At 34.6% G+C, this 144,179-nt stretch overlaps 3 long non-coding RNA genes and 1 pseudogene across 7 annotated transcripts in view; 3 read left to right on the top strand and 1 right to left on the bottom strand.

Moving 5' to 3' along the window:
• The window catches only part of LOC143668146 (uncharacterized), a 5,701-nt gene extending 893 nt beyond the window's left edge, over nt 1–4,808 (top strand). For all 3 annotated transcript variants that reach the window (XR_013168323.1, XR_013168321.1, XR_013168322.1), the window contains exons 2-3: nt 3,594–3,676; nt 4,700–4,808. This is a non-coding gene — a long non-coding RNA (uncharacterized LOC143668146). The remainder of the gene's footprint in view (nt 1–3,593; nt 3,677–4,699) is intronic.
• Nucleotides 4,809–26,243: 21,435 nt separating this feature from the next.
• LOC143668171 (double homeobox protein A-like) lies at nt 26,244–26,830 on the top strand (annotated as a pseudogene).
• Nucleotides 26,831–36,525: 9,695 nt separating this feature from the next.
• On the bottom strand, nt 36,526–71,241 carry LOC143668487 (uncharacterized). Its single transcript, XR_013168471.1, has 6 exons — nt 70,908–71,241; nt 56,943–57,225; nt 49,806–49,876; nt 47,045–47,123; nt 41,720–41,830; nt 36,526–36,672 (listed from the first exon to the last, which is right to left on the bottom strand). It is a non-coding gene; the product is annotated as an uncharacterized LOC143668487 (long non-coding RNA).
• LOC143668486 (uncharacterized) lies at nt 71,048–112,767 on the top strand. Of its 3 annotated transcripts, XR_013168470.1 has the most exons (7): nt 71,048–71,200; nt 74,031–74,150; nt 76,053–76,163; nt 77,664–77,735; nt 96,752–96,788; nt 105,881–105,985; nt 112,554–112,767. It is a non-coding gene; the product is annotated as an uncharacterized LOC143668486 (long non-coding RNA). The 3 variants fall into 3 exon arrangements; XR_013168468.1 differs by lacking the exon at nt 76,053–76,163 and having other exon boundaries at nt 71,054–71,200; XR_013168469.1 differs by lacking the exons at nt 76,053–76,163; nt 112,554–112,767 and adding an exon at nt 106,099–106,826 and having other exon boundaries at nt 71,054–71,200.
• The last annotated feature ends 31,412 nt before the right edge of the window (nt 112,768–144,179 follow it).

Genomic DNA, 144,179 nt, shown 5'->3' with positions numbered 1-144,179 from the left:
TTAATTATCCTTTCTCTTGTTAATTTGACATTTTTTCCTAGCAAACTCTGCTTCCAGAATAGACTTGTATATATCATCTGATGAATACCTACAAGAAATTCTCCAGTGGGCATGTGATATAATCTCACATGTTTAACAATGATATGGTCTGAAAATATGCACAAAAAACTGTTAACAATTACCTTCAGGGAATGGGATTGTGGGAGAGTTATGGGAGAAGTTCTTTCATTTTAAACATTCTATAATTTTGTGTGATTTGAAATTATTATCAAATGAGCATGCTTTTATAATAAACCAACAGAAATACAGATGAAAGATTGATGAAATTAAGTTGTACTTAAAAATAAGCTAATCATATAATTTGCATATATTTTTCTTTGTCAAACTGGAGAATGAAGTTGATACAGCAAAATTTTGTCACTAGGAATTTGCTGAAGTCAATATACACATGCATCAATTTTTACTTAAGCAACATGAGCAAAGCAAAAAATTTGTTTATAATTGGCAGTCTTCCAAATACTGGGTTCCATGTAAATTGCAATATGTAGTAGTGAAAAATGTCCACGTAAACTAATAAAATTGTCTTAGAACTTTATGATTATTTATCTGCTCTGGAATAAGTTGTCTGCAACAACTATAACATTATATTCAGCCTTTTATTAGGGTTCTCACCATATTTTATTTTACATATGTATTTGTCTACCTTCCCCATGAGCAGTTTTGATAGAACAAGCTTTTGAAAACATGCAGACTGAGTTTAAATCCTAATTCTATAACAGATAAGTTTGGATTTATATGAGTAGTCTTTGAGTTAAAATTTTTTTTTATGGAATGCTATTTTCATTATAGGGAGTTCTAAAACCTTTCTTAGAGTGTTTCTGTTTATAAAATGAGCAAGTGTCAACACGTTATAATCTATATTTTCCCATTCACATGATGTGTTGTAAAAGACAAATCTATAGTGATGAAGAAAAGATCAGCATTTGCCAGAGTTTGGGGACTGGGGGAAAGTGTGACTATAAAAGGATAGCATGACAGATGTTCTGTATCCTGATTATTGTGGTGGTTATATTAACTTGTATATATATTAAAATTTATGTCACAAAATATTTTCATGAGGTTAAGTCTGTAGATTCTTTCCATTCTCTGTATCACTTGATTTCTCAACCAAACTTTCCTATACTGACTATTTAAATTTTTTTTTTATTTTACACCTTCTCTTCCTTCAGCCTCCAACATCACAGTCTTCTTGTTTTTCTCCCCTTTCTCCTCTAAATAAAATTTGTAGGTAATGATTTTTTTCTCCAACATCAAATGCCAGAGTTTTCCAGGGATCAGCCATAATTTAGCATCTTTTTTTCACTAAATGATAGCATTGTCTGCCCCGACCCCTGCCTTTGAATGTCATCTAAAAATATCAATGATTTTCAATTTTGTATTTGAGCCCAGACTGATCCTCCATGCTCTGGAGGAGCAAGTACCTATTCATTCACTGGGCTGTTTCACAGTTACCTCATATTTAACATGCCCAACCTGAACTCCTATATTTCCCCAAAGGCCTTCTTCAATGAATCGTTCCTTCTATTCTATGCTTCCTTATCACAGTGAATCTTCCTTCCTATCTGTTATGCAAGTCAGAACTTGGGATTCATCATTGAAATCACTTTTCCCCCATCTCCCCTGTATAACCCGCCAATAAATATTGTTGAGTATGTCTCCTAAATAGCTCTTGAATTTCTCCACGTGTCTCCAGCAACACCATCACATCTCACTTTTAGACTACTGCAATAACTTCCCTACTGATTTTCCCACATGCATACTTGGTCACCTACAATCTCATGACCAAATTCTAGACATTGTAATCATTTCAAAATACCTGTCTTTGAAATATTTTACTGACTACCAATTTCTATTAGGATAAAGATAAATCCTTAAAGAGGTCTTTCCAGCATTGCCTTATTTGGTCCTTACCCATCTGGCTAGCTTCACTGCATTTGATTTTAGGTCCCTCTCTTTTCTAGTGCCAAATACAGCAATGCTCCTTCCCATGTGCTTTTGCTCATGCTTCTTCCTTTTTCCCAGAAGTGTTTTCTCCATTTCATCTTCCCTAGTTTATGTGTAGTCATTCTTAAATATCAGCCAAAATATTTATTTACCAGGGAAGCTTTTCCAGAAACCTCATTCTCTGGTCATGCATGTGCACACAGAGACTCACTGTCAGGGTTGCTTCTTAATTCCTTCCTTAATACCCTTCATACTACTTATTTTACTTTTATATTGCCCATTTATTTGTATGCTTAGTTGACTAATGTACTTTCCTCTTGTGGATTGGAAATTCCCAAAGAGCAATTTCCATGCCTAGTTTTGTCCTCTGCTGTAAACCCAGGGTCTAGAATTGTGTATGGCATACAGTAGTTATTCAGTCAACATCCCATTGCTTGTACTAATGAGGCAGCTACAGTGTGCAAGGACTGATTTTCCCATTTCTCTTTCACAGTGAAGCCAACTGTGTGAGAGGCTTCCATGGTAATCTGACCTAACTCCCTCGTTAACTACGCACTTCGCAGGTCATCTTTGCCAACTGCATGTAGTGGTATGCCACACGTGAGGTTTCTAACTACTCACTCAACCACGGTATCCCACAGATTGCACCTTCCACCCCTCTGAATCCTATATTATTTAGGTTTCACTGGAATGAACTTTCCTTTCCTTCATGTTGAATCATTTTTTTTTAACTTTTTTTATTGTATCGTATAACATATATACAAAGCAAAGTAATAAAAAAGTAATAGTTTTCAAAGCACTCTTCAACAAGTGATTACAGCACAGATCCCAGAGTTTGTGATGGGCTACCGTATGAACATCTCAGATTTTTCCTTCCAGCTGCTCCAGAATATAGGAGGCTACAGGGCTTAAATACTTTTTTACCATCACAATGTTTTTTTCCTTTATCTTTTTGTGAAAAATAACATACATAGAAAAAAGCTATAAAAGTTCAAAATTTTTGTAGCACCACAATTAGTTGTAGAACAAATTTCAGACTTTGACATAGGTTACAATTTCACAATTTTAGGTTTTTACTTCTAACTGGTCTAAAATACTGGAGACTAAAAGAGATCAATTTAATGATTCAGCATTCACATTCATCTGTTCAGTCCTATCTTCTAAGTATAACTCCACCATCATCTTTGATCTTTCCATACCTCTTTTTTAGGGTTGTTTGGTCTATGGAAAGTCTAAATTTTTGATATTAGAAGGGTATGCCACTAATATGGGGTAGGAAGATGGAGCTATCTGTCGTTCTGGAGAGACTGGGCTAGGTTTCAGGATTTATCTGGACTCATCTGGAGGTTATAGGCTTCTGGAAAGTTACTCTAGTGCATGGAACCCTTGTGGAATCTTATATATTGCCCTAGATGTTCCTTAGGATTAGCTGGAATGGTCCTGGTTGGGGGTTAGCAGGTTATGATAGGTAGCAAGGTCTACTAAAGCTTGTATAAGAGCAGCCTCCAGAGTAGCTGCTCAACTCTATTTGAACTTGCTCTGCTACTGAAATTTTATTAACTGCATTTCTTTCTCCCCATTTTGGTCAGGCTGGAATTGCTGATCCCATGGTGCCAGGTCTGGATTCATCCCTGGGAGTCATGTCCCACGTCGCCAAGGAGACTTTCACACAGTGAGTTAATTTGATTGGCCATTGACATAATCAGTTTTTTTTTTTTTTTTTTTTTTTTTAGAGAGAGGGAGGAAGGGAAGGAAAGAAAGAAAGACAGAGAAGGAAGGAAGGGAGGAAGAAAGGGAAACATCTTTAAACATTTTCTTATTTTATTATATTTTGTTTGTTTGTTTGTTTTTTACATGGGCTGGGGCCGGGAATCGAACCGGGGTCCTCCGGCATGGCAGGCAAGCACTCTTGCCCGCTGAGCCACCGCGGCCCGCCCCATAATCAGTTTTTATTTTGTTCATTCTTGTAGAGTCCTCTAATTTTCTGTCATATACAGAAATAGCACCTCTCCTTCTTTTAAACATAAACCCATATTTATTCTGATTTTCATATTTCTTTGTGTTGGGGATTGAATCATGTCCTCTACAAAAGACCTGTTCAAGTCTTACCCTTCAGTTCTGCGGACATGAACTCATTTGCAAATAAGACCTTTGAAGATATTATTAGTTAAGGTATGGCCAAACAGAAGGAAGGTGGGTTCTAATCCAATATGGCTGGAGTCCTTACAAGCAAAGGAAATCAAACACAGAACTCCAGCAGAATCTAGAGGAGGAGACACAATGAGACAACTTATCATGTGATAGAAGATTGCCAGAAAGCCAACACCAGGACACACTCGATTTTGGAGAAAGAATGGCTTTGCTGACATATTGATTTTGGACTTCTAGTCTCCAAAACTGTGAGAAAATAAATTCTTATTGTTTAAAACAGCCCATTTAATGATATTCGTCATAATATTCCCGGAAAATTAAGACAGTTTGGAAGGGGAGTTAAAAGCATTGTATATTCTTACTATCTTGAACCAGAAGTTCAAATCTGAATGTGTGTGATTTATTTGGATGTTTGCATGTGGGTGGGAGGTGGGAGTGTTTTACCAGTTCTTAGTCTTTACTTGTAAGAAGTTATGTGTTAATGAATTCGAGTATGGAATATCACCCTTTACCTCAGTAGTCCTTAATTATTTTTGTTCTCCAGCATACCTGAGAGTGCCATAAGTTGCAGAATCTTACTGTGCCAGTGAATAACAAAGTGGGAAGGATGTCCTTTCTACGCAGTTCCCCAGGAGAATCCCAATGTGGATAGGCATGCTTCACAAAGTCTGTCCCTCCTTCAAAATCAATTTTTTCATTCACTGAGCAGCCTTATGATCATCCCAAATTGCCAACACATAACAATATCTTACTAACTTTCAGAAAACATTGCTGAAATGACGTCACTTTCTTTCTCAGAAACCATTTCTTTGAAATGATGACTCCCTATTAACTAGAAGATAATCCCTGGATTCTTGATGTATTGGTGTGTAAATTCTCCTCTTTTCCCAAAACTGAAGTTTCACTATGTATAAAATACCATAATTGATTTCCTCTCTGTGGAAGTTTCTACCGCCTTTCTTGCTTGCACTGCCTTCTAACATTTTTGCTAACACCCTCATTTGCCTGCACCCTCTCTATGGCCTAACAACACAGCCTACCTAAATGTTTTATATGATTCCAAAACACTTACAGTTCTGAGTTCTCATATCATCCAAATAAAATGGGATATTTCTCTCCTATGAATGCCTAATGTGCTTACCACATATTTAGCAATTAATCATTTACTTCTTCTGGTTGTTTCCTCTCCTAATGGTGCCTTCACTCCCATTTCAATCTATGACTGATATTTGTGTTTTGTACCTAGGTTTTGACTTTCCAAATGAATATGTTGCAAATGCTTTAAGAGCTGGGGTGGCTTAGCTTTCTTTGTGTTCTCAAATGCTCCCAGAATGGTGGCCTGTATATTATGTGTTCTTATAAATATTTTTATTTGATTTAATTTACTGAAATTATTCCAAGCTATGCAACGGTATTCTTCATAATAACTGTTGCTTTTTCAAGATGAGATGTGTCATCTTTTGAGCACAGGATGAAATGTAGTAACTAAATTAAGGCATTAGACAATGGCAGAAAGATGGGATGTGAAAGCTGCAAGGAGAAGCACCAGTGAATATAGAAAAAGAAGAAAAGACATAAAACCAAAATGTATCACCATTTCTTGTCAATCAGCTGACAAAACAATTTTGGCTTGAAGAAGCAGTGAGTAAGAGGAGAGTCGAATTTTCTGATCTTAATGGAAAAAATAAAACAAACGAATAAGGAGGCATGCTTTTGCTTTTAAAGTTTGAACCTGGTTTTTAGTCATTAGCGGTATAGTGGGCTGCTAGGACCAGTTCCTGTATAAAGTTGGTAGTGAGAAAGCCATCGATCTATCTGTCTGTTACTGGAAAGGCATTGGTATAAATGCAGCACAAATGAGGAAGAAACAGATGTCCTCTCAAAGGTTGAACTGAATGATAATAAATGGAACTTTCTAGAATTGAATTAAAGAAAAATTACTTTTTTCTAAAATTTCTATAAATATGCATTCACAATTTTTTACATGTAATCGCTTTCCAACTCTTTCTTGTCTTTTTGTTCTGTATTTCATGAGAGGAATATTCTATAGTTTAATTAAAATTATATTTGTCTTTATTAGCAAATAAATAAAACACTGTCTTTTAAAAGCAATTCTTTTCATAGGCTACTGACAAAAAAATACTATAATTTGTATATGTTATACATACAGAATTATTTACATGTCTTAAAGGCACATCTCAATATGAAAAAATTAAACTACTACAAGCCATTCATTGACATTTTCAGTTATAACATTCTTTTCTATGTTCTTTTTCCTTTACAATAATTTAATCCTTTTAAATGTGATATTTTTCTTTCCTTTGATTCATTCTAACTGAATGGATTTAGATTAGCTTACAATTGTAGGGTGGAATATTGATGGCATATGTTAGCAGCTGATAAAATTTAGTAGGTCACATTAATAAAAGTATAATTTAGCAACTAAATATGTAAAGTCATGATATTTTAGAATTATTAATATGATAACATTTTAACGATGAGCTGTGCAGATGCATATAGAAGCTAAAGAACTTAATTTTTTTCCTATCATAATCAATTTGCACCTTTTGTATAGTCTTCCCAATTTTCCAACATCAACCCCCTGTACACACACATAAGTACACATGTACTCAGACACTCACACAGATACAAACTCCCATTGCCAAATCCTCAAACCCTGCTTTACCAACTTGAAAAAGTTATTGGGAAGGAGCAGGGTCTGTGAGTGGAGATTGGGTGCTACTGAGAACAGGTCCTTATCCATGTGTATGAATGTTTTAGGCTTTAGGAGTCAGTGTAACGTTTCTGTTTCTATGACACAGGAACAAAGTGCCATGTTCTTACAGGAGTTCCCTCACTACTGTCCTGATTACCTGTGGGCAGCAGACCTCCTTGGTGAAATGGCTTATAAGGACTGAAGACAGATCCTACATGGGCATGCAGAGAAGGCTGCTGAGAGATGCTAAAGAGCTCATGAACCCAATCAGCGATGAGAACCATTATTTTGCCCTAGGGTTTCTCAGGATATCATTATAGAATGAGTATGACCCATAAAGTCTTATTGATCATCACATTTCATTCTTGTGAAACCTAATTATCTCAGATAAAAATGCAGTCTGGCAATCAAATTCCCCAGAGAGAGTGGGTAGTATTTTGTAAGTCTGAAGCTTCAAGTGTACTTAAATATTTATTTTTCTACCCTCTATTTGTCTAGCTATTGTTATCTATGTTTCATAAATTGAAAATTACCAATTATAATCATAAATCCCTACATTTTTATTTTTCTGACCCTTTTCTTTCTTGTATTTCCCATGCATACTTTTCCCTACAGAAGACTCTGCTGGCAGGACCATGTGCACAATTAACCGCAACCTCCCCTTTCACTCCCCAGTGTGGACTGACATAACTGCAGTTTAAAATATGAATAATGGAAGATTATGATCTTTTCATTTGAAGAAAAATAAAATTGTTTAAATTGGGGTATTTCTGAAGTTTGGAAATACCTATTTGTCCTGAATTTCTACCTAAGGTAAAGGAAGCTTTTGCTGTTTTAAAATGCTATTTAGGGCTCATTAAATCATGCCGATATCCGAAGTCTTAAATGAGATGCTGGGGAAAAACAAGACTCTCGTGTAATTTAAAAAGTCACCTTCAAATTTATATTCTTCATAGAAACATATATTCTCAAATTAGAAGGCATATTTCAGAACCTGAGTTGGAGGTCATATATATAGTCAAGTCCTAGGTAAGGTAATCAAAAAACTTCATCTAATGCCAGTCTATTGTTGAACGTCTTTTAATCTACTCTCCCTTCTCAATAAACTTGTGTTTTCACTTATTTGACATACTGATATGCCCCATCTTTTCTATCTTCTTCTTGTTGATTACTTCTGAGATCTTCTTTTCCTGAAGTTCTTACTATCAATATAGTTGTTGACCATTTTTAAATCTGGTATATAAAAATGCAAAAGGAATATTCCAAGTCAACAGATATTTATTGGAGTGCTCTATTTTCATAAAAGCTTTGAGGTTGCAAATATTAACTAAAAAGGTTCCCAAGCTTTGAAACACACAAAATTTGATGGAAGAGTTATAAAACAAACGATTTGTGTACATTGTGTTACACTAAAATAACAGAGATATACACGAGTTTCTATGAGGACAGAAAAGAGACCTCTAACTCAGGAATAAAATAAAGTTCTTGCACTTAGTTTTGCATAATGGTTCAAATTTAAGCATTTGAAAAACAGAATGGATATTCTGGACAGAAAGAAAGTCAGAAGCAATGATTAGAGAGTGAAAAAAAAAAAAAAAGAACAAAAAATCCCCTGCAATTTGTCAAGAACTACAAGTAGCTGCAATTGTTATCAAAGGGTGGTCCCTGGACAATGAGCATTAGCATCTCCTGAGAACTTGCTAAAAATACATGTTCCTGGCCCACATCTTATCTATTGAGTAGGGCAGAACAATTTGTCTTTAACAAGTCGTATAGGGGATTCTTATACGCATTGAAGTTTATGTCCACTAAAGTAAGAATTAAGCATTCTCTTAGGTAACGGCCTGAGATGTGGACTAGAATTAGTCCACAAAGAGTGTTGTGGGCTAAGATACTTAAGATACTGGGCTTGATTCTGTTTATCACAAGGTGCCACTAAAAATTATTAGAAATACAGGTGTCACTTCATCAGATTTGAGTTTTCAAGAGACAATTTTGATGGGGTTACAAAAAATGATGTAATTATTTTCAGACTATTTTTAGTCTGATCATTTTATTTCTCTGAAAATAAGACTTTTATTTACCTGGGACTGAATACAGGACTTTTATTTACCTGAGCCTTATAACAGAAAGCTCTTCTTAAATGCAGTAAAATATCACTGGCATTAAATGTATATTTTTAAAATTTAAACCTTTTTTATTTTTTAATACTTTCAAACTTACAGGTTAGCTCCAAAAATAATACAAACTCCATATGAAAACTACAACAGACCCCTATCCCTCTAGATACAAGATCCAGCAGTTTTACCATTTTTCCACATTTGCTGTATCATTCTAACTACCCATCAATCTATCGATCCATCAATCCCTTCATCTATTTATATATCAAACTATTTTTTCAATATGTGAGTGTAGGTTAGATCTCATGTTCCTTTCACACATAGCCCTGCCATGTACTTGTCCTAAAAACAAGGTCATTCATTTATGTATCCACCTTAAGTACAGTTATCAGGTTCAAGAAATTTAACATTGATATAATGCTTACCATCTCTATCCAATTTTTTCATATGTCAGAATAATGTATTTTTGAGCCTTCTTTCTTCACTTGTCAAATCCCACCCAAGATTAAGCACTGGCTTTAACTATCGTTGTTGGATTAGTTGTGCTTTCTTTTTCTTTTTCTTAACTGTGGTAATATATTATGCCATAAAAGCCGTGTTTTAATCCTGATTCAATTTTACAGAGTCAGACCTATTGTTTAGGGTGAAAATCTTTTGACTGGATTGTTTCCATGGATAAGTGACACTCCCAACTGTGGCTGTAAATCTTAATTAGAAGGAGATGTGACTCCACCAATTTAAGGTGGGTTTTGATTAGTTTACTGGAGTCTTTAAAATGGGAAACATTTTGGAAAGTGCTTCAGAGCTGACAGAGATGCTTGGAGGACAGTTGCTTCAGAGCCAACAGAGATGCTTGGAGTACTGACAGAGAAAGCAGATGCCTAGACAGGGATATTTGGAGCCCAACAGACTCATCATGTGCCTTTCCATGAGATGCTAGGCAAGCCAGAACCCAGAGCTGTGTTCCAGAGGAGCTAAGTGGAGGCCCACAGATGCTTAGAGAGGAAGCCAAGGCATCAGAAGCTGAAAGCAAGGACCAGAAGATGCCAATCACATGCCTTCCTATGTGACAGACATTGGCCTTTCTTTGAAATTAAGGCATCTTTCCCTGGATACCTTAGTTTGGACATTCCATGGCCTTAATCAAACTGTAAACTTGCAACTTAATAAATTCCTTTTATAAAAGCCATTCCATTTTTGATATTTTGCATTCTGGCAGCTTTAGCAATCCAATACACATATATACAACATAAAATTTGGCGTCTCAACCACTCCCAAACACATTATCCAGTGGGATTAAGCATATTCAATATTTTGTAGTATCCTCACTACCTCCCATTACTAAAACATTCTCATTTCCCCAAACAGAAACCCTATACTTCTTTTGCATTAACTCCCATTTTTCCCTAGTTCCCTGCCACTGGCAAATTTTAATCTATCTCAATGAACTTTTATAGTCTCTAATATTTGCTTTTGTTTAAGTTTAAAATCTAAATCTGTAACAATCTTATTTGCTTTGATATTAAATTAATTTCAATAGCACATGCAAACTATGTGCATATATCTACCTGTTTCCCACATTAGGTAGTTCTCGTCACAAAAGCAAGTTTATAAATTTTGAGTCCAAAATACCTTCCTTATGGTTAAATTTTATGCATCTGCTTATTAGATTATGTAGGAAATTAAAAGTGGAGCTGAAAATAAAAAATACAATCGTATTGGCATATCTATTTATCCCTGCATTATCTTTACCAGATATGTTTATTTTTTCATGTGGTTTTGACCTATTACCTACTGTTCTTTCCTTTCAATGGCAGAGTTCTCTTTAGAAGCTCTCATAGGGCTGTCTACTATTGACAAACTCCCTCAGCTATTTTTTATCTAGGAATGTTTTTAATTTCTATTACTGTGATTTTCAATCTTGTTTGGTTCCTTTTCATAATTTCCACATCTCCATTGACACTCTCTTTGTGTTCATTGATTGTTTTCCTGGTTCCTTTGGTTCATCGTCTGTATTTTCCTTTAGCTTTTTGAAAATATAGGAGCATTATTTTTAAGTCTTGGTCTGGTTAAGTCCCAGACTTAATCCTCCTCATTGATGTTTCTAAAGCTTTAATTTTCTTCTTGGTCTGGTTTGTTGCTTCCTATTTATTTGCATGTTTTGTAATCTTTTGTTGAAACCTAGACATTTTGATATTTTAATGTATTATCACTGGAACTGAGAATTTGAGGTGTCTATCCCAACTAGTGTTGTGACAGGGCTTTCCTTGAATTCCAGGATCTAATAAAAAAATAAAAGAAGACCAAAACAAAAGTCAATTTCCCATCTTTGCATATTGGCCTGTGAAAGTGCTCTGTTCAGGGCTTTTTCATGGAATGAGTTTGGACAACAGCTGAAGCCCAAATCACAGGAAATCATAGGGCCACCCTGATCTTTTTTCTGCCTGTATCTTGTCTTGCACATCTGCATGTTGCCCTGGGATATACCCATCTACATAGATATGAACATTTCCTCTTCCCAAGAAACAGTTACTTCACATCCTAGACACTGCACTGCATATCCTACAGCCGGTGATACCAATCAAAGGTGGTGGGTTCTTTGTCTGAAAACCTCAAATGACCAATTCCTGAGATGATGCTGGAGTTTCAAAGAGAGAAAGATTATTGTTAAGCACAAAACAGCAGATTAGAGGGCCTATGGGCCTAAAAATTTGTCTCCCAGAGTCTAAGGATTTCAAAGCTTTTTTGGATTTAAACAAGGGGAAATGGTGTTGTTACCATTAAAATAACAAGTATAAACAGCTACAATTTACAAGTGTAAAGGAGAGGAGCTAAGCTAGAACTATGCTAACCACCACAAGAACTAGTCAATGGTTCTGAGCTATCTCAATTTCCTTCATTGACATTAGGGAGCTGCCTTTATGATTATAAGACTATACATTTGAAAAAATGGAAAAGGGGGTGTCAGTCACTTGGGAATTACAGCCACAAGGTCACAAGACAAAGGCTATGTAATTATAGTAATTATACAATCATCATCAAAGATCAAGGCAACTGGATTACAGTTTACCAATGTCAGGTATTTCCTTTTGGCTGTTCTAATACACTAGAAAGAAAAAGAAATATCTATATAATGGTTCAATAGACATAATGATAACTTCCTGGTTATCCTAGCAATCTCTTTCCCCTGGAAGATCCCTGACTGTTCTCCTACAGTACTCAATAGCAAGCTCAGTGAACTTCCTTCTACACACAGGGCAACCTCAAGGCTACATACAGACAGATTGGGTCACACATGCATTGTCCCAATATATGCATCCAGCTCCCTCTGCATTCTTTGGAGCCAGGACCAGGCATCCATACTGGAATCACAGATTGGCCCTTTCTCAGGCCAATCTGCAAAGATAGGAACCTGACTTTTGTTTTGGCCTTCTTTCATTTTTTTATTAGATCCTGCTGAGTGAGAGGAGAGGGACTAATTTAAGTGGCCTTTTATCTTGATTCAGAGTACATTCTATTACTGCAGCCTTTTAATCCTTTTCTGAAGTTTTGAGAAATTTTTTCTGCCAGTTCTTGCTAACTGTTCAAGCTTCTGTGCTCACAATGCCATCTTCATCAGACCAGGGCTTCTGCTTTTTGTTGTAGGAGAAAAATTCAAGAAGAATATTAATATAAACTGTTCTAGTTTGCTAGCTATGGGAATGTGACATACCAGAAACAGAATGACTTTTAAAAAGGGGAATTTAATAAGTTGCTAGTTTACAGTTCTAAGGTTGAGAAAATTCCAAATTAAAACAAGTCTATAGAAATGTCCAATCTAAGGCATCCAGGGAAAGATACCTTGGTTCAAGAAGGCTGAGAAGTGAGAAGGCATATGACGAACACAGCAGGGTTTCTCTCTCATCTGGAAAGGCACATGGAGAACACTACCTCATCTGCTAGCTTCCTCTCCTGGTTTCCTGTTTCATTATCTGATAGCATTCTCTCCTGTTTTCCTGTTTCATGAAGCTCCCCAGGAGGCATTTTCCTTATTCATCTCCAAAGGTGCTGGACTCTCTGTTTCTTGTGGTTATGTCGTTCTGCTCTCTCAGAATCTCTAACATTCTCCAAAATGTCTCCTTTTTTATAGGATTCCAGTAAACTAATCAAGGCCCTTGATTAAGAGAATGGGTGGAGATGTCTCTATCTAATCAAGTTTAATACCCACAATTCATTGAGTCACATGTACTTGGAGATAACTTAATCAACTTATCTTAATAAATACAGAATATGCTCAGCAAGATGAGTAAAATTCCAGAAAAGACTTTCTACAAGATGCAGTTTTGTTGCTTTGCTTTCTTTTGAAGTTATTTTTAATACCTATATGTGTTCTATAAAGATTAGTGATGTTTATCTACAGATAAAACAATAAATCATCACACAAGATGGTAGATAAGAATCTAAGGCCTTTCTTTTGCATCCAAATTACAGAGTAAGGAAATTGTTTATATTATTTTCTTTACAGATTTAAACAAAATGGACCTTTAATCTTTAATGACCATATTTATTAAATCAATTTTAATCCTTTGAGTTCAATGAAAAATATCCATTTCAAACGTTTCTCTCATTTGATGTTTTATTAATATTTTTCTGGTTTATCATAAGTTTAAGTGCATCTTGACCAATGTAAATGGTGTTTTATAGCTCTGTTAATTCATGTTTCCATATCAGTAATTACTTATTTTAGTCTTTTCACCTTATATCTGCTGGAGTAGTAGAACTAGGTCACAGGGAAAAATGCAACTCAGTAACAAAAGATATCAAACTAACTTTGTTTTTGCATAATTTTATTTGCTTTCTCAAATGTCACTTTCAAATACTTGTTCATTAAAAGTAGCAAAATTATTCCATTTTGATGTCTGCTTTGAAATATCATTATCTTTAGCATGGGGTCACAATTGGGGTACCTACTTTAAAGCCATTCTTAATTCAGCTTAAACCACTCAAAAAATGAATGATTTCTGAAATGACTTCTTTGTGCATTTGAATTTTCTCATTTGGTCTTTGACTATTTAGTAAAAACAAGGAGTCAAATAAAAATACTTTTAAACATCCCCCTACAAGTAGAGTGCCAAAGGATTTTCACAGAAGTATTGTCTATCTCTCAGATATTTCACTGAATATGATCATTCTCATTTATAATTAAAATTACTCAACTATGTTCATTATGATTCTCAATAATTTACTAATAAGAAGTTTTATTTGAAACTTGCTTTTGAATAGAATGAACAGGAACTCATACAATATTGTTTTACCCCATATTTTAAATAGCATAATGTGCTGGTTTGAAAGGATGTATGGACCCGAGAAAATCCATGTTTTAATCAAAATCCCATTTTGTAAAGGCAGAATAATCCTATTCATTACCGTATGTTTGAATCTATATCAGATCATCTCCCTGGAGATGTAATAATCAAGAGTGGTTGTTAAATTGGATTAGGGGAGATGTATCTCCACCATTTGGGTGGGTCTTGATTAGTTTCTGAAGTGCTATAAAAGAGGAAACATTTTGGAGAATAAGAGTAATTCAGAGAGAGCAGAGCAGAACGACATAGCCACAAGAAGCAGAGTCCACCAGCCAGTGACCTTTGGAGATGAAGAAGGAAAACGTCTTTCAGGAAGCTTCATGAAGCAAGAAGCCAGGAGAAGAAGCTAGCAGATGATGCTGTGTTCGCCATGTGCCCTTCCAGATGAGAGATGAACTCTGACTGTTTTCACCATGTGCCCTTTCACTTGAGAAAGAAACCCTGAACTTCATCGGTCTTCTTGAACCAAGGTATTTTTCCCTAGATGCCTTAGATTGGACATTTCTATAGACTTGCTTTAATTGGGACATTTTCTTGGCCTTGGAACTGTAAACTAGCAACTTATTAAATTCCCTTTTTTGAAAACCATTCTGTTTCTGGTATATTGCATTCCGGCAGCTAGCAAATTAGAACACATAATAATAAAAGTACTGTGTCACTTCACTAAAGTGTTTTATAAGCATCATATCATTTATTCCTCACAATTATACTGAAAATTAACCGTTTTTTTTTTGATATTTTAAAAATAAAGTCTCTGTGGGCCAGATAAGTTATTCATCTTGCTCAAAGTCCCGTGAAATAGAAGGTAATAGGAAGTTCTGTTACCAAAGTTCTTGGTAATAGGATGTTAATATCAGATGCGAAGCCAGGTTTTTAGTCTCCTAAGTCAATGCTCACTCCATTCTGTAGCAATTGAACATAATATCATTCAAATTTGGTAATTTTCTACTGTGAAGTCCAATTATCAAATCTTTCAATCAGATGTGATTGTTTTTCCAAAACCAACTCATGTTTTTCCACAGAGTTGGTGGCATTGTATTGAAGTGATTTGATGCCATTTGTTAGACAGGTCTACATATACAAGAGCGACTGGGTATGAAAGTTAGTATTTGGCCTCCAATTATTGCAACTACTGAGATCCTTCTGATTCTACTCTTTCATCTAATACAATTTCTGTAACATGAGAGTATATTGTGAGGATGTATATCTTAATTCTCAAGGTTTATTATCTCCCATGGCTAAGTTAAATACAAATTGCAAAAATTGTCAATCATGCTCCTATTAAAGAAAATACTTTGGAATAATCTTCCATAAATTCTCATTGCATCTATATTTGGCTGCCCATAATACACAATATCTTCAAGTAGCAGCGATTATATGTGCACACACATATACACACATGCAATTGCGTGTGTATACGTGTGCATGTAATTTAATCATTTACTTACTTAGTCGTAAAGCATGTTTGCTTATTCCTCCTTAAGAAAAAGGGCAGCAAACACTTCAAAGTTGGATAGTTCTGGAATAAATCTCTGCCACATACTAGAAATGTAATCTTCTTAAATTGTTTAGCGTACCAAACCTTAGTTTACTCATTTATAAAGTGGAGGCAAATGGAATTGCTCATTTATAAACTGGGGCTTCCTGAGTGGCAATTATAGACAAGGGCTCTTCCAGGATATTTATGTACGGAACAAGGTAGAAAATGTAGTATCTTAAGAATGGGGGCCTGAATTCCTTTTAGAAAAGGAACTGTCATGTTTGGAACAAAATGCAAAGAAATGAGTACCAGTGGGTACTCGAGAAATCCCTACCCCTAAAAACAGTAGACAGAAAAAAAAGTGGGGACAATAATGCCTAACTCTTGTGTTGTGAAATTTGGAGAAATATGTATGAAACTAATACAGTGTTTATTGCATTATCAGCAACTAATAAATTGTAGCCATAATAAAAGATTTATAATTTATTTCATTAAGATTATCATAGGTAGATTGTATTTGACATTACCTTTTAGGATTGATTCCTCTTTCTCATGGAGCAGTCTACTGTGACTTTGTGTTGCCCTTGTCATATAACTAGAGTAGCAGCTGCTCTTCCTTTTGTCCTGCCCATGAAAAGCTATGCTAATGTTCCAGTTCTCTAAACAAGTTCATTTAAAAAGTGGGTTGCAGCAAGAAGGACAGACTGAATGGGAGGAGAAAAAGCACAGATTTTTACTTGCTGTGCCAATACCTTACGGGGATTCTGAGGAACGTTTCTACTAAGTTAAGAATGTGCAGTTGACATGGTAATATGAAAAGGCAGTGAGTGAGACTTGTCAGAGAGAATAAGGTCCCAACTCAGCAGATCAGGGTTTCCCAACATAGCATTGAAGAAAGCAATAGAGATGCCCATGCATTCTTGTCCTGAACTAAACGGGAAATGAAATCTTACCTGGTATAGCTGTTATACTGAATAATAAACAGAAACACTGTGTTGTTTAACAAAGCATAGATAACAGATATGTAAATGCTATTGGTCAAAGCTGAAGCAATAAAGCTCCAATAGCACAAGAGTCCTTCCTGATTACTTATTTATAAATCATGAACAGGTGTCAAGCCTAGCCTTGGGTATGGGGTAGCAGAGATAGTTAGCAATGAAATTGATAATGGAAAAGTTAAAAAATAAAATAACGTTAACAGTTGACAGAGCTATGAAGACCTTTTACTCTTGGAAGGGTGCTGGTAACTACTGACCATTTGGCAAAAAACATCTGCCACTTTCCCTGGACTACAGTTCAATTTTATCTTGGGAGAGAGCACTCACGAGAAGTGGATGACTCTTGCAAAGTAGTTTTATGACTGGCCACTTCAACTTTACAGGAGGGAAAATTAATATATCACAGAGTATTTCTATATGCTTCACAAGGAATTCCCTTTCCAAGTAGACAGAGACTGACAAGAGACCACTCAGGGTCGACTGACTTATTTTCATTGGTACTAGAAGAAGAAAGAAACAATATACTTTCACAGACAGTAAATAAAATAGAAATTGTCCATATAGTATAAATTATCTAAGAGAGTATTTCACATAATTTTGTTCTATATTCTGAATATTCTAATGCCTCATTTTGGTTTCTGTCCATAACAAAGAATTCATATCTGCTGGCTAACTCAGAACACATTGCAAAATTGTTTGGATAACCTTTTCCACCGAGGTTACATTTCAATTCACTCTTCCATATAGTGAGTGAAATTGGTACCTCAACAACTTCCTATTGTTTCAAGATTATAACCAAGCTGATTTACTCATAGGCCCTTTGTACTTGAGGAGCAAACAAAATATCGTTTGCCCTGCCCTCCAACTGACCTATGTCCTTCGGCATAGCTGATATAATTCTGATTTTTATAGCTTGGCTACCATGGCAACATGGACATTTTCTCCATGCTTATGTCCAACTTCTGTCCTCTCCATATTTTTTACAGCTGTTATAATAATTGTTCATTAGATGTAAACTATTAATACAACATTTGCGTACATCACGTCATTTGACCTACAAAATGAATGTGTGATGTTCACAAGGCAGTGTTTCAACTGTCCAGGGTTGCGTGGTATTGTACCACAGACTAGCTGGCTTAAACAACAGAAATTTATTATCTCAAGTTTCTGGAGATCAGAATTCCAAAGTCACAGTATCAGCTGAGTCATCCTTCCTCTGGAAACAATACGTTTCTAGCGGTGACCTCCCAACAATCCGTAACTCAACCCTTGCCTTCATTTCATGGTCTTCATCTCTCCCTCTCTCTCTTTCTCTCTGTCTCTGTTATCAGTCACCTGCATCTCTGTCAAATTTCCTTTTCTTATAAGACTTTAGTTTTATCAGATTAGGGCCCATGCTAATCGAGTTTGGGTTCATCTTAACTAATTTAGCATGTCTTCTGGTGGATATGATTCAATTCATAATGGGCAAGTCTCCATATCCTCATTTGGGGAATGAGAAAATATAGTTTCAGAGGCAGTAACAAATTTGTTCAAGGACAGTTTGTCAGTGATGGATTTAAAACTAGAACTTATGTTGTCTGCTTTCTATTCCAGTATCCTATCTCCTTTAGTTTATTACTACCCATAGTTATGCTAAGTGTGCCAGTTTGAAAGGATGTGTGTACCCTAGAAAAGCCATGTTTTAATCCTAAACCCATTTTGTAAAGGCAGCCATTTCTTCTAATCCTTATCTAGTACTGTATGTTTGAAACTGTAATTAAATCATCCCCCTGGAGATGTGACTCAATCAACAGTGGTTGTTAAACTGGATTAGGTGAAGACATGTCTCCACTCACTTGGGTGAGTCTTGATTAGTTTACTGGAATCCTATAAAAGAGGAGACATTTTGGGAATGAAGGTGATTCTGAGAGAGCAGAACGACATAGCTATGAGAAGTAGAGAGTTCACCAGCCAGCAACCTTTGGAGATGAGAAGGAAAATGCCTCCCGGAGAGCTTCATGAAACAGGAAGCCAGGAGAAAATGTTATCAGATAATGTCCTATTTGCCACATACCTTTCCAGATGAGTGAGAAACGTTGACCATGTTTGCCATGTGCCTTTTCAGATGAGAGAGAAACCCTGAACTTCATCGGCCTTCTTGAACCACTGATCCTTCCCTGGATGCCTTAGATTAGACATTTCTATAGACTTGCTTTAATTGGAACATTGGCCTCAGAACTGTAAACCAGCAACTTATTAAATATCCCTTTCTAAAAGCCATTCCATTTCTGGTATATTGCATTCCAGCCGCGAGCAAACTAGAACACTGTTGTACATGATATATATACAAGAAGTCATAAACATTTTACCCAATTTCAAGTTCCTAACTCATTTAGAGGTTACGCTAAAGCCATGTATATTAGGTTTGTAAAAAAGTAGACTGCTGATTGTTTGATTCAGTTAACAAATGTTTGATTCAGTTAACAGTTGTTTAATTTAGTTAAAAAGCAAGAGTTGGAGAAAATAGAAAATTTAAAATGCTTCAATAAATGCATGTGGTTTAGTAACTGTGGAATCATTAAAAGGAGGTTATATTTTACAGAGTATTATAAAATAAAAAAAACAAAAATAAAATTAAATGAAGGGAAAGAAAGGAGAGGGGATAAAGAAAGAAGAAAGAACATTGGCAGGAAAAAACGAAAATTAATAATCACTGAGAATTTACTATGTGCCATGTACTTCCATATGAGAGTCATACATAATAGGAAGCATTTTTGAGGAAGTATTACTTTAGATAGAAAGGTTAGAGGATACCTTAGGTAGGTAAATTATAATTAGCCTGGAGTAGCAGTGAATATGAATATGGCATGCAAGGAGTTCATTGAGGAGTTTGTTTTCTTGGTGTATAAGATTCATGAAATTAATTACTAGGAATTAAGGTTGTTTTAATAAGTATGAGATTAGGCATGAGAGTTGTCTATCCATTAGACATATGTTTTTTTCTGTCTTCTCAGCATCCATTCCCTTTCCTGCACTTAACAATTTCATTTAAGAGTAGAAATTCACCCTCTCTAATTCTTTAACCAAGTGATAAGAATGAACTTGATCTTGCTCCCAGTTCTGCACCTGGGATAGAGCATATGAACTTGGCCTGGCCAATGAGAGCATTATATTGCCCAGAACTTTTTTGAAGGATGTTCCATGATATGCAAATGAAATTCAGTTTTAAGATTTTTCATTAAACTGGAGCAGCAATGAATTTTTCTCACAAAGGTTGCTACATTGGTAGATTAGCAAGGGATTAATGTTGAACATATTTGTCACCTCATGGCTAATTCTTTCTTAAGAAAATGTTAAACAAAAGAAAGCAAAAACTAAGGCAAAAGGACAAAGATTCCTGGTGACCTGGTTTGAATATATGGATCAGGCTGTGCCTGAAGTGAAATATCCTGGACTCTTCAGTTTTATGAGCTAATGAGTCCTCTTCCCTCATGTTTCTTTAAACTTAATTTCAGAGTGTAACATAGACACCCTATAAAATTGTATAGTACATGATGGGAAGTTTATGCAGGCTACTGAGAGTTAGGGTAATTCATGTAAACATTGGCCTGGTGTTTATCTTCTTGATAGTTAGCAAAATGTATCAGAAGTAGATACAAAGTTTAATATTATTGAAATATTTTATATCTGAAATGATGAAAACATGAATATTTGAAATAAATTTGAAGTGGTAGTATTGAATCTGAGCAATGTTTGGGAGTGAACTTACTATAAATTTAAATACAGAAAGAAAGGGTGTGAGGATTTATTTAGAAGAAATTTGGAAAAACTGCGTTATATTGAAGGGTTACAGGAAGTTCAAAAGTGGAATGAAAACATTTTGGTACATAAGAGCTAGAAATTCTTTAAAATTTCTTTAGAAAATTTATGTTCAACATTCCTACTTTAAATTTTTAATAACCACCTTTTTAAAAGCCCGATTAATTGCCTCTATATCCATTTCTGTTGTCCAGTTTTATGGTGTCCATAAAACAAAGTAGGTGAAACAATGTCAAATATGTATTTTTCTTGCTTCTTTTTTAAGTTCATGTAGTATTTGCCACAAGAATGGCATGCAAGTTATATGTACTTTTTGAAGTCAAAAGACAAACTTATGAAACTACCATCTAATGAGAAAAAAAATCTTCTCAGTCTTCCTGCCACGTGGGGCAGCTCTCTGATTCTCTCCCTTTGTTCTACTTTCACCCAGAAACCCAGCATCTGGAGCTTTACTCTGCATTCTGAAACTCTGTTTTTCTATTGGATCACTTACTTGTTGTTGAGTAGATCCTTCAGATGATGTTTCAGAAGAATAATAAATTATCTCACCTTTCATCCATCTGAAAATTTCTTATTTAACCCTTGTAATTGAAAGTTCAATTTCTAGATGACAATTATCTTGTCTCAGTGATTTTAACATTTTTTTTTGCCATTATTTTCTGTTTTACCTTGTTTTTACTACAGAGTCTGTAGTCAGTCTAAATTTCTTTCACTTACTTGCAGTTAATCTTATCTTTTTGCTCTGGCTGCTTTTGTAATCTTCTGGTCCCTCACATGGGTTTTTATCTAGCATTTAAGCCTGCTTATAGCAATATTTGATTTTTTTTCCACATAAATGATTTAGATGATTGTTCTGTAATTATCTAAGTTTCCAAATCTAATTTTTTAAACTTTTTTTATTAATTAAAAAAATCAACAAACAAAACATTTAGAAATCATTCCATTCTACATATCAAATCTAATTTTTAATCCTCTTATGTGAGATATTCTTTTCTTCTCTTACTACTCAGCTATATTTCTCACTCTTCACAATATTAATAGTCCAATTATGGTTATAAAAAAGTGTGCATGCATAAAGTTATTTTTGATGATTCCATCAAATGTTTAGATATATTATTTTCCTTATTTACATAATATTTCAATACCCCCATTATTAATTCAATGTTACAACTTTCTCATTCCAATATTTTTTATTTCAATTCATGTTTCAGTTTGCTAGAATATTCCTTAGACATGTTTTCAGGAAAGATAGGTACATAATTTCTACACCTTCACTTATGAATGGCAACTTATCTAAGGATAAAATTTTCCATTAAGAACTTTCTTTCCTGAAAAACACCAATGTTGCTCAATTACCATATGCAATTTAGTGAAGTACAATAGACTCTGAAGCTGTTGTTTACAGATAAATTTTCACTTCTTTATGGAAGAATAAAGAACGTTTATGCTTGAAATAAGGTTATAAAATAAGAAATTGTCATGAAATAAGTAAAAGAAACTAGAAAGAACTTAGGTAGTGAAGAATATTACTTGGCATGCTAAAGAAACCGGATTTTATCCTTTCAATGATGGAGAATTACTAATTTTAGTGTTACTATCCCCGTTATAATTACTGCTATTTGAGTTCATCACAGTACCAGAGATTAAGTTGGCATCTTCTCTGTAGCAGTTAGCTCTTGCTACATAGGAAACCACATCAAATCTTAGTGGCTTTAAAAATAAACAAACGCACACACAATTGTTTTGCTCATGCAGGTGCAGATTCAGCAATTAGAGAAGATCTCAGCAATTTGTCTCGGCAATATAGTAGGAGAGCAAGAGCAATGATGGCTGGTTAATTAATGCGGACCTCATATGGGACAACTGGAGCTTCTCTTCTCATGGCCACTCATTATCCAGTAGTCTGGCTGGAGCTTGCTAACATGCTAGCAGGGATACAAGAGCAGCAGTTTCTTATTATAATTTACTGTTGAAATAGTTCTTACAAGAGAAAGTTTAAACCAAATTAAAATAACTTAACACTTTATTCAATAGATGCACGCTAATGTTGATCTCTATTTTAAATGTTTTATTTGGTGAAGTATGGTAAAACTAGCATTAGTGTTTTAAACCTTCAGTACTGATGCTAATTTTTTACACTGAGGAGCAGAAAGTAGAAATTGTAATAAAAGTTATAATTTTTGCCTATTTCCTAGATGCCAGACATGCTGCCGGGCCCTTTATGTGAATTATCTTCCTTTTATCTAAGGGAATTAGATTAGGGATTAGCATGCAAGATTTTAAAATTCTAGGCTTTGTATTCCAAGTAAAAATTATTTAAAATACATATTTAACTACAATATTAAAATTTTCTGCTGATTGCTTTATCATTTCTGATGGTTTTGGTGTTATTCAATAATAAAGGATCAAACTTTTTACTTTTCTTAAGTTATCTTAAATGTGAAAAATCTTGTTTAACTTAAAGGCATCATTAATCTTTAAGTATATATGTTAAATTCCACCTACAAATATCCTTTTGATTAACCTTATGAAAGGTTTATGTGTTCATCCAAGAGATTTTTGCCTCTTTTTTCTCCCCCATAGGATGTGTTTCTCAATCTTGACTGTACCTAAATGGTTTCTTGTTTAAATGTCTTGTTAAAAAAAATATAAAGTCTATGCAAAATTGCAATTATTCAGTTGCCTTATAGCTTCCTGTAAAGAAAATTAGCCTCATGAGTAAGAATTAGTACAAGATGTTTCCGAACACTTGTAATATTAGACCACGTGGGGACCTGGGTACCAGCTCCTCAGGCAATTTCTCTCAGGGTAACAAACTGTTCTCTCTTTATTATCTTTTGCACAGATCACCTCAGGGGCTTTTAGTATTCAGTCTTTCTCTTTCCTTCTTCCTTGCGCTCCTAATAATTTGCTGTGGATATTTTCAGCATGACGCATAACTGCTGCTGATGATAATGGGAACTGTTCGCCGAATTTTTCCCTGCCCTGCTCTTAGAATGAACTGTCTAGAGTCAAGGTAAGCAGCAGAAACACTTTCCAAGAGGCCATAACTGGTAGAATGATGACATACATAAAAGCCTGTGTTAAATGAGCAAAAGCAAAATGTGATTAGCTCAACCGGTGTCAGGCTGCTTTGGACCAGGGGGCCACTGGTTAAGGCCTGGCATACAACTAGGTCCAGGCTTTTAGAAAGCCAAGCTTCTTATTTAATTACAGTTGACTGATTCAAATTAGCTGGAAGGTTAGATTGGGACTATGGTCTTATATGTCGTGTTTTAATATTGGAGATAGGATGGAATATAATTTTTATTACACAAGGACACTTGTGAACAGTCTTTTGAATTTGTTCTTGTCAACCAAACTGGAAATTAATTAATTTAATTAGCTAAAATAAAGGTCTGCATTTGAAGATGACGAGATGATTTTATTCCACAATACTTACTGAACACTTACTATAAGCAGATCAACAAAGCACTAGAGGGATTTCAAAGCAAATAGTAGACAAATTCCCTCAGATATTTTTGTCCATGTCAGATAGGTCTATCAATGGGACAGATAAAAATTAAAAAAAAAGAGATTAGAGACTATGAAGCAAGGATTTTACAATTTCTAAATAGTGAAAAGGAAATTGAACAAAATATCACAGCTCCATAGAGCGAAACACATGTATTTCTTCAAGTTAGATTGTTATATGAATAAGTTGCTTTCTAGTTCAGTATAAAGCAATTTCCATTTATTAGGAAAGAAATCATGAAAATCTTGAAAATAGCAATTTTATATAAAACAATCTCTTCCTCAAACACAACATATTTGAAAACTTTAACTCAAAATGTTTCTCTACTTATCAATTTCTCCTCCATTCTTCCCAATCTCTCTAATGGTATTGCTGATAATATGTCTAAACCAAGAAGCTTATATTTATATTTGATTTCTCCTTCCTCTTTACATTTCATATCAATGGGAAACCACGTTACCCTTCTAGCCAGTTCTGTATCTACAGACTCTTCTAACAACACCTCCTCCTCTACTTCTCTACTACCTCATTTCTGGTCCTCATCATGTGTTAGACAGATGACTAATATACACCCCTTTTAGTTGTCCTTTTGCTGTCCCAGTCCATCTTTTACTACGCTGCCAGCATGCTCTTTTAATTTTTTCTTTTGATCTCTATTGCTTGTAGAACAAATTCCACACTTCTATTGGTATATGGGGAATGCTGCTGTTCCAACCCAGCTCTTGGAGGGCTTGGGCAGCCCCAAGACCAAAGAATATGCCAAACAATGGAGTTAGACATGAATTTTATTAAGGCTTATGAATAGAAGACCACTCTTCCCAATGGAGGCCATTCAGGAAATGGAAGTCAGCATCCCACAAAGGTGGGCAGTTTATAAGGGTTTAGGGCAAGGACACTCCATAGGGTATAAGAACAGAGTTTCAGCAGGGTCTTAAGACACAGATGGTTGGATATTTGTTATCAACATATCAGGGGAGAGGTGTTTCAATGCTTTATAAGATAAAGGGTTTATGATACCATCCAGACATTCTTTTCCTCCCTGAGGAGGTCTGGTGTCCTTCAGCTTCTGTCCGGGTCACATAGATAGCTTCATGCAGTGACCTACTCTCAGTATGGAGGGGAAGTCTGGGCTGTGGGTCTCCAGAGATGGGAACTTAAGATTTATACTAGCATAGTACTACAATACTCTGAAGGAGATGTTTTTATACAATTTATTCAAGATTACAAAAGTAAATTTCCTTCCCAAAGACACACAGTAAATAAGAGATAGTGCTGATATTTTGTCCAGCTCCATCTGCCTTACAGCAAAAACGTGTCTCTTCAGAAGAAAGCTCTGGTCTAACTTTCCCACCTCATTAAGTCACCATCCACCACATGTCCAGATCCCATTGCCCCTCTTTCTGTTTGGGCTGTACATCATGTTAACCTGCTCCATCCTGCCCCGGCGTTCAAAAATGAGGACAAATGTGTCTTCACTCAGCTTCCTCTGAAATTCTTTCCAAAGGAATGTTATTTAATCATGTATTTGATATCCCATAAAATTTTGTATATTCCTCTATTTAGCAGTTTTCATATTACATTACAATTATTTCATCGTGCGTCCATTGCAACAGTTAGAATATAAGTTATGTGAGGCATAAGATGTTACTCTTTTTTAATATACCTGGTGCCTAAAATAATACATGTATCATAGTACATCTTCAGTGAATATATGTTGAATGAAACTGATATTTAAAAGAGGATTAAAGAGTGATTATTTTCAAAATGCAACATATAAGAAGACTGAGAAAGACATTCCCTGTAAATTGAATGTAGCAGTTTTAGTTCTTTCTTTGCAGAGTTCCTAGGTCATGGCAGATATAGATATAAATATATGTATATATAATCTAAGTACAGATACACATATATCCCTACACAATATATATACATATATATACACACAAGCTAAAATACATCATAAACATACATTCTCTATACATGCAGTTCAATTTTGCAAGCTGCTGGAATGCGATATACCAGAAACAGAATGGCTTTTTAAAAGGGGAATTTTTTAAGTTGCAAGTTTATATGCTCTAAACCTGTGAAAATATCCAAATTAAAACAAAACTATAGGAATGTCCAATGTGACTCCTAGTCACATGTTTGAAACACCAGGAATCTCTTTCAACCTGGCCCAGAAAAACTCCACAAACAAGACCACCAGTAGGCATCAAAGGTTCAGCCACACCAAAGTCACAGTGGATCTGTTGAAAATCCTCATTGATGCTTTCAACCCAAAACCTTACCTGGGTTATGCTACTAAACAGAAACTTGCTATAGAAATTAGCACTGAAGAGTCTAGAATCCAGATTTGGTTTCAGAATCGAAGAGCTAGACACTCATTCTGGAGAGCAGCACCGGAGCAAGCTTTAGAATCAAGCCAAGCCCACAGACAAGATCCCCCTGCAGAGATTCAAGTTAGAAGAGTCAGATGGTGCTGGAGCTCCCATACCCCTTCCCAAGTATGCACTCTCATCCAGGCATTTAAGGAAAACCCTTACCCTGGGATTTAGTCCAGAGAACAACTTGCCAAAGAAATTGAGGCTTCGAGTCAAGAGTACAAATTTGGTTTCAAAACCGAAGATCTAGATTTCATGTCCGGAGAAAAAGTGAACCTGGTAAGATCTTAGAATAAACACAAGAAAAGGCACGAGATCTCTGAGAAAAGAGAATTCAAGACACAGAAGCTAAATAAAATATCACCAACCTCACTAGCAACTGTTTTATTTCTCTGGAGTCAGAATGAGGAGGTTTAGAAATAAGTTCAGTGTGTCTGTTATCATCACCCTGAACGCCAAACCTTTCTCACTCTTCCTGAGAATGCACTCTTCCTCTAAGACTGCAAGCTGAACATTCTGGAAATGGTAAGCAAGACTTCAGGAGGCAGATACAAGCCCAGGAGACATTCCATGGTGAAAAGAAAATGAATACATATCATTTTAAATCATCACAGTTATAATTGATTCAGGCAAAAATCAGCAGTGGATGTAAAACTCTTGTAGTGAATCTTTTATGAAGAACAAGGTATGTATTGTCTCAAAGAATCTACCCATAGATTACTTAATAATTACAAAAGGGAAATTGGTGAATTTGTATGGGAGAAATGTGACAGACTCAATCACATGCTCAAAATTTGCTTTAGCAACAGTAACATGGACTGACATGAGGTGCCTCCTGGTATGAAGCATCTTAGAAAGACACAGCATCCTTTCTGTGGTATTACTGCCAAATGTATGCACGCTTAATTTAATCATAAGGAAACACCAGACAAGCAAAACTGAGTGACATTCTACAAAGTAACAGATCTGTACTTTTCAACAATGGATTGAATAATTGCAGTAAAGATGGAGAGATAGTATGCTAACTCAGAAACTCTCCTGAAGAGTTATCTTCTATATGTATAATGTGCTACCATTCATGTGGGGAATGGACACAAATTCAGAGACCTGTTAATGCCTACAATTTCCCTCCAAAGATGTTCAAAAAACTGGTAACATTAGTCATCTTTTTTTAATAAATGGAATTTTATTGAGATATATTCACACACCATACGATCCATCTAAAATATATAATCAATGGTTCACATAGTTGTGCATTTATCACCCCAATCATCCTCAGAGCATTAGCATTACTCCAGAAAAAGAAATAAAATGAAAAAAAGAAAACCCAAACATCCCATACCCCTTAACCCTTCCTCTTATTGATCACTAGTATTGCACTGTACCTAATTTTAAGACTTACAATAGAGGGAGGTTAACTAAGACAGTGTTAGTCTTCACTAAACAAAACATCCAGAAGTAAATCCATATGAACGTGGGTGTACCAGTTTGAAAGGATTATGTGCCTTAGAAAAGTCATGTTTTAATCCTGACCCATCTTGGGAGGCAACCATTCTTTAAATCCCTATTCAGTACTATAGGTTGTAAACGTGATTAGATTGTCTCCACGGAGACTTGACTCAGTCAATTGTGTGTGTTAACCTTTGATTAGAGGGAGATGTGACTCCACCCATTCCAGGTGGGTCTTGATCAGTTCACTGAAATCCTTTAAAAGAGGAGACATTCTGGAAACACCCAGAGAGCAGCAGAGCCACAAGAGCCGCGAGAGCCAAGAAAGCCCACGCAGCCAGAGACCTTTGGAGGTGAAGAAGGGAAACCCCCTGGGGGAGCATCATGAAACAAGAAGCCTGGAGAGGAAGCTAGCAGATGTTCCCATGTTTGCCATGTGCCTTTCCAGCTGAGACAGAAACCCTGAACTTCACTGGCCTTTCTTAGGTGAAGGTAACCTCTTATTGGTGCCTTTGTTTGGACATTTTTTATAGACTTGATTTAATTGGGGCAATTTCACAGACTAAGAACTGTAAATTGCAACTTAATAAGCTCCTCTTTTTAAAAGCTGTTTCCATTTCTGGTATATCATGTTCTGGCAGCTAGCAAACTAGAACAACAGACAACTGAGTTTTTTTTCTCAATATAGTTATATACTCATTATCAAAGATCAGGGCTACTGGATTACAGTTCAACAACTTCAGGTATTTCCTTTTGGCTATGCTTAAATACTAGACACTAAAAAGAAATATCTATTTAATGAGACAGTAGTCACAGTCATTTGTTAAATCCTAATTTCTCAGTTATACTGCCTTCCTTTCACATTAGTTACCTCTTGGGAAAAGAGGTGGAAAATTGAAGATAGAACTGTTTTTTTTTTTACATTAATCTTTTTTTAATACTGTTTGTTGTAATACCAAATATACAACTCAAAATTTCTCATTTTAACCACTTTCAAGCATACAATACAGTGGCATTAATTCTATTCATAATATTGTGCTGCCAGCATCCATACCTCAACTTTTTCATCACCTCAAACAGAAACTCTGTACCCATTAAACAATAATTCCCCCTTCGTCACACCCACTACCCCTCTCCTACTACCATGGCCACTAGTAACCTGTAATCTACCTGTCTCTATGAAGTTTACTAATTATATACTTTCATAGAAATGAGATCATGCAGTCATACAAAAACCAAAAACAAAAAAACCCCAGAAATGTCCAATGTAAGGTATCCAGGGAAAGATGCTTTAGTTCAAAAAGTCAGATGATATTCTAGGTTTCTCTCTCAACTGGAAAGGCACATGAGAACGTCATGACGTCTTCTAGCTTTCTCTCCAGGCTTCTTGTTTCATGAAGCTCACCTAGGGGTGTTTTCTTTCTTTATCTCCAAAGGTCTCTGGTGGCATGGGCTCTAAAGCTTTCTCCAAAATGGTTCCCTCTTAAAGGTTCCAGTGTGCAAGCCCGCTTGAATGGGTGGAGACACATCTCCATGAAAAGCATCTAATCAAAAGTTACCACCCACAATTGGTGGATCACAACTCCATGGGAACAATCAAAAAGCTCCTACTCAGCAATCTTAAATGAGGATTAAAGAACTTGGCTTTTCTGGGGTACACAACAGATTCAAATCGATACATGTGCATATACTATATAAACATACCTAACACTCTATTAATATATCTAATCTTGAAAACTTAATATAACAACAAATTTATGTATCAGCATGCATTTTTATTCCACATTACTTATCAAATAGATAACAGTTAACTTGAGCAATTGCTTTCCTGTTTTCCATCTTATCCTTAACCTAGGATATTATATTTTACAGTCATTTCAAATAAATTAACAACAATCCTTTGGTATAATTCACATTGTGAAAAGAAAAAAAAAATCCAAAGTTTGGATATAAGTAGAAGAAAAAATCCTGAATGCCTAAGTATGTCTCTCTAGGTAAAATAGCTTTCTTTGATTTTGTGTCTGCTATTGATTAGGGCCTACATTCTATGAAGTTATGTTTTAACCTATAGAAGATTGGTAAGTTGGAAATAATTTTCATCCAGAAAAAATTCAAATAAATTTTTTCCACTAGAAAAGATAACTACAAATGTTATAGTTTTATTGTCTTGTAATACAGTAACTAACTGGTTTTGTATCCATATTTGTATTCTACTGATTTTTTTCCTATTCGTTCTGAACCAGTTTTACTGTTAGACTTTTTCACCTTATAATGAGTATGGAAGGCAGGATAATAGCACCCAAAAATGTCCTCACTATAATCCTTGTAATCTGTGAATGTGTTACTTTACATGGTAACAGGAACTTTCCAGATGTGCTCAAGGTTATGGAAATGGAGATGGAGAGATTATCCTGGATTATCCAGGCAGACATGATCAATCACCTTAGACCTTAAAAGCAGAGCAACTTTCTCGGCTGTTTTCAGAGAGAGATTTGATGACAGAAGAAGCAACAGAGAGATATGACAGTGGGAAGTGGACTCAACAGCCCTGTTGCTGGTTCTGAAATGTAGGGGACTGTGAGCCCCCTAGGATCAAGGAGAGGCCCCTTAGGAGCCAAGGGTAGCCCCTAGTTGAAAGTCAGGAAGAAAATAAGAACCTTTGTCCTATAGCCATAAGCAACCAAAATCTATCAGCAACCTAAATGGGGAACAAATTGATGCGCTCTGCTCCAGAGCCACCAGAAAGGAATGTAGTCCTGCAAACACCTTGATTTTACCCAAGTGAGACCCCTGTGGACATGTGCTACAGAACTGGAAAGTGATAAATTTACTTTGCTTTAAGCCACTAAATTGTTGTTGCTCTGTTATGGCAGTAGTTAAAAACTAATGCGAGGGTAATTCAGTGGTAGAATTCTCACCTGTCATGCGGGAGACCTGGATTTGATTCCCAGACCACCTTCCAAAAATAAACAAGCAAAGAAATAAACAAACAAACAAAATCAACAAATGTTGCTGCAATAAGGGGATACTTACATGGAAAAAGAATGAAATGTGACCCCTGCCATACAGCATACAAAGAAAAAAAAAACCAAAAAACAAAAAACAAATGCAATGAATTTAAACATCTTTGATATTCAATTTGTGTGAGGGTGCCATTTTTTTTAATTTTAGAAAATTATAATCTGGCAATTTGGAGGCCTCCCTGTGTGCACATGCATAACCTGACATTCTGCTGGCAGAACCCACACAATAACACACGTGGAATGATCTTTGTTTTCATTTTTCCTAAGTAAAACATGTTTATATTCTCATAGCATAAAATAGGAAGAATTAATTGCCTAAGACGCATGCATTTCAACCAATTGAAATTATCCCTTCAGATAATTCTTTAATTAAAAGAAAAGACTTGAAAAATTCTGTATTTGTTCTGATTTTATGGTACATTTCTTCAAAAGGAAACACTGCCTTATCTGAAAATTGTTGACTCATTTCCCTACCTTGACAGCTATGAGTTTTTTAGAGCAGTCAAAAAAAGAAAAAAAGAAGGCTCTGATTTTATCCAATTGTAGTTTTAGATCATTAAAACCTCTCTTCCCCAATCTCTGATAATCATAAAGTAGAGGAATCTCTCTTTGTCTCAGAGATTATTGATGATTTAGAGTCATTAATGAGAAAAAGAGTGAAAGCGAGAGTGACTTAGAGAGAGAATGACTACCTTCAATCTTCAGAATTTCTTTCTAGAGCCAAAGAACAGCAGAGAAAACTTATTATTTTACTGACTAGCTCTAAAGATCTGATCTGAAATTCATATAAATGGGACCAAAATAATTAACAATAGGAGAAAATTTGTCTATTTTGTGGAACAAAAGAAAGAAATTGAGAATAAAATGAGGAGACTTGAAATAAAATACTCCTCTGAAGCAGGTTTTTTTATATCCGAAAACTTTAAGTTATTTACACAACACAGAGAGAGTGTTACATGAAAATCAAGTGATGCTAGTAAATCATTAGAATATCATCTGATTTTTTAAAATATTATAATACTAAGAAAGGATGGAATGTGTTTTCTTTGTTTAGTAATTGCTTTGGTCCGAGTTCATTTATAGTATCATTTACCAAATCCACAGATAGAAAAAATAATTATTTGTTCTCAAGAAAACTCTTCAGTAGATTGCATATTGTGCCATTAATTGAAGGTGTATTTCCCAAGACTTATGAAGATGCCTACGTGTTATTTAGTCAAGCAAAAATTTAATGTTGTGTACAAATAACAGAATTGGTATGTCAGCATATTGGACATGTAAAAAGATTCAGATTGCCATTACCTCCATGCTAAGTAATATAGTTAACATTATCCCTTAAAGCACATTCAAGCATATGCCTAATTGTTTTATTTCTCTCCTGCACTGTAAAACAACCTCTATTTGAATAATAGAATTAGAGAAAATGATTTAGTGTGTTTTATCCCCCTTCCCCATGTGTTTAGAAATCATTAATTTCCTAGGAAGGAAAACAAGCAATAAATAGATATGGGAATAATGTATATCTTAAGAATGGTTTCAGAATACATGATTTCTATTTTATTTCCCAAAATAAAATCCTTTGTCTTGATTAAATAAATTTCTCATAGAAGATAGTGTGGTAAGATAAACATATGTTCATCTGCTGGAACCATGATAGGGCTAAGAGAAAGTGGTGGGTATAAACTTAAGATTTTTATTCTATCAATGTTTTTCTTTCAAGATAAGACTCTTTAGCAAATCTTATCAATAATTAAGAACAAATTTTAAAAGTAGTGCCCAAATTTTAAATACTCATATTCTCTTTCCATCCTCATAACAACTTTATGGAGTTCTTTTCCCAAATTTTGTTTTTGGGGAGTTAGAGTTGAACCAGCATGAGTAACTTGTCCAGGATCTTAGAGGTAGTAAATAGAAAGGACAGGGTCTGACCTTTCCTGCTCCGCCTTAGACTCCTAAGCACATACTTAAATGGCTATTCAAACTCATTGACTCTGAAACTTCCTTATTTGTAGAAATGTTATTACTTGAATTTTTGTAATTGGTGAGCCAGGGAAAGAGAGAGTGAAAAAAAAATCAGTGAAGTTCTAGGAGGAGAAGAGATTAAAATAAATTTGGGTATACTATTTGGATTTTATATATTTGTGATAATATAATATTCTATAGAAAAAATAATCCTACTGTTTTGAATAAATCAATAGAATGGTTAGGAAAGGTTATCAGGATTCCATTTCTCTTGATAAGATCACAACTGAAATAAAAGGAATCAGGTAAATTCAGTCCCAAGTTTTTAATACATTCATCCAATTATTGCTTATATTTCGCTAAAATTTTATAACTGTAACAATTTTTCAATTTCTCTGTCACTTAATGATTCAGAAAATTCATTTTAATTAACAATGACGGTGCAGCTTCTGTATGCAAATGCTGAGGTGGTGATTGTGCAATATAAAGTATATGCCATAAAAAAATCCTATACTTGAGTAGATCAAATAAAATAATAAATCTTAAGGTCTATCATGGAACATAGAATATGAGCAAGTCCATATCAGATGAGTACAGTGCAGGGATGGCTCAGAAGAGTTCATTAAAGATTTCTGAGAAGAGCCAGTGTGTTTTAGTTTCCTAGATGCTAAAACAAATACCATATAATGGTTTAGCTTAAAAAACAGGAATGATTTGCTACAATTTCAGAGGGTAGAAGACTTACTTTCTCCCAGGGTTGATAACTGCTACTTGACAGACAATCTTAGGGATTCCTTAGCTTTTCTGTCAAACAGCAATGCAAATGGAAGTGTCTTCTCCTTTCACTTCAAGGACCCTTTACCTGTGAGCTTCTTGTTCCTCCCTTTGGCTTCTCCTTTGTGTCCATTTTCCTTTGTTTATAAGAACTTCAGCTGTATTGGATTGGGTCCACTTTTAATCAGCTTGGGTACACCTTACCTAACAGCATTTTCTAAACTCCTGTTTACAAATAGGCTCACACCCACAAAACAAGGGTGGGTTTTTGTTTTGTTTTTTGGGTGCATCGTCTGGGAATCGAACCCGAGTCTCTGGCATGAAAGGCAAGCATTCTACCTCTGAACAACCCGTGCACCTTCAAGGGAGGGTTTTGAACATATCTTTTGTAGTAGACATGATTTAATCTTCAGTACAACATTTGCACTGGCCCTAGGGCAATGGATGGGTAATTTTGGGGGATGGAGAAAGGAAAAGGAAAGAGAAACAGCACACTTCTTAAAGAAAGAATTCTGAGAAAAATCATAGCAGTAGAAAATAATAAAGCATATTCTGTATAATCTGTTGGTTCTAGAGATCTTTGTGCTATTAAGAAATTTGTATTTAGATACTTTTTGAAAGAAATGAAGCTAACAAATCATATATTTTCTGAGTTCCTGACTGAAATCAATAAATCTGAAATAGTAACCTAAAATAATGGATAGATTTATTTAATTTTTATCCTAGAAGAAAATATAGTATTGAAAATTACTATAAGAACATCTGTACCATAAGGTGAGAATATCTCCCTTAATAGACACTTCCTTGTCAAATAATAATAGCCATTTTTACTGTTATTATACATTGGCATTTGGTTTTAAAAGAGACTCCAGCTACCAAAAATAGTTCCCTTCATTTGAGAGTAAATGAATGTGTGTTTTACTGTGTAAATATCCATTTCAGAGACAGTATAGACATTTCACAGTAACTCATTTCTCTTTCTCAAATATGGTTCATTTAAATAAATTATATAAGAGTTAAGATGAAGAAAGTGAAATTTTTGTTGATTATTCTGTAGCTTAAAATGTCAATATTTATTGGTAACCATACTAGAGTGTACTAAAACTTTTGAGAAATAAATGGTTCCTATGTTAATATTCTTCATGGGTGGAGCAATGCATGCTTTATAAATGATGTTTATGAGATGACAAAGAAAATATTCATATCGTATTTAGTGAAAAAAAGATTCAAATGTGTGCCAATAGCATGCCCTATAAGCTATATAAAAATGTAAAAAAAACCTTGAAGGACTTCCATTATTCCACTGCATTCTCTCTTGGATTCATGGGATTTACAGTTAGAATTTTCATTTTTCTTCTAACCTACAGAAATCAATCAAAATGATTCCAAAACAGCTGGAATTGAAACGATATTATTGAATTGTATTGAAAATATTCAAGTGTATTGAAATGACTTTAATGACCTTGCATTTAAATGGTAACACATTCACCACCAACAGAATATAAACAAAGTTTGAAAAGCATATTTTTTGAAATAAGTGATAACCAAACATTTATGCTATGATATAACATTGATTGATTTGATGCTAGCTAAGAGGGACACTCCTTTGATAAATATATTGAACACCAGACCTCTGAGACATAAAACCCAGCACTGATGTTTCAATCAGTGTCAGGTAGTGGCATGTTTACTCCAGTGCCTGGGCTGCTGTGTAAGTCTCACTGTCACCCACACCCCCACATCTCCTACATACAGATGGTTGCACAACCTTCACTGATGTTGCGTTGCACAGGCTCTCAAGAGACAAGACCTCCCTTTTAAGGCACCTGTCTCCTGTTCGCTCTCAAGCCTATGGTCTATAGAAACTCTAGTATCCTCCACTTTTAAATGTGTTGTGTGCCCTTGCCCTGGTTATTGCATATTGGTTGTGTTCGCAGCTTGCCTTTAAGCAAGCAAATAAATTAACATTGAGTATTCAAACTATTGTCACGTTGAATCTACTTTTAAGTGCCGAATTTCCTTTTTTATTGGTGCATGGATGGGAATTGAACCTGGGTCTCCTGCATGGAAGGCGAGCATTCTACCACTGAACTGAATTTACTTTTGATGAATCTGCTTTTCGTTTGTTACAACTACATTTATACAATAAAGTATGGTATATTCTCAATACAATACTCTTCTTGCATCATGAAGAAATTCAAGGAGGTATCCTTTATTCTACCTTACTATCACTCAATTATCCAAAACTCTTGGCAAACAGGTTTATATGCAGGGCTTGTAATATTAAGACTTCATCCTCTGTCCCTCTACAATTAAGTGAAGTGAGGTGTTCTTTAATTGGTCTTCCACTCATTTGTGCTGCAAAGACACATGCTCATGAAGCGTAAGGTAGGTTTTAATAGAGGGAAAACAAGAGTAGAGAAGTAGCAGAGTACTCCTGGGTTCTTGCTACACCACAGAGAGGCTTAGAGCTGCTACAGCTACACCGAATGCATCATGGAAAGATGCAATGACAATAATGTTCACGTTAAGGAAAAAGCATTGTTAAAAAGGCTGAGTTTCAGTAGCTCAGCCTCTGATATCAGCCATTTCTTCAGTGAAGTACCCCAGACCTCCTGAAGGTTTCTTGTTGATTATGAAAAGTAGAGCAAAGGGGTCTCTAAGGTCATCAGATTTGTCTATTGTCAGCCATATAGAAAGCATTGTGGTCAAAGCCCAAGTTAACACAGCTAAGCAATTAAATAATTACTACAGTGTTTTAGTTTGCTAAAGCTGCCAGGATGCAACACACCAGAGATGGATTGGTTTTTAATAAGAGAATTTATTTAGTTAAAAATGTATTTCTGTCACATGGGAGGGCACAGGGCGATGTCTGCCGGCCTTTTCTCCTGGCTTCTGGATCCCAGTGGCTTTTCCCAGCATGATTCCCACCTGCATTTCCAGACATCTGGGCTTCACTGCAAGCGTGGAGATGAGGTATACTGAGCTGCTGAGCTTTCTTCTGACCTCTCTCTTTTAAGCCTCCAGCTAAATGATGGAGGTTTAACTCCATCATTGTGGAAGGCACTCCCCTTAGCCAACCACAAATGTAATCAGCCATCGATGAATTTCACATTCTGATGATTTATGTCCACAGAAACAGAACAATGGGGCATCATCACCTGGTCAAGTTGACACCTGAACCTAACTACCACATACAGTTAACAGATGTAGCGACAAACTAGGAAAAACATAGCTCAATCATTTAGTATTATGCTAGAAAAGCTATTGGAGTGAGTAGTTGGTGAACAAATAATATTATCCATTACCTTTGGTTTCCACAAGCTTATATTCTTATTAGTTTGAGAGGTGAATATTACATGTATGAAAACATATCAGTGGACATGTATTCTTCAAAAATCCAAGATGAGTTTTGAAAACAATCATTGGTATAGATTTGTTCCTTTAGCAATTGTATGTAATATAAACACTTTCTAGTCACATAAAATTATATAAACCAAATTCCATAACTTTGAACAGGTTTATATGAAATCTGTTAAACGACATTTGAAACTAGTTTTTTTTTTCCACTTTTTCTTCTTCTGCTGTGTTGAATATTGAATTTAATAGGAAGATGATAAATTAACACCTGGGAGTGTGGGCGATGTTTTTTTCTTTTCCAACACATAATCAGAGTTTTAACAGTTTCACTCAGCAATTGGTCTGCCAAATTCTATTTCTATTTTTATTTTTTAGGCTGTAACATTTACTCATTTTGTAAGAAACTGCTGACATTTAAACTAATAAAGATTAATATTTAACTATTCTTTTAGATGTTGCACTTTTTAATTTTGGATTCTAAACATTGGCTATCTGGAATAATAAGTCCCAACACATAGACTATTTGGAATAATTTAAAACACAACCATTACAGTTGTAAAGTTGAATTTTAATGCCTTTTGGAATTGCCATAGATCTGTATAATCAAAACCTTGACCTATATAACTACTAGATTTCCTTTACATTTTTTCCTGATTCTGAGTCCAGTATTATTTTTCAGATTATTCAATTCACATTTATTTATATATGTGTATAAGAGACTCTGTCTCTTAGAAACTTTATGACCTTACCAAGCTAATTTACCCAAGGTAATTATAAAGTGCTCCTCATAAGCAGTAAATCATAAAGTCATGTGTAATGCTCAAGAGGAAGGTTGGACACATAGAAAAGCCTTTGCAAAGAGCAACTGTTATTTTTTATTTTATTATATGCTATGTGTTCAATTAGGTGCTGGTTTAGAACTGTGTGTACTCCAGGAAATCATATTCTAAAAGTTAATCCATTCCTGTGGGTATAGACCTATTGTAAGGAGGATCTTTTGATGAAGCTACTTCAGTTAAGGTATGACCCACCTTACTCAGATCTTAATCCTCTTACTGAAGCTCTTTGTAAGTGGGATGACTACAGAGACAGAGAGAGAGAATGAAAGAAAGCCACGGAAGCAAGAAGCCAAAAACATGGAAACCCAGAAGAGAAGGGAGATACTAGCAGACACTGCCATGTGCTCTGTCATATGGCAGTGGGTCTTCAGGACAAAGCATTCCTCTGATGAGGCCTTGATTTGGACATTTTTCTCAGCCTCAAAACTATAACCTAAGAAATTCCCATTGTTAAAAGCCAACCTATTTCATGATATCTGCCTTCAGCAGCCTAGCAAACTAAAACAAATTGTGTCCTCTAGAAAGACACATTCAAGTTGTAACCCCTGAACCCTTGAATGTGACTTTATTTAGAAATTGAGTTTTCAAAGTATGATTAGTTAAGATGAGGCCAAAGTAGATTTAGGGTGGGCCCGAATCCAATATGACTGGTGTTCTTTATAGGAAGGGGAAAATGAACACAAACATGTGAGGAGGAAACATCACGTGACAATGGAGGCAGACGTTGAAGTGATGCATCTATGAGCCAAGAAATGACTAAGATTGGTGGTAGATGACCAAATCTACAGGCTAATAAATGAGCCAAGGCAGCATTCTTTCAGACAGGTTTCAGATTGAGGTTGGATCTATTGACATCTTTATTTCATATTTCTAAGCCTCCTATACATTTCTGTGGTTTTAAGCCATCTAGTTTGTGGTAATTTGTTATAACAGTCCTAGAAAACTAAAGCACCACATATCAAAACATATTCTCAACATTTTTGCAACCCTCAAGTCATCTCTGATGTGCTTGTGTTTCCATAAAAAAGGAAGCCAGTTTCCTCCACAGGCCCTTGTAGCAGGATGTAGCCTCTACTGATTGAGTATGGATTGTTGTTTCTTTTAGTCTCAACAGGTAAATTTTTGTCATCAACCACAGAAAGTCCAATGATATTTGTGGCACCATGTACGGACTGAATTTAATCAAAATTGCTTCTTTCAGTTTCTCATCAAACATACAATATTCTTGCCCTCATTCCACCCCCTCATAAAATAGACAAACAGACGGAAATTTTGGCATGCCACTTCCAGAAGCATGTTTTTAAATTCACGCTATTTTTGTATTTTTTTTTCCTTACTGACATTTATCATTATTGCATACTTGAGATCCCTAGGCACTGGAACACTGAGCTATTTAATAATTACAAAACCAAGTACAATATGTTATTTTTACTCCTAATCTGCAAATGAAAAAACTGGAGTCCTAAGGAATTTTTGTAAATTCTCCAGAATCACACAGGTAGTCTTTATGAGCAAGTTGTTATACCTATGCCACTTATCTTTGATGAAAATGGGACATTAGGAGAAGGTTCAAATTAAATACCTATTATTTAATTGCATAGAATAAACTCAGTTCTTGACTTCTGTTTGAGGAAAAAATGTGTAGTCCTAGCCTTTGAAATATGAGTTGTCTCTTATAGTTTCACCAGTTAATAATTTAGATAGCACAATTGTCCATCCAGATACTTTTCCATGAGTAGATATGGAGTAAAATTTTTGTATATAAGCTACTCAGTGTGTCATTTCCCACAGGTACTGGGAAACTTTAGACAATGGAGAGGAAAGGTTCTGGAGTTGTTACCATTCAGATTAAACCCATATGATTTTTTGTAATTACTAACAAGGTAAGTGTAACACCAAAATATATATGAATTATATGTATCAATCCATTTTAATTATATAATTTAAAAAACATAAGTATTTTAAAACATTTATTTATTAAGTATTGCTATATAATAATCAGTAGCCTTGTTGAATGATGTATCCAGGAATATGTGAAAGAGTGCATCAACCTAGACTTCAAAAACAAATGCCCATTATAACATTGCATATAAGGTCATATATTTCTGGACAGTGTGGAAAGGTAGGATGAGAAAGGGAAGAAGGGTGGATATGAAGAAGAAGGGAAATAAAATTTGTTGAGCAGTATGTTAGTTTGCTAGGAATTTTGTAACAAAGCACCATAAACTGGATGGCTTATCTCGCAGTTCTGGAGGCTAAAACTTGGAAATCAAGGTGTTGGTAGGACCTTGTTCCATCTGAAACCTGGGGAGGGAAAAATCCTTCCATCCTTCTTCCTAGATCCTGGTGTTTTTTGGTCAATCCTTGGGCTTCAATCTCTGCTTCCATCTTCACTTGGCATTCTCCTCTATGTCTGCCAATTTGTGTCCAATTCCTCCCTTCTTAAAAGGACACCAGTCATTTTAGTTTAGGGCCAACCATAATTTAGTTTGACCTCATCTTAACTAATTACATATCCAAAGAACTTATCCACAAATAAAGTCACATTCACAGGACCTGAAATTAGGACTTGAACATGTCTTTTTCATGGGCATAATTCAACCCTTAACAAACCATATTCATGAAATATCTAGCAGTTTCACATGTTCTATCCAAGTTACTTTTCTCACAATACTAAATATTGAATCCATATAACAGATGAAGGAATTTTATACTAACAGAAGAGAGTAAATAACTCAAAATCACCAATAAGAAATGTGAAGAAAACTTTAATAGCTAGAGAAAAAGGCAAGAGGTATAAGGAGAAAGAGAAATTGTTGATTGGTAATTGCTTTTGTACTTATCTGTTTTAAATATTTCAGAGTAAATCAACTATTTAATTTCTATTTCAAACACCTTGATTTCAGAGTCAGAAAATAAAAATAGAAAGTCTAACAAATGAGAGCTTACAAATACGTTGATAACTGAGGGGTTTAACTGTCACAAATGCAAATTCTTGAAGTAAAATCCATTATATTTACATAATTTGAAAATTTAGCAAAACACGAAATATGAGTTTTTCTAAGCTACAGTGGGTGGTGATAGGAAAACATTCATAATATTGTCCAATTTTAAAAAGCTTCATGAAGAAGGTAGCAGTTCATGAATTATGCATTCATTTTAAAAGAGGTGCTTAATCCAGAGGAAAATACCAGGTGTATGTACCTGTATGAAATAACTCACAGTTTTGGGTAGGAAGGCAGTGAGTAGGACTTAAATATTAGATGATAATCATTAAGAGATAGGTAGTGATATTCCTTATTTGCTTTTTAATAAGTGAATGAATAACAAGCTGACGATTTGCCCATTTAACTTTCTAGAAATTACAGGTTTTGGAACAGATTTTTAGTTTCAGTATATAGTTTCTGGGAATTAGTCCCAGAATGATATATGATCAGGAAGACTCTTTATCTTTACTTTTTTTCCTTAATTAAATATAAACCTACTTCTTAAATACAAGTTTTATAGACAAAAAACAAAGTCATATATTAAAAGAAGTAACAATATTGGAGAAAGGCACTGTTTCTATTTCTATGCCACACATAATTTGTTGGCACTGCCAACTAATAACATGCACATAATCCCAGAGCCCCTGCGGGATAAATTGGCACATAGCATAGACTGTTGATAATCATGGCTGACATGTGCTTCCAGATATTTGGTATCTAAAGCTACGATGTGTGTTTGTTAGCTAGTCAGCCATAGTCATGGTGGGAAGAATGTAGGAAAACCAAGAACAGGGAAAGTCTTAATTTAGAGAAATTACCTGATATTTGTAAACTCGTTGGAAACAAATTTTCCTTTAAATGTATCTGTAGGCATTGGCTTCTTGTTTCAGAACTTCTCCCCTTTTTCAGCTTTATCGAGTTTCATTTCTCTAGAAACGACAGCAAAGATTCTTTATCATGGCCAAGATCTATAATTTGAAAATCTAGTGGCAGCTCCTTGTGACATGTTGTAAGTTCTTTAATTCTTGCTATTTTTGAGCTGTTTGGTTGTTGTTGTTGTTGCTTTTTCATCTGGCAATAGATGGCTATAAATAAATGAATGAATGGATGGATGAATGAATGGAATGCTAGATGAGGCTATGATTTTTTTTTTTTTTTGCTTCAGATAAGGGCTATTAGTGTCTAGTAGTACTCTGTCTGATGTGGCATGCTGGAAACTTCATTACATTTCTCATAGTTGGATTTCTCCTCCTTTTCTGTGTTTCAGGGTGAAATCATCTTGTTAATAACATCCCTTGTCACTAGCTTTTAGGCATGCTACAAGTTTTCTTCTTTATGAACAGTTAATGTCAAGTACAATTTTGACTGCATGAAGAATTAATTGCCTTTTAAATGTGTTCTAGTGATGTTATATATGTGTGCTTAAATTCTTGTTATTAGATACATCATAGACTTTTCTATGTAAAAATTATTTCTTAAGCATTTCTTGTAAAAAATATTCTCTAACAACATTGAAAAGAGTGCATGAAAAATTCAGGAGTTAATCATCAAAGATGTATGCCGACAAGATAAAAAAGTTCAAGTAGTCTTGGAGACCATTGTTCATTCTGTCAAGGAAAGGCCATCACTATGAGCACTGTAGGCTATATAATATGGGCCATTTTTATTAGTCTCAGCTAAAAACTTTATCAGGTTTCTGTTTTTCTAGCTCAGTGAAATGTAATGAGAGGTTTTTATTGTTTCAAGACATAGCAGTAGTCCGTCAATAATTTATCACTATTATCTTAGGCTGATGCGGGAAATATTTCTTGCAGTGTTACATTAGTAGTGTTACATTACATTATTACATTTGAAAACAGAAGATTTTCAATGGAAAGCGTTTCTCTTATATAGACTTTGCTGAGCGCTCAGTGTTCATTTTTTAAAAAGCTACTATTTTAGAAGCGCAACTCTACAAGATCATTGTGCATATTAGAGACACGTTTAATATAATGCATGCAACTTTTAATTTAAATTGATTTACTCCTTTACTATAATAGAAATCTTATTTCTCTAAAAACAACCAGAAAATGTAATATGGTTTAAGTGAAAAAGATAAATGGCTCATGCATCTGCATTTGGAGATATCTAATCTTAATATTTGTGTTCACCCTATCAGAATTCTTCAGTGCATATGTATGCATTCATTTTTTATTTTAATAGTTATAATCATGCTTCCAATGGTATTTTTATCCTAATTTATTTATTTGAATTATATAGCAGCATGTTTATATAAATAAATTCATTTATATGTTGCTATTTTACATGGCTAATAGAGGTCCATCTTAAAGATTTAGATCTTTCATTCAATTCCCAACTAGATTACTTCTAGTGTTTCCACTATCACATATAATGCTACACTAAATATCCTTGTAGCAAAACATTTGTATATGTCCCTAATCATGTCCTTAGGATAATTACTAAAAATGGAGCTGCTGGATATTAATAGCTACCACCCATATGTGCCAGGTATCCTTAGTTTTTACATCTACTGTCTCCAAGATGAACGTGCTTTTATCACCTCCATATTAAATATGAGGCAACAGCAAAAGCGTAGCAGGTTTAAGTAACTTGCCCTAGGCTGCACAGCTACTGAAGAAACCCTGTCTGTGCTGTTAGTTACTGTACTTTATAAAAGAACATCAAGGGGGATTCAGTGGTAGAATGCTTGCCTTTCATGCGGGAGACCCAGGTTCAATACCCAGACCATGCACCACACCCCTGAAAAAAAAGAACATCAAGGAATATGTATTTCCTTGCTAAATTGCTTATTATTGCTAAAACGTTCATTATTGCTAAATTGTTCCCAAGTCACACCAGAATGATCCTCATGATAATGAATAAGTATTGCTTTTCTATAAAGATTGCTTTGTTTCCTTAAGAATTCACAAAATATAATATGCTAAGGACCAAATCTTCATTGTTTTACTAGCTGACAAGAAGTAAGCTTGAGTAGTTGATATCCAGCCATACTGAAGTTTGTAAAATTTAACATTCCATTCAACTTACTGAACTTTCATATTTCTATTTTGACTAGGAATTGAGATAAAAGTCCAGGTTAATATGTTCTTGATGGTCCTGAAAGATGATTTATGTTGTAAGGACTGTAGCATAGCATAGGCTGATGTGATTTTACCAGGAACTTTTTCCCATAATCTATCCTTATAATTTCACATGAACACAGCCTGATAATGTGTATGTGTGTACCAAATTCTGTGCTTCCACCTATCTATTTTTTTTAATTACTTAACTAAAGTGAAAGGAATGCACAGAAGTCTATTAAAATGAGACTGCACTACTAATCTTGAATTTTTGGCAAACTTCATTTTTGGAAAGAAGATGAATGAAGCACATCAGTCTAACTTCAAAGGACTCCTGTGTAGTATAAATATGAAGGTGTCAAGATAAACCGGATTGATATTAAACTGTACACTTCACTAGTCTACTTGGAGAAAGATCTAAAAGCACAACTTATCTCTAGAACTTCAGTAACTTGAAATTATTCCAGAATGCATCATTTATAATTGCCAATAAATTAGTAATCTGGTATATTAAAGTATTTGATATGGATAACTTTTTAAAAACCATATACACAAGTCTTACTTTGAAAAGTTGTGGAAAGAAAATATCAGATATTTTCATAGGTTAAGAAAAAAGAAGAAAGTTCAAAACTCAAGTATTTGAAAAGATTTGTTAGTTTAGATTTTCAGTAAAAACAACTCTTCATGAAGGAAAGCAATACTTTGAAATAAATATATATATATTTGAAACATCATCTTGTTTTAAAAGTAGGTCCCTGTCTCTTCTTAGTACATAATTCAATTTTAATTACTTTTTTTATTGTATAACAGCATATATACAAAGCAAAGAAAGGAGAAAACAATTTTCAAAGCACTCTTCAACAGGTAGTTACATAATTCAATTTTATTCTAAGGATGTTTCCATGTGAAGGACAACCCAGACTCATTTACAATTTAAAGACTGCTATTTCATCAAATGATAGTTTTGACTTTTAGAAGCTATGAAACCCATTGTTCTAGAAATAACTTGAGAGATTTGTTTAAGTGTATCTAAATTTCAATTGCTGTCATGCTCAACTTTACTCTTTTTTAGCTATTAGACCATCTATTGTCCATTTCATTCCCTAAATGAAATAGAAAAAAATTAGAAGAAAAGGGTCATTTCGTAGTCTCCTTTCCTAGAGAATAGGTAAAGAAGACAACAATGCATTAAATGGGTGTCCTTTGGGAGGGCAAAGTTAATAAAAGGGATACAGTAATCAAATTACTTTATATTTGTATTCTACTGAGCATTTCAATTCCAACAGATTTGTACTAGGTGTAAAAATATTGTTTCAATTAATGCAGACTACCCTGGTTTTTCATCAATAAATTTAAAAGAAAAGATTTGCTTTTCTTTTTATGATGATCAATTTCAACCCTCCCTCATTTTGGTAATCAAGCTGATTACCATCAGGTCCACAATTGCCCATTTTAAACTGAATGGGTGCTATGTTTCATTGCCATATTCGTGTAGGACAAAATCAGACCAGTATAGTGGATCTGACCTGTATAGGAGGTACTTTTGGTGCCCTGCTCAGATCCCCTCTCGAGGCTAGTGAACCTGTCCTTCAGCTGCTGTGAGTGCTGGCTGTCAGCAGCACAAATCTGCATCTTACCTCAGAGTATTGACCTCTGCTAATGGGAACTGCCTAGCACAGAAAAGTCTAGGAAGTTTCTCTTCTTTTCCAATACCAGTCAGCCTGCGGACAATTCAGTGGTTCCATTCAGACTTGAGATTTCCCCTTAGAAATTTAGGCCCGCATCTTTGTCCAGCTTGTTCCTTGACTATTCTCCTTCCTTTATTCCTTCCCATGCACCATCTGAGAGCACTCCCTCAATATACCATTTCCTCAAGAATTTAATTCTCCATCTCTGCTTCTACCGATCTTAATCTAAGACAACCTGGTATCTTCATTAAAAAACAAAGACGTGGTGCCAGTTGACATTGAAATTACCATTTTTCAGTGTAAAGTTTAGGACTTTATTAATGATTAGGATTTTACCCATTAATGTATGATGGAAATTTTTAAATTATGGGTTCGGAGTATTGCTATTTTTTAGAAGTTGTTGATTTGTATATAAAGTTAATGCTGCAGCCAAAAAAAAGTAATAATGAAAATGCTTTCAGAGTATTCTTTTGAAAAGTTACATTTTTTAATCTGTTAAAAAAAAAGTTTAATCTTTCCCCACCATGGGAGTAATGGAATTTAAGAGTACTAAGCATGATTGCCAAGTTTTCATAGAACAATGAATATGAAGAAAACCCAAGTTCTTCCATAAGCTTGCTGGGTTGCTTCAGTGTTTTCCTCTGCTCAAATGATACTGACTGTTGTCCTTATTGAAGAGGAAATAAGTATGTGCTCGGAGCCTCCCAGACAGCCATCCATCATTCTCTCATGCAAAAGATAGAACCCCTGTGCCAGCGCACAAAACCCATGGCAGCTACAGTAGCAGAAAATCAATAGACTCTATTAGAAAACTCAGAGGCTAATCAGAACCCAGTCTCCAGGCATGATGTACTCTAAGAGAAGCATTGCTTTAGGACATAACTCAATTCTCTGAACACCACAGACTGCAGCTTAATTCAAGCATTTAGGGAGAAAATGAAGGTCTTTAAAATATACATTGTGTTCTTTATTGCCTCCCAGAGAAGCTTCAGTGCATTACTGTAATGAATAATGATAACATACATTCTTAAAAACTGATGTTAGCTCAGTCATTATGCCTAAATAGAATGAGAGGTCCTGCTGTGTGAAACAATGAGATGTCATTAGTAAGCAGCATTTCTGCTAAAAGGAGGATGCATACTGTTACTTGTTAAACACACTATTAATATTTGTAAAGGTAAATGACAATTGGCTCTTTATTTTCATTGGTAGCTGATTTCGCTGACATGTTTTAGCTTGCTATTAACTCTAAGAGAAGATATGTAGCTAGATTGAAATATATTGTGTGGCAAATTTCCAGTCAGTTGAAAATTGACACTGAATAATAAAAATGCCTTTAAGTTAAATTATTCAAAAATATAAGACTAAACAATACCTTATTTGAAGATAAGGTATAATGTTCCCCCTTCCTTGAGAATTGGAATACATCATCTTGCAATCTTTATAAATTGTATCTAGAATAAGCAGAACATATATCTAATTCAAGTATTTCTGCCATTGTGGAGATAGAGAATTTCTATAAGAATTGCATCATCAATATGGATCTATAATATCATATCCAGCTTCTCTTTATTTCCCTACGTATTTTTGACATGTTTAAATGATCAACAAGTCTTCAAGAATAGATTTGCATTACTTTTGCTAATGGAATATATTCCAGCATAAGTCTGAATTGCATATAACATACTCAGAGTTGAGTATTAAAGGAACATTTTTGTTTTTAATGGACCCCTGATTTTACTTTAGTTAGGTTAACAACTTGATTTTAAATATTGCATAAATATATATACTTGCTGAAAAAGATATGAAATGTCAGGGTCAATTTGAATCTAATAATCCTTGCAAAATGAAAACAACATCATGAAAACTGAAGCCCACTTGGAAACAAAAGCTAATTAAGATTTTTTTTTAATGCCCCAGAGAAAGAAGTATACAGAGAACAGTCACAGTTGGTTTAAGATTGGCAACTCTGTCGGATGTGACAGCACATTCAGCTCATCCCACGCTGACACAATTCAGCATCTGGGATGATAATTATTAGACTCAAGAACACTTCTTGGAAATTTTCCATGGATTAGAGTGCTTACAAAAGCATGTTTTCTTGAATTACCATAGTTCAGTATGTTAATAAATGCTTTATCAACATTTATTTATAATTTTGCCTCAGAGTTATAGCAATCTTGACATTCAAAAAAGAGGGAGATAGTAGGTTTAAATAAATAATATTTCTAAAAATATCAAATTTTTGTTTTCCTTTTTAAAAATTCTTATAACGTAAAACCATATGAAAACTCAAAATTCTGTATCCATTATTTCTGTGGGACCATACTGGTAAACTCATAAATAAGATATGGGAGAGGGTCTAATTTTAGTATAAGTAGTTGGTCTTAATATTTTAACTTACTATTATTATTATTTTTTACCATCTAGTGGTTTTGTAAGTATTCTTTAAGGCTTTTAAATCCAGTTTCAGAAATATTTATATACGTAGCATCCCAATGTATTATTCATGACAAATATATATTTGATAAATTATTTTTGACCTGAACAAGAAAATAAGTCCAACTTGAAGTTACCATAGACAGTTGTTCAGATGAATTCTTTTATATACTAAAAATGGTTGAATCCATTTTCTTTTCTGTCTGTGAGCTAATACAAGGTAAGGTAAGGAGAAGATCCAACCACTATATGACCTTGAGCAAGTTACTTCGGTGTCTTCATCTATGCAATGGCTACAATAGTACAAACTCCATCCTTCACAGAGCTGCTGTGTAGAGTAAATGTCTCAATATACTGAAAGCCCTTTGGATAGTACCTGGCACTAATTTATCATTAGCACTATTATTATCATCATCATTAATATTAACAAGACTACTATTACCAATAATGAGAAGGTCATGACATAATGGAAGATCAAGGGATTGTGAAGCCAAACATATCTGTTTTTGAATATTGACTAATTTGCCTACAAGCCATATAATCTTAACGAAAATTAACCTTTTAGAACCTCAGGTCAAACTCTGTGTAAATGGGGTAAAGTGCCATTTGGGAAAATCATGTATTTGAAAGCAATAATGCAAAGCTGGTTCTCATTACATGGTTTCTTTTAATAAGGAGAAAGAAATGTTTCAGAGAACTCTCTTTTGGGGTACATTTAGGGTTTTCTTTTCATGTAGGTTAATACTGTAGAACATTTACCTTTTCCAGACTAGACTCACCTCTTTTGTCTTTTGCAGTGAAAGGAATTATTTATTGCATTTCTATTCTTTGTGTGGCTTTTTTGCAGAATGTATTTGTGTTTAGTGTTCAAAGGAATATTTTCTTCAGCAAAACTGTCCTAAAACTGCAAATAACCCTAATATATTAGACCTATATCATCCCATTCACCATCAAGAAGCATTGGTGACTTTTCCATTGAGTGTATCTCCAAGTATGTGCATGTTTCAAGTTAAAATACAAGGTTTCAACATTTATTTGTATATTCCGAGATTTCTGACCTAAAGATATGATCCAATACATCAATTTATATAAAAGGAGGGTAAAAGTACAGGTAAATTATAACTTTCTTAAGAAATGATAACTAGATATTTTCAAAGGCATCTCTAACATTCTAATTTTTGTAAAAATATGTAAATCTATATATACACATATAATATATTTTTCATATATACTCATATATGTGAGTACATATATATGTATGCATTCATATATAAAATTAATTGAGTTATAACTATTTATCATGATTTTGTTAAGTTATTTTGATGCATTGGATGGATACTTTATAATGACTGTTCTAAGATTTTTCACCTATTTTAGAAGACCATTTTGTTTATGTTCACATATTAACTTTAAGATAGTTACATAAAAGCACAGAATCATATAATATAAATACAATTTAAGCATACTTTAAAATACATATAATTCTAAGAATAATTTTAACATTATCAATTCATAGTCACAAATTATTTTTTGTTAATTGGCACATAATCCTCTTTGCACTTGGTTGAGAATTTACTCTCTTCCAGCCACTATGCTAAATTATTTTCATAGATAATCACATTTAATTTCATACTTGAAATGAACTCTTATTTGTCTATATTTAAATTCTCCCCTATGCCCTGCTTCATATTTCTAACCTCTAGTAAGATATTTCCATGTAGATGTTCCTCGGGTACATCAAAATCAGGTTATCTATGGCCAGGAACTTCTAGGACCAGAGTAGTGGAGAGAAGACAGGTTTAATTCAAGTTGAAAACTCTTAAGACATTTTCTTAACTTTAACATCTTACCAGGTAAAAATTTGACAAAAAAGGGGCACATCTTTACAAACTAACTTATATGCTACAATATGAAGATATTTTCTCAAATCTCCTTCCAATTCCATCCTCTAACATCATGTAAAATCCACATTCCAAGTCTTTAGCAAAGAGGCAGAGCCTTATTTTTTGATATTCATATTCTTCAAGTTGTTATATGTTCTAAAGTTCTTCAATATTCCAGATATATTATTTAGAAACTTTTTAAGCACAAGCAATGAAAACAAAATTTAATAATAACAGAGAATTTATTGGCTTGTGGGACTTGGAAGTCTACAGTACACCTGGCATCAGACACTGCTAGACTCATGAAATAGATGATGTCAAGACTATGTGTATCTCATGCTCAAACTGTCTATCCATATGGCTGATGAGAAGGTTGCTAACAGAATCAGACCCATTTTCTAACAGCTTATCAGTGCCAGTGAGAAAATGACATCCTATTCCAATAGAAGAATGCCTTTGGAAGAACTCGAAATCATCTACTTTTGCCACAAATATTTATTGACATAATGAATACCCTTCCCTATATCAGTCACTGTAGCTAAGAATGATATATTCTGATGATCAAACCTGTATAACAGGAACAACATTGTGAATGTGGGGTGATAGCATCACCTCTTTGTGAAGATGAGGAAGAAGTCATAAAGAGCAGTGTTTCTGACGTGAAAAGGAAAGAGACTATAATGGGTGTTGAGCATCCTAAATTAATTTGTACCAAAACACCCAGATTTCCTATGGTCTTATATTAATATATAAGCTGATTTCCTCTCAATATCAGGAATCCTAATTTTAAAATCCTTATTAACATCGATCTTTTGTATCAAACAGAAGAGGAACTAGTTCTCATCAAGAGAGTAATGAGAATGCAGGCTGTTGAAACTGATATTCTAAAGCATTTAATTATAGAAAAATCATGTAAATAGTTTTTTTTTTTTAGATTATCATCCAAGTGCATAACCTTTAGGAAGTTTTTCTTATCTTACAGGCCCTTGTCCATCTTTTTCATTTCTTTACATTTATCTGCTGAGAAACCTGAGCTGTCTTATATGATGAATTTTCCACAGTCTTCCTTTGACTGATTTTATATCCATGGAGCAGCAGTTCAGCATGATCTTTTCTGCCTCTATATCTTCATCAAATTGGCAGCTGGATACAGAGGACTGGCCAGAATCTGGTTCAATCTTTTGGCAAGAGTATAGAGGGTGATATGGTCTTTCATCAGAGACAGATAATGTCTGGTTGTTTCATTTCTCTATTTATATTCAATGCCTAGGTCCATTAATTCTTTGGGGTTGCCAAATGATGATATTCTCTTCTGCAATTCTTTTTCATTTATTGGTTAGTGTATTTTTATAAATGCAAATTTTCCCTCATCTATTCTTTAGTTATGCAATGTATAGCTCAAAGAAAAAGCAGAACTAATGATCATTTTCCTCTATGTACTAGTTGAAAATAAGAAATTGACTTCTTATTGTGATGTTCAATATTATGTGTTAACTTGCTAGGCTACACTCCTCTTTTATTCAATCAAATACTAACCTAGATATAGCTGTAAATTGTATTTTTTAAGGTGATTAAAATCTAAGGGAAACACCTCAAACTGATAAAGCCTATCAATGAAAAATTACAGGTAACATCAGGCTTAATAGTGAGGCACTGAGCACATTTTCCCAATGCTTATTCTCACCACCTCTTTTCAACATTTGACTATACGTGCAAGTAATTGAAAAAAGGTCAGAAAAAGAAATAACACCTGTAAAGTTTGGAAAGGAACAAAACAAAATTATTTCTATTTGCAGATGACATAATTGTATTCATGAAAAGTCCTAAAGAATAAGCAGAATAACTCTTAGAACTTATAATTGAATTTATCAGTGTTGCCAGGTACAAGTTAACATCTAAAAATTACTTGCAATATGTAAACTAGCAAAAGACTATTTTAAATGGAAATTTAAAAAAATTACTTAAAATAATTAAAATGAACAATTCACATAAATTAAGCAAAATTCTAACTTATAAATTAAACACTTCTTATAAATTAAACAAAATGTTCAAGATTTATTTTGATAAGAAAAATGAAAGAGAACCAGAATAAATGGAGAGAGATGTAATGTGTTGTGGATTTTAAGACACATTGTTAAGTTGCCTGTTTTAGTCAGAGGTTTTTAGAGAAACAACCAACAGGAGAGGTTGTTTATAACAGGAGATTTATAAAGGTGCCTCATGTCATCATGGAAATGGAAGACTCCAAAATCCATAGGGCTGGTTATGTGGATGGTGGCTCTGATAAAGTGTCATACTCCACAGAGAGGCTCACTGGCTGAAGAAATAATGAAAGAGTCTCTCTTCTTCTTGAAAAGCCTTTAACTGATTGGATTATATCATTGTGGGAAACATGCCTTAGTTGATCCTGATATTATCAGCCACAGATGTAATCAACTGACTGATGACTTAATATGCCCACCTTCCAGTTTATCAGCCACAAAATATTCTTGCAGCCATAGTCAGGCCAGTGCTTGCCTACCAGACAACTGGGCATAATCCTTTGCCCAAGTTGATTCTAGAACCTAAGCATTGCAGTGTCAATTCTCCAAAAATTGATCTATAATTTCATCACAATCCAAATTATAAGTCTAGCACAATATGTAAAAATTCACAAAGTGTTCTAGCTTGCAAGTTGCCAGGATGCAATATACCAGAAATGTAACAGCCTTTAAAAAGGGGAATTTATTGTTTGTAGTTTATAGTTCTAAGACTGTGAAAAATGTCCAAATGAAAGCAAGGCTATTGAAGTGTCCAATCTACAAACACTAAAAACAAATAAATGAAATGTCCAATCTAAAGCACCCAGGAAAAGATACCTTGGATTCAAGAAGGCTGATGACATTCAGGGTTTCTCCTTCAACAGGAAGGGCTCATGGTGAACATGGCAACATCTACTAACTTTCTCTGCTGTTTTCTTGCTTGATGAAGCTCCCTTAGAGGTATTTTCCTTCTTCATCTCCAAATGTCTCTGGCTGCATGGGATCTGTCATGGTTCTAATGGCTTGAGGCTCTCTCCAAAATGTTTTCTCTTTTAAAGGCTTCCAGTAAATTAATCAAGACCCATGTGGAATGGCTGGAGTCACATCTCCGTCTAATCAAAGGTTAATGCCCACAACTAGGTGTGTCACATCTTTGTGGAGATAATCTAATCAAAATTCCAATTTACAGTGCTGAATAGGGTTTAAAAGGAAGGCTGCTGTCCAAGATAAATGAGGTTTAAAACATGGCTTTTCTAGGGTGCACAGTCCTTTCAAACTGACACACAAATTTATTCTAAAATTTATATGGAAATGAAAAGATAGTTAAGGCAATGCAATCTTCAAAAATATGAGTAGAACCAAAGAATTAAACTACATTATTTCAATATTTATTATAAAGGTACAGCAATAAAGACCATGCAATTGACAAAAGTGAGCAAAAAAAAATAGAGGATCCAAAGATTGAACCCTGATTATATGGTCAGTTGATTTTTATCTGGCATACCAAGGAAATCCAATTAGGAATGGAATGTGCTCCAACAATTTTGCTGTATATCTATATGGAGAAAAAGTGAACCCCATCTTTCTACTTTATGACATATAAAAAAATAGATCAGGATCATTCAGAGACCTGGAAGCAAAAGCTAAATTTATAACAGCTTATAGGGGAAAACAAAGGAGAATATTTTTTTAAATTCAGGAATAGACAAATGTTTCTCAGACAAAACAAATAAAACTGAGACAACTAAAATGTCATAAGAAGAAAATTGATAAGATAAATGGCATAAATATTTAAATGTTCTATTCATCCATAGACACTGCTAAGATAATGAATAGGAAAACCACAGAGAAGTAAAAATATTTCCAAAATATGTATCTTGGTTTGCAGGATATATAATGAACTTTAACAGTCCAGTAATAAAAAGAGAACCTAACTGAAAGATAACAAAAGATTTAAAGATGGAATCCAAAGAGAAAATATGAACAAATGATCAATACTGGTTGTTGGGGATTGAATCATGTCTCCCACAAAAGGTATATTCAGTCCCCACCCCTGTTTCTGTCAATGTGAATCTGTTTGTAAATAGGACCTTTAAAGATGTTCTTAGTTAAGGTCTGCTTAAATTAAATGAGGGTGTGTCTGAATCCAATATGATTGAGGGCCTTAAAAGCAAAAGAAAATAAGATCCAGAAAGAGAAACCATTGGGAAAACCAGAAATTGGAAATTAATGGAACCCAGAAGCAAAAGTAGAAGTTGCAACCTTGTGCATTGACGTGTGTCGGAAAAGCCAAGGGACCACAAAAATTGACTGTGAGCCAAAAGATACCAACCCTTGAAGAAAGCAAATCTTCTGCCTCTGAAAACGTGAGCTAATAAATTCCTGTTGTTAAACTGTGTTGATTTGAAAGTATTATGTACCCCAGAAAAGCAATGTTTCAATTCTGATCCAATCTTATGGGTACAGTTGATTCAACACTTTTGGTTGGAAACTTTTGATCAGATTATCTTTGTGAATGCACACCAATTGTGATGTAATCTTTTGATTAAATGGAGATGTAATTCCACCCATTCTAAGTGGATTTGGATTAAATTATTAGAGTTTTCAAAAGGGGAAATATTTTGAAGAAATATTCAGAAGCAATAGAAGACTCACAGCCAACAGAAACTTCACAGCAGAGCTGACATAGATGCGGACATGGATTTTTGGAGATGCTTGGTGCCCGGCAGACATTGCCATGAGATGTTAAGTAAGCCAGGACCTGAAGAAAGCTGAGGGAAGCCAAGAGATGAAAGCCGGCCCCAGAGAAGCAAAGTGAGGAACAGAGGCTGAAAGCACTGGAGCCCTAAGCAAGGGACCAGTTGGTGCCAGCCACGTGATCATCCACTTGACAGAGCTGTTCTTGTCCCATCGGCTTTTCTTGAGTGAAGGTAACCTTGTTGGTGCCTTAATTTGGACTCCTCACTTTCTCCAGAACTGTAAACTTGTATCTTATTTAATTTCCTTTTATAAAAGCTATTCTATTTCTGGCGTACTGCATTTCAGCAGTTTGCAAGCTAACACACTAAACCGTGATCTGGTATTTGTTTTCACAGTTGGGAAACTAAAACACTCATGAAAAAGAACTCAACATCATTAATCATCAAGGGAATTCAAATTAATTCACAATGAAATACTAGAACACATTCACCGGAAGGGGCTAATAATATAAACTTTGGTGGAGATGTGGAGCAACCAGAACACTCACACATTTTTATGTGAGATTGTAAAATGTTATAGCCTCTTTGGAAAAAGACCTGGCACTTTCTTATAAAACTAAAAATCCTCCTATGGCCAGCATTTTCAATCCTGGTTAATTTTCCAAGAAAATGAACACATACATTTCCAACAAGATTAATAACATTGAACAGCATTCTAAATTCTTAAGCTGTTCTATTTGCTATTGTTAAAAAACTGTAACTTGAGTAGCAGTCTTATTCAGAACAGCCAAAAAAACATGAATATCCTCAAAACATGAATGAACAAAGCAACTGAAGTATATTCATACAAAATAATACCATTGAGCAATAAAAATGAATGAATTACTGAAACAAATGTCACAGATGTCTCTCCAAACTATAGTGCTGCATGAAAGGAATTTTACATATAAGTGTACATATTATATGAATCCATTTATAAGAAATTCTTAGAAAAGACAAATCTAAACTATGGTGGAACAACAAATAAAAAAAGTGGTTGGGCAGTGCGATGGTGGCTTAATGGCAGAGTTCTTGCTTGCCATTCAGAGACTTGGATTTGAATCCCAGTGTCTGCCCATGAAAAAAAAAAATAAAAACAGTGGTTGTCTCCACAGAGAAGGGGCAGGCATTGATGAGGAACTGATATCAGGGAATTGTGTGCAGTAATGAGTATCATGATAAGACTTTGAAGTGTATGCATCTATCAAAACTCAGCTAATGAGGTAGGCCATGGTGGTTCGGCAGGCAGAGTTCTTGCCTTCCATCCCAGAGACCTGGATTCATTTCCCAGTGCCCGTCAATGAAAAAAAAATTAAAAAACAGCTAATGTCTAATTTAGATTTGTACATTTCACTATACAGAAATTTTTTATACAAGAAAGTATCTGCAAAAACATTTAACTAAGTTAATGACATGCAGGATAAACTGTTTAGGGAGAGGTGTACTACTACTTTGAAATGCATGAAAATTATTTTATTATGCGAGCAAAGAGGAAGAGGCATATGAACAAATACATGACAAAACAAGAGAATCATTGTGGGGCAGATGTGGGTGCTTACAGTAAACTGCCTTCAACTTTTCTGTAGATTTGAAAGTTTTCATAATCAAATGTTGGAGCAAAGGAGACTGTTGATAAACTCCACCCTCAAAGTACTAGAAAGTGTCTGAAACAAAGGTGGAACCCATAGGTTATGAAACCTGTGAGGAAATGGACCATATCCATCTTTTTCGTGATATATCTGACACGTACTTTGTACTCAAAGAACACAAAGAATATTTGTCAAGTGAATACTTATTTACATTTTCCTCTAACATTAGGACTAATTGTCTATAAATTGTTGGTGATTTTTTTGTAACAAATACAAAAATAATATAATATTCTAGTCTATTTGTGTCTTTTGTATAGTGGATTATTGATAAATGCCTGAAATACCTAATTAAAATCAGGGGAAAAAATCATATCTTTTTCACAAGTTAGTTTTAGATATTTAAACTTAACCTCCTGGTCTTCACTTGAGAAGATTGGAACCCTTACCAAATAGTTTAATAGAGGGAATAAATATGGGAAAACTAGTTGCCAAAATAATAGGAGAGCTGAAGAGGAAAATAGGCTGAAAAGAAACTGGGACGAGGAACTAAAGGAAGCCCTTTCTACTCTTGGCTGATGGGATAAAGGGAGGAGGTGTTATTACCTCCAGAATCCCAGAATGCCTGCTTGTAATCTTGCAGGAGGATCCACCCTGTGGACACTATAGTCACAAGGATAGCTGCCCCTCAGGGGCTGGGACCACAAAGAGCCTGGCTTCCCGAGGGAGCTGAAGTCATGTACACGATGCACCCACTGCACCAATCTCCAGCACAAGCCAAGAGAACCACCAAATGCTGTTCTGTCCTCTGACATTCCCATTTCATGCCAGTTCTTCCTATTGGCAAGTTGCAAGACAGCTCTGGAAATGCAATTTGTAGGGCTTAGCTCTGCAATACAAAGGGCAGAGAAGGATTAGAAATGGATTTAGGAAGAAACAGGCAAATGGCAGCTTCATCTACTAAAATGCATTGGATTATTGCATACCTGTAATAATAGTTGCAGAAATTTATAATAACAATGCTTGATAAAGGCAATATAAAACATGTAAATTGCTTATCGCAATAACTGACATAATGTAAGGTTAGGGCAAAATGCTTATTTTCCTCTATTCTTATTGCTGTCTTGACCAGTAGGGGGGAAAATTCTTCCTATGATTTTCTTGTAGAACATTTGCTCATCTCCGAGGCAGCAGGTGTACTGTTCTGAGCGGTCTGAGCTTGACATTCACTGGGCTGTGTTTTATACTTATGTGGGTTGCTCTGCCTTAAACATCTCCTTGCTATTTTATTACTAAGCTCAAAAATATGTAAATAGAATCTTGATGTTCTTTCTCTTATACCTCACTTGGGTAGGGGCCTGTTTGTAGGTTAGAAAGTCTGTCCTGCAGCTCTCCTCTTTGCAGTTTCCTGGGCTTTCTTCACACCCAGTTCTCTCTGAGACACACCTAAGTAAGGAAGATTCAATCTTGAGAGTTCTTGTGAGAAGGAGATGCCACTTCAAACATTGATTTAAGCCTTTATGTCTTGTTCTTCATTTCAGTACATAAAAGAAAGCCTTGCATTTTGGCATTGTATGTTGCTTGCACAAATTAAGAAAATTACCACTTGATTTCCATTTGGCTCAAAATTCCTATGTGTATATTTCTCCAGCCAGAACCCTGGTGTAGGAGGAAAAGGAGCGCTTGGCTTTGAACCCCTAACAGTAAGTGCTAAATAAATGGTAGCTGTTGTTGTTGTTGGAACAGCATGCTATAACAGGTTTTGAGGAGGGAGAGTAAAATGAAGATTATGCATAATTTTTTACCCTTTTTCCAAGCTTCTATCTTACGTATTTATTGTAACTAAATATGCAAATGGGGTATCCCCAACACTATCATTAAAATAACTTAGAAGAATTGTGACATTGATTCATTTTATATGACTATAAATCTTCAGAATATTAGTTTGTATAGGAATGTTTATCCAATCTGTGATGCTTCTTCTCAAAGAGAAAAGTAGAAGTTATTTTGAGAAACAAAATTAAGAGCAAAGAATACCATAGAAACTGCACATAGCAACAAGAAATATGGTGACTGAACAATGCTGGAAAATATAAGAGATGAAAGCGAAAATCATGCCTGAAGCATCCTTACACAATACTATTTTCAGAATGAGGTTATAAATATGAGAAACCAAAATGAGGTGTTTAAAACATTAAATTTAATGCAAAGTAAAATAGAAATAGGTGTATTCTCCACCCTCAATAATGCTAAGCTTGCCTTTCTAAGGCCTCACAAGAATGATTTCTAGGATAATATTCATAGATTTAAGATATTCATTAAATCATATTTTACTACTAAGAAGCTGACTTATACTCTATTCGTCTATGAGAGAGAAGTTCCCAGAGATTGGCCTTGCCAAGGACTATTTTGCTTTCCCATTTCTTCTCTCTCTCTCTCTCTCTCTCTCTATATATATATATATATATATAATTGAGTAAATAATCTGAACTAGGGATTATTTTAACCAAGCAACTATTTCACTTTCTCTAAATATAGGAAAACATATTTAGCAGACACCTGCCCCATGATATTATTTAACTCCTTTGGATACAAGAATTTTAATGTCCTAATTTATATGTTCCTGCTGCTGTATGCTGGTCTTTAGTTAGGACTTCATCAGCATTCTTCTGAGTTAGTTTCAGATTATTCTTTTAAATCCTTTAAGTCTCTACATTTCATATGAGGAATTAACCAATAATGTATTTGTGTCACATCAAAAACGCATTCAAACTATAGAAAAATAATGTGAAATTAATTCTGTACCATAGCGGATCTACTCAGCACACAGCAAAACTCAAATGAAAATTTAATATATACCTTAAATATTTTCCTATATATTGATCTTTGAAAGCCTAAATTTAGGGTTTCTTTATCTAAACTCAATAGGTGAAAGACTGCCAAAGTGGTTAATAAAAATAGTTTTTCTTCGTAGACACAGAACTAGACTGCATTTTCCAGCCTCCCTTGTATTTAGAGATGGCCATGGGACAAAAGAGAGGCAGTGGAATGTGGCTGGAATGTTGTGTTCCATTTCCATAATCCCATTCCACATATAACACACTGGGATCTTTTTTTTGCTGGCTGGAGTCAAGACCATCCAATGGAAAATCTTCATATAGAATATGGTGGCGAAGGCATGGCAATTTATGTAGTTTGGATTATATGATGTGTGAATAAAATTGTTCAAAAATGAACAAAGAAAAGCAAGTGCTAGAGAAAATATGGAGAAAGAGATGTACACATTCACTGTTGGTAGGGAAGCTGAGAGGTGCAGCTTCTCCAGAGGACAGTGTGGTGGTTCCACAAGAGGCAAGGTGTGGGGTTGCCATATGATCCTGCAACCAACCCCATTGCTAGGTATATACCTGGAGGAACTGAGAGTGGGGACATAAATAGACAATTGCACACTGGCATTTATGGCAGCATTGTTTGAGATTAGCAATGGATGGAGGTGGCCTTTGGGTATATTGACTGAGGAATGGAAGGGGGAACTGTGGTGAATACATATAATGGACTACTGAGCAGCTGCAAGAAGAAATGAAGTTGTGAGGCATGCAACCAGGTGAATGAACTTTAAGGACAGTATGTTGAATGAAATGACAAAAACAGAAAGGTAAGTATTATCGTGTCTCATTTATATGGACTAACTATAATATACAAACTCAGAGAACTGAAATCAAGAGCATGGGTTATCAGGTTGAAGATTATTGTAAAGGGTCCTAGATTGTAAGCTGTTATAGCAATCATATCTATTTAGGAGTTATAGCAGTTATTTCTAAATTATGAAATACTGAGCTATTTGTGTATAACCTGATCATTCTCTGAAACTTCAGGCATTTATATGACACCTGAAACTCAAGAGTTAGAGCAATAAAGCTATGAAAATCAGCATTTCTCTATACAGCAACTGTTAAAAAAGTTGAAAAAGTGATCAGATTTCAACTAGAAATACGAATGAAGCTGATCTGGATAGAAGTAAGGCAAATCAGAACACAGGGTAGAGGATGATATGATCCATATTTTAAAACTTCAACCTTTGTGTGAAACCAAAGGGAGAGATGTTTATTTGATGCAAAATTTAAATTTTGGGTACTGCATTACCTAATTTAACATATATGGACAGTTTATTTGAACATCATAAGTACATGGAAGCTAGAATAGGGTGTGAGATCTTGTTGGTTTAGACAGTTTAGTGTGATGCCCGGGTATATCCCAAAGTAATTTGGGCAGAGAATAAAAATGCTTTTGGAGAGACCTCTTGGGGGACTAGGGAGAAACCCTAACATAATTGCTTATCTTAAGGGAAGGAGACCAAGTAGATGACATTCCAATCAATGTCATTGATGGGAGATCATTTTCCATTCTTCAGGTTTCTGCAAGTCTTGTATCAAATGCTGTTCTTGAATAACTTTTATCATAATTTTTTTCTCCATTAGAAAGGTTGTGGGTTTACAGAACAATCATGCTTAAAATACAGGATTCCCATATGCCACCCTGTTATTAATGCCTTGCATTGGTTTGAAACGTTTGTTACTACTGACCATAACATATTTTTATAATTGTGCTGTCAGCTATAATTAAACCAACTATAGTCCATGGTTTAATTTAGAGTTCACTTTTTGTAAAGTGTAGTTCCATGAACTTTTTAACTTTTTTATTCTGTTATCATATATACAATCTAACATTTTTCCTATTTCAATCACATTCAGATAGATATATATTTCATAATATATATATATATTATGATCACAATGTTGTATTACCCTCATCACTATCCATTACAAAAACATTTCCATTATTCCAAATAATAACCTTGTACATTTTAAGCCTTAACTATCCATTCCTATTCCTACCCTGTCCCCTGGAACCCTTTATTATAGATTCTGACTTTATGAGTTTGCTTTTTCTAATTGTTTTAAATCAGTGTTCTCATACAGTATTTGTCCCTCTGTGTCTGGCTTATTTCACTCAATGTGATGTCTTCAAGGTTATTCCATGTTGTATAAGAACTTCATTTCTTTTTTTACAGCTGAATATTTCATTGTATTTGTAAACCCCATTTTATTTATCCACTCACCAATTGTTGAAAACATGGGTTATTTCCATCTTTTGACAACTGTGAATAATGTTGCTATGAATATTGGTGTGCAAGTATTTGATTGAGTCCTTACTTTCAATGTTTTGGGGTATATACTTAGTAATGATTACCAGGACACACAGCAGCACTGTACTCAGCTTTCTGAGGAAATACCAAACTGTCTTCCACAATGGCTGCATCATTCTACATTGCCACCAGCAATGAATGAGTGATCCTATTTCTTTGAATCCCCTCCAACATGTGCAACTTTATGGTGTGTGTGTGTTTTTTTGTTGTTGTTGTTTGTTTTTTAATAGCAACCATTCTAATGGGAATGAAATCACATCTCCCTGTAGTTTTGATTTGCATTTCCCTGATGGCTTATGATGTTGAGCATTATTGCATGTGCTTTCTGGCCATTTGTATACTTTCTTTGGAGAATATTCAAGTTTCTTATCCTTCTTTAAATTAGGCTGTTTGGTTTTTTGTTAAGTTGAAGTTATTTCTTTATATATTCTGGATATTAAACCTTTATTGAATATATGGTTTCAAAAGATCTTCTTGAATTTTATGAGTTTTCATTTTACTTTCATGATAAAGTTCTTTAAGACATAAAAGTTTTAAATTTTAAGAAGGTCCCATTTATCTATTTTTTCTTTTGTTGCTTGTGCTTGGGGTGAAAAATGTCTGAGAAACCATTGCTTAACACAAAGTTTGGAAGATGTTTCCCTACATTGTCTTCTAAGAGTTTGATATTTCTGACACTTATATTTACGTTTTCATCAATTTAAATTGATTTTAGCATGTGGTGTATGGTAGCGATCTACCATAAACTGAGAAAAGTCATGTGCTTTAATCCACATTCATATTGCTGGGTAGGATCTTTTTTATTGTTTCCATGGAGAAATGACCCACCCAATTGTGGGTGGTAACTTTTGATTAGATGAGTTCCATGGGGATGGGTCTACACCTATTACAAGTGGGTTGCTTACTGGAGCTCTTTAAGAAGGAACCATTTTGGAGTTCACACAGTGAGACATCTTTGGAGATTCAGAGGGAGAAAACCCTTAGGGAAGCCTTATGAAATGAGAAGCCAAGTGAGAAAGCTAGAAACATCCCATGTGCCTTACCAGCTGAGAGAGAAACCCTGAAATTCATCTACCTTTTCTTTGCAGTTAAGGTATGTTTTCTGGATGCCTTTGTTTGGACATTTCTTTGTCCTTCAAACTGTAAACCTGCAACTTAATAAATTCCCTTATAAAAGCTGTCCCTGTTTAGCAAGCCGAAACAGGGTCTTCTTTCTTTTTTTTTTTTTTTTTTTTTTGCAAATATAGGTCTAGTTTCCTCAGCACCATTTGTTGAAGCAAGTATTCTTTCTAAATTGAATTGTCTTTCACCCCGTGTCCAAACTCAACTGACCATAAATGTGGGGCTTGGTTTTGAGCTCTCAACTCTATTTCTTTGGCCTGTATGTCTGTGTGCCAATACAATGTTATTTTGATAAATGTGGCTTTGTAATTAGTTTTGAGATGAGGAAGTGTGAGTTCAACTTTGTTCTTTTTCAAAGTGGCTTTAGCTATTTTGGGCACAATAACCTTCTATATAAATATGATGTTTGGCTTTTCCATTTCTGCAATAAAGCTGTTGAATTCCTCGTTGGGATTGCATTGAACCAATGCGTTGCTTTGGGTATGGTTTGTAACTTAACACTATTTAGCCTTCCAATCCACAAACCTGGAAAGCCCTTCTATTTACTTAAATAACAGTGTTTTGTAGTTTCCTGTGCACAAGTTCTTTATATTCTTGGTTAGCTTTATTTCTAGATATTTGATTCTTTTAGTTGCTATACTGAATGGAATATTTTTCTTAATTTCTTCTTCTGATTATTCATTGTTTATGAATTTGAGGGGTTGAGCTTGAAGACTGCCACTTTTTTTTAATCCATTTATTTTCCCAAGGAGATTTGTTGTGGATTTTTCCGGATTTGCTGTATATAGGATCATGTCATCTGCAAATAGGGAAAGTTTTACTTCTTCCTTTCCAATTTAGAGGTCTTTCATTTCTTTTCTTGTCTAATTGCTCTGTCCGTAACTTCTTTTACAATTGAATAACTAATGGACAGTAGACATCCTTGTCTTTTTCCTGATCTTACAGGGAAAAGTTTCATTCTGTCATCATTAAGTAGGATGTCACTTGTAGGCTTTTCATATGTGTCCTTTATCATTTTGAGGAAATTTCCTTCTATTTCAAGTATTCTAAGTATTTTTATCAAGAAGAAGTGCTGAATTTGTCACGTCTTTTCTCCGACAATTGAAATAATCACTTGGCTTTTCTTCTTTATGTTATTAATGTGATATATTACATTACTTGATTTTCTTAAGTTGAACCAACTTTGCACACCAGGGATAAATCCCACTTGGTCATAAGGTTTAATTATGGTATCTAATTGTTTTAATATGCAATTGGATTCAGTTTGCTAATATTTTGTTGATGATTTTTGCTTCCATATTCATAAGAGATATTGGTCAGTAATTTTCTTCTAATATCTTTATCTGGTTTTGGTATGAGGGTGATGTTGGCTTCATACAATGAATTAAGGAGTGTTTCCCTCTCTTAAATTTTTCAGAAGAGTTAGTTTGAGCAGAATTGGAATGAAGTCACCTTGAAATGTTTGGTAGAATTCCTCTCTGAGGACATGTGGTCCTGGGCCTTTCTTTATTGAGAAGTTTTGAGTACTGATTCAATCTTTTAATTAGTAATTGACAGTTCAAATATTCTACTTCCTCTTAAGTCAATATTCGTAGTTCATATATTTCAAGAATATGTCCATTTCATCTAGGTTATCTAAATTGTTGGTATATGGTTGTTCATAGTACCATCAAATACCATTTTTTTTCATCAAGGTCAATAGTAATGCACTCCTTTTCATTTAGATTTTTATTTTCACCCTCTTTCTTTTTTTCTTTGAAAGAGTAACTAAAGGTTTGATGATTTTATTGATCTTCAAAAAACAAACTTTTGGTTTTGTTGATTTTTTCTAATTTTGATTTTTTAAAAAATCCATTTATCTCCATTCTAATCTTTGATATTTCCTTCCTTCTGCTTTCTTTGGTTTCAGTTTGATCTTCTTTTTCTAGTTCTTCCAATTTTGAGGTTAGGTCTCTGATCTGAATTCTTTCTTCTATGTTAACATATGCACTTGGAGCTATACATTTCCGTTTCAGGACTGCCTTTGCTGTATCCCATAAGTTTTGGTATGCTATATTTTCGTTTTCATTCTCCTCAAAGATACTTTCTAATGTTGTTTCTGATTTTCTCTTTAACCCATTGTGATTTTCATTATGTTTTTTTAGTTTCCAAATATTCATTAATGTTTTAATTCTCCCTTTCTTAGTGAGATTGTTTTTAAAACCTACCGTATTATCTATTTTGAAGAATGATCCATGTCCACTGAAGAAGAACGTGAACTGTCAGGGAGAACAGAGGATTCCGCATATGTCTGTTAGGTCTAGTTTTGTAGTATCTATCATTTAAGTCCTCTATTTCCTTTATTGATTTTCTGAGTAGATAGTTTATACTTTATTGACAGTGTTTATTTATTTCCCCTACTATTAATGTAGAGCAATCGATTTCTTCAAATCTGTCAGTATTTGCTTCATATATTTTGAGGCTCTGCTATTAAGCGTACATTTATAATACTTACTTCTTGTCGAATTGTCCTCTTTATCAGTATATAATGACCTTGCTTGAGCCTTGCAATAATTTTTTACTTAAGTCTCTTTTATCCGATATTGGTATAGCAACTCCACCTCTTTAGGTTACTACTTGCTGGGTATATTTTTCTCATCCTCTCACTTCAACGACTTGTATTTTTTTGAATTTAAGGTAATTCTCTTGCAGACAGCATATAGTTCGGTCATGCTTCTTTACCCGTTCTGACAATCTGTGCCTTTTGAACGGAGATTTAATGTCCCTTTCTATGATGTAGAAATATTTTCTGTAATTTTACTGTTAAGGGTATGCTTTATACCCTTTTGACCCTCAATTTTTCTGTTAATGCCTACTTTTATATTTATTGGGATTTTTGTCTGTTATACCATATTGAGTGCCTTCTCATTTCTATCTGAATATATTTTTCATATATTTTCCTTGTGGTTACCATGGGGTTAAAATTTTGCATCATAAATATATAGCAATCATGTGTGGCTTGACACCAACTTAATTTCACTAGCATACATATATATTTTTCCTATAACCCTCTTCCTACACACAGCTTTTTTTGTACTTGTTATCACTTCTATTGTTGTCTATTGTATGTCCCAAACCATAGATTTATAATTACTTAGTATGCATTTGTATTTTAGCACATGTAGCAAGTAAGAAGTGGAATTTTTACACACCAAACAATACACTACAATATTACTGGCATTTATAGTTACCCAAATCATTACCTTGACCATAGTTCTTTATTTCTTCATGCTACTTTGAACCACTGTCTAATGTCCTTTCATTTGGTCTGAAGAACTCCCTTTGGCATTGCTTGTAGGGCAAGTATAGTGGTGATGAAGTTCCTCAGCTTTTGTTTGTTTGGGAATCTCTTTACAGGTCCTCATTTTCTAAAGAAAATTTATTCAGTTATAAAATTCTTAGTTGGCAATTATTTTCTCTCACTACATTAAGTATTTCAACCCACTGTCTTCTTGCCTCTGTGGTTTTTGATGAGAAACTGCCACTCAATCTACTGGTTCTCCCTTGTATATAACATACTGCTTTTCTCTTGCAGCTTTCTGAAATTTCCTCTTGTCCTTTGATTTGATGGTGCAATCAGTATATGAGGGGTGTATTTTTCCTCATTTTTATCCTGTTTGGTGTTCTCTAGCATCCTTGGGTATGCATGTGCACATCCTTTGCTAAGTTTGGCAAGTACCTTGTCCTTAATTCTTTGAATATTTCTTCTTCCCTTTTGTGTATTTCTTCTCCTTCTGTTATTCCTACAGTGTATATGTTGGTATAGCCAGAGGTGACTTAGCAGCTTTCAACTTTTTACAATTCTTTTTTCTTTCTACTCTTCAGTTGGACTCATTTCAAATGTCTTGACTTTCAGTTCACTAATTTTTTTTTTTGCTTCTCCAATTTTCTCTTGAAACTATTTTGGACATTTTTTCATTTTAGTTATTGTGATCTTCAATGCCAGTATTTCTGTTTGTTCCTTTGTAAAATATCCATTTGTACTATAATTCTCATATTGCTCATTATTTTCCTGGTATCATTTGGTTCTTTCTCTGAATTTTCTTTCATCTCTTTGAGCATTTTAAAAATCATTTTTTAATTTTTTTTGTTTTTTGTAAGTCTACATTCATATCTTTTTTGTTGGTGTTTTCTGGATTGTTATCTTCTTCCTTTGGATGGGCTATCATTTACCTTTATTTGTCTTTCCTATTTCTCTGTTTACTTTATTGCACACCGTACATTTAATATTTCGAAATATTAACTCTGGGACATTTTTTCTGTGATGTGTGTTTCTTGATTTTGTGACCAGATATTGATAAGACAGATTTTTTTGAGCTTCAGTCCAAGAAGTGTGCAAAGTTTTCTCTTTCTGGGCCTGTCTTGTTCTGTGCTTTCATTGCTTATTTGTTTTAGAGTTCCCTTGTATACAAGAGACTTTTTTGTGCTCTCTGTTTCCCTGGAGCTACACCCCCATCTCCCAAAGCCCAGAAAATCTTTGCCACAGATCACCTACCTCTATCGATTCTTATATTCCTTTCTGTCTCAAGCTGCTTTTCCCTAAAGAGCAAATTCTCTAAAGAGGGGCATGCATTTTAGGACTTCCTGAATGCAGTATTTCCCAGCCAAACAAGACCTCAGACTTCAAAGAGGCAAATATTCACTCCAAAGTGTCCTTAGGAGGAGAGCAGGAAGGGTGCCAAGAGTTTCTTGAACAGTTTCCTAAGCTGAGCTTTCTTGGCCTGCCCAGGAAACGCAGCCCTTCAACTAACTATCCTCCACAGCCCTAAGGAAGCATAGAGTGTTTAAATGTCCTTCATCAACAGGCTTTGTCCAGGGCAGATTGAGACAATGGCTGTCCTCAGAGCTGGAGCCCCCTGTGATCTGAAGTCAGTAATCGAAAGCCATGGTCTGTGATTGACCATGCTCACCATAGTCTTGGGGAAGAGGATTTTTAAGTCACTTTCTACCACCAGTGAGTCTGCCAATGACTGGTCTCCATGAGAGTCTGTAGCAAGACAAGGGATGGGCACCAGTGGTTGCTAGCAGAGAGAACAATTTATTGTTCTTTCCCATAATGTCAGCCTCTTCTTCCTGCTTTTCCCTCAGTGCTGCACAGTGTGCCACTGGACTCCAGAGTTTTGAAATAGTTGATTCAGACAGTTCCTTCCTGTTTAACAGTTGTTCTGGTGGAAGGATTGACTCCTGGAACTCCCTATACTGCCGTCTTCTCACGGTTCCTTCTCTGGGCTATCTTTTTAAGAATGTTTGTCTAGTAAATAGATTTGGATGTAAAGCTTACGTCTATCTCCAGGGAAAAGGGCAGATTGGCCTGTTGTCCTCCAAAATAAAAATAATGCCCTCACTTGGAACAAGGTTTGGGCAGGTTTGCTAACAGTCAGTTTATAAGATTGAAGATTTCAAAAGCTCAAATTTCCCCAGCTGTGACACAACCCGCAGTGTGTACAGCATCCAAAAGGGCCACCTCCACTTTGCCATGTGGGACTTGTAGACAAAAGGTTTCCAAGGAGAACATGAAGCTCATGCTGCTGTGCCATGAATGATAAAGCCCTTTACTTGTGACCCAGCAGCCTGATGTTTAATGCTGGCATTTTTGAAACTCCTTAACTTGCAAGTAGGATAAAATCTCAGACCTTTCACATTCTTAATGGTCCTCTCAATATAAGAGGTGGTTTTATTTGTTTATTTTATTAATTTTAAGACAATTTAGGTGTTATGTTTCTATGCCTAGAGACACTTTATTGTATTTCCTGTTCTGTTTTTGTCCTTCTTGTTCACTCCATCTACTTCTACCTCTTTATCTGCCCACCGACACACGCACACACTGGAGTTCTGTCAGAGATAGGAGAAAAGGAAATGTTAGGAAGTATGATCACATATACTTAATAGTGGAGATAATAACAATGGTGACAGTGATAATGAAATTGATGGTAGCATTTAGAAAACTTTGGATATACCAGTAACTCTTTTGAGCACATGTCAAATTTTAGCTTATTTAATACTCACAATACCATTCAAAGTAGGAACTAGTGTTTTTCCAATGTACAGTTGCTTGTAAGTAGTTATTTTGGATTTTTGAGAAAGCACTTATAATGGTCGTGCTATAAACAAGACTAGATGCATTTAGTAGCAACAGATGCCAGCTGTAGGCCAGAAGTTTATATGACATTTCATATCACAGTTTCCAACCAATATCAGAACTTAGATGTCATTCCAAATGCAGAAGGGTATGAAAAAATAAATCTTGCAGTGACTATGCCTTTAAAATTCATAGTCAACTGAAGTGACTAAGAAATTGTAGAATCAAAAGGAGGAGAGTAATTTATAACACACTTTCGTTTTTGTTTGTTGTTGAAATGAGAGCTCATGTTAGACATCTAGTGCATTTACCATAGCTTGCAATGTATCTGATTAGAATTAGAGTAAGGATTGAGACTTCTGTAGGTTTCTTAAAAACCAAATCTACAGGAAAGCCAGGAATGAAAAATTAGCAAAGAAAAGGAAAGTCTATTTTCTAAGACGTGCAATGTAGAGTGGCAATGGTTTCCTTGTGAGTGCACAATTTATCATTAGTTTTCAGTCAAATAATTTCAATCTGAATTATAGCAACTCCTTACTAATTAGAATTCAAATTACTGACTGGGCTGGCTTGAAACTTATGTACCCCAGAAAAGCCATTTTCTTTCAATCCTGATCCAATCTTGTGAGGTCAGACTAATTATTTAGGGTAGAACCTTTCATTAGGCTGTTTCCATGGAGATGTGACACACCCAATTGTGGGTGTGGCTTTTTTATTAGAAGGTGATGTGATGCCTCCCTTTCAGTTTATTGTAGTCCTTTAAAAGGGGAGACATTTTGGAGACATCTCAGATGCAGACACAGAAACATACATTTGGAAATGCAGAAGCTCCAGAAAATGCCAGGATGTGAGAGCTGACAGAAGCTAAGCAGGAGTCAGAGCTGACATAGATGCTGACAACTGGAGATGTTTGAGCACTGACAGACTGAGCAGATGCCTAGACAGGAACATTTGGAGGTGCAGAACCCATCAGACTTCACTGTGTGCCTTCTCATGTGATGCTAAGCAAGCTAGAACTCAGAGTTTGGACTTGGAGAAGCTAAACGAAAGCTGACAGTTGCTTAGAAAGGAAGCTACTGTAATTAGAGAGGAAGCCACTGGCATCAGAAGCTGGAAGCAACAGAACTGGGTAAAAGGATCAACAGATGCTGACCATGTGCCTTCGTATGTGAAAGAGGAAACCTGGACCCACCCAGCCTTTTCTTCAGAATCAAGGTATCTTTCTCTGGATGCTTTGGTTTTGACACTTTTAAGGACTTAGAACTGTAAACTTGTAACTTAATAAATTCCCTTTATAAAAGTCAACCCATTTCTCGTATATTGCATTTTAGCAGCTTTAGCAAATTAAAACACAGAACTTACAAGTTTCAGATCTGAAAAATGTACTTCAATGTACCAGTTAAATCAAAAAAATGTCGATGAATCTACATTTGGCTGCCATTTTTTGAATTCTATTTAATCTAAATTAATCATGATATGCAAAGACTGTTAAAGGACTGTTTTGATGAAAATGGTACACTGAGAAATATGTTCATAGTTTCTAAGGGATGAAGGAGAGGCCGCTAAATTGTCACATTCAAATGAAAATACTTTTAAATAAAGTGTTCAAGCATTGGAAATAGAATCTATTCAAAGATAATCATAGCACTACTCAAAGCATTACCTTTTGAAGGTAAATATGACCACCTTACAAATTGCATTTTGAGCACATGAGAATTTTACACATTTGATTACATTTTATGAGGGAGAAATAATAGGAACCCAACAGGCATAAAAATTCTCTGGTTGTGTATGTCATGTGTCTGTGTATAGGTGTACAAGTGTGTTATTTTAAAGATGCCCATTTTCACTAGTCTAGCTTTTTTAATTCATTGAAATTTCAATCAAAATCTTAGAGTTTATTTTTTATGCTTCATAAAATTTAGGTTCAGAATTAGAAAAAAATATATATATAATGTATATACTTTTTATATTAAACTGTTTTAATTATTGCAGTCATTCTAGCCTATAGAAGAAAAGAAAGGATTCATTTCAATAAAGAAAATATGGATGTTTTCAACAAATGCCGTTGGATAACTGGAGAGCTCTTTGGAAATAAAATCTCTTTCCTTGATTATAACAGTACCTCCAAATTGGATTCCGTGCTTCTCTCCTCATTGATTTTCAGATTATTCTTAACATACAGTCAGATCATCTCCCTCATATGCTCAGAATTTACTACTGCAGCACCATCTCACTCAGAATATTTAGCCAACAGAACTCTAATTTGGTTCTTCTTTCTTCTGTGACATCATCCTTTCCTTCTTCTTCATCTGTTCCTGCTCTTTGGTTCCCTTGCTGTACCTCCAACACATCAGGCCCGTGTCAAGACTTTTATATTGTTTTCTGCATGATATCTCTTCTCTCGAAATTCAGCAGGTACACTCCATTATCTCTTGCAGGTTTTGTACAATCTTACGGAGTGAGCTACGGGAAAATCCTTACAAACATTTTTTAATTGCGTACAGGTTTTAAAAGCTACTAATTTTATTTTAGTTATTGAAAAAAATAGGTTCTTGAAGTAATTTGGAAGGGCTTAGGATGATTTTAGAGGCAGTGGTGTGGCAGCCTAGTCAATTTTGGAGACTATTTTCTCTTATTTTCCTAAAGTTGTCTTCTCAAGTACTAACTTGTTATATATTTGATGTTGGCAAATAAAACTGACATTTCTATTTTCCCAATGGTCTTGATATATAAAGAAATAAGCAAATACACTTAAAAATCCTAATGAAGTAATAGTGATAATTGTATTATGAAATGGACAATTTAGTTTTTCAGGAAGGATAAATTATAAAATTGCAAAAATTAAATAATATTACCTATTCATTATAAACATAAATTTAAGAATTTCAAAACACATAGGCATTCATGTCAAAGTAAACAGTTTTTAAAGTAAATGGGTTTTCATATTTTCTTAGATTTATTTTTTTTTCTGTGGATATTCAGCTTAGGTCCACTTTTTAGCAATGATGCTTCTCAGTGTCTCAGATCCAGTGCTTATCACATGGACAAAATACAAATTACAGCATGTAGAGTTGCATGACTACATGCATAGGGAAATTCAAAATTGTGAAACACATATATTCTATTTCTCAGCTGTTTTCTGGTAGGTTTGACTGTATAAGAAAATATGTGTAGTGTACTACTCATATAATATTTCTTGGGATTCTTTCAATGCTTTTTGGAGAAATTTTTAATGGAAACTAATTTGCATATAATGTAATACTAGCAAAATTTTAAATTGCAGTATGTGTTATAGAATATATTGGAAACAGAAGAGATTCTAGCTACAGACTTACTGTTTTTTTTCCACATCATCATCATTGAAACTTTCTGTGAAAATGCCAGCTGAACCCCATCTTCACAGGGGTCAGATTTGACAATTGATGCTTTGAGCTACCTGCTGCTCACATCACAATGTAAATAAAACCTAGCTGATTTTAAATGCAAAAATTTCAGCTGGAATGCTTTCACAGAGGTTTTTGTTTTGCTGACTCGGTTGAAATTCTTGCTCTTGTCTGATGTTTCAACTTCACAGAAGTCTGAACTCTGTATGTATCCAAAGCACAAATTCACAAGCCAACAGAGCCAAACTCACAAATCAAGCAGAGAATTTTTTTATTGTGCATGTTGCATTCAGTGCAGTTCTCTTGGGAGACCAGGCAAAATTAAAGAGTATCATTTAATGCAGGATCCAAAAAGTTGGACTGAATAAATTCAATAATTTGATCAATTATCTTAATCAATATTCTTTCCTTTTTCTGCCTTCCCGCCTTTTTTTTCTTTTTTTCTTTTTGAGCAGATACTACTGCCATGAGGATATAATGGTTTACAAAACTAATAACGCTCTGTCCTCTAGTGGGAAGACAAAAATAAACAAGCAAACTGGATAAGCATGACTTATGATAAGTGTGAAGACTTTTTAATTGGGTTCCAGACTGAAATATTTCAAGATCATATCCCAGAAAACAAATTCTCTTCTTTTTTTCTTACAGATACTTGAATATTAATAAATGATCTTCAAATGTTTAATCAACCATATATTGTTGACCATTCAGTGTTCAGGACAGCTAGCAAAAAAAATAGTACATAGTTAATACATAGTTTGAAAGTGAAATATGTCAGAGCTAGGTACCTTATTTCTCTTCAAATGTCAAGAATTTTGCAAAGCCAACTCCTATAAATCCTAGGACTAACTAAATACTTGAATGCAGAAATATACCAAGTGATTAATGTATAAAAGATTTAATAGACATGTTTATATCTTTGAAAGAATATATCAACCAGTTCAAGTTAGGCCTTATGTCCTCAAAATTCAAATGACAAAGAGAGTTTTTGTACCTAAAATGAATACTTGAATTGCCTCATATTTTACTGAGAGGGTGAATATATATATATATATATATAGTATTTACCATTTCAATAATAAATTTAAAAAGCACAGTTTTTCAGTGTTTGAGCCTTATTATTAATGAATTGCCTTTAGATAAAATAAAGCAAGAGTTACTTTTACTTGATGTGGCATATATTGATGCAGTATATATTTTTCCTATACTTGAATATGTATTAAGAATTGATCTCTTAAATTTCACAATTCAAACTACCATAGGAGAATTCTTCCTCTGGCATAGAATGGTAAAGGTGGTTCAAAACAGGTTCTAGGGAGGCAAAATGGTCCTCTGGAAAAATACCATACCCTTGGAGGACTGTAGCCATTAGACAATATAAACTTCTGGGAGGATATCCAGAGATTTCTGCAATCATTAAGGAACTAGAAAGAGTAGTAATGTTAGTATCTACCCATAGCCCTTTTAATAGCCCTGTGTGGTCTGCATGGAAAATGGATGAAACATGGTGCATGACAGATTACCATGAATTAAATAAAATAGTGCCACCTTTCAATGCAGTTTTTCCAAACATTCCATCTTTACTATAAGAAATTAGCACTCATTTATGCCAGTATCATTTTGCTTTAGATTTAGTTAGTGCTTTATTCAGTATTCCTTTAGATAAGGAAAGTCAACCTGCTTTCACCTTCACCTGGGAAGGAAAACAGAGGACTTTTTCATGCTTTTACAAGGTTCTCTACATAATCTGACCATTTGCCACAGCCTGGTGGCCAAAAACTTGGTCAGCTGGGAGAAACCCAAAGTTGTGATTTTATTTCATTATATTGATGGTATTATGTTAACCAGTGATTCTCTTTCAGAACTAAATGAGATGTCAGCGATCTTAATATCCAATCTCAAGAACTGGGGATGGGCAATCAACTGTGACAAGCTACAAGGCCCTGGCCATTCTGTCAAATTCATGGGTGTTGTATGGTTGGGTAAGACAGAAGCTATTCCTTCTGCAGTGATTGATAAAATACAAGGTTTTCCTGTGCTGTATACACAAAAGCAATTACTGTCCTTCTGAGGACTAATAGGACATTGGAGACCTTCCATTCCCCAGTTAGCTCAAATCTTAAAACCGTTGTATATGCTAATTAGAAAAGGTCGCAATTGGAAGGGCTGACCCCCACAGGCTGCTTTTGAAAAAGCAAAATAGGCAACAGCACAGGCACAAGCACTAAAAGGGGTAGAGCCTGATTTACCCGGTGCATTGGACGTAGCCAGCCAATTGACATTAGCTTCAGGTGAGGTTTATGGCAAAGGCAACATTCTAAATGAAAGCTCCTAGGGATTTGGTTGCAATTGTGGAAAGGGGCAGAAATAAGATATAGCCCCTTAGAAAAGCAACTGTGTGCTACATATAATGCTCCTTTAGGAGCAGAAAGTCTAATGCAGAAATGTCCTATCACTTTGAGGATCACTATCGTTATACAGGGGTGGATTATGAACATGCCAATATACCACACTCTGGCAGTGTGCAGTGAAGTACTTTGACAGAGTGGAAATCTTACTTCTTGTAGTGTAGTGTTTTCAATACCAGCCCTCTTAGTGCCAAGCTGTACAAGATTATAGGTCAAGTGTTATATGTGGGAGTTTCAACAACTAAAATTGTGGCACCTGAAAAAGCTGTTGAACTATCCACTGTAGAGGGCACAGGAACAATTCCTGACCCCTCTTGATATACTGATGATCTGCCAGTGGGCAGCACGCCCCCTGGACAGCCATGGTGGTACAACCCAGTGTGACAATATATGGTGGGAGACAGGCATTATGCAAAGCCATCAAGGGGCTGAATTAAGGGCAGTATAGATGGTTACAGTGCATGAACAAAGAAACACTCTAACTATTTGTACCAGCAGCTAGGCTGTTTACAAAGGCCTCATGACTTGGATGGCAAACTGGAAACAAGAACAGTGGGCAGTCATAGTTTGCCCCCTTTGGGGACAAGAACAGTGGCAAGATATCTTGGACACCTGAGAGCAATGAAAAGATACTGTCCACCATGCCTCTGCCCATACCCCTAACATGTTATGCAGGAACATTGAGGCAGCTGTCCTTGCTTGAGTCCAAAGCCACACTCCTGAAACTCAAAAAGCAGCTAAGTAGTTACAATGAAAGGGTGGACACCAGGGATATGAAGTGTTATGGTATTTAGCCCAGTAGTTCCAGCTATCCATCATGAGCCAACAACTTATAGACATTGCACTGCAGTGCCCATCATGCTCTCTGTGATGCCCATGCTGACTGCCTCATCAGATGGAGCACATTGGTTGACTATTGATGACCTGGTGGCAAGTAGACTATATTGGCCCCCTTCCACTCTCTTAAGGGGCAAGATATGCTTTCACCATGGTAGATACTCCACAGGATTTCTGTTAGCTTTTCCAGTGGGAAAAGCTAATCAACAAGTAACTGAATGCTGCCTAGAAAGGTAAGCACCCTCTATAGGATACCTACCCCAGTGAACAGTGATTGGGGAACACATTTCACTGCACAAATGACGAAAGCACAAATGACCCACCTCAACTCTCCCCCACAAGTTGCAGTCCCAACTCCAGTTAAAATGCTAATGGCAGGGCTGATGCAAGCACTAAGAATAAAAATAAAAGGGCCAGCCAATGTATAGCCTAAAAGGAGGAATAATAATATTTTGTTGTTGCCTATGCCTCAGATCATACAAACAGAGGAAAATGAGATACTTTGACCTTGCTGGTGGTCTATGCAGATAATGCTGGTTAGAAATCTTAAGCCCAGGGGGACTAGGAGTTCAAAACAATGTAATTTAATCACAATTTATACCAAAAAAAAGCCTGTTAAATTTTTTATCACCAATCCAGGGCATTCTAATCCCACGGAAGTTCAGGCATAACTATGTGGACCATTCTTATACCTAGAATAACAATTGATGCCACGGTGAAGGACTCTCGAATTATGGGCGAGAATATCTGGTATTAAACTTCCCTACAATGTTCCCCTCCCTGGGTTGAGTCGTTGCCACACTGCCAAGCAATCGAGATATGTTAAATCTAGATAATGAATGGCTCGTACCTCATGGTGGTTTTCTCCTTTAGCTATTTTTTGCCCTGGGGGAGCCATACTGTTCACCAAAAAAAGCATTTGACAGCTTTAGCTAATCATACAGCTCATGTATTTAATGAATCTAAGTTGGCAATATCATTATTAAATGTCCTGACCGCCTAATTACAAAAAGTAGCCTTACAAAATCGCTTCAGCTATTTTGACTGTGGCACAAGGTGGGACCTGTGCCCTTATACACAGGTAATGTTGTATATATATTCGTATTCACCCACATAATATTTCACAAGCTTTAAATAATTTATAAAAGCAAAAAATAAATAATAATCAATTACCTACTGACCCCTTTTCTAAGTGGCTTAATTCACTCAGCTGTTGGCATGTTTTGCAGGAGTATCTTCTCTATGTGTTGGATTATTGCTACTCTGCTGTCTTTTAAATTGTTGTTGTGGTATAAGGATGCAATGCCTGTCCTGTGGTCAATGAAATCTGTAATATAGGGCTGGACTGTGGCAGTCCAGAACCTGGGGCCCTAAATGGTAAAGAAGCCCCAAGCGCATAGCAGCCTTCATGACCAGGACAAAGGTCAAGAAAAAAAAAAAACAATCTCCTTGGAAGGAAAATGTAATCATGGATGTAGAGGGAGGGAGTAGAATAGCACTGATCCGCATCTTAGCTTTAAGAATTAATCTTTGTAGACTATCACATCTTAAGATCCTTTGAAGATGATGCGAGAGGCCTGATTTCCTTATACTTTATAGAATGTCTTTGTACTGAAATCATATACACGTTGCCCTTTGTACTCCTGCCCCTTGGTGGATCACTATCCCTCCAGACCACCACCACTGGACATGCTCTCCTGCTCATAAGTCCTAATAGATCTATATCTACTTCAGTGCTTTGCATGTTCTTTGGTCTCACAATGGCACTGATATTTGTGCTTCATGAACTTGGTTTGGGCCCGAACACTTGAGGATATACTTATACACAATGCAATACGATACTTCTGCCAGACATAAACACTGAGTGCACCTACTCTCTTTTAACAAATTGAAAATTATTCATAGAACAATGCTACCTACTCTGCATTTACACACAAATTGCATATATTTGATTTGTCATATGAAAATATTCATATCTTATTTATAAATTTTGGGTGGGGCCACAAATAGCTTTCTCCCAATATATGGTATAGATTTAAATATCCAACAAATAATGTATAATTTTTACATCTTTATTTTGAAAAATCATCAAGAGTGTTCTATTATGAAACATTGTAAACTATATTTGAGGTTCAAAATGACATTAAAAATACTATTTTTTTAACTTGTCATCCATTTGATGATATGAATAAATTATTTTACTCACAAGGAAAATATTAGTTTCTTAAGTATATATTTTTTGTGCTTCAGCTGTCTTTTATTGATTGGAGTCTGTCTTTGTGTTTTGGAAGAGGAGATGCAGAATGACTTGGGCAGCAAGCAGTAAGTGGAATTCTGCTAGATTTATATATTCATTTTTTTCTGTCTGCTTGGAGTGCCCAACTTCTTAAACAACCTGTAGTAGACATGCTTCATAGTAAGAGAAATTGATAAGAAATGGCAGAAGAACAACTCCCATCCTTTCTTCCTTACACAGAGAACAAGAATCCTCTTATTCTGAATCCATACACTTTTATGCTCATACACTTTTATGGCATGGGATTAGGGGAGGATTTGAGAAAGTCTCCAACAAAGAGAAATGCACTTGTGCTAAGGGGTAGAGATGGTAATTTTGGAAAGAAGAAAGAAAGGTGGGTATCAGACGCTCCTTTGCTTGTGTCACCTGTATTGCTTTTCAGTTTCCTGGGCAACAACCATGTTATAATACTTACTTCCACTTTCCGATGCCAGAGTATTTTTTATCTGTTTCCCTTTCAGTTGACAACAACTGTGGCTTCAACTGTAAGGCCTTTTCTCTGGCCTACTGGAGAAAAGAAACATATCTTGCATTTTGAACCATTGCCATTGTCACATGAAATACACTCTCACTTATAGAGTCTAATCTCACATACATACACATTCATAAAATTATCTATGTTCTTTATAAGTATTCACAGTCATTAAATCTTGTGTATGTTATTGAAGGATCTAACTCTGCAGGTGAGGATAAAGCCTTATTTTGAAATTGTCCATATAGCTTAAGAATTAAAGAATGAATTAAGGAGTTATTTAGTTGTGTTCTATTATAGGTAGTATGATTTTCTGTTACAGAAAACAATTATGTAGCACAGAAAACACCGGGCATAGAAAGGAGACCAAGAGTGAACAGCTATCCATGCTCATTTTCTTAAACTCAGATAATGCTTTATCTAGGAAGGCACACATTATTATTATTATTTCAAGTTTGGACCAGAACTATAGGAAGTGTTGAATGGATCTACTTCTCCCTCAAAACCTCTAAAGATGTGAGAAAATTAAATTTTCAAAAGTCAGAAACCCACTATTCTTTCAGTCAGCACCTACCGTCTCCATGTCCTTGTTTGCCCTTGCCAGTAGAGCTGCCTCTTTGTCTAATAAAACCCAGATTTATACACTAGGTAACAGTAATAATAATTATTTATGTACTTACTAAGTATCCACTACTATGTGTGTTGTTGCTTTAGTATTCACAGCAATCCAATGATCTCAAGAGATAAGGTACCTCTTAGCCATCTATTGTTTAAGGACTGCTTATAAAAGTAATGTAAACATTGATGTAAACATTAAGAATGTGGCAATTTTCTGAGACAAAGTTCAGGAAGAAACAACTGAAGCAGGAAAGAATCTGGAGAATCTTTTATGGCTTGATAAATGTGCTGTTTTGTATCTATTATGTACTCGAGAAAATCCATGTTCTTTTAATTCAATCTTGTAGTGCCAAACCTATTGTTGGGAGGGACCTTTTGATTAGGTTGTTTCCATGGAGATATGAACCTGTTCATTCAAGATAAGTCTTAGTCTGGAGTCCTTTAAGAGAGACATTTTGGAGACAGCTATGGAAATTAGAACACAGATGCTTGGAGACAGAAAATACCCTGGGAGATATTAAGCTAAAAGATGAAATCCAGAGTTTGTCCCAGAGAAGCTAGGAGAGACCCCAAGATTCCTAGAGAGAGAAAAAAAAAACCCATAGACACTTAGAGAAGATGCACAGGGCACAGTGAGAAAGCCACTAGAATCAGAAGCTAAAGGCAAGAAATCAGAAGCCAGGACTAACAGATTCCATCCACATGCCTTTCCAGCTGACAGAGGTGTTCTTATGTCAGTGGCCTTCCTTCAGAGTCCAGGTATCATCTTGTGATGCCTTCATTTGGAAATTTTCATGAACTTAGAACTGTAAATTTGTAACCTAATAAATCCCTTTTATAAAAGCCAATCCATTTTTGGTATCTTGTATTCCAGTAGCTTTAGCAATCTGAAAAAGATTTTGGTACCAGAGAAGTGGGATGCTACAATTTGTAAATACCAAAAATTCTGTAATGGCTTTATAAAAGGGTGAGGGGAAGATTCTGGGGGAATTGTGAGGAGTATAAAAGGAAAGGCCTAGGATGCTTTGAAGAGACTGTTGGTAGAAACGTGAACACTAAAGATACTTCTGATGAGGACTTACAATGAAATGGGGAATGTGTTATTGCAAACTGGAAGGAAGATGATCTTTGTTTTAAAGTGGTAGAGAGTTGGCAAAATTGAGTACTGGATGGAAGGGAGAATTTGAAAGTGACAAACTGGAAACTTAGTTAAAGAGATTCCCAAATTAAAAGTGGAAAATGCAGCCTGGCTTCACCTTATAGCTTATAATTAAATGTAAAGTATAAGCTGAGACCTTAACTCTTAGGTACAAAGAAACCAAAAACTGATTGTTTGGAAAATTCTGAGCTTTTAGAAAATGAGTCCCCAGAGAATAGTGCCCCACTTAAGGATTTAACTAATCCTGGAAACAGTCAGCAATTTCAGCACAAGCCAGGATTGGAAATGGAATTTTCCAGAAAGTATTCGTGGAAAGTTGTATTGTCTTATGGTAGTGATTCCCATATATTTCATGGCAACCCAACACATTTTTTCTAAGATCTGTGTAAGTTGAACCACTGCCATCTGGACTAAAAGGGACAGAAAATGAACACACTGAAGGAGACTTCAAAGACAGAACTATGGAATCTAAAGTTTGGAGCCAAGAAAACTTCAGGCTGGGAGGGTGAACCCACCCATGCACATGGACAGAATGAGTTTGCCGTGCAATCTACAGAAGGTGGAGCACAGTCCTGGGGGATTGGGGAGAGCCTGGCCTCTCTCTTACATTCTGAAGGGGTTGAGTATGTGCCCCAGAGCTGGCAAAGTGCTACTCAGATGCTTGAAGAAGGTGGGGCCAAGAACAAGGTTGTCTCCACAATGCTCCCCAATGTTAACAACCCTCACTGCGGTGTTTGGAGAATGCAGAGCCACTGTGTAAGCCCTTTGAAAAGGTGGGACTGCCACTCTTTCAATCCCCAAGGATAAAACATTATTGTTTAGGTGACTCTCTGACTTTGAAATCTGATGGAGTTTGCCCTGTAGGTTTTAGGAACTGTTTGAGAGTTTTGACCATTGTTTTCCTTCCAATTTCTCCTTATGGAAATTGGAATGTTTATCCTATGATAGCCCTCCCTTTGTATATTGGAAGCAGATAACTGTTTCTGAGCTACACCTGTTCACAGACAGAAAAGAACAGCTGCTTTAGGACAGACCATGCCTATAAGTGACTGAAAAGATTTTGAACTTATTTATTGTTAATGAAATGATTTATGCTTCTTTGATATTGTGATGGAATGAATATATTTTGAAAATGGAAAGAGCATGTATTTTGGGGATCCAGAGGGTAGAATATGCTGTTATGTCCCCAGAACAGTCGTGTTCTTTAAATCCAATCTTACCGGGGCAGATCTATTGTTGGATGGGGACTTTTGATTAGGTTGTTTCCTTGGAGATGTGAAACCATCCATTCAAAATGGGTCTTAATCTGCTTACTGGGGTCCTTTAAGAAAGACACATTTTGGAGACAGTTGTAGAGACACAGATGCTTAGAGACAGAAAACACCTTGGGAGATACTAAGCTAAGAGACAAAATCCAGAGTTAGCTCAAGAGAAGCTGAGAGATTCCAAAGATGCCTAGAGAAAGAAATGCTTTGAAACACTAAGAGAAGACCCATAGGACAAAGAGAGAAAGACACTAGAATCAGAAGCTGAAGGCAATGAACCAGGAGAAAAAAACTAGTTGATGCCAGTCACATGTCCTTCCAGCTGAGAGAGGTTTTCCAGACATCAGCTGCCTTTCTTCAGAGCCTAGGTATCATCTTATTCATGTGTTAATTCAGATCTTTTCATGATCTTAGAACTATAGATTTGTAATCTAATAAATCCCCATTGTAAAACCCAATCCGTTTCTAGTACAATACACTTGAGCCCCTTTAGCAAACTGAACCAATAATTACAGTACTAATCAAAGGACTTACAGGAAGACATCCAGTGATAAAAACTGATAACATTCTGATGCATTTCCACGCACTTTTCCTTATGCTTTGTGCCCATATATATAAACTTTTGCAGTCTGATATTCTTTTTAGTAAAATAGTGTAAGAGTTTTCCCATTCATTAAATAATTTGTAAAACCATCTTAACGCAAGGTAGCAATAACAATTTCCTTATATTTGGACATTTAGATTATTTGAGACATTTTTGCTAAAATTGATCGGTAAACAGTGTTTATAATAAAGTTCTATAAATTCGAGATACTTCCTTATAGATTCCCAGTTACAGAATAACTGGTTCAAGAGAATTGATTTATTTATAATATTTGATGTATAAAAGTATACAAATTGATTTTTAAATGCTATAATATATTTATACATGCAAACTGTGAGCATATTTAATTTATAGAATACTCATCATAGTGATTATTTTGATGTAAAAGCATTTCTGCTAATTTAGTAGAGAAAATTGCCAAATACTTCTCTTCACCTCACAAAATACCCTAGAGTGACTTTGAACCAAAATAAAAAAAAAATGCCTTCCTAAGATGATCTAAGTTTAGTAAAATGATGCTGATAGAATGGCTGTTCAGGTTTGGTTTCCTCAGTTTTCTACTCTGGTGTTTTGCGGACTAAAAGATGGTGCACTTTAGCAAAAAAATATGCTATCTACATTGCAGTAGCAACTAAATAACCCCTTAACAGATTCCTTAATACTTTAACTATATTGATTTTCAAAATAATATTGCCATTCTTTTGCTAATTTCTCCTGATATTTCTCTTATTGTACTTTTTTTTTAATTCCATAGGATTACTCCAAAGCCCCTAATCGTATGTTTGTTTTTCAGATAAAAACGCCTCTCATGGTGCTAAATCATGAGGTTAACATTCTACTGTAAGAGGATAGATTAGATTATATGGTAAATTTTCACCTCTAGAAGATTTCACTATTAGATGTATTAGTTTCAATGCTACTTAACAAATTACCAAAAACACATAGCATCTTAAAACAACATGCACTTATAATCTCTTAGTTTTGTTTAGGGCAGGAGTTTGGGTCCTCTGCTCAGAGCTTCTCACCTGGCAATCTAGATATTGGTCAAGGTGCTTTTCTTTCTGGCTTTCGAGGTGCTTTTTCAAGTTCATATGGTAATCCACACATTTCAGTTCTCTGCTGCTATATTGACTGAGGTCCCCATTTTCTTGCACACAATCAGCCAGGGCTGTTTTCAGCCCATAGAGGCCTCCTTAATTGCCTGCCATGTGGCCCTCTCAGGGTCCTTCACAACATAGCCCCTTACTTCTTCACAGCTATCAAGAGATGGGCTCATACATAACCTAATTGCCAAGATGGGGTCTTATATAACACAATCATGGGAGGGACTGTACATCTCTTTGTCATATTCTATTGGCTAGAAGCAAGTCACATAGCACTCAAAGGAAGAGGTTATTAAGAAGGCATTACTAATTAAAGGTCATTTAAGATTCTGCCTACCATACCAGGCAGTAAAATGACTACATTAATTGCCATGGAATCTATCAAATTTACTGCTTTATAATCCCCTATTCCTAAATTTTGGGCTGAATCCACTATCATAGCACTCTACTGTCTTACCAGAAGTAGAAATTCGGTTGGCAGAAAAAGACTGGTTTCCTAAATATTTGTCAGTAATTACTTTTCTAATCATTTAATTTCTTTATTAATAATAATACATATCTTAGAGTATTTTATCATTTATGAAGTACTTTTATATATTTTTATTTCATCTTTCCACGAATCCAGTAAGGTATGGATTACTGGTATAAGTTCATAAATACACTTTTTCTTAGAAGCTAAATAGCAACTTGCCCAATAGTACAATAGTGCAATAAATGACCTCAAATAATCTTTTATCAGGCAAATTCTTTCTTACGTTGGTACTATATACCAAGCACCAAATGCAAAATAAAGATGGTTCTTGGACTTGTTAGAATTCTGAAATTTACCACCCATGCATTTTTTACTTTTAAAAAATGAACTATTTTAAAAGTTATAATATAAAAATAAAGATAATGGTATGATTCTCAAGAAAAAATAACTGATGATTTTAGTTTCCTAGTTTTTAAAATAAATACCAACCAATGTGTTGGCTTATCAACAAGACTTTATTAGCTCAGAATTTCAGAACTTACTTCACCTTTGTGTTGATATCTTCTGGCTGGCTTGAAATCTTTCAGGTTCCTTGGCTTTTCAATTACATGGCAATGCACATGGGAGTGTCTTTTTCTTTCACTTCTGGGTTCCATTAACTTCCAGCTTCTTGCTTTTCTCCATGGCTTCTCCTTCTGTGTTCAATTCCCTTTGCTTTTAAGTACTTCAGCCTTATTGGATTAAAGCACATATTGAGTTTGGGCACACCTTAACTAATAACATCTTTAACTGTTATATTTATAAAGAGCTAAGGGTTGGGACAGAGCATGCCTTTAGTGGGGGACATGACTCAAATTAATTAAATATGAAAGAAAACTATACTAGAACAAATGTCAGCCAGAGAAAAAAAAGAGGAAATATTTTTACTTAAATTTAGAATAAAAATTACTGATGCCCTATCAATTTGAAATTCAATGGCTATGAATTATAAATACTGTCAGCCACATTATTTTGTTATAAATTATTTGAACAAATGCTCTCTTCCTTGCTTCAAAAAATGATGCTATTTTAGCTCAAATTCACAGTTATATTAAAAACAAACTTCATCAAAAAAGTTTTTAAAAGGACTTAATTACCAAAGTGGAATTATCCAATCATTAGCTTTTATTTCAAGAAAAATATCAAAATTTAAATGAACATTGAATGGCAAATGCCTTTGCTCTCATACAGGTAATAATTATTTTGATGAAAAAATGTGCAATTTACATTGTTCTTTACATGGAAAGCATAAGAACCATTCTTAAAGAAAAGGGGTGAATAATTAGATGCAAGTAGAAATGAATAGCTAGTTTTATAAATTATAATTATTAAGCACAGTTGAGTATTTGTCTCCATATTTATTTATTAACATTGTCATTGGATGAAAGAATATTATAGTCAACTAATATACTGGATATCAAAGAGAACTGCAAGAAAGATGTTCCACTCTATAACATCCTTTTGTAAATTTCACACAGAAAAGTAATATACAATTTTTCTCATAAAATAAATAATGATTTAAACAAGAGATTGCTATAGATATCAGGCCTTATAATATTAAATCCAAGTAATTTAAAATGGATATCAACCAAGTTTATCTTTCATAATCTACCTTTCATTTTTCTATAAAGTCCACTTTGTGGGTACTTTAAGCTGATAGACTTATTTAGAAATCATGTTGTTTTCTCTTCTAACTTGGTATAACAGCAAGATATAAAATTTCTCTGAGATCAAAAAAAAGATGGAATTTCTGCGGTACTTGTCTTGTGGCTATCAACAATTTTCCCAAAATTATCTTAGTATTTGATCAGCCCACCAGCTTGAGAGAAATCTAACCAGGACATCTCCAAAGTCTATAAATAATCAGAATTCTATAACAATAGTAAAATCGTAAGCACAAATTATTCAAAGGTGGATCAAATCTTTGGAAGCATTCAATAGCCTACCTTTAACAACCAGGAAAAAATAGTGAGAAAACCTGTTCCTTAATATAGCAAATGCTAAACATATCAAGCAAGCCTTCATAGCTGTATATAACCATGGAGTAGCTTGCAGCATTCTCTTAATCTCTTTGCATCTCAAGTGGCTGCTTTAGTGTCACATAGATAAATTCTTCAAGATAGCCAATGCCTCAGGGGTAAGCCTGATTATAATCCATGTATTCTTTACAAAATTTTCTTTCTTCATTTTTAGCCTTAGCATTAAAACTAAACTTTAAGCTTGGAATATTATTTACAATTGTAAAGCAAAATATAATTACATGGCCACTGCACTGCATAACTCTAAGGGAATTGTGTTCCCTGGATGATTATGATGGTGGCTTTTGATAATAATGTAAAATTTGGCTCTGTTAAAATAATGGTACACTTAACAACAACTTAGATTGCTGCTGGAGGAAGAAAAATGAAAAATAAAAAATCGTGCTAAATAAAAATATAGTTACTATCCATTAACTGCAGAATATGGAGCAGTGGATATTAATTATGGTTGAAGAATTAAGAAAGATTTGAAACTAAATTTGGGCAGTGGTATTACTAAAACAGCAGTGAAGTGCTCATATTTGATGATCAATTTATATTATCTGAAGATGATAAATCCAGAAAATTGGATGTAGAAATAATTTTTAAAGTTATGATATATAAAGACAATAAACTGGAAGAAAATATCTACCATGTATACTAAGTGCATTGGTATAATACTCCTAAAATACAAAGAGACTTGGAAACTTAGAAGAAAAAAACAAATAAATTAAGAGAAATTTATTTAAATTATATAGGAACCAATTCTGAGAAACCAAAACCCAAATGCTTAATAAACAGTGATAGATATAAGTTATTGCTGACTAAGATGGTGGCATAAAAGACACTCTAGGGTGTTTGTCATGGTTAGGTTCATGTGTCAACTTGGCCAGGTGGTGGTACCTGTTTGGTTGGGCAAGTGCTGGCCTGTCTGTTGCTATGAGGACATTTCATAGAATTAGATCATGATCATGTCAGCTACATCCAAAGCTGATTCCATTTTGTAATGTACGATGTAATGTAATGTACAAATGATTACATTTGTAATCAGCCAAAGGGGAGTGTCTTCTGCAATGAGTAATGCTTAATCTGATCACTGGAAGCCTTATAAGGAGGATTCAGAAGAGACAGGTTGTTCCTATCTCGTCCGGCGAGCCTCTCCTGTGGAGTTCATCCAGACCCTCCGTCGGAATCTTTGGCTTCACAGCCTGCCCTGCAGATTTTGGGCTCTCCGTTCCCACGGTCACGTGAGACACTTTTATAAATTTTATATTTGTGAGTGTTCCCTGTTGATTCTGTTTTTCTAGAGAACCCTAACTAATACAGCGTTGTTCCCCCACAGAATCTTTGAACAGATAGGAAAAACGAGCAGTCATTTTCCTCAACCTTTGAAAGAGTTAAAGGGATGCACTAACAGGCAAGTGCTGAATCAAGAAATACAGCTTTAAAACTGGTGGGAAAAGGTCATGTACCCTTCCTGGACATTCACATCTCCCTTCCCTGGCAGTGTGGAGCCAGCCTGCACTGTCATTGTCCCATGACCCTGTTCTGGTGGGAGCAGAGCAACTCCTAGGCTCATCCTGGGATATCTGTATGTTGATCTCCATCTAACAAGCAGCAGCTTAAAAGATTAAACAGAGAAACTTGTCTCTGGCTCACCCTCAGAGAACTTAATATAAGCAGCATAAGAAACAAGTCAAGTGGCCTGGGGCAAAAGATTGCTGGCTTCATGACCTAATAGAACACCCAGGAAGGAGGAAACTATCTTACACAAGGAACAGATGGAGTCTTTGTACTCCTGGAGAAGGAGATTTCTTAAGGTCATGAGCTAGGACCAGCCCAGGACACATGCAGGATCAGGAGAGGACCCTGCACTCACTTTCACATTGGGCTAATCTTCCTGAGAGGAGGGATAAACTCTGAAGAAAAGCACCAGCCAAATAAGAGCCACTTTCCAAAGAGTGTGATGGTGGTTTCTTGTTTTTTTTTTCTTTGGTTTCTTTTTAACTGGTTACTTTGTTTTTGTTAGCTCCTGATATTCAAGGTAATCTTTGCCATATCACTACCAGGAAAAAACTTCAGGAACAGAGGGCTCAAAGAATAAATCCCAGAGTTAGCATATTAAATATTTAAAAGAACAGTGTACAAGAAAAGATTAAAAGACGAACAAAGAAACAGAAAATGATAGCCCATTCAAAGGAACAAGATAAAAATCCAGAAACCAACAGTGAAGAAAATCAGACTTTGGACATACCAGCAAAAGATTTTTAAAAAGTGATCTGCAATATTCTCAAAGAGATAAAGGAAAAATGGAGAAATAACTGAAGGATATCAGGAAAATTATGAAGGAACAATATGAGAATCTTGATAAAGAGATAGAAATTTTAAAGGAGTGAGAAATGAATGCTGGAGTTTAAAAATAAAAAAAAAAATGAAATGAAAAATTCCCTGAGGGGTTTCAAGAGCAGATTGGAGCTAACAAAAGAAAGAATTGGTGAAGTTGAAGACAAGGCATGGGCTTGATTCAGACTGAGAAGCAGAAAATAAAAAGAATGGGAAAAAGTGAACAGAATCTAAGAGACCTGTGGGACACCATCAAGTGTACCAATATATCCATTATGGGAGGCCCAGAAGGAAAAGAAAACAGAAAGTGGCAGAAGGAATGTTCAAAGAAATAATGGCAGAAAACATTCCAAACTTAATGAAAGGCATGAATGTGCCCATTCAAGAATTCCAGTGTATATCAAACAAGAGAAACTTAAAGAGAACCATGTCCAGACACATTATAGTCAAATAGTCAAACCAAAGACAAGGAGAGAGTCCTGAAAGCTGCAAGAGAAAAGCAATCTTACGTCCAAAGGGGTCCCAGTATGACTAAATGTCTATTTTTTATAAGAAACCATGGATACAAGAAAGTATTGGGATGAAATATTTAAAGTGCTGAAAGAAAGCAATTGTTAACAATAATTTTATATCTGATGAAAATGGCTTTCAAAAATGAGGGAGGTGGGCAGGCCACAGTGGCTCAGCAGACAAAAATGCTTGCCTACCATACTAGAGGACAAGGGTTCTATTCCCGGTGCCTACCCATGTTAAAAAAAAAAAAGATGGAGGTATTAAGAAATGCAAAGATTGTTTATAAAACTGAGGGAGTTTACCATCAATAGACCTGCCTTATAAGCTATGCTTTTAGGTAAACCTACAACTTATTTAATAAATAAACAAATAAATTAATTAAAAAATTAAAAAATAATGTAAGAATTCAGAACTCTTTTCTCCACCAGACCCAAAATAATGAAGAGAGAGGTTACTAGAAGGCACTTGAGAGAAACCCTTGTTTTCTTTTCAAGAATCAGAGTCTCTACAAGGACTGAGCCAGGAAGATAAATAATCTGATGCTATTTTCCTTTATCACCCCCAGTTTCTTGCTAAAGCTCCTGTTGTCTGAATCCTGTCCAATTCAGAGGCCACCGGAGCTTTATTACACTGTAGTTTTTACTCCAGAGACTTGTGGAGTTTCCCAAAACCTTACAGGGAGTTTGTGACTTCATATTATTTTCAAAATAATATGGAGATGTTAGTTGCCTTTTCTACTTTCATTCTGTCAGTAAGGAACACCAGAGTTTCCCAAAGGTTATAAGACTTTCAATATCACAAATGATTGAATGTAGAAACAGATATGATAATGTCAGTCATATATCGATTTAGATATTAAGCAGATTTACGTAAGTAGAAAATAGATATAGTGATAATGTGATATATTTTTTCAATCTTTTGATTGAATTTAATTTTTGTGAATTAAAACTTTTGTGACACTGAATAACATCTAATGGCAATAAGCATTTGTGGAACTGAAATTCTTATACATTGGTGATGGCAGTGTGAAATTCCTATGATATATGTAGAAACTAATCAGAAAATATTTGTTGATTTAACATAGACATTTTTAAATGTTTTTACATTTACACATTTAAATGCACATTTCCAAATATAATATGTTATATTATTTTACAAATATATAACAGAAATCCACACTGCCCCATGTATCTATGAGTTTTTAGGAAATCCGCTTTGAAGACCATATCGTAATGATTACAAAGCACTGAAACTTAAGAACTAGTCTGTTTTACTACAACACTGTTTCTAGACAAAAAGCTGGAAGCAGCTTACTTAATTCTGTTTTGAAATGGTTAGTCAAATGATATTACATCAATATTTCAAATGATTTTGAATCAATCAAAAGAACATACCTTTAAGAAGACCCATTATTTATGGCTAAATGAAAAACGAAGTTACAGATTACTTTCCTTATGGAATTAATGTTTGCAGCTTAAGCTGTGCAAGACTAAGACACAGTGGCTCAGTGAAGCCATCAATACACAAACTTTGTTCTACTTTTTGCCCCACGTTCCTGTGGATACCCACATCCTACCCTCACACAGATGCTTCAGGCAGAAAGAAGGGTGAATGGGTTGAAAGCTTAACAGGTGGGTCAGCTCAGTTTGTATCCCTTTAAAAACTATCCAAAAAGCCTACCCAGTGTTATCTGCATCCTTTGCATTGCTCGGAACTCTCTCACATGGTACCTCTATCAGAAAGGAAGGTTATCAGAGTGAATATTTTAACAGGACATATTGGCAACCTGAAAAAAAAAAAGGAGGGGGAGCTTCTAATTGTCAGAAAGAAGAGAATAACAAAAACAGGTGGCTAGCATTGTTTACAAATCCTCTGGATGTGTGCATTTTTTCATAGGATTGCATGACTGTGCAAATAAACAGACAAAGAACTACAGCAATCCATTAAAACATGACATCACATGAGGATGGGGGATAGAAGACATTATTAACTTTTAAAATCATTTGTATTGCTTCATATATTACAATAGGAACTCATGCTATTTCCGTTTCCAATGAAATTATTTAAAAAATGAAAGAATAAAAATTGGGTGAAAATGGCTCACAAAAGAAAAATTTCAGCACAATTAAAAATTCATGTTAAATTGTATGGAGTTCTACAATATAATGAGCATATTAAATTTAATATTCTACTTAAAAAGTTATACTGGTCATGATCACCAAAAGACTAAAACCAGAAACAGTGAACACTGGTTGCCTTTTTGAGGATGGATGTGGGTAGAAGGAAAAGATGATGAGAAATCTGAAATTCTGCTTTGTATACTCCCAAACAGTTTTTAAAATCATGTACCTATAATATCTTACTATATAAATAGCAAAGGCTTGAATTGACCAACATTCTGTAAAATGGAGAAAAAAGAAGGCACAGAATATGAATGACAGAGTCCAAAATATCCAAAGATGGTGAGGACCTCAGAATGACAGGCTTGAAGCGGAGCAGAGGAAGATATATTTGGAAATTAATTGGGGGACAGATTACCGAGTAACATAGAATGACACCAAGTCAAGGAGTTTAAATTAATCTCATGGTCAGCAAAGCCTTGCTTTAAATGAAAATGAGAATGGAATTATAAAAGTTGAATTCCTGGAAAAAAAAAACTAGAGACAAAGATCAAGAAAAGGAAAGACAGAGTGATGTGTTTCTTTAGGGATATTGAGGGAGCTATGATGGCTGAGAGTTCAGAATGATGCTGCTGACTTAGGTATGCTTTCCTTGAAGGAGATGGCATTGACACTAGAAGTATTACCAACAAAGTTTAGACACTCTAAAAGGGCTTGACCAGTTACGACAGCTGTCTCATATGGTTGGATACAGAGTGTATGAAGGGGGAAGCCAATAGTCAGATAAGAGCACACAGGTTGGGTCTGCATTTGTGAGGCCTTATAGATTGTGCTTAAGAAATTGAATTTCACTCTATGAGCAAAGGGAAGTCACTGGATTTCTTTAAAAGGGAGCTTTCATTTGAGAATTGCTCTAAAAATAAGTAAAGGGAAAATTAGGATAGAGTAGAGACATATGGACAGATTCAGCACACTTTTCAGAGTTCCAGAAAAAAGATGATCAGAGCCTGAAATAAACGGATAACAGTAGAACTAGAGACAAGAGGATGAATATGACACATGTAATAGAGATACAATTAGGAGACTCGGGTTGTTATCTATATTGAAAAAGTCAGTGATGCCATATATGTGTAGTAGTGAATTTTATTTAATTTAAAATAGACACTTCTGACTTTTTTTTTCCACCAGTTTTGTAAACTACATTTAGGTGTCATGAAACAAATGTGTGAAGAAATCTGTATTGTGAGTAATGAGCATATGTTTGCATATTGAATAACACATTTCATTGTAAACACATTGTATGAAGATCATCATTTCACACCACTTAAATGATCAATATGTCTCTTCAAGAAAGAGCGTTAGCTTAAAAGTAGAATTCCTACTACCTGTAAACTTTCTGAATAATGGGTATTTACGTGAATATATTGTAAGGATATATGTGAGGAGTGCAAATGTTGGTATTGAATGTTTTGCTTAACTTCATGTTTAAATGTTAAGTAGAATATTAACATCTTTGGCTTTTCAAAACACTGTTTGAGTGGTTGTATCAGCTAGGAGAAACTAGGTTATCCTGTGGTGACAAACAAGAATAGGTCTCAATGGCTTACAAGAAACAAACAAAGGAAGAAAACACAGGCATATTTCTTGTTCTTGCTATAAGTCCATCTCAGAGTTTTCCCAGGAAAGACCTAGGATGGTGGAGCATTCTCTATCTGGAACACATCTAGTCACCATGGTAGAGAAGGGGACATGTTACAAATCTCTTAGTGACTTCTGCCCAGAAATTACACGTCTTTGCTCTTTATGTCACTCATCAAAGCAAGTAGTATGGCCATTATAACTTAGACTTAGGGGTATAGAATTCTACCATGTGCTTAGGAGAAAACTAGAATTACAGAGCAACAGTACTTACACCTACCACAGTAATATATTATTTTATTTTACTTATTTGAGAAGAAAGATTCTGGTATGCAAAAAAAAAAAAAAAGAAAAGAAAAGAAAAGAACATCCAAATGGAATGAAATTTCTATCCATGTACTTAACATTAGAACATTAAAGGTAAGTATGCTCAGTAATAAGAGCTTTGAAGGAATACTAAATGTAATCACATTGGTTTTATAGAAATTTTAATTAAGTTAGAAATCTTGACAAGAACAAAACTTTTGCCACCTCTCCATTTTTTTGTAATAAAGATTTTAGTCCTAATTGCTAATTTACTCAGTATAAGCCATGTATGTGCTCTGTATAGTGGACAAGTACATACCACATTGTAATATTTGTATTGGTTGCAAAGAGGACTTTGTCTCCTAAAAGGCTAAATTTGTAACAAAGTTTTAACAAAGATTTTTATATAGTACTTTCTGAAGTTGTTATTTTTGAAGTTTTCATTACTATGCCTTCATGAGTCTCTAAAATTAGACTGGTGAAAAACAAAATTGTCATAATGTGGTACAGCATATCAATAAGCATCTGTTTAGTTTTCTTCTGTACAGACCATAAGGAAATAAAACTAAAAAGAAAACCAAAACAAGCACCATCTTTTCCTTTTAGCTAATTGTCCACCTTTTAAAAGGGAGATTCGCTTACTGGTATCAAGACTTTTTGAGACCTCAAATTTTACTAATGCAATGACAGAAATAATAGCTACCAAAAACAGAGTAGTTTCTAAGTAACAGAATAACATATTAAATATTTAACACACATCAAATAGCATGCAAATAGTCCTTAAGATTATCATATTGCAGTTGTTTCTATTCCAATTTTATTCATATATAATTCACTCTTTAAAATGTTTAATTTAGTTTTCTTTAGCTAAATATAGAACTACAGAACTACATGCACAAACAGCACCATCATTGGATATTTTGGGGGGAGTGCATGGATCAGGAATCGAACCTGGGGCTCCCACATGGAAGGCGGACATTCTAACCACTGAACTACCTGTGCCCCCTCCATCATTGGATTTTCAAACATTATGATAAACCCAAAATGAAACTTGGTACCCATGAGCAGTCATTCCATTCTCCCCTCTCCTCAGTCCCTGGTAACCATTAATTTATTTCTTTTCTCTATGGATTGTCCAATTTTGGAAATTTCATGTTGATGGAATCATACGATATGTATCCTTATGAGCCTGGCTTCTTTCAATTAGCATAATATCTTCAAGGCTCATTCACGTTACAGAAAATATCAGTACTTTGTTCCTTTTGATGACGAAACAATTTTCCATTGTATGCATGTACCATATTTTGTTTATCCATGTATCAGATTATGGAAATTTGGGCTGTTTTACTCCAGGGCTATTATGAATAATGCTGCTATAAACATCTGTGTCCAAGTTTTTGGGTGAACATATGTTGTCAAGTTCACCTAGGAGGGAACTTACCTGGTGTTCTAGTTTGTATTTAGCTACCAGAATGCAATATACCAGAAACAGAATGGCTTGTAAAAAGGGGAATTTAATAAGTTGCTAGTTTATAGTTCTAAGGCTGAGAAAATGTCCCAATTAAAACAAGTCTATAGAAATGTCCAGTCTAAGGCATCCAGGGAAAGATACCTTGTTCTTGATTCAAGAAGGCCGATGAAGTTCAGGGTTTCTCTCTCAAGTGAGAAGGCACATGGAGAACACAGTCACAGTTTCTCACTCAGCTGGAAGGGCACATGGGGAGCACGGCGTCATCTGCTAGCTTTCTCTCCTGGCTTCTTGTTTCATGAAACTTCCTGGGAGGCACTTTCCTTCTTCATCTCCAAAGTGCTGGCTAGTAGATTTTCAGCTTCATGGTGGCTATGTCATTCTCTGCTCTCTCTGAATCTCCTTCATTCTCCAAAATGTTTCCTCTTTTATAGGACTCCAGAAACTTATCAAGACCCACCCCAATGGGTGGAGACATGTTGTCCCCTAATCCAGTTTACAACCACTCTTGATTAAATCACATCATCCAAGGAGATGATCTGACTACACTTTCAAGCAGTATTGAATAGGGATTATTCTACCTTTATGAAATGGAATTTTGATCAAAACATGGCTTTCTAGGGTACGTACATCCTTTCAAACCAGCACACTGGGTCATTTGATAACACTGCTTAACTTCTTGAGGAACAGCCAAACTCTTTTCCAGAGTAGAAATATCATTGTATATCCCCACTAGCAATGTATATGAGGGTTCTAATTTCTCCAAATCCTTCCCAATGTTTATTATTGTCCATATTTTTGGTAATAGTCATCTTAGTGGGTTTGAAGCAATAATGAATTTTGTCTAGGCTTTGCATTTTACTAATGGCTAGTGATTAGCTGAGCATCTTTACTGTGTTCAGTGGCCTCTCTTGTGTCTTTGGAGAAATGTCTATTCAAGTCCTTTGCTCTTTTAAAAAAATGTTATTTAGCTTTTTATTTGTTAGTCTTAAATGCCATTTATATACTCTGGATGCAAGTCCTTTGTCAGATATGTGATTTATAAAAATTCCACTGATTTTTGAGACTCTATATTCACTTTCTTAGCTAAATCCTTTGAGGCATAAAAATTTTTAATTATGATAAAGTCCAATTTATGTATTCTTTTCTTTGCTGTTTGTGCATTTGCTGTGACCTCTAAGAAACCATTGCTTAATCCAAGATCATGGATATTTACTCTTATGTTTTGTTAACAGAATCTGAAAGTTTGGAAACTTAGGTTTATATCTTTGGACACATTGAATTAATTTTTGTATGTGATATGAAGCAGGGTCGAACTTCATTCTTTCCGGAATGGATATAAATTTTTTTCAGTACCATTGGTTGAAAAGACTATTCTTTCCCCCACTAAAGTGTCTTGACACACTTGTTTTATCATATTCTAGTTATACATGAGAAAAACTGAAGCTAAGATAAGTAAAGTGACTTTTCAAAGAACATGACACCCTATAAATGATAGAGAGAAATTTTCAGTTCTGAACTATTTGACTCCAAAGCCTTTCACTAAATAAGAAGCTCCTGGTCTCTGAATCGCAATGTTTGTTTGTATGTGGGTTCTTTGAATTATTTCAGCATCTATGAACCTATATATTAACCATTTAAGTTCTGCAAACTAAATGCATAACACAAGAAGTTCATGATAATTTTTGACACTCAGAGGAAACATGTTTATACATGTATTTAAACCTAAATATACATAGATACATATTACATACATGCATAATTATGGCATATAATACCATACTGTAAAGACTTAGGACATTTCACTGTTTAGAATGAGACATTTGCCATATAGATTCCACTTCAACATAATCAGGGGATATGAACAGGTACTTATTTGTAATCATTTGGCTATATTGCCTCTAAAGTACAAAGATTAATGCATGGTAGATTTTTCAGAATCTGTAGACTCAAATGTTTAGTATATTGTGCTGATTTGAAATTGTTATGTACTCCAGAAAAGCCATGTTTTATAACCCAATCATGTGGGTACAGACCTATTGTGAGTGGGATCATTTCATTAGGTTGTTTCCATGGAGATGTGACCCACCCAATTCAAGGTGGCTCTTAATCCTTTTACTGGAGTTCTCTGTGAAGAGAATAAGAGGCAGAAAACAAAAACACCACTCAGAGTTGACACAGAGAACAGGGAGATGAAATCCAGTGGTTTCCCCAGAAGAGACCCATAGGTATTTAGGGAAAGAAAATGCCCCAGGAGAGGCCAAAGGGACCCACAGGAGCTGAGAGACCCATTTTGAAACTAACCCAGGAAAGAAGGGCAGTGGATGTTGCCATGTGCCTTTCCATGTGACAGAGAAACCCCCCACTGTATTGGCTTTTCTTGAGTGAAGGTAGTCTCTTGTTCATGCCTTAATTTGGACATTTTCATTGTTTTAGAATTGTAATTTGTAACTTTAAACATCCCCTTTTTAAAAGCTGATCCATTTCTGGTATATCACATTCCAGCAGCTCTAGCAAACTGAAACATACATGAAAATTACAAATTATCATGCTTTCTGATAGAAAGTCAAATCTCTGAGATAAAACTCTAAGAAGATGCATTAAAAATAATGCATCTTGTTATTAATGCTTAATAAGTTTGTGAAATATTTAGATGACAGCTAACACAAATAATAGTAGCTATGTTTAAAGTACAAAATATGAGGCATAGAAGAGTTATCTAAATTATATAGATGATACTAAAATCATTTTTTTCTGTTATGTGTTCCTATTCAGCTTATTTAGAGTGTGAGAATAATGACTTTCAGAAAGCAGGTCCATTTATTATATCGTGCAGCTAAATTTTTCCATTCCACAAGTTAAATGTTTATTATTTGCTTGTTTTCCTCTCTTCCCATATTTTAGGTCAGGGATCTGGCTCCACTGAACCCTAAAATCCCAGGTATAAATTTTAATATTGTTGTGAATATCAATGGGATTAATGTGCATGAAAATGATTTGTTTATAGCCATGCAAATGGCATTTCAGTAGCACCTATCACTCTCTGAAAGTATCTGATTCATGTATTTGTTGATTTTCTTCACCTTTCTCTCTCTCTCCACCTTAATTTTTTAGTTCCACTACTTTATCTAATTGCCTCGAACAATGGCTTACACTATGTAGACATTCAAAAAAATGAATTTTTTTTTGTTGGCATCAGGGTCATCATTGCTATTAGGTAAAAATCAACAAATGTGCACACACTTTTGAGCCACCTATATCAACTTATGTTTAAATGTCAGTATATTGGCATTTTATACATTACTAAATGAAATGGAAATGAAGGAATGCAAATTATACTTTATGAATGTTCTTGTAAAATATCTATTGATTAACCCAGGTATCAAATACTAGACGATCTAGGAACTAGTCATAATTGAAATTTATCCATAATTTGAGCATTTGATTATATTTGTTGTTACACTTGGCTGAAAGTTTTATTATCATTATTGTTTTCATCATTGGTTTTAGTAGCTTTAAATCAACTTGAAACCACCCATTTTTATCCCCTTAGAGATAAACACTAGCTACTGAACCAGCAGGTGACCCATTAATTGAAGAGACTCATTCAACATAATCAATATAACTCCAGGCCTTTATTACCTCTAGAGTCTTAACATTCATGTCTCTTGAAAAATCAAGATTATGAATTTCATTTAAATCCTATTTACTGAGGGAATTATACATTTTATCATAAAGTAAAGATTGGTATTATTTTAGAGGTATCATTCTTAATTTGATTTCAGCAATTTATATAGAAATGTGTTTTATGCAAATGGACATGGAATATGATATATTTTTAATTTAAAGATATTTTCTAATGCAAAACTCAATAAATCACAAAGAAAAACAGCAAATACAGTGAATAATGGAAGCAATTTCTCTTTACCTCTTCTAAATATTAAAATGTGTCAAAACAACAAAAGAAAATCCTAGAGTTTTCAGCAATAAAATACACTGAATATATTAGATGACATAAAATGCAAGGCAAACCATAATGAAGAGAACCATCAGAAAAATAACAACGATGGCTGATGAAATAATTAAAATGAACTGATATAAATTGCCAAAGACATTAGCTTTAATAACTCTATGCTTCATAAATACGAACTGATGCTAGAGTCTGTAGGATGTTATAATAAAATTTCAGCTCTTCTGGCTGCCAATTTAAAAAATAGACATAATTGATAATTAAGACTAAACCAGCCATGTTATACTATACAGTTTACTGAAGCATAATCATAATCAAAGGGCAGCTCTTGTGTTGAAGCTGGCCTTCTTCACTGGTGATTGGTGAAAATTCTAGTTCTGACAAAGGGGAGTGCCTGTGTCTTGGTTCTTCTGCAACTTCAAATTTGTCATCTTAGTTCCTTGTCACTCGCCAATTTTTTTCTTCTTCATCAAGGATGGTAGTCACTTTTCTTGTATAAGGAAAGTACATATTTTATACAAAATATAACATGAAATCATAAGTCCCAGAGTTTGCAATGGCATCAGGCATTAGTGTTCATCAATACGAGGAAAAGCAGGAAGAAGAAAAGAAATGCTTTGATCTCTTTGTAACGATGTAATTGATGAATTATATATATTCCATTTTATTTTCATTATTCCATGAGGAAATAAAATCCTAGTGTACCTAATAACAGTGCTAACAAAGTGTAACATTTGACTCCCCAAGGATAAACTAATAAAAAATTATGAACTAGTGAAGGGACCAGAAGAAAGTACCTAGTTACAACTAAAATCACCCATAAATCAAAGCTGCTAGGTAGGTAGGCTAGGCAAAGCTGGATAAGTGACAAAGCAGGAACACACCACAAGCAGACTTGAGGACTGCTCAGAAACTGCAAACTTCGAAGCCAGCTGTCCTCCTGGTGTGTCTGAATGGGAGAGCCCCAGATGTTCCAGCCACATGGACGACTCATATACCTTCCATCCAGGTCATTCCTTTGCCCTTTTAGGTCTTTATTTTGGCTTCTCTCTCTAAACGGAACACAGTTGCCTCATTGACTCCAAATTCTTCCCATAATACAAGGCCAATTTATCCCTTAAAATATTCATAATATTTAACCTTTTCTTATTCTATATAGCAAAAAGAATAATTATGCCGATTACATTACATGTGATGTAACATTCTATCTTGCAGTTTCTTATCTATGGCTTATTTCTTGTATGGATTCTCAAAAACAAGAATTAGGTATCATGTTTTTAATCTCTCAGAATGCATAGTGCTTTACACATAGTATTGCACAAATATTTGTAGAGTGAATACAAATAAAGCCTAAACTATATATATTAATAAACATTTAACACGCATTTACACTACCACAGGAAGCATGTGAGAGTAAGCAAAATTGTGAAATACCTATGAGAAATGGGTTCAGAGAGGTTAAATATGTTGATTAGATATCTTGACAAAACAGGAATGCAAACTCAGAAGCACTCTTTTCTGAAATTTCCTGCTCAGTTAAGTAGCTCCAAAGATAACTAAATAAATAAATTTACCCAAAGAGGACAGATTAATGGATTAATGTCAACTAGGATAGGCTTCTCTCATATAATGATGTCATCTCTGCACCCAGTCTTTTGATATTCCATTTCTTTTTATTGAAGAGATGAATAACAGCTGAGAAATCATGCTCATAAAATTTTTACATGGCAGAAAATTACTGTTTCTTGCTTCTTTGACTCTATACCTGCTGTCTATTCTGTTTAGTATGTAATTATTTTCCGTGTATATCTGATAAATACTTATTCATTATTCAAAATCCAAAGGCAAAGTCAATTCTTCTGAAAGACCATGCCCTTAAACTTTCCCCTCAGTAATCATAAAAGAAAAGAAAAGAAATTCACTTTATTACCACCGCACCTTTGATTACCCTTCTCTACAAGGCTACTAATCACCTAATGACTTCCCAGGTTCATGAATACCAACTGACCTCTTTTTTCACTATGACCCAGCCCAGCTGGTGTTTTAAAAAATTCTATGATGCTCAAGTGCTGAATTCATTTTCAGCTCCGTGCCCACCATAACCTGTTTTCTTTGCCTGGACTACTCAGCATCCCCATCTTTCCTTAGTTAACCAACTCCCATGTTTTGGTCTCCATTTAAACGCAACTTAGAGAATCTTTCTAATCATCCACAGTAAGTTAGGTACCTTTCAATCATTCACTTTATGGCCCTCTGTGTTTTCCTTCAGAGCACATTTAAAGATTTGTAGTTATATTTTGGTTTGTTTGTTTAATATTTACCATCCGTTTGGATGATAAACTCCATGAGGGCAGACACTATATCCATTTGTTCATCACACCACACAATATGCATTTATCATAAACATTTCTTATGCCACTAATACTGTTTATTTACCGCTATAGCTGTCTTTACTTTGAATCACATTGAATTCCTTAGGCTGGAGTTGCTTTCAATTTATTCCTATATTTCTGAAGATTTTCTAACATTTGTCAAGGTATTTGCTATCTGCTCAGAAATTGATTAGTCTTGATAAAATCAGTGATAATAAGGAAATTGTGCTAAGAAGAAGAATGCCACCCAAATCCTAATTCCTGAAACCAGTTACATCACATGACAAAAAAAAAAAAAAAAAAAAAGGTTAAGTTTAAGGACCGTAAGATGGAAAGAGTATCTGCATTACACTGATGAGCCTATTCTAATTACATGAGTCCTTAAAAGCAGAGAACTTTTCTTGGATATGGCCAGAGAGATGTTATATCACAGAAGAAGAGTCAGAGATGTGACTTTACTGTCTTTATAGATGGAAGAAGGCCACAATCCAAGGAATGTCAGTGGCCTCCTGAAGCTGAAAAATGCTAAGAAACAGGTTCTTCCCTAGAACTTACAGAAAAAAACATGGCTCTACAGACATGATATTACCCCAGTGAGCCCCATGTCAAACTTCGGAATTACAACATAAGATATTTTTTGTTGTTATTTTAAGCCACTAAATACCTGGCAATTTGTTATAGAAACAATAGAAAGCCAATACAAGAATACATAATACACAAGTAAGATGAATGAAACAAAAAATAGAAAAACCAAATTATTCAGATAGACTAATTTAAGCCAACATGTTTCAATTTACTATACATCAATAGAAATCTTTATATTTAAGACACAAAGTTAATCATATCATGGATGTCTGAAGTTGCAATGATTCATATATAAAAGATTTTGAGTTTTTAACTTGACTGTGATGATAATAGAAGTATGAATTGTGAAACTGCTCCTGAGGCAGCTAATGGCACTTGACACTATATTAATAGAAATATATTGGTGGCAGTAAAAGAGGCAATTGAGTCCCTCTGTTCCAAAGTATCCAAAGGGTATCACATCTGTTGTATTTTGCACTATGGCACCATGCCATATTTTTTAAATACTGATAAACTGTTGGATATGCAGGAGGACGCACAAAATTATACATAGATTTCTTAAAAGAACTGGCTTGAAACAGGCAAGACTCAAATGGTTATAAGTCAAGGTAATTATCCACAACTATCGGTAATGGTGTTGGTTAATGGTAATTACTCACAAATATCCACAGGCATAGGCAATTTGATCTTCAAAAATGTAGATATACAAAGAAGAAGTAGTGTCAGTGAATCACTGATACTGGAATTGATTCTTTACTCTAGAGAGAGTAGGAATAGAGTCAGCACCAAAGAGAAAGTGCCACTTCTCCCATGCAAAACTCTAATTAGACAGTGATCAGAAAATCTACCAATGAGTTGTTACCAACAAAAATTTCTTCCTGGCACTAATCTACAAGTATTCTTTTTACCTGAATGGACAGCCATTATTATTCTTTTTTAGTACTAGGGACACATAGCTACCCAGATTTTTGCTGTTGTTTGTAGCCTAATTGGACTTGTATTATTCAATGGAATGCAATAACATGCTTTGAGCAAAAGAAATGAACAGTTAAAAGTTAATACAAACATATTTTCTTAAGACAAATAATGACAAGAAATAGCTCATGGTAAACATTTAAGAACTCGACTAAGAAAAATATTAGATTAATAGTGTCTCATCAACCAGTCAATCAGATTTGTATGTAGTAAAAGCAAACATAGGAATAACAAATAATAAGGTAGCTAGAAAAAGTTGTAATTTATAATAATGACAGGCTAGATTATTTTGATTAATTATTTCACTAATTATAATGACCAAAACTGCTGGATTTAAAAAACAAAACCAGAAATTTAAATATAGTGTAGAATTCCAAGGTCAACATTTGGTTGACATCCTATAACCAAAGTAAAAATCCGTATACTGAAGCGCCAAACTGGCTGTGCCCTGGGGGCATTTGAAAATATCACTCAGTGGATTTTGTGTCCTCCACAGAGCTAAAGGGACAATAATTACCCAACTGAATCTATTCAAGATAGAGTTTCAGTTCAGGGACCTTCCCTACATTAAAGTGACAATGTAAATAGGAAGAAGGTATACATACGATCCTCTCCCCACAGCCACATTAATAACAGAAAAACCACATTGTCTATGTGCAAATGAAAGTAGAAAAATTTAAAAATTCCTGAGAACTTGTTTGAGATGGTCTTGAATGGCAGCACACGCCAGGACCTGCCAGAACAGATGCCTAGCCTCTCTGGAAGAGGGCAAATCAATCCTCGCTTTGGGAAGCCCCTTTTTGTAATTTTCAAGGGCAATTACCACCACAAAGCAACCAAACCTGATAGGAAAATAGGGAAACCAGAGCACATGAACAAAACCAAAGTAGAATCAAAGACAGCAAAAAGAGACCCACACATACAAACATTCTTTAAAACACTAAATTAAAATATTGAAAACATCTATAAAGATCAAGATATTATGAAAAGTGATATAATACATTTGAAAACAGAACAAATAAATTTTCTGAATGAGGCATTCAATACATTCGTCAAGTCAGTAGAGATTTGGAAAGTGTGATGAAAAGATTTGACTTAAAACACATATATAGAACAACAACTGAGGAATAAAGAATATATGAACCATTTACAAAAGTTGTCCATATCCTAGAGTAAAAAACTAATGTAAAATTTTAAAATAATGAAACCATAGGGGGTACACTTTCTATTCACACTGCAATTTAGACAGTCAATTTAAAAAAAAGTCTGGTAATACAGACATACTTCTAAATAGCTGATGAGGAAAGAGAAATTACAACATATATTTTTAAATATTTTAAATTGAATGACATCAAAATCACAATGGTAGTTAATAGTCAGAGAAAACTTATAAACTATACACATATATATATGTATTGAAGAAAAACTGAAATGGAATTGAGCTAAGCATTCTCTCAATACTTTAAAACAAGAAATGCAAAATATGAACAAAAGAGTTAGAAGGAAGGAAATAATAAAAAAATAGCATAATTAGAGAAACAAAAATCATGCAATTTAATGTCAAGAAAGACTAAAATTGGTTCATTTAAACACTAATTAAAATGAAAAATGTCAAAGAGGGACAAAAAGAGGGAGAGAAGGTATAGATGTACAATATAATGAAAAGGAAATATACTTTGACAACTTACATATACTACATCAATGCTTAGAAGACTATAAATTAATCAAATCAAATCAATAATAAATGGAGAAACTGAATAATCACTTAAACATTTAAGATTGTATTGCTAGAAAAAAATAGACCAAAATGAAAAGTCCAGACCCAGGGAGAATAGCCTGTAAATTTGACAAAAAATATAAAGAAGACAAAATTTCTAATAAGTACAACTCTTCTAACCTAATTTTATGAAAGTGAAAAAAAAACCTAACACCCAAATCATGTAAGGACAGTTCACAAAATGAAAATTGCAGAGCAATCCCATTCATGGATATAGTTGTTAATAATTTAAATAAAATTTTAGTAAACTGAATCTAGCAATATTTAAAAATATTCATGATAGTTAAACATATTACAGTAACATATTCTAAATTGCATGAAAATATTAAAAGAGGAAATACATGATAAAAGTGTTTTAAAGATAATCTCAGTAGATGCAGAAAAAGCTATTAATAAATTTATTATTAATAAATTTCAAAATACCTTTATTACAATACTCATATAAAATTTTAGTCAGAAATATACAGCAACTATATTTCTATATAAATATAGAAATTTTCTATATAAAATGTGACAATTTATAGTGAAAGAATGGCTACTGTAAAAAATGTACTTAAAGCTTTCCTTTCCAGATCTGTAAAAGACCAGTGCTCTAAATAAACTTAAAGAAAATATGATAAATCATAATTCCATGATATTTTCCTATTTCTAGTTCTCTACATATTAGATTAACAAAAAATGTTATAGAAAATGCTTTGTCGCTGTTGTTGTTGTTAAATGGAAGTAATACCTTCAGAACTACATCCTTAGGTAAAATTAATTTACCTACTAAGTTAAGCTAAGGATATTGTTGATTTCTTTACCACTGCTAAGTATGTCAATTCTTGAGAAATTAAGAATTAAATTTTAGTTGGCCGGTAACAGAAAGAAGATTCTTTAAAGTATATTGGCTAAATATGAATAAATTATTGGTGCTATATATATATTTACATTTTTTGCAATAGCAAAGGGTTCAAGAGTGAATGCACAATGCATTCATATTCATATTTATTCTACATAGCACTTTTATTAAAATTGTGTTTCATGAAGTTAAATATTTAAGGTATTTGTCATATCAACTAATTCCTCCAGGTTATAGCATGGTAGAAAATGAATATTGTCCATCTTCCCTTATTCTGTATTGTTATTGAATGTTTTTCCTGTTATTGGATCATCATGTATTATGTTGAATTATATTAAAAATTATATAATAAATTATATTTAGTTATATTAAATAAATAATATTGTTTATTTAATTAAATAAATACATTAAACTTGGAAGATATAAGTGAGTATCTAGAAGAATAAAAATTATGTCTATGTCTAACTATTAGGCTAATGGAATCTGTCCTTTATTGAAAGTTTGCGCAAATAAAGGTGCAATTTATAGCTGTTAGAAAAAGTATAGCCCTCTTTTACGGATAATACGAACAGTAAGGCATATGCAACATAAAACTATTTTCATTCAAATAATTTGTGTTTTCAGGGCAGGCCATGGTGGCTCAGCAGGCAGAGTTCTCGCCTGCCATGCCAGAGACCTGGTTTCGATTCCCAGTGTCTGCCCATGTTAAAAAATAAATAAATAAATAATTTGCGTTTTCAATGAAAGAGTACAAATTTATAGATATCTCGGAGTTCTACCTAGATATACATAACACGAAAATGCCTTTAAAATTTTACTATTTTTCTATTTTTTCCAAAAAATAAGCCAACTTCTCTTATAAATGTACTTTTCCAATATTTGCAAAAGTGAACTGATCATCAGTAGCCTTAAGTTAATTTATATATTGACATTTAAAAAATTGACTGTGTTTTTATTTTATTTTTTTTAATTTTTAGAGTCTAGGTTTAGAACAACAGCCACTTCCGTTTGCTAAGGGGCTTTCCTCCCATTTCAATTGTTTTAAAATGCTGAATGAAGGTCCAGAAGTGCCAAGAGTGCTCCCTGACATCAAGTATATTGGTCCATTAACGTATTCCTCAGTTTTTAGTCTTGTCATACAAGATATAGCACTTATAAATACGACATATTTCCTATGACTAGTTTAATAAGGTACTTAAACTAATATTATTTTAAGTTGGCATTCTCATAAAAGGAAATTTGGCCAAAGACTGAAAAAAGTATTCCATTGACTACCACAAGTGGTGTAAATGTTGAATGAGCAATCCTACATGTAATTAATTAAAATATATGATATTTTTGAAGAATACTTTTTAATAGTGATAATTACTGTTTATCATTCATGTTGGATGTAACCAAGGTTCACCAAGACTTGTACATATCCGGTGGGAGTACAGAACTGTCACTTTACCTTTTATAAACCAGTATTAAGGTCAATTGCTATATTAATAACAGTCCTTTACTGTTATTTTAGTTGCATTTGGTAAATAAGTGAAGCAGAGAGAACTCATTCACTCAGTGGACACCATCCATTGATGCAAAACTTCGAAGCAAGTTCAATTTGTCTTTGCCTGAACAAGTAAGCAATTTGAGCCTTCATTTTGCAAAAATAAAAAAAAAATAAAAAAGTATTAGATCATTCTTTAAAACAGTAGGTAATCATTGTATTACTTTCTTTTTTATTCTTGGCAGAAAAGTTGAATCTAAATGGAGGCTCACACAAGTGCAATTGAAATATGCGTATTCCAACGCATTGAAGCAATTTCTGCTTCACCATAACTGAAAACTCTCACATGTCTATTTTCTAGAAGTGGATCTTATAGTATATGCATAATGTTACTGCCATGAAGTCGTACAATATGCAATGTTATTCTTCTCACAATAACACATTAAGGTCTTCTGTGCTAATCATTTGTCACATTGCTCAGTGATCCCTATTTCAAAAACCATATAGATGCTTTAACATCTAATCAGAAAAGAGATGGAGCTATAGCTCAAGATCATAGCCTTAGTCTAGAGTCTCTTAGTGTGTATGTATGGAATATTACACGAAGAATGGTGAGCATTTGTTTATATGCATCCTCAGATTTCTACCCATATTCTCTTTCTAAACATGCTTATAATTGACATTGTGACTGTGCCTGAATCCAGTACTTTCTAATGGATGTCATGGCATCAGATTCATTCTTGCATGAGCCCTGGGTCCATGTAAGTGCTGAAGGAGCTCAATGGAAAAATGAAATTGGGGGTAAAAAAGAGATCTAGACTTTCCATTAAGAGAATTATTGAATACCAGATGACGTCAAAAGTTAAAGAAGTTTCCTGGAAGCATCAAGGTAGCAAATAACAGAAAACTGGTGATGTGCTTAGCATGAATTTACAGTAATACTTATTCAACTTCTGGTTGAATATGAATCTGTAAGAAGTGTTTTTTCAGAGCAGAAAAGGATAGAAACCAATAAAACTGTATCTAGCAGGCATTTAACATAGAATAATGTTTTTCATTCATTTCCCAAAATTATTTTAACCGAATAGAGGAGTTTAAAGTTCATGAGTCACGAATAAGTATATGAGGATAAAATGTCCTAAAACAGTTATCTTCTCAATTTACTGTAACACACACGGGACTAGAATTTGACTATTACTTTCATGAGTGTGCACATATATGAGTCTCTAATATTTGATATTATATACTTATAAATATAATAAAGTATTTCTAATTTGAATTTTCATATAAAATGTATGTGGCCTAGGTATCAACACCATTCCAATAATAAATTGCACTTAAATGAAATAGATTTAACATCTATACATATAGGTCCCTATTGCTGATTTATTTCCTGCCATGCTCTGCAACTAGGTCTCTGGCATAGTTTAACATCAGCATCTTAGAATATCTCCATATCAATTTAATGAAAACCACAAAAATTTTCAGACAGATGACTTAGGATTAGTATTATCTCTTTAAATACTAATTATCTTGGTTTGCTATTCAATGATACAAACTTTAACAGCAGATATATTATTCATATGTAAGCGTGAATAAATGTATAAAGATTATAAATGTTATGGCTATTTCTGATACTTGGCAATGTATAAAAAAGTTAAAGAAAAGCGAAACATATTATTAATAAGCAGCAATTATGTGGCTATAAAACTGAAACGAGCATTCTGTATTTGTGGCTTTTCTATCCTCCTCTACTAAATTTTACCAATTAGATATAGAAGGTTGTAGGAAGACTCAAAACACACTTACAGGGGTAATTGCACCCAGAGCAATCCAATTATGTTTAAATGCTTCCGTGATGTTATCATTCTTTATGGATGCCTCTGTTACACCAGCTTCATTTAGAAGACAGAACAGATGCTGCTTTCTATTTACTTACTTCCCCTTGTCCAACTAAGTCTGGAATATGGTCCAATCAGAATATTATTTAATACAGAATATCTTGGTACCCATCTCCTTATGTTGAATCCATTGGCTATATATAAATGGCCAGTACTAATGTATAAAAGTTTGGTAAAATGATGAGCCATTTAAAGTATTTTCTAAATCATCAACATAACGTGTGTAATCTACATCTTTATTATACGACTTCATCACTCCAATTATGTTTATGAGGAATAATATTCAGCAAGATGCTATGATTTTTAAGTTTATAGCAGAAAATCATGCTTTTCTAGACGTTCTTGATTCTTTTTCGGTTTCATGTGTCCTAATTCACCAAGAAGAGTATATTATCTAGAATATGGTCTTAATCTCAAAATTCAGTGGTAAGAACAAAGTCAAAAATACAATTCGATTGTTTTACTTTTCTTGCATTACTTCCCAGATTCAGTTTGAGGGAATTTTTTATTGCCTTTCTATCCTGCCAAGACCAGATTAAATTTAAATATCCACAATGGTCATGGGTGGTTAAAAATAGTAAAGATAGATCAATGCTAACTTCTCCCAAATTGTAGGCTTTGTATGATTTACACCATTATAACTTTGCACATATATCTTTCATTTTAATCTCTGTATTGAAACCACCTTAAAATGCAAAACTGTAGATGAGTGTATTATATAGATATATAATTTATTACCTAAGAAACTGTTGTTGATATTAAGTTAAAATTATACCAAAGTCCACTTCATCAAAATCAGAGATTTTTACATTCCTTCTCTTCAACTTTGTATTAATTACTTAAAACAGTTCTAAGAACTGAATTAACATTTTCCATTACTATAGGCAACAGAAAGATACATATATATTCTGCAACACATTGGTGATAAACTTTTATTGACAATTGCTGTCAGATGGAATGACATTGGATCACCTACTGTAAAACTCAAATCAGTTATTTTGGCACACATTCTCCAATGTCTAATTGGCTCATATCCAACAAATCTATCCAGCATACATGTTTAGTTACCTCAGGGTATATTTTAAAACTAACTTGGCTTTTAATGATTCACCAAGAAGTAAAATAGCTTAGGATGCAATGTTATAGGCTCTGTTGAGTGATTTGAAAAGCTTTACTATGAAAATGGTTCAGATTAAAATTATTGAGCCATCCGGTGTGGTATAAGTCTCTAAGACTTCAATCAGGTATTTCTTTTTATGTATAAACACATGTAGAATGACTTGCCAAGGAAATACCGGGTCCTGCAAGAGTGATGTGTTTAGCCCTTTCCCCTGCTAGCCCTATGCAAAGATAATATGGCCATTTATTCATAAACAGTTCCTTGCTTTGCATTTTTAATTTTCTTAGCAGATAACCACCATCCTTATTTGATTATTAAAGCAAATAGACTGTTCTTAATCAATGAAATGACTATTGGGACCCTAGATTATCCAGAGACTATCTCCTCCAACTTAATAGTGTTCCTCGATATTAAGAAGAATAAAAGCAAAAACCAACAAAAACCCTAGGTTGCTATCATGGAGTTGCCCTTGGAAGATCTGCTCAATCATTGGTCATCCTAGATGTGGGAACCGCGCTCGCGGACGGTAGATTTTTTTGTGCTTTCCTATGATGTCATGTGTTCAGCTGGAATTAAGGAATGTTATAGGAGCCATTGTGTGAAATTTGCCTTTGTAACTGTATTATACAGGACAACATTTCAGGCATGTTGTCCACTTTATCAGCCAATGTTGCTTTCTACAGGCATCAAAGGAAATTCTCTAGTGCCTTAGTTTTAGAAAATCAGAAGAATATTTTTATTTGATGAATACTTTGAATCTTTGAAACTGATTATATTTCTCTTTTTGCTTAGTTTCTAAAAACCTTAGTGCTCAATGTTCACCTAGAACTAGCAATATTTTAACAGTTTCTGTCTCTTATCTGTGTACCAGCTCTAACCATATTTCTCTTCAGATTAGTTCTTTGATTTATTTTTTATCATAGAGTTCATTCTTTTCAACAGCCTTTCCTTTTTATAAAGAAGCTACTCTGATGTGAAGAGCTGAATATTAACCTAGAATTAGCTATTTTTAAATGTTTCTTTTTTGTTTTGCCCTTCAAAACAATAATTTGTTTTTACTTTCATCTGCTTCCATTTTTGTCAGCAAAAAGTGATTTTTAAAATTAGGGAGTAAATACATAAAACATATCTAACCTAATACACTTCATTCATTCACTGAACAAAATTTCATGAATAGTAAATTCTGTGCCAACAGTAATTCTGGCTGAGTGTTGGTTTGTAATGATGAGTAAGACCAACCGTGTCTCGAAGGACTTCACAGTTCAAAGGGGTGGTGAGATAAGTAAATAAGCAATGCCAATAATGTGTCGTAGACAAGATGTGGTGGAAGTTAATCGCTGGATGTTATGTGAGCAGAGAAGGGACATTTTATCCACTCTGACCCCAACAATTTGTGTCAAGAAATAATTTCCAGGAGCTGCTTCTGTATCTAACTCATATAATCAGAATTTTAATAATCTAAGTTCTGCTGTATTTTTCAAGAGATTTACTTATAGTCAAATTAATCATAATTTACATCCCATGATTTCTAATTGTGCACACTTATCCTGCCCCAGGTCATGGATATATATAAGAGAAAAATTAACCAAATCATACAGGGTCAGAGCTTAATAGTTCATCTTTTTCCTATAATTTTGTGTAGCAATAGGTAACCGAAATTGCACCAAAAGCACTAAAATATTTCTAATTTTTCTCTATTTAGTTATATAGTGTAGAAATGAGTGATATTAATTATGTTTCATCCCATATTTGTATATTTATAGTTGGGTTTGTATATTATTTTTGGTGAGACATATTGTGATCATTATGGCAATTCAGTCTATCATTAATTTCCAAGTAACACATATTTAGCATTTTTAATTTAATGTTATAAAGCCACCATCCTTTCAGGAAAATTGTGCTTGAGAAGCATTAGGCCACACTTTTTCTAAGTTATTTTTTAGAACTAAATTTAGAATGACTCCCTTTTTTTATAAAGGAGAAAACAGAATCCTCAAAAATGTCTGGCTAAAGAATTTTGATTAGACTTAAAGGCCTGATGGAAGCATTTAGGAATAGCTTTTTTATATATATGTATTCATACAAAGGTTACTTCTTCTATTACTTGAAAATTACAGTATTTTTACATTGCATAGTTGTAGCCTAGAGGGAAAATAGTGAATGATTATTGATACATGTACAACTTTACCTCTAAAATTTCACTTTTATAATCATAGATTTTATTAATATGAAGATGTCTATAAAATAAATACTATTATAAAATCATGACTATATTGAATTTTAATTCTGTATTTCAATTTATATAATTATAACATCAATACAAGAAGTCTTTACTATGGCATTATATTTGTATAAATACTTAATTTTTCCATTTATTTTAATATAAATTATTGTATTAAAAGGTAACAAAAGTATCTTGGAAGAAAATACTTAAAATTTGAATTATGCAACATTTAATTTTTAAATATAGCTTGAGATATCTTACATACTAACATTTCAAATGCATGTAACTTCTAATGATTGAATTTATATAATTTTCTAAGTTTATACCATAGTTTTTATACCAATAACAAATTGACACTGTATTTTTGTCTTATTTTTCTCGTATTGTATGCCTTTTGTTACTTTGTTTTCTCTTTTTGTCTACTTACAGTAATTACCATTTTTCTTTTTACTCATAGAATATTCGTGCATTTCCTAGTCACATAAAATATAATTTTATAAAGTGTAATAATAGCAGAGGAAAGAAGATTTAGTTTTTAGTTGCCATCCAAAAACTCTACTTGTTGATTTTTTTGCTATAATTGGTTTTATTAATTATAATAAATTTATTATCACTCAAATCAGCACAATATACTAAACATTTGAGTCTAAAGATCTTGAAAAATCTGCCATGCTTTAATGCCTTTACTTTAGAGGCAATATAGCCAAATGATTACAAATAAGTACCTGTTTATATCACCTGATTATGTTGGAGTGGAATGTATATGGCAAATGTCTCATTCTATACAGTGAAGTGTCCTAAATTCTTAAATGTTGTCTCCCAAAATAAAACAGTATGGCATAATATGGCATAATTGTGCATGTATGTAATATGTATATATGTATATTTATACTTAAATACATGTATAAACTTGTTTCCTCTTGAGTGCCAAAAATTATGATGAATTTCTCGTGTTATGGTAGTTGAACTTTTATGCATTCAGTTTGTAGAACTTAAGTGGTTGACATATGGATTCATAGATGCTGAAATAATTCAAAGAACCCACATACAAACAAACATTGGGATTCAGAGACACATAACTTAAATTAGCAAATATTTATTTAGCACTAAGCTAATTTTTTTGCATGTTGGATACAAAGTTAAAAGGAACCACATCCAAATCTAGATGAAATTTCTTTATGACAGTGTTTCTTAAAGTTTGATCCAAGACCCATAACATCAGGATCTCCTAGGAACTTGTTAGAATGTGAAGTCAAACTCTGAAGTTAAGGTCCTGTAATCTCTCTTTTAACAAGCCATTCAGGTAACTGCAATGCATATTACACTGGCAAACTATTGCTTTATGAAATGCTCTTATAGACCATTTTCCTTCTACACAGTGCACTTATATGAATAGCTGAGATTATACATGTTTATTAATATAGAGGGCTTCTTTAATACTTTTTTCCCTACCAGAATGCAAGCTCCAGTGGAAGAGCATTCTCACCTGTATCTCATCATGTGTTTCCACAATGCTGCACAGTGTTAGCTACTGCCAAACATTTTTAGTGAATGGAACCAAGTTTGAAACTTGACTCTAAAAGATCAGAGATTTCAAAGTTCATAATATTATACAAATTGTACAATGAAGATTATAGTAAATGCTGAAATCAAATGTGAGCAAAAAATAAATTTGACCTTCTTTATGTGTCTGAGAAATTTCTCACAATTATTGCTACTATAATCTATTCAAAATAAATGCTAATGATGCAACATTTCTTTCAAGGCATTTTCCTAAATGTTCATTACAAACATGTTAGTGTTTTATGTTTATATATTTCTTAATACAATGTAAAAATGTTTTCACATTCATTGTCTCTTTTGATTAAACAATGGGGACAATGTTTTGCTTCTTAATATGAGTAGTTATTCTGACCACAAAATTAATAAGATACCAATACATGAAGTCTATTTTGTGAAAGTATTATGACATTTTAAAAGTCTGAATCTTGCCTAAATTATAACTAGAATGCTGACTTCTGTGCTTGACTCTTCAATGTGTTAAAAACTCATGCTGGTAACTCTGAAAATATCTTCTTTGTTAGCTCCTTATCTGCTCGTTTTCCTTGTCCCTGATGAAAGTGCAAGAAGGCCTTAGGGTATTTCATGTATGCATAAGAATAAGATGAATTGTCCTAATTCTGTACTTACAGAGTTTCCAAATCCTACTTGAAAAGCATGCATATACTATTAATCATTGCCTTTAAAGCACACAGAGACAAAAAAGAATTATCAACACAAACTTGTATGCATTATCTATAACATACAGCAGTGGGGGCCTGTATTCCATATGCATATATATTTAAATGTTGCATAAATCTCAAGGTTACAAAAAGTTAATATACTACATTAAAAAATGCAACCCTCAAAATTACCTGGAAGGCTAAAATTTGCAGCCTGAATGTGGAAATGCAGTGCAATCCCCTTATCTTCCTACTCTGACTCAACTTCATTCACAGTGTCTGACATTACCGTGAAGACTTCTAAATCTGTCCAAAGTTTCCACAAACAATCTCCCTTTAACCAACACTTGAACACAGAGGTAGCTACGACAATGATGCAATCCATCCTAGCAAGGACCAAGGCAAGCCCTGGAAGGAGCCTTTACGCCAGCTGAGTAGAGAATTCGAGTGCTTAGGAAACAGCACTAAGATCTGGTCGGTGACATATCGGTTTGGGATGCACACATTCCAATGGGCCAGGGATGCCTTATCCTATGCAGGCAGATGCAGCTGGGAGAACACCAAAATATTGCCCTCCAAAGCTCATGGCAAGGCAGGTTTCCCATTGATTGGGTTCAAGGATGGAACTGTGCAACACATATATCAGGGAAAACATTGGAAGGCAAAACATTCTCCTTTTCTTTGCTTAATTCAGTGAATTTCCTCATGATTTCACTCCTTTATGAAACAAAAAGCTCCCAGTTTCTTCTTCAGAGAATTTTCCAAGGTGGATTGAGATCTGCCCTCTAAACCTTTTTCGTATCATTTCTGTTCGTTTTTTTCTTTATATAACATCATTGCGTGAGAAAGGAGTGCATTGCCAGTAACTTGAGGAGAGTGTGGGCAGTGCTGCTTTTATAGAAAATTCTCCCTAAGTAAACCTCCACTGTAATCTTAGACCATTTAATTTTGTGGATGTAGTTTAGCATTTCCATCTGATTCTTTCTTTGTTTCATCCTTGTTTCATCCTTCTCTGTCTCTGCAAGTTTAACTGTCCTTTTGATTTTCTCTTGAACTTACTCTTTTGCACCAGTTAACTAATATGGGTGTTTTTTCCTTTACTCAAGAAATTCCCTTCTATGGTAAATACTGAATACTCACCATTCACAAAATGGTAGTAGTAACATCACACTGAAAAACTTGTTCTACTGGTGGCTTGTCAAGTTGGCCGTTTATTAGGACATCTGCAGCCACCTTATACTTGGACCATTTCCCCTCCATTACGACCGTGCTAGAAGACAGACACGCTGCACAGAATGGGCTATGGGAGTAGAGCAGAAAGTCATTACAGATCTCCTCTTAGAGCTATTTTTTACTTTTACTTAGCATTCTTCTGGGCCTTTTCTAGAATTAAACTTGTATTTCAAAAGGACTTCACTGAAAGAAGCCAATTAAGTCACTGTTTTAGTTTTCCAGTGCTGCCAGAACAAAACCACAAACTTGGTGGCTTTAAACAGCAGAAGCTTATTTTTCCAGAGTGCTGGAGGTTGAAAGTCTGAAATCAAGTTGTCAGCGTGGTCATGCTCTCTCTCTGAAGATACCCTAGGAGAGTATCCGTTCTTGCCACTTCCTAGCTTCTGAAAGTTACCTGCAACTTTCGGCCTTCCTTGGTTTGTAGCAACAAAATTTCCATCTCTGCCTCTGTCTCCACACAGTTATATTCCCTCTATGTCACTCAGCTATGTTTGGTCTCCAGTTCTTAAACAGACACAAGTCATGTTGGAACAGAGCCCAGTGTAACTCAAAATGATGTTATCTTAACTCATTTACAACGACAAAGACCCTATTTCCAAATAAAGTCACGTTCATGGGCACCAGCAGTTAGGACTCGAACTTATCCTTTCTCTGTGGGGTGTGGAGGCAGGGCAGGGGTCTCACAGTCCAACAGAATACAGCTACCATAACCAATCACTAAAGTTGTGAATGGAATTGCATAGGATTTAAAAATCTATGGGAAATAAACAGGACAGAGGAAGACATTTTTCAAACATTTAGTGTATATTTCATATTGAGGATTTGTTATATTTTAATGATGCTTTGAGTTATTCTACTTTAGTTTGAATAATAATAATAACACTTACTCTTAGATATTATCTTAGCCTATTTCCCCTTGAGTATTAGACTTCACCTGCAAATAGATCTCCATGCTCTATTAGGTTGTGTTCTTTGAAAATTCTGAGTAATATGATATAAGCACACTTTTCATTGGCCTGCAAGGACTAAATTGCCAACAGGTGTCTTTTTCATAGCAGCCTTAAACCCTGTTGCTTTTCATAAAGGATCACAGTTGTCTTCACTTCATTCTAAGGGGAAACAACCCCGATCCTTTCCACTAGTAATTTTTCTTTGGTGCTGTGACTTCTCTTGCTTTGTTATTGAATGGAAAGGAAACAGATGCTGAATTTAGAAAGGGACTTGCAGAAAGAGACATTTACAATTAGCTAATGGTTGTAGTGCAAAGCAGAAAACAAATTCAAGAAAATTACTTCAAAAACCTCAATAAAAATACTTGAAAAGAAGAAGAACTCTCACAGGTATGAAAAGAAGTAAACAAATACCAAGGAAGTGAAGAAAGCAAACAAATCTGTGTATTGAACATATTGACAAGGACAACTTGTAGCTTGCATTCCAAGAACATGTCCAGTATATTATCACCCTGTCGGTTTAACCTAGCTCATTGGAGCAAGTTTTCACCTGCAGCTGGCTAAAAACTTAGGCAGTTCATGGCTTTTCTGTTAACTCTTAGCAAATGCAGGTTCCTGCCACCTTAAGTCACAAAACGCAGTGTGATCAATGGCCAATCTTATTATTAAAAGTCAGTTTGCAACTTTACAGAAAATTACAGTTACCCCACTTTTTTCCACGTAGGCTCTGCTATAGGTGGAAAGTCAATATGTGTGCAGTAAGAGAAGTGCACCGATCAAGCTGCCTGTTCACTTGAATTGAAGGTTGTGCTGGCTTGAAAATTTCAGAATGACAAGAGACATGTGGAGCGCCCATGCAGCCAGAGACCTTTGGAGATGAAGAAAGAAACAAGAAGCCTGGAGATAGAGTTAGCAGACATTGCCATGTTCACCGTGTGCCTTTCCTGTTGAGAGAGAAACTCTGAACTTCATTGGCCTTTCCTGAGTGAAGGTAACCTCTTGTTGGTGCCTTAATTTGGACATTTTCATAGACTTGCTTGAATTGGGTTATTTTCATGACCTTAGAATTCTAAACTTGCATGTTTATAAATTCCCCCTTTTAAAAACCATTCCATGTCTGATATATTGCATTCTGGTAGCTAGCAATTTAGAACAGAGGTATATAAAACTGATTCCTTCCAAAGGGTGGGATATTTTAATAATTTTTTTGGAAATTCCTCTCATTGTGAACCTCCAGCACATAGGACCTCTGAACTGCAGTTATTTTGACAATTTGGTCCATTATCTTCTTCCGGCTTATATTAGTGCACATTTGACCAGAAAACAAAAGTGCTCTATGTGATATAGAATAAATGATTTATTGTAGGGATTATACAACTGTAGGAAGTGGTAGAGTATTCTGTTGCTGTATAACTGTTGATGAGCCTGGAGTTACTGTAGGTGGGCCAGAGTACAATGAAAAAGGAAAGTTGAATATGCATGACAGCCAACACAACTTGGACAAACTAGGGCCACTATGACAAATAATAACTCTAACCTGTATCTTAACATATACAAATTTGGTGCTACAGGTGGCCTGCAGAAAGAGCTGGCATTCTTTGCCAAGGGGCTTCGTACACACTTGTTTGAGAACTTAAAGTGGCTCAAGGAGAAGATCCGAAAGGATGTGGAGGAGTTTTAGGTCATGGTATGGCATCATGCTAACCAGGTAGGCCAACTAATCAGCAACAGGTTATGCCAAATCCCTGTCCCTTGCACCAGCCTTAAAGCAGAGCATAACAATTACAGCTTTACTTGAGCCTCCCAAATGTGCTGCAAATTCCCCCATGGCAATTCTAATCTGAAAGCATACAGGGAAGGGAATTCTAGGAAATGTACATCTAGATGAAGATGTTTCAATATAGAGTTATCATATAGTTCCCAATTTAGTCTTCCCAATGCACCTAAGAATGGGTGGAAGTGTTCAGTTTCTCTCTATTGAGGCTTTTTCAAACTCAAATGACAAACTTACTGGACAAAATCTTCTACAACCTCACGTAAGCTCACAACTTCACACTTTTGTACTCTCTCTCTCACTTTCTCTCATGCACTTCTTCTTTCTTGGGATCTCTCTCTTTCTTTCACTGGTTCACTCTGCTTTGTCAGCAAAAAGAAAGTTTTCTAAGGAAAACACTCAATCATCGAAAAAAACTCTGGAAGAGCTTTCCAATCAGGGTGGCATCCCCTTCTTTGCTTCGGCCTTCAAAGCCTCTAGTAAATCCAGATCCAATACATGCATGCCTTGCTACAAAGAATATATCTCAATCGCTCTCAATGATCCCACTGAAGTTTCTCAGTAGGCTTGAGGGGAAGGGTTGGCATCCCCTTCTTTGGAGTAGGGAAAGGGGCTCATAATACAGCACACTGTCTCCAGAAAAATCCTCATTCTCAAAAATCCCTATCCCTAAATACCTTCAATTAGATGAATCCTTTTCAGACTCATGTAACCAGTTTTGAAATATTCGTCATGTAAATTTACATCTTGTTCTAGCAGCTAGGTTTGAAATACCTTAAGTTATATATTTTATGACTTTATGCTTCAGTCATAGCATCGAATTTAACTTCCTATTTACAGGAAAGAAGTTAATTTATACTTAAAGAACCAGCTTGGAGCTCAAGTTTATATTTTCTTATACAGTTAACCTAAGACTAAATTTATTAGTTATATAACTTTAGAAGCAGTATAGAATAATGGCTTATGGACAACCTTTATTTTCCAGTAAGTACATTGAGTCTCCTATCCATGATTTATGATTCATTCTTACAAGAGGAATGCTCATGATAATATTTTCAATATTAACTATCAGTCCCCTTAGGATTCAAAACCATTCCATGTATCCTACTTACTGTTTTATTTGTACTTTTAAAGCTAATTTTATAGCAGCTGAGAAGTTTGCATCCTCCTTTACTGGTAACATCATCATGAAGATGTTCAATAAAACTAATAGCAAAACCAACTCTGGTTTAGAATCATAAAACAGCCTGCTGTCTCTTCAATATTAATGATCTGATAATTAAAATGAAATCTGCTACTAAGCACATTCTTTTTGACCCTGTGGAGAGAGCTGTACTTTTTAACTCTTTAAGGTCCAACTGTCTGCATATATAATATGATAATTAGAAAAAGTCTTGGAAAGATTTGCCATCTGGAGAAATGTCACATGTTCTAGTTTGCTAGCTGCCAGAATGCAACATACCAGAAATGAAATGGCTTTTAAAAGGGGAATGTAAAACAGTTTTTAGGCCTATAAAAATGTCCAAACTAAAGCAAGTCTCTAGAAATGTCCAATCTAAGGCATCCAGGGAAAGATACCTTGGCTCAAGAAGGCCAATGAAGTTCAGGGTTTCTCTCTCAAGTGGAAAGGCACGTGGTGAACAAGGTCACGGTTTCTCTCTTGGCTGGGAGGGCACATGGCATACATGATGTCACTGCTAGCTTCCTCTCCAGCTCCCTGGGAGGTGTTTTCCTTCTTCGCTCCAAAAGTCGCTGGCTGATGGAGACTCTCTGCTTCGTGGTTCTGTGGCATTTTCTATTGTGGCTTTCTCAGAGTTGTTCTTCTGTACTCTCTGACTCTCCTCCTTTCTCCAAAATATTTCCTCTTTTATAGGATTCCCGTAAGCTAATCAAGACCCTCCTGAATGAGTGTAGACAGGTCTCCACCTAATCCGGTTTAACAATCACTCTTGATGGAGTCACATTTCCAGGGAAATGATCTAATTACAGTTTCAAACATACAGTACTGAATAGGAATTAGAAGAAACAGCTGCCTTTACAAAACGGAATTAAGATTAAAGCATGGCTTTTTTTGGGTACATACATGCTTTCCAACCAGCACATCTCATTTGCAGGTTAGAGTACAAGAGACAGTGTAATATAAAGGGAACAAATCTGGGATTACTCAAAAACATCAAAAGCAAAATAAAAGGACATTGCATTTTATTATGTTTGTAACTGATTTTAATGTGTTATCACATAATATAAAAATCATAAAAGAGATTATTTGGAAATATACCAAAAATATATAGTATAATCACTCATTTATCTAAATTCTAGGAATAAGTATCAACAGGGCCTAAATAGTGATCTAGCAACTCCTTTTATGATAGAACAGAAAGCATCATGAGACTGAGTAGACAAGACTAGCTAGTTATGTTTTCCTTTTGAAAATACTTTAAATTATCATTTCTCATACTTTACTTCACAAATACCTTTTAATTTAATATATAATCTTAGAATCTCCTTAGAATGTATAAAAATAATTAAAATTTGTTCATGTAATAAAATGAGTTTGTCATTTAATATCATTATAGTACTAATGAATGTTATATAAAGTTTATTATAATATATTGCTTAGTACTACTTATATACAGAGAAGTGGTAAGCAAAGTACTTAGTGGCTTTAAGTTAATTACACAAGTAAAAGCTTAATTTTTACAAGAAAAATACAAGTGAATTTTGAAATTTTATTTCAGGATTGATTTTGGGTTTGAATTAATACTGAAAAAATAGATTGTGTTTAACTAGGAAGAGACTGAGTGGCTGGGCTTGAATTGCAGTTCTCCAACGGTCTCTGTCACAAGCTTTCTGATGCTGGGCAAGTTACTTAACCTGTTTAATCTTAATTTCCTCAGTTGAATTGTGGGAATAAAATTGTCACCTAATTCATGCAGCATTTTAAGAACTAGAAAGAACTAGAAAGAAAAATACATGCAAAGAACTTATAATGCCCAGAACACACACACAATGAAATATCCATCAGTGCTCTGGTTGCACATACACACACAAACACACAGCAGTCACGTATATAAATGTCTAAATGTGAATGTAAACTAAAACGTTGGAAATAAAATGTAGAAGCATATCATTAGGACCTCATGTTAGGAATGTCTTTTAATGTCCACTTCAGATTCCAAAAATTAAAAGACTGACAACAGCAAGAGTGGTAGTTGGAAGGTGTTATGTGCCCCAGAAAAGATTATGCTCTCTTAATCCATTCCTGTGGTTGCTGATCGACCATGAATTAAACTATTTGGATTAGGTTATTTCAAGTGAGATGTAACCCACCTCATTCAAGGTGGATCTTAATCTTCTAATTGGTATCCTTTATAAGAAGATAAAGGACAGGAAATAGTTCCGGAGAAATTAAGAGAAAAGTTCAGGAGAAGTGAAGAGAGGATGCACAGAGGACAAAGAAGAAACCCTTGAGGCCATAAACTGAAAGCAATAAAACCCAGGATGAAAGACCTGCAGATGTTGGCCATGTGCCTTCCCTTGTGATAGACGTGTCCTAGAGGCCAGCAGCCGGTGTCAGAGTCCTGTTGATGAATTGGGTTGGATATTTTCGTGGCCTGAATACTGTCAATTGCATGTTCATAAATCCCCATTGTAAAAGCCACCCCCTTTCTGGTATATGAATTCCAGCATCTTTGCCAAACCAAAACACCAAGTGAGGGTGTGGAAATAAACTCATACCTTACTGGTGAATATATAAATTTATAAAATTGTGAAATATACCATATTACTTAGCAATCCCACCACCACTGGGTTTATTCTAAACAGCTCTCATTTATGTGTTCAAGGAGTTAAGTATATAAGTATATAAGTATTTTTTCCAGTACTGTTTGTAATTAAGAGTAATTGGAAACATTTTCCATATTAATTTAATAAGAGAAGGGATAGATAAAGGGTATTAACAATGTACTATTCTGGAATTAAAATGAATCAGTTTGGGCTATATATGAAAATAGTACCATGTACATGAAATGAAAAACCAACAAAGGTATGCTGTATATTTTTTATGGATGTACAATTATATTAGTATAAACACATACCAGAGAATAATCGTAGCAAAATTATGAAAAGTATTATCTCTGAGCACGGAAGGTGAGGAAAGTATCTGGAGAGGGGTCCATAGTGGCCTTACTTAAATCCATTGGTTTTTACTTTGTTAAAAATATCTGACACAAATAATGCAAAAATGTTTATATAGCAGACTGATTGTGATATGGACATTCATTATGTTAATCTGTCCTTGGTTCTGAAAACTTAAAATATTTTTTAATCAAACAGCTCTAAATCGAACAAAATAGAATAAATTTCTTTGTAATATAACATTCGAGAGAGACAGTATCTTAAAAACTAGATCATTGGAATGTGTATTTTATTTTAAATGTCAATTACATTAGTGTGTATGTGTATGTTTGAGTTTTAAACACTAGAATGTTTTTAAAGCTAGAGTGTTTCAAAATGAATTTTACCAGTATTCCTCTGCAAACCATACATTGCCTGTATGGATAGCTTTCATTGTAAATAAATGAAAATCTACACTGAATTGAGGACAATCATCACTCTATTTTCTCTTCAAAATGTTTTTGAAGTTTAGCAATATCTCCCTATACCATATTAAAAAACTGATCAGATGAATGAAACATCAAATTAATTCAAATTATGGGATCTAGTTACAGAATTACTGACATTTTTATGTCCCCATCAACTTTTCATTTTTCAACATGAATCCTTACCAGATTCACTGCCTTTCTAAGTGGTCTTTGAAGAGTGCAGTTAAACAATATGTAAGAAACAAGACAAACGATTTAAAATTACAATAGTTACAACCATCATGTGATAAAACAAGTGAAAGTCTGCTTTAACATTCTCTTTCGATCTACCTAATAGCAGTACATACACACTTGGTACACTCAAACTGTCCTGTACTAAAAGGGAAAATATTTATTTTATTGATGTATTAAATATATTTACTGATTTTTAAAAGTGATATCCGAAAGTGACATTATAGACTCTCATTACTTGATACCACCTGCCATCCCTCCTAACATGTTTTCAGCCTCCTGTGTGACTTCCAATCAGAAAACACTAATTGGGAGATAAATTCACAAAGACCAACATACTAACGTTTAGATATCATTTTGTGGCATAATCACCTATATGATTCTAATAACGATATCATAATTAAGATATACATCTTATGAATCACATGTAGTTAGCTACAACCTCCAGCAAACTGCTATAGCATACCAGGTTAAGACTTCGTGGGTTTAAAATAGTCCTTGTTTAACTGTGAGTTTTACTGTTTTCTTATGGAAGACGAAGAAAACCAATATTTATATACTGATGAATTCTGTGACCATTTATATTATTCTATCTTTATAGCAACATTGTTAAGGATGTAGTGTAATTAAACAAATTTCACAGATGGTAGGGAGATGTCTAAAATAGTGGAGTGCCTTGCCTAAGAACACATGTGTAAGAAAGGTTTATTAGATTCTACCATATGATGATGTCTCTTGACCCACCATTGGTTTAGCAAAGACAGTTATTTTATGTTAATGTAATGTATCATCTTTTCATTATGCCTAACATAATAAACTCAAACAGAAGAAAATCCACAAAGGAAATCAAGAGTCAAAGCCACTTCATTCATTCAGAGTGGAATTAATGACAGAAACTAAATTCAAGTATTGGGCTTTTGGACTTGTTATGTAAATCACTTGGGTTTTACCCATTTAGACTTGTAGGAGAGGATTAGAAACGTATCAGCAAGAAGTGAAAAAGGGACATCGGTGAAACAGCAGGCTATGAACGCTGATATTGCGGGAAATGTGCCTCAGTAACCCTTTGGTATACAGAGTAATAATATAAAATTTAAATGAAGACACAGATTAAGAGAAGTATTTTTGCTCATTTTGAAGTTTATTATATTTAAGATTCTTTATCTAGGGTGATGTAAAATATATGGTTATGTCAAAAATAAGAGATGCTGTCAAAAATATGAGGATTCCCCAGAAGCTCAAACTCCGTAACTATGCTGTGATCATACTTTCAAGGACTCCAAAGCCCTCTTCCCTGGGGGACAATACATTATTAGAGAGTTTAAAATCACAAAATGACAAAAAAATCTTGTTTCTGTGGGGTCGTCCAGTTAGCACAAGTCAAGCGATTTACAAGCACAAATACAAGAGATTAATTGGAGGATGTTCAAGTGAGAGAAAAAGAGGAGAGGCAGCAGGAATAGTCTGGGAGAGCCTAAAGATGGTGCTGCAGACCTGATATCTATGAAAGAAGAGAAGGAAAGGTGGATGGTGGATAGGAACAGGCTCATACTGCACTGCCACTGAAAAAGTCTCAGCAAATCCAACTGGGAGCTCAAGAACTGGTAGTAGAAGAATCATGCATTCTTCTACTGGCAGAAATGGCCAGGCTTCAAAACTCGGTCATACTCAAGTCATTGGCTGTGGGGGAAGACCATGGCCTAAGCTCCAATATTATGTTAAATCCTGAAGGCTCTACAGCTGCAGGGTGTCAGCTCACAGAACCGCCTGCAGCTGATCACTGATCGTGGAGACATTGCGTCTCCATGGCTATCACAAGCTTTGTCTAAGACTCTGAAGGTGCCGTCTTGTTCTTCTGCTTCTGAATCATTCTCCGTCTATTTGATCCCAAAATGGTCTTCTGATTCTTTCTGACTGCATGCTTTTCTCCAAGTGTCTCATCATAGCTGATTTGAATCTGAAACAGCAATTCCAGTCCTGTGGCAATTTCAGCTGTTTCTGTCTATGAACTTGGAGGACTATTCAGTTTGGAGGACTAAATCTTAACCCCATGTCCCCAGTCCAGACACTATGCTTTTCTTTTCTCCCCAGGGGAAACTGACAAGTTCAACTCGGACTTTGTTTTAGGACTCATAATTAATGATAACTGTATTTGTTTTCATTTAAATAAATTTAACTTAAAACAATGAATAAACATTAAGCATCAATTCCAACTTAACGCTATTTACTTGGATATTTAACCATGTGAATTACCTCAAATTTGGAAGGACTTATCATTAAATAATTATAATGCATGCATATGGGTACATGTGGGTATGAAATATTTCATTCATCCATTCGTTCTCTCATTCATTCTTTCACTTATACAAAAACTATGTATTCTTCCAATGGAGAGGCTTAAATGTGTTCAACAAAAGACACATGCTAAGGGAAAATGCAAATCAAAACCACAGAGAGATACTGCTTCAAACCCACTAAGGTGAAATAGTCACTTTGGAAAACAGTCTGGCAGTTCCACAAAAGTTAAGCATAAAGTTACCAGATGACCCAGCATATTCCACTCTTAATCCCACACTCCAAAGAATTGAAAACATTCCTTCTATAATAACTTACACAGAAGTGTCCATAGCAATATTATCAAAATAGTGAAAAAGGGGAAATAATCCAAATGCCCATCAACCAATGAATGGATAAACAAAGTGTGGTATATTCCTACAATAGAATATTATTTAGACACAAAAAGGAAAGAGCCACTTATATATCCTACAACACAATGAACTTGGAAAACATTATGCTAAGTAAAGATAACAGCTCAAAGTCCACATTTTTCATATTGCATAAATTCATTTTTATCAAATGCCTAGGATAAGCAAATCTATAGAGACAGAACATAGAGTATTTTCTACCTTTTCCAGGGATTGAAGAGAAAAGAGAATTGGAAGTGACTGATAATAGATACAGGGATGCATATTAGATACATATATCATGTTGCTCTTGGAATTATTTCAGAGAGCATAAAATACATAGAATGGCAAACAAAAGAAACCTGAGTTCTTCAGGGAGTGATAAGTCATTCAATATGGCTGGAACATGGGAAGCTAGAATTATGGATTATTCTGAAAGCAAGGTAGAAATGATACAGATGGAATTTGACAGTATCATATGAATATCATACAGAGATGATTTTAAGTCTGGAAGTGGTATGGAGTACAAGACAAAAAAAACGCACATACAAGACTCAAGACAGAAAAACAATAAGAAAATTATTGTAGAACTTCAGTTTAGAAATGTTGAAATTGAAATAAGTCATTGGCGGTGAGTACAGAAAGTTGTGTGCATAAGTAAGAGTTCTTTAGAAAATGGAACTAAACGGACATGGTAGAGGAAGAGTAACATACAGAGGTGTGGTACAGGTGGATTGGAAGATTATTGTATCATGGATGCAAAGAGATTAAAAAAACTGAAGAAGTAGAAGTCAGATAATATGAGAAATAATGCTTGCTCAGTACATTTACCATTTTGGTCTTGGTGAAAACACTTTTATTACCAAGAGTAATGAATAAAACAAGGGTTTACAATTGATCCCCACAAAATATATTCATTGCTTACACACACACGTGTATTGTGCACAAATAAAAAAACGTTTTTCACTGTGAGACTGATAGGAACCAGTTACAATTTGAATATTTTGTTTTTATACTAGCTATAGTAGCCAGCTTCAAGATTACCTCAAATGATATGCTACTACACCATTGTGCAATCAGCCCACACACTGAGCCAGAGTTGGTCCATGGGACCAACAGAAAGAAAATACAGCAGAAATGATGGTAGGAAGCTTCCAAAATAAGGTTACAAAGACACCATGGTTTCTATCTTATTCACTCTCGTTCTTGCATCATTCTCTCTGGGGAAGCCATCCTTGTGCTGCACAGCTCTAAGCCAAGTCTGCACGGTGAGGAACTGAAGCCTCCTTCCAACACCCATGTGAGTAAGCTGGAAAGTGGATCCTGTAGCACTCATCAAATCTGCAGATAAATGCTGCTCCCGATAACACTTGATTGTGACCTCTTAGGGACTCTGAGGAAGAACCACAGTCTAAGCAGCTGCTGGATTCCTGCTCTCAAAACTATATGAGATAGTTAATTAGTTGTTGTTTTAAGCTATGAAATTTTGGGGGTTATTTGATATGCAGCAATAGATAACGGATATATTAACAAACATGTAGATGAATGAATATCTAGATGTTGGGTGATAGGTATGAAAAATAGCTGAACACTTCACATATATGTTTAAATGAGTGTTTTTCATATATACACACAGACCCATAATATACATACAATATATCCATATATTTACATATTTCATTATGATTTGTACCATATTTTACATTTATAATATATACCATATATTGTTAAGAAAAGAATTAAAGGGGAGACAGGTTGTTGAAGAAAAATGCACAGAGAAGATAAAAATGGCGGAAATGAAAATATTGCCGAAGAGTTTTTCCAAACTTAACAGAAAGAAAAGTATAATGAATAGTTTCTTAACAAAAGAACAGAGTAATGATGGAGACAGTAAAGTCTATACTCCACAAAAGCACGAGAGCATTATATTGACCTCAGTCAAGTGATTAAGTGCAGTAAATAGATATAATAAAGTATAAGCAACCATAAACATCTAAACTGCTTGAGATATATACTAGAAATCAACATCAGATGAAATTTTAATGTATTTTTTATGGTTCTTACTTTGAGAGCTTTAGAACAGTGCTGGACAGAGAGGATCATGGATTGAATTGAAATAACTCCTAATACTAAGGTCACTGATCTAATAGGTTAGCATCCCTCCTCTGTCTCTTCATAAATATTGGAAGTCCTTAAAATTCCGATCTAGACAGGCATAAAATTATGAACTAAGGATTATCTGAAATGTTGATGTACATTTAAATATCAAAGAACATAAAGAATATTTTAAATCAAGGCAAAAATTATACATTATTCAAAGAAAAAGAATATTTTGATTCTATTTTTATAATGTGATTTGTAAAGCTTGTATGTTAACATATAGTTCCTGAACATGACTATGTGGGTAATGAAGTGACATGACTATATTGCGAATCTGCATTGACAAATGTAGCTAATTGAAGCAGTCTCCTAAAATATACATATCATGGGGAGTGAAGAGAGGAACAGACACTATACCCATAACCCAGAGACAATCCTAGTAGAGGAAAATATTTTTTTTTTAGTTCTCTTCACAGGATTTACTTATAAAGTTTATGTTTTCAATGCCTTTTAATGCTACCAATAATGATTTATGGGTTGACATTTTGTGAGAGGTAACCTTTGGACTTTCAAAACCAAATTAAGATGGATAAGACTATCAGAATATAATGTAAAAACTAAAATAATAGTAAAATTATGTAATTATTATATAATTTAAAGTGTATCTTCATAACATTTTGAGGTAGGTGCTGCTATTATCCCCATTATACAAATGCTCAAACTGAAACAGAAAGATTAAGTAATCTTAAATCAGTAACTTGCCCAACTGAATTTAATGCATATATTCATGCACCTGTTATTTTTTCTTTTTAATGTCATATAATACCAGCCAATTCACTTTCCAGTATATTCTGGTAGCTCTGAGATGTTCCATTATTTTTACAGTATTAACAGGCAGGTCTGTTAGCTTTCATGTCTTAATAACTGAATTTTATAATCCTGGTAGAATAAAAAAGGAAGAGTTCCTTATTTTACATTTTGCTATGCCTTGCAAGGAAAAAGAAATAACAACAGAGCAAAAATTAAGCAAAGAAAAACAAGGTAAGATCTACATTCCAACCTGTATCAGAATTTATAATCAAAATGGTAAAAATGTGTCTAAACATTTCTGAGACAATTTAATTAACATTGATCTTTGCTTTGAAATTCTCTTAACAGAAGATGGAATAAGGAAAAATGAATACCATGTTCATTGACCAAAAGTCAAGTAATAATACATTGTTACAGCAAATAAGCAACCTCATATTCCACTTGAAGACAATGTGATCCAGAGTGTTTATGAATTGCCCACGGCCATATCATCTGGTCAACGACATAGATCTCTTTTTATCTATTACACATTTTTATCATTCACTGGAGATTTTATAAATATTTACCTTCCAGATTTCTCGATCACTGGTACTTTGTTCAATATATTAAGTCTTGTTCTCACCATTTTTCTTTCTTTCTTAAAATGATGAATACTAACTATGAAGTACAGTTTGAGAGAACATTTCAAATTATATTAGGCTTTAGTAAAAAAAGTACTAATGTAGTTCTTCAAGAATATAGTCATATTTTAATTATTCACAAACTAGCTAGTGGAATTTCCAGATCATTGACATGTAACCTGAATATATCAGAAAAATAGAACGTATTCATTACATGCCTGCACATAAGTGCAAAAAGTCTTTTGTATCCAACGTCAGGGATTCATGGATTTCTCCAAAACTTCTATCCATGAACTGTAAGTCTCATTGTAGATCATTGTTTAGCTGATTTTTTTTTTTATTGCTTATAATGACTATATTTGTGCTTAACAGTCTGTACCTCTGAAGGTGGTAGAAAAAATGGCATCTTTGGTCAAGTTTGTTTTTTGGTCTAATTGACAATTGGTGAGTAGCTATTGAAATGAAAAGATATAAAACTATTTATTTATATTAAATTAAGGAATTTATTAGGTACTTCATTTACCTATGCCATCCTCATTTCCCATTTTTATAGGTGATTGACATTTGGCTCAATTTATCATGACAGGGAAATAGATAATTTTGAGTCTGAGGATATTGCTGCATTTTAAAATTATATTCTATGTAATGAATAAGTTGAATTTTAATTTTGAGAGTCTTTAAACCATTGACATGCATGTGAGATATAAAGGAAAGTCTCCAGGCAAAACTGAAAAAGATCACTTTTTTTGAGAATAAAAAAGAAAATAGTAAGCAAAGCAAAAGGCTCCTCAATTGAGATTATCCATACCAATTTTACCCTAATACAAATATTTTACTTCTGAAGTAGAAATCTCCAAAACCAAGAGTCTGTATTGGAACTGCTGACAAATCCTCAGGTATAGAGTTGCTATTGGGTGCTGCAGTACATATTTCTTTGTGAAACAACTGAAAGCTGCAATAATAAAGTTAAGCTTTATTATATTGAAATCCTCTCTTTTTTTTAACCTCCAGGGAAAAAAACAATTACAGAAAGACCATCTAGCTAAATAGACTGGGAAACAGTTCTGCTGCAACTATGCTTCATTACCCTCCCTCTTTCTCCACTCACATTTTCTTCAAATGCTTGATTATGTTTACTTGACATCCTCACACTTCCCTGCTGACTGGTTGTGGGGACTTTGAGGCCAGACAATGATTTCTACAAACGTTTATATTTCCTTTTAAAGAGACCAGCCTTTGTGAATACAGCTGAAACTTCAATATGCTTGCAACTGTAGTTCCCAGAATTCAAAAGCATCTTCAGAAGCTAGCATTGTACTATAGATGGCTGAGTGGAAGTAAAATTGCTCTGGGGTGCAAATGCTCCACATTAGCTAAGCAAATGCCGAGTCAGAGGTTAGGAAATCACTCCATGAATAAAAGCATGCCCTTCTAAAGGTTGATCAAACGTTGAACTCTTTTAAACTTTCGGAAGTCAGGACTTCAGAAATGTGGCTGCCATGTTTTGGTGCCCTTTACCACCAAATTCAGCAGGATTGTGGCCTCTAACTATTGCACTGAAATAAAGTGCTTTTTCTAAGATGACACTCTGCAAGCACAGTCTGGGATGAGAGCTACGGGAAATAACAAGCAGCAGAGCTGATTTTTCCAGAGCTCTCTTTATGGACTGAGCAATAAATCTATAATGATGCGAAGGCTTCAGAGATTTCCTAGTTGCCCTCATAAGAAATAGACATTATTCTATTTTCTGACAGTTCAGGTACTAGAATTAGGCACATTTTCCCCATAGTCACCAGGCTATGAATTTGAGTAACTAATCTACTGATAATTAGATGTGATGCCTCAAATTAGAAACCAATATTACACGTGTGAATTAATGGCATTTCATTATGTATTACTGTCTCCATTAATAAACCGTGACTACATTAAGCTCTGAGGTAACTCAGGAGAGTTCTTTTCAAGTCCAGTTTCAATCAAGGGACATATGAAATGATGAATGTAGGGACCAAAATATACTGAATATGTCTTAAAGGCAAAACCATCTAGAGCTTCACAGGGTGGTGAAGTTAAACTCCCTCTCTGTTGGAGGGAGCAAAGCATTGCTGAATGAAAACTAAGTAGAAATTCAAAATCCAGAGCAACTCTCGTTCTGAACGACATAATATTTATGGATTTTTAGTTAGATTGGACACACACTTCCTCAGCTCATTGAGCAGCAGGAACTTGGCTAGAACTTATGATCCCCAAGTCACTGAAATCCAAGCTTTGTTTAGCAAATGATAAAACTGAATCAAAAGCAGGAGCTGAATTTAATAGACACCCCTATGAATCTTCTCTGTCATTTGCAAACACCAGCTTCACTGGCTTGTTACAGCTGAATAGGCAGCGTTTATGCAGTGAATAGAACCTGCCTTCCCTATCTCTTTTCCCTTCTTCTCAAATCATGCAGTACTTCCAAACTCAGCCTGCTATTATAAGTGAAAAGAGATACTGCAGCCTATATCGGCATCAGTGGATCATGGAGTACAATTTCAGACAGTTCAAAATAATTAACCAATGAGAGGTCCCCCTTCTTCTCTGCCCATACCAAGGTTTTGGTGTGTCACTCTGGGGTAAAATTCTATTGTGGGGGAGGTACTATGTTTCCCTGGCTTCCCAATGGTAACAGTACTCCCTACTTTGTATCTAACAGAAAGTAACTATTTTCCCAGATTTGGAAGATTACTCTTCCAGATGGGTTTTACTATTTTTCTGTGCAAATGCACACACAAATATACATGAATCCCTCTCACTGAATATCATGCTTTCTTCATACATATCCATAAGGCAACATAACAGAAAATGTCATGTTTTTACATATTTCAATTTTTAAAATTATTTAAAATTTTTGTTCCATTACCATCTGCAATAGTTAGGGTCAGGTGCCAACTTGACTAGATGATTGTGCCCAGTTGTTCTTTTGCTGTGGAATTCAATCATTAACATGTGAATTTCATCTATGGCTGATCACATCTGCAGTCAGTTAAGGAGGGTGCTTTCTATGATGAGTGACATTTAATTTAATAATCTAAAAGCTTATAAGAAGTCAGAAGAGAGAGAAGTAGCTCAGAACAGCTCAGCTTAGCATTCAGAGTGACTTAGAGTCAGATATTTGGAGATAAAGAGAGAAAACTCCCTGGGGAAAGATATTTGAAACCACAAGCTGGAACAGAAGGCAAGCAGACATCACCATGCGCCTTTCTATGTGACAGAGGAACCCAGGTGAAGGCTAGCTGCCTTTCCTCCAAAGAACTATACACTTGCAACTAAATTAACCCCCTTTATAAAAGTCAATCTACTTCTGGTGCATTGCAATCCAGCAGCTTTAGCAAATTACAACACCATTTAGCTTTTTCCCTTTCTATTTTCTTCTTATTTATAATAGTTTTAAATATGTTTTTCATCGGAATATATGTCATGATTACAGGTCCTGACCTACAACCTCCCTGTTTGGTTGAATTTGATAAAAGTTAGCAGAACTCATAATAGTATGTTACATAACACGTTTTATTATTGTAGTTTCCTCACACTAACATTTGTAGTCCTAAGTGATATGAATCCATGCTTACTCTTCTAAAAAACAATGCAACTTTTGAGAAAGTCAGAGAGTATCCTTAAGTTTAACTCTGCCAGTGCTGTCATAAACTGTTATTCAGTTAGTCATATTTACAACCAAAAAGTGTTCTTCACTTTCTTTCTTTTCTATAATTAAAAATTGTAATTAGTTTCACTCCAAAGAATGTCTAAAATCTATTAATATGTGATATATTTTTTGCATCATAATCCCTAAATGTCATGCAGTTTGTCTCTTCAAGAACCTCTCTGCTGACTTTATACTCCTGGCTTTGAAGTTCTTAATCTTCCATTTGGTTCTATTCACTCCTGGAAGGATCACTTTCATCAAGCAGTAATTTCTCTTTCAGAAGCCAATATATCCTTGTAATTGCATTTCAAATTAAATTTATAGTCAAGAGATCTACTGGTGACTGTTAATTACTCGGTTCAACAAAATGAAAAAGGAGGAGGGGAATTAAATTTGTCCAGTACCTATATGGTGTCATTCATTTTATATGCTTCATCTTATTTTAGTCTCAGAGCAAACCTGTGAGGGAGAGAGTGTTATTACCTTTACTAAAGTGCTAAAGAAAGGCATAAATATCAAGAAATGTATCTATATTCCTAAAGATTAGAAGATTTTAGGCACTTTTGGTTTATGGCATCCTTGCTCACTCTAAACAGAGATGGGGTATATGTAGAGTGGAGAGAGAATGAATTTCAGTCTACCACTTCCAAGAAACAAGGGTGCCATTCTTGAGAGTAACCAAAAAGGGAAACATGGTCTGATTTTTGCATGACTTCACACATATATTGTTGCTAAATATTTTTCTTCAGTATTTGCTGAAGGTAATTTGTGAAGGCTTGAGGTATAAAGGAATATGACAGAAGATATGAAACACTGGTCAAAGTAACTTATTTTTCAGAGTATTTATTAATTGTGCATGTACTTTTGTTGGGAAATTTATATGATACATTATAGCATAATCACATTAACACAATAAGAGGAAGAGCCAAAATCATGATTAAAAAGTCATTGACATTGTAATCTGCAGCATAATAGTTAAGCATATCTTGTTGACAATCTTATGCAATGAGTAATTATTAATTTGAATTAAAGTATACATTTCATGGAGTATGAATGTTTCCTTTTAAGTTCTTTTTTGGGCAATATGCAATAATAGTTTGAAACCATAAACAACTCATAAAAACTAGGAAAGGACTATTTTGAGAAATTATATAAGTATAAAAGCTGTGAAACATGATCAATTAATTCTAAAATTCACAAAATTACATTTTTTTAACTACCACTACCCCAAAAATGTTAAAGGAATTGTTCCTTGTTGCTATATTCAGAGCTTGTCTATATGAATAAGAGAACAATAAAAATTAAATCTTGATAATTCTTCAATTAGTATCAAAGCTCCAAATATCATAGATTCTTATTTATGAAAGATAAAAAAGTGGAGAAAAGTCTCATAAGGCATATAAAAATAATAAAATAATGAGATGTAGAGATTGAAAGAGTACTTACAAATTGCTACTATCACTTGCAGGGAAGTTTTGTATTAAGAAAGTAGGTATACATAGGTATGTTATTCACTAAAAGCAACCCCTATACATCAGTAGACTAAGCAAAAGTCTGATTCATTTTCCTGTGCCCACATCCAAGTTTTCTTTAGAGCCTCTTTTGTGTGCCTGTCAGTGTTGTTCAGTGACTTCATACAGGTCATGGAATGAGGCTACCATTAGAAGGTTCATGAGTCCAATTAGTCAGAAACCCTTGCCAGAGTTTGCTTCCAAGGGTTTCACTAACTCATACCACTCAAGCCTGTTTGGTTTGATAAGTGCATGACTATCAAATGGTCATGCTTCCAATTTGTGTTTTCTTAGCCTTTGCTAAAGACAATGGCCTTCTGTGAATTTCAACTCCCAAGTCTCCACCCTAAGGTGCCCTGGTGGAGGGCACCAGAGGGGAAGCAGCAACCCTGGCATCCATCATCAAATGAGTCAAAAGGCGTTTTTTTGCTTCTAAATTTTTTATCTTGAAGTAGATGAAAATTAAAGACATTTAGGCGTTTTATAAATAACAACATCAAAGAAAGTTTAGTTCCTGATTTAAGGAAAGAATTGAAGACTCATGAATAATTTAAAGAGAATTAACTTTTACGTAAGAGGTTTATTTGAATTGGAAAGGAGCAGAAATGAAAGAATAAGAGGAATTAAGTGAAAAACCTTAAATCAATTGATAACATTAAGATATAATATTTAGTAGGAAAGTCAATAATTACAATGTTAATACATATTGAGCACAAATCATATGCCATCCAATCCTAAACATTTAACACATTTCATCATCTTTCTTCAAGACTGCCTTCAAGTATACTTTGAATGCTAATTGGAATAATAAGGGTTAACAAGTATCAAATGCATAGTATTTCACATGGATCACCTTGCTTAATTCTGGCACTAGTGCTGTCAGATAATTTTTGTTTTCATCATTGTATATATGAGGAAACTAAGGCTTAGAGATGTAAAATAACTTCTGCAAGGTCACTCAGTAAGTGTTGCAGGTGGGATTCAAACTACCAACTTTAATTCCACAGTTATTTCACTTAACCACTATTATATATACTGTTATATTCTCCAACCAAAGTATGTCATATGCTATATACAGATATATACACACATGTGCTCACACATACACACACACACACACACACACACACACACACATATATGATTAGATGTTATTTTACCATAGACCAATATGACTAATGATATGTGTAGGAAACAAGAATACGTGTCATATAAACAAACTCTTTTGTGCATGCTCTAATAGATTCCTCTCCTTCTGCCTACTCCAGACAAAGATTCCAATTTTTATGTTGCAATAAAAAGGACTAGTGCAAGTTGCAGCCCATTGGCTCATGCTGTTTCAAGATTTTTCATATAAAAAAAAGAACAACAAAAATAGTCTTCTATGTGATATATATTGTCCTATAATTTGCCCCTGGATAAAAAAACAAAAGGATTTTTTACAGTATAAATATATATCATTTAAATAATTCAGCATAGCTGGTGGGGTTGAAATGAATAAGAAGTAAGGCTGTTAGCTTTTTAAAATAGTTGCTAGAGCATGACTGCTATTTTTTAAGCCAATATTGCTCATATTTATTTCTCTTTTTTTCCTATGTAGTGTTCAAGAACTTATAAAAGTGCATAATTCTTTAGTCTCTTATGTATTTACATGAGGTCTTTCTGGCATATCTACTACCACTGAATCTAACAAATGTGACAATGAAGCAAATAAATACATGCTTCATTAATTTAGTTGCAGCATAGTGCTGTTCAATGTGCGACTGATCTCTGGAAATAATATATTTTTGATTATGTGTCCTGGCTTTCTTCAGAGCTTGAAATATAAAGATGGAAACATAGATATAAGCTGAAAAATATGAATGACATTATATGAACGATGTCAGCGCAGTCACTAATGGATCGTGGCTTGGGCTTACATTACTGAATACCCCCACCATAAAGGTTAGGTATTTTCAGACTTCAAGCTTCTCTTCTTGAATGCACCTAAGCAAACTGGTATGACTCCCTGTTACGATAAGTTTAATATTTTTTAAAATACTTTTATAGGCAAGAAAATATAGCTATTCCAGGGAAAGGAGAGGGGAATCTTACAGGTCTTTTAAGCAAGACTTAAAAGAATATTTTCATGGACTGAAAGTCCCTTGAGATTCCATGTCCCAATCCACATTTTGACATTTTATTTGCCACTGTCTTCACTGGTGCTGGCTTTTCATAGAAAATGTCTAAGCCCCTGTATTAGTCAGGATTCTCTAGGGAAACAGAATCAACAGGAAATATCCATAAATATAAAATTTATAAAAGTGTCTCATGTAACTGTGGGGATGTAGAGTCCAAAAATCCATAGAGCAGGCTGTGAAGCTGACGACTCTAATGGAGGTTCTGGACGCATTCCATAGGAGAGGCTCATGGAACAAAGAAGGAAGAGAATCTGTCTCTTCTGAATCCTCCTTAAAAGCCTTCCATTGATTAAACATCATTCATTGCAGAAGACACTCCCCTTGGCTGATTACAAATGGAATCAGTTGTGGATGCAGCTAATGTGATCATGATTTAATTCTATGAAACATCCTCATAGCAAAAGACAGGCCAACACTTGCCCAACCAGACAAATGAGTACCATCACCTGGTCAAGTTGACACATGAACCTGACCATAAGAGTCCACCCCTTGTTAACTTGGCAGTCATATGTATCATCTTAAACCATACTTAATTTCTAAGTAGAAAGCAATAAAAGGCACATTTTTTCCTCACCTAACAATATTTTTCCTGCGTACAACCAGAAACACATTAAATCTCCCCAAAATAGGGTGCAAGTCCTTGGGTAATATTCATTCTTAAACTTGATACCTTACAACTTAAATACTATAACACGAGCAAAGCAGCATTACAGTTCTCATTTTTGTAGCTGATCACGTGGTCATAGTTCATATTTATCACTATCTTCTTTCACTACCCATTCCATGTTCCCTTTACCCTCAACAAGCACTTCAACTGGTCATGGTTCTTTCCCTGGTAGGGCAACCCAAACCTTCATTCCTGAAGTTTCAGAGCCATTGGCAGTCCTGCCGGGATTGGGTTGTTGCAGTTTTCCATTTGTTGCAGTTTTCCATTGATTTTAATCACAGGGCATGGTAATACTAAAAGATGCCCTAGGGGATCTCCTATATTCCAAGAAAATGCTTCTTTACCTCCATTATGTAGTTGCAGTCCTACTTCCTCCTGATAGTCAAGGTCAGTTACCCCAGCCAGTTATGTAATCCCCTTCTTGGCTTGTTGATCCAGGGGCATGAGTAGCCCAAAGTGACCAAGTGGCAGTCTTAGACTCCATTTCAATGGAATCATTGTGTCTTCTGGTGGAAGCATTACCCCTTTTGGAACTACTACTAGTAGACCAGCAGATCTCAAGGTCACACAGACAGGAAGCAAAAATTTTCCTAGTGTATCACTAGGGTTAATAGTGAGTGATGCCACTCCTTTTTACACCCCTTGGTTCCTGGACCCAGGGATCCTGGCTATGGGAGGAACAGCACCATACAGTGGACACTGATTCAGAGCATACACAGGTTCCGGAGAACATTATCCCAGCCATTCAAGGTTTGACACCTAGTTGGCACTATGAGTTTTCAAAAGGCCATTCCACTGTTCTATCAACCCAACTGCCTCTTGATGACGGGAACATAGTAAGACCAGAGAATTCCATGAGCATGTGCTCATTCCTGCACTTCATTTGCCGTAAAGTGTGTTCCTTGATCCCCAGTCCTGATACCAAACTGTATTAGTTAGGATTCTCTAGAGACACAGAATCAACAGGAAATATTTTTAAATATAAAATTTATAAAAGTGTTTCACATAACCGTGGGAACATACAGTCCAAAATCCGTAAGGCAGGCTGTGAAGCTGATGACTCCGATGGAGGGTCTGAATGAACTCACAAGAGAGGCTCACTGGTTGAAGCAGGAAAAGAGAGACTGTCTCTTCTGAATCCTCCTTAAAAACCTTCCATTGATTAGATTAAATGTCACTCATTGCAGAAGACACTCCCCTTGGCTGATTACCCATGGAAATCAGCTGTGGATGCAGCTGACATGATCGTGATTTAATTCTATGAAATGTCCTCATAGCCACAGACAGGCCAGCACTTGCCCAAACAGACAAACAGGTACCACCACCTGGCCAAGTTGACACATGATCCTAACCATGAGAGCCCTAAAAAGATTTTGCTGGAAGAATATAACATAAGAAATACTTATTTCAGCACCAGTACTGACAGAATCTTTATTTACTTCTCTGGCAAATAGGCACTCATACTCATATTTAGGTCTCTGTTTCCATGTTTTTAAGACAAAAGTAATGCACAAACAAGGGAATTGAATGCAAAAATATAATCTTAAAAATATTTCTTAGATGATTTTAAGATTATAAATATACTTTAAATAAATCTGAGTATTTGAATATTGTTCTCAGGTCTGTAAATTAAAAATGGCCAATTATCACCTTAGAGTTTGGATCTGGGTGGTAGATGTGTTTTCTTTTGTCTACCCACTTTTTCATAAAAAGAGATTTTACAGTAAAACAAATATCTGGATCAAAAACTTCTCTTAAAAATATCCAAAAATCCGGCAACAATTTTTCCAAAATCTTAAATGGGGACAATCTGCTGTACCCATATAGGGAATGCCACTTCATACAGAATACTGGTTATTAGGTTTGCCACAGTCTCTACCACGCCTTGTTATTTATTGCCCTCCTCTGGCTTCTTTCACTCATTTAGGTTATTTGGCATTTCAGTTTCAAGACAGTTATAGCCTGCACATACTAATTAACCATTTTGTCTACTGAGTCATCCATTAAGTCAAGGTATTTAGTCAACATGACTGAATGGAAACAATCTATGATATATTATCTTCTAACAGGGTTGATCAATTTCTTGCTTATTGACATTGCATATACATTCTTGTTAATTGATTATAAATTCACTCCGAGGTCAAAAAAAATTAAAAGATGAAGGAAGAGAGAAATTGCCTAGGGAAATTGAAATGGATTATCTACTTCTCCCAAGTGCAAGAGCGTAAGAACATTCTGTTCAGGGAAACTGGGTGTTAACGATTTAAACTACCTTATGAATCTAAGTGATTCACAGCCTTCAGTTATGAGACGTCTATGCCAACTGAGGTTAGTCATCAACTTTACCTGAAAGCTCAACAATCTTGGCTTACTTTGATAAATGAAAAATATGCTTAGTGAGGGTAATTGGTCTGAACTGGGTTTTGTATTTTTAAATTTTACTCTATAAATCTCATGGCCAAACTGAAATTTTGCTAATCAGTAAAACCTGTTGTATTTCTCCTATACTCTCATTCTTGAGAACTGAGTTCAGAAATGTTGATTATCACTATCAATGGCATAATGATTACTTTAGTGGGCTGAATCCATTGTTTTCAAAAACATGTAGAAGTAAAAGAAAAAGTACATCTAAAACATAACCATAAAATGGCCTCGTATCTATAATTAAATTAAAGCATACTGACTGAAAAGAAAGTATCCACTTATTACTCACAAATATTTTCACCTCAAGTGTTATGTATTCAATATTTCAGCTAATCATGCTGCTGGATAGTGAAGTCTTCAGTTCATCTTGCTGTATCTTGACCTGGTGCTTTATCACTACAATTTTACATGCCTACATCCTTACACTCTCACCAACAATATGATTTCTTTTTCGGTGGAATAAATCTTGCTATTAAATAATATGTATCTCGAGTCATTTTATTTAATGTGACTGTATTTTTAAGGAAAATTTCACTGAGTTTGTTTTCAGATTCCAGCAGACATTTAAAATATATGCACCTTATCAAATGGCTCTGGTTTGTAGTTTTTCTCCATTTTGCTGGAGACATTGTTGCATTTGTAAATTGTTTACAACAAACTATGAAATGAGATTATAAATCTTGAATTATAGGTGCATGCAAACCATTGATAATTAGCTCTTGTCAGTTCTTTTTATTTTGTTTTTTTTTTTTTCCCCTTTGCTTCCCTGGTACAGTTAAATGACTTAGAAGATTCAAATTCTTTATTACCAGCTTTATCAGAAGTATCCATGTCTCCGAGCCTAGAATCTTCCTCTTCCATCTCAGTTCTCAAGTTCAGAAATTCTCATGTTGAATCTTCAAAACTGTTTGTAGGTAAGAACACCGAAAAAATATAAAGTAGATGTTTATAATATATAATAAAATCCTGCTAAGTATAAAACTTCCCAACACTTCTTGCCTATAGAATCTGCATTTTGTAACATTTATAATACATAAATGGCAAGAGGGGACCTGATTTCTGGTTCATAAAACTTTTTCCTTTAAAATTAAACATTTTTTTCTGATTTTTCTCTATTTTCATTATTAGTTTAGTTTAGTTTTGTTGTGTTTCATTTTTTTTGCCTATAATTCAAGAGGTGGTGCTTAAGATGTTTAGGGAGGTTATTCAAACCAAGAGACTAATCATATGAGACTACTATTCTCCAATTCCCTAACATAGTTTTCACCAACTCCCCCCCTGTTCCCAATCTGGAGCCAAAATCTGAGAAGAGATTCAAACCATCCAACAGAATGAATATGGTGTCCTACTGTACACTGCCGTATGAAGCTGAAAGACCACTCATGAAATCGCTAAAGGGACTGAACTGTATTATTGTGCAGAACCAAGTTCAAGGTCATTGTTACTTTATATTTAGAGATAAGAAAGAAGTTGATCAGGTTGGGGTTAAATTCAGAGCACAGGAGTAAGGAAGACAATGTCTATATTTTAGAACCACACATACTCCAAAGGAAGAAAGGTTTATTTGTCTGGAACCAAAATTTTCTGTAGCACACAATTTAACTCAACCACCTGTAAAACTCATTTGAACAATTGGAACACAGGGAGCCCAGAACAAGAAAGAGGTCCTTTAAACCTGTATAGCCTAAAGTAATGCCTGGATACATCCTAGAGTATATTAAGCAGACAGCCAGAAAGTATTGACAAAGTCCTTGAAGGATGGAAGAAAAAATATGGAGCTATTAAACTTAACCATTAGGGAATCCCCTGATAATTTAGGGATATCCAAATCAATAAGCCATGCCCTTAATCCTGAGGCTTACTCTTGTGAAGCTTATGTAGGTAGTGAAGAAGATTAGTCTACCTTTAGTATGCCTAAGATTTATGGAGGGCCTCTTTTGTTGCTCAGATGTGGCTGCACTCTCTCTAAGTCCAACTCTGTAAGTGAAATCATTGCCCTCCCCACTACATGGGACATGACATCCAAGGGTAAAATTCTCCCTGGCAATGTGGGATATAACTCCCAGGGCTGAATCTGGCCCTGGCACCATGGGATCAACAATTTCATCCTGACTAAAAGGGGGAAAAGTATTAACTAAATATCAGTGGCTGAGGGTGTTCAAATAGAGTTGAGAGGCTACTCTGGAGGTTGATCTTACGTAAACTTCAGTTAGACATTGCTACCTATCAAACCAGCCAGATCCCAACCAGGACCATTCCAGCCAGTCCTAAAGAACACCTAGAGCAATACATAAGAATCCATAAGTGTTCCATACACTAGTGTAGCTTTCCAGAAACGTACAACTTCCAAATGGATCCCTGGTCCAGATAAGTCCTGAAACCTAGAGGGCCCAGCCTCTCCAGAACATTGGATAGTTCCATCTCCCTATCCCATATTAGTGGGTGACCCTTACAATATGAAAAAGTTAAATAGCCATAGCCCAAACACCCCTAAAGAGAGGGATAGAAATATCAAAGGTGATGGTGGAATTATACAGAGAAGACTGGATTTAGCAAACGAATATGATTGCTGAATCATTAAATTTATATCTCTTTTAGTCTCCAGTACCTTAGAGCAGCTATAAGTAAAAACCTAAAATTGTGGAATTGTAACCAATGCCAAACTCTGAAATATTTTCTACAACTAATTGTGGTGCTGTGATTTGAAATTTATTACTTTTTTGTATATACATTATTTTTCACAAAAAAAGAAAGAAAAAAGTCAATTGTGGCAATAAAAAAATATTTAAGCCTTCTAGCATTTTATATTCTGGAGCAGCTAGAAGGAAAACTCTGGAAGAATTATATTGCAGCACATGACAAAATCTGGGATCTCTCCTATAACTTCTTGTTGAAGGGTGTTTGGAAAACTATTGCTTTTTTAATTTCTTTGCTTTGTATATATGTTATACTATACAATGCAAAAGTTTTAAAAAGTGGAAAAGTGTATATATTTTGTATTCTACAGAAAATTGGATTTCTTTGAATAAAATCTCATGCAATTACTGTGAAAAAATATATATACATGTTGTGGCATTTAAGACCCATCTGCATAAGTAAGGATAAATGTTTTTACTCCAAATCACTAACTTAATCACATCTCAAGCATCCTTCTTTAAAATAAGGTACTATTCCCAGGTTCTCGGAAGGAGGACGTGAATCTATTTTTTGGGGTTTAGCATCCAGTCTACTACAATCTACCATCTGTCCCACATGCAAAATATATTCATCCCATGCCAATATCCTCCAAATATTCAACATAAACTCTAATTCAAAAATCTCACCTAAATATCATCAGCTCAAAAGTCCCAAACTTCATCCTCTATATCATCTAAATTAATTATAGGCGAGAATCTGGGTATGATCCATCCTAGGGTAAAATTGCTTTCCATCTGTGGAGGTATGTAAAAATATAATGTTGGATCAGGCAGAAAATGCTAGTTATGAATACTCCCATTCCAAATAGGAGAGCAAAGAAGTTCAAAATCTGTCAGGCAAATTCCATTAGATTTCAAGGTCTAACAAAAATCCTCCAACTCAAGGCTTCAGCTTCAGGGACCAAGGTGTTGCTCTCAGAGTCACTCTTTTTTTTTTTTCTGAATGATGTCACCTGTTTGCCAATGAGCAGGTCCATTAGTTGGTTTCCTACCTCTAGAATCTTAGAATCCAGATGACCTTTTCACTTTATTCTGTCTCCTTCCTTTCTAGTGCAAGCTGGCCTTGCTTATGCTAGCAACATTTTTTAAACTTTGTGGGTCTTCCATGTATGCCACAGGGAGTCACAATGTTAGAGAAATGCATCCTCCAAGGATTCATCCTGGAAAATTCTATCTCTTTTTCTGGCTTCCACTGAGATGGTTGAATGGATTCATGAGTTACACCATAACCTCTTCAGCAAAATGTTGTTCAGCAATACCCTTGTCCTCCTCTCCAAAGCACCCTTTACTAACAATGACTCTACTAATTTAGTTTTTTTTTTCTTAGCAATTTGGACAGGATGAGAATTTCCTAAATCCTCAACTGTTGGTTCCTTTTGCTTAACAATTCAGTCTACCATAGTTTCTTTCCTTTCACTTTTTACTGAAAGCAACAAAGGCAAACCATACCATACTTGCCGTACATTGCTTGGAAAACTCCTCAGTTAAATATTTAAGTTTATCACTTACAAATTTATCTTCCACATAACGCTAGAATATAATTCAGCCACTCTGTAACAAGGACCACCATTCCTTCAGCTTTCAATAATGTGTTCCTCATTTCCTTCTGTGCACTCATCAAAAACAACTTTAACATTCATAAATCTACCAATATTTTGTTTATGAAAACATACGCACTCTCTAAGACAATAGAAAATGTCTTACTGTGATCCTGACTTACCTCAGAGATCACCAGAAGCATTTTTAACATTTCTACCAATAATCAGTTCATGTAAGTTTGGGCTTTCTCTGTCATGCAACTGAAAATTCTTCCAACCTCCATCATTATCCTGTTTCAAAGCCACTTACACATTTTTAAGAAGGGTTGACTGAAAACTCAGGCAGTCACTGAGGCTACAGTCCACAGGTAGAATTTCTTTTCCCCAAGGAATCCTCAATTGTGCTCTTAAAGCCTTTCAACTGACTGGATCAGTCCCATTTAGATTATCAAGGATAATCTCCTTTACATAAAGTCAACTGATTATAGTCGTTAATCACATCTACAAAACAAATTCCCAATTTCAGGAATATCCCTGACAGTCTTACTCAGGCAGTTTTCCTTACTTTTCTTATACAGAGAACTTGATTACATTTCCCTTAAAATGGAAAAAACCCACAACTTTGTAAAGGTATTAACTAAAATTATACAAAGATAAAAAACACAGATTTGGTAACTGACCTCAGAACTTTGATGATTTTCTTCTATTTTATTCAGCTAGGTTTTGGCTATTAATTTTGATGCCATATTCTGAATTTTTAGATAAACCTGATCTATAGGCTGGAGATATGTAAATTATCTTGGATAACTGCAGTTCTGTTTGTCTACATCTTGCTAAAGTTTTAAGGATTATTAAAGATTGTATATACAGGCATATATCATAGAGACATACATAGAGATATTCTATGGATAATATGCAATTATGTATAGATAATTATATTCACATTTAAAAAAATTGTATGCATACATATAGATATGATGTCAGTATACATGAGTAAAAATGGAATTTTTGTTCTAAAATTTAATTCAATGTTAATATTATTATATGCTGACACATGGAAACACACATGGGAATACTTTCTACCTTCATACAGGACACTGCCTTCATAAACTATTAAAGAGTAAAATCTATGGACTTAAACATAAGAAAACAGTC

Source organism: Tamandua tetradactyla, chromosome 24, assembly GCF_023851605.1.
Source record: "Tamandua tetradactyla isolate mTamTet1 chromosome 24, mTamTet1.pri, whole genome shotgun sequence".
In the NCBI taxonomy this organism is placed as follows: Eukaryota; Metazoa; Chordata; class Mammalia; order Pilosa; family Myrmecophagidae; genus Tamandua; species Tamandua tetradactyla.
This window is presented reverse-complemented; position numbering and strand designations above follow the sequence as displayed.